This window comes from Aethalodelphis obliquidens, unplaced genomic scaffold (genome assembly GCF_003676395.1).
Source record: "Aethalodelphis obliquidens isolate GAN/ISIS:26980383/991018 unplaced genomic scaffold, ASM367639v1 scaffold31, whole genome shotgun sequence".
In the NCBI taxonomy this organism is placed as follows: domain Eukaryota; kingdom Metazoa; phylum Chordata; class Mammalia; order Artiodactyla; family Delphinidae; genus Aethalodelphis; species Aethalodelphis obliquidens.
The window spans coordinates 6,529,544-6,671,399 of NW_020837975.1; the positions used below are offsets into that span (position 1 = coordinate 6,529,544).

At 56.3% G+C, this 141,856-nt stretch overlaps 1 protein-coding gene across 3 annotated transcripts; it reads right to left on the reverse strand.

Moving 5' to 3' along the window:
- Positions 1-1,590: 1,590 nt before the first annotated feature.
- GRM4 (glutamate metabotropic receptor 4) lies at positions 1,591-112,656 on the reverse strand. 3 transcript variants are annotated; one of them, XM_027126789.1, is made up of 11 exons: positions 112,566-112,646; positions 100,057-100,952; positions 65,298-65,514; positions 38,629-38,764; positions 35,617-35,771; positions 33,123-33,263; positions 18,580-18,780; positions 18,253-18,389; positions 15,807-16,742; positions 8,521-8,767; positions 1,591-2,457 (listed from the first exon to the last, which is right to left on the reverse strand). In XM_027126789.1, exons 2-11 carry the CDS (start codon positions 100,573-100,575, stop codon positions 2,408-2,410), a joined length of 2,739 nt encoding a protein of 912 aa, XP_026982590.1. In that variant the 5' UTR covers positions 100,576-100,952; positions 112,566-112,646; the 3' UTR covers positions 1,591-2,407. The 3 variants fall into 3 exon arrangements, with proteins under 3 accessions (XP_026982590.1, XP_026982592.1, XP_026982591.1); XM_027126791.1 differs by lacking the exon at positions 65,298-65,514 and having other exon boundaries at positions 112,566-112,656; XM_027126790.1 differs by lacking the exons at positions 33,123-33,263; positions 112,566-112,646 and having other exon boundaries at positions 2,300-2,457; positions 100,057-100,735.
- Positions 112,657-141,856: the final 29,200 nt, after the last annotated feature.

The window sequence follows — 141,856 nt, forward strand, 5'->3', positions numbered from 1 at the left end:
CTCAGTCTAGGCCAGACCCTCAGTCTAGACTTGGGCCCCAGCACGGCGATCACTGTAGAGGGACATGGACCAGAGAGGGAACAAGGTGCCCAGGCCGGGGGTGCTATCAGAGGCCCCACTCCACTTCTACATCCAGCTTCTCCCCACCCCACCCCCACATATACTGCCCTGGAAGCTTCTGGAGGACGCTCTTGGACTGACACCCTGGTTTTGCCTGATTACCCTGGGGCACTGGGTAGAGTCTATGCCAGGTGGCAGTCTCAGGGACCATTCTTCGAAAGCAAGATGATCGGTGTGAGACCTCCTTCCCTGCCCCTTCCCTTACACACATATTTACTGAGCATACAGTAGGCACTGCACAAAAACGCAGTGTGTGTCACATAGACCCTCGGGAAGAACGGACTCCCAAGTGCAGCCCACCCCCCCAGGAGTAGATGGGCTGACAGAGGGGCACTAACACGTGGCATGATTGAATGCCCCAACCTCACCTCTCACACACGCCCACACCTAGTCCCCTCCTGCCCCACCGGGTCCCTCCAAGCCCCGCCCCCCTGTCAGTTAGCGGAGGAGGTGGAAGGGGGTACAGGCCTGGGGGTGCGGCAGGAAGGGGTGGCACAGGCAGCCCGGGCTCTAGCTGCTGCCTGTGGTCTCATTGTGTTACTGGCTCGATAATTTACCCCTGGCAGGGCCCAGCCCCTGAGCGGCTCTCGCTCCCTATCTCCCAATCTGCCACGGAAGCCAGCTGCTGTGAACGCACTCTCACACTTGCCCAGGACAGGCATCCTCACGACATGGGTGTGATGTGGACTCACATCCACGTGCGCCTAAACAGACAGACAGTCCCACAAGACAAACAAGCTCGAATATGGAGGTGCAGGAGCACACACACACACAGATAAAACAGACACGCAAAGGGCTGGGGGAAGACACACACACACACACACACCTGTGCCGTGCACCTGGCCCACCTGGCCACATACCACACACTCATCACCAAGACAGTCACACATCGTCCCAGCACCTGTGACCTGAAGACAGGACAGGCAGGAGGGGAGGCTGTGGATGCTGGCAGCCCCGGAAGGCGATTTCTCAAGAGGTGAGTTTCCTGGCTGGAAGGGGAGGAGCGGCTCAGGTTATGGGATGGGGGGGTGCGGCTCAGGCATGAGGGATGTGAGCCAGAGGAGAGGCAGGGCAGAAATGGTACCCTCCTTAGGGGCTGCAGGACAGAGGACAGGGACAGAACACCCCCCTTACTTAGGGGAGTACCAGGGGCTGATTTCTGGAACCTCCCACAGTGTCCTGGCCCCTCCCTGCCCAAGGACTCTCCAAGACCCCACCCGATGCCAGCCCAGGGAGCAGCCTCCACTGCCCCCAAGCCCTATGTCCCTATCAGCCATTTCCTCCTTCCCGCTAACTCCAGGCTCTCCAGCTTTAGGCTGAGCCGGGGGTCCCACCGCAGGACCCTCAGTGGATGTGGAGCCAGGGTGCAAAACCATGTGTTTACTTTTATTAGAAATGTTCTTGGTATAAAAACAATCATGCGCTACACATTGTCATCAATAACCATCACCAAACACCCAGGCACTGAACTCCGTGTCATCGGCAGGAGGGGCAGGCGGGCAGGACACGTGGCAGACGGGCGGGGGTAGGTGGGCAAGCTGCGGGCCATAGGGACACACACAGAGGCCACCAGGAGGACGCAGCACTTTGCAAGACACTCGAGATTTGTTTTAGTTTTGGCTTTTTTGTGTTTTGATTTTTTTTTTTCCTTTTTTCTCTTTTGTGACATGTGAGATTTGGTGAATTAGGAAAAGATGGCAGGGAGAGAGAACAAAGGTTGGATGTAAATGAAGGTGAGGAGGGGGCTGAGGACAGGAAACAAAAATGCACAAGAGGAGAGACCCGGGTGGAGCACAAGAGAAAAGACAGGAGAAAGCTGGAGACGGCAGAGAAAAGGCAGAGACAGAAAGAAAGAAGATACAGAAAAAGCAGACAGACACAGAGAGAACAGGTGATACAAAGAGAGAAGAGAAAATAAAGACAGGGATGGAGACAGACTGAGAAGGTCACCAATAGGATGGAGAGAGATGAGGGAGAGAGAAAACCAGCGCGGGGGGGCCTCCTGTGGTTTGGGGCTGGGAGGGGCTTTGGTCCAGGACACAGGGTCTTGGGGTGGCCTGAAGCTTCCCCGGCCCCTCATCCTCCTCCTGTCACCAGCCCGGCTTGCCCAGGCAGCCCAACAGTGACCGCTGGGGGCTGTGCTATCTTCAGCACCAAGCCACGTCCGTGGGTGCCCACGGGCAGTTAGGACATCAGCTGGGCCCCCCTGCAGCGGTGGGGGGCCCTGGCCCGATGCACCATCCACAAGGGTCTGTTCTGCTCCTCCTGTGCAGCTCCGGTGGCCTAGCTAGATTGCATGGTTGGTGTAGGCGACGTAGGTCTGTTTGGTGGCCAGCGCTGGAAGGAGAGAGACGGGGGGAGAAGGAGTCAGGAACTGTCTTCTTCCAACGCCCCTTCCACAGGGGTGTGGCCCTGCCCACTCATCAAGTTCGGACCCCTGAACTGTGTGCGTCCCCATGGCCCGCAGCTTGCCCACCTACCCATCGCCAGACCGGAGCAGGGTCCCACCCCGCCCCTCGCATCGCTTCCCCCAGACTCATCCCACCCACACCCACACCTGGGCTGCTGGCCGGGAGGGCCCTTCCCTCTTCACTTCGTCCCTCTAGGAGCACTGCCTCCCGACCCCAACCCTCTGTGAGTGTCACACCCCACAGAGTCCCTGCCACCTCCTGACTCCACCACACTTTAATAGAATCGTTTTTATTTGTGATATACAGTCTTCAAGTATAATCAAGGGGGAGTTTTTCAGAAGTTCAACACACACTCTGGAAGAGCACGTGTGAAGAATATACGTAGATGGCAGCCTAGCGGAAGTGAGTGGAAAATAGGGACAGAGGAGATAAATAATGGAACCAGAGAGGGGTCTTGCGAGGCTAGAAACTGAGGCGTATGACTGATTCGGCCCTCTCCCCATGCCCAAGGGAAACGGAAGTCCTCCAGGGCCCCTCAGGCCTCCGTGCAGCCACGTTTCCCATTTCTGGGTGTCCTGACTCGCCTCAGTCTTGAGCCTCTCTTATCTGCACCCAACACCCTGGCCCCTGCTCATCCCCACTGGGACCAGGGTTGCCTCTCTGGGTGTCTCCCTTCCCCACCACAGCCAGGTGACAACGTCAGCTCCCCTGGGCAGCACGAGTGCCCCCACCTCCACCCCGCCGGGGTTCACGCCTCACGGCAGCCTCGCAAGGAGGCCAGATAAGCAGCACCCCCACTTAACAATTGAGCTGAGGCCAGAGGGGTGAGGAGTCCAGCCAGGTCCTGGTTTTTGTCCTGTCCTGCCAGGGTTCAGGGTCTCCCTCTGTGGCCTGGGGACAGCTCAGTGAGAGTAACTGAGGCTGGTCTGCTGGTGCTGAGAGAGAAGACTAGACGGGGGAAAGCGTTGGTGCCCTTGGCCATAAAACTGCCTTGACTCCATCAGGATCCTGACAGCTCAGAAAAGAGGGTACATCTGCCAGGTGCAGCCAGGGGTGTCTGCCTGGAGAAGGTGACACGGAGGGGAGCAGTGTGGTGGGCTGCACGCTGAACACCCCCAACCCTCTTTCCCCATTTTTCACTGCCAAGTTAAGGACCGCATTTCCCAGACTCCCTTGCAGCCCCACGTGCCCCTGTGTGACTACATTCCTGTTACTGACAAGTGTCAAGGGCTGTGTGAAGCTTCCATGTCATCTGATTAAAATAGACTGTTTCCCCTGTACTTCCTCTCTTTTCCCTTCCAGGGCCAGAACAGACATATGAGGTCAACCAGCCTCGGCCACGATGATGAGGACAACCCTCTCGGAGCTGATGAAATGACAAAATGGAAGGAACCCGGGTCCCTGCACCTGCCCATTCCCCATGCACTACGCTATCAGAAAGAAACAAACATCTGTCTGATTTGAGCCACTCTGTCCTGGGGCCTCTTTGTCACACCAGCGTAACTAGAAGCCCACTCATACAGGTAGGACTGCTGTGTCACCCTCTCAGAGGGTCCCCCGATTGTGGGAAGAAGCAAAGTTGCCGGGGTGGGGTGAGCAGAGGGGACACCATGGGACCAGTGCAGAGGCATGAGGGTCAGAGTGCAGCTCAGCTAAAGGAAGAACTCTCTCCTGGCCTGAGCTGAGGGTGGAGTGGGTCGCTTTGTGCGGTAGGTGAGCTGAAATGTTCCCTGTCAGCAGAAATATTCAAGCGGAAGATGAACAGTCACTGGGCAGGGAAGTTTCACGTTTTAGGTGCCATCTGGACAGGTGCTACTGGAAGGAAATGGTGCCCACGACACACAAGACAACATGAAGGACACAGCACAGCGCCTTACAGTTTGTGAAGAATGCCCACCTTCATTTCTAAAATGGCCCAGGTCCCTCCAGGATGCTGGAGGACCAAGAGGGGAGAAGGAGCACAGACCGGGCACCATTAAGGAGGGGCCTGGGCTGGGGGGCACCAGGGGAAGAGAGCTGAGCGACAGGAGGCTGGGACCTGGGGGTGGCAGAAGGTGCTGAAAAGGAGGCGGAAGGTGGGAGACCAGGGCCTCAGCCTCCCTCTGTGACTTCAAGCAGCTCCTCCCCTGCCCTGCGAGGCTGTGGTCTCCCTGCCAGTAGCAGGAGGGGCGTAGCCCTTTGTGCCTAGACTTCTTTTCCTGTGGGGCTTTGGCCACCCCCACCTCTCCACCCCACTCTCTCCCGCACCACCAGAAAAAGAGCCGGCAGCTGGCTCTGTGAATCACGGGCCCGCAGGCCAGGCTGGTGAGAATCAATTCCCCAGGGCTCCATCACCCCTTGGGTGAACTGATAATTATTGAGTTTCTAAACCTGTAAACCTGTCAGCAGCTCCCGGCTCAGAGGTGAAGGAAAACCTCAGCAGCAGCAGCGGCAAAATCTCCACTGACTGCAGGGAAACGGGAGCCTGAGGGCGGCCACAGCGGCACCGAGAGCGGTAGGGACGAGAGAAAGCGGCGGGGAGGTGAGGGACAGCTGGGCCCCTCTTCTCCCTGAAACACCAGAGCTGCCTGCTCTAAAAAACCCAATCTGTAGGTTTCAGAACCTAGAAGCACACTGGGCCCTCAGCTATAAGCGAGGAGCCCCAGAGTCCTTCAGCAGAGCCTCAGTCTGACCGTCTGGAAAAGGGGAGCAATGATTCTGCCCGGGGCCCCCAGGAGCTGTGAGGCTTAAAAGGAAGAGTTCCGGCCAAGAGTCAGGACACCTGAGGTCCAGCCCTGCCCTCACTGGCGTAGGGGATCTCAGCACCTGCCACGCGGCCTTTGTAACAAATTGAACCTCTCGGAGCCTCAACTCGCTCATGTAAGATGGGGTGATCGTAAACCCTTAGCCGCTCTCAGCCGCGGCATGGCTAGAAATACTCTCTAAACCCTGCAGAATGGTAGGCGAAAGGGCAGGGCTGAATAACCAGTGATGAGGACAGGATGGGGACAGCGACACCCCAGGGGCAGCCTCGGCATGCGGGGAGGGGGAGGGTGTGGGCAGAGGGCCCCAATCCATCCCTCACCAACGACAGGCCCTGGCTGCTGGCTTTCAGTCCCCACCGCCTCAGATAACAATTAGCTGGGCAGCGGCAGGCACGAGCTGTCAGCCCCCATTTGTCGGCCCCATGTTTCCTTGCCTAATCTGCCTGCAATCGCGTCCCTGAATTATTTATTCTGTTGTTTGTTTAAAGATACGTGGCCTGCCAGGGACAGAGTGAAAAATGTCCCTGCTCCACGGGAGTGACACCTCCCTGCACCTCCCGCTCACACCCCCTCCATCTGGCTGTTCCCAGAATTAATCACCCAGCTCCTGCCCAGCGCCTCCACGGCCCCTGTTGTCACCGAGCTGAGACGGTGGGGGCAAGGGGCACTGGCCTCTGGTCCTCAGTGCAGGGGGCCATGGGGAGGGGCAGCTCTCACCCTTCCCTCACAGGAAGCAGGGGCTGGGAAGGCTGGGTCTCCCCTCGCCTGCACACACCTCCTTGTCCCCTGTCCCCAGGTGACCAGTCTGAGCAGAGGCAGAGGCAACAGTGTCAGTGAGGCGACATCAGCGCTCTCTGTGACAGCCCTGTCCCTGTGGTACCCTCTGGCCTGTCACAGCACCATGAGGGCCACCCTCTGGGGTCAGGGTGCTATCTCCTGTTAGATACCCATGGTCTCCAGAGGGCTGGTGTCCCACTCAGTCTCATGAGCCCTGGAGCAGAGTAGGGCCTGGAGGGATGGGACCCAGCAAGGGCGAGTCTCCGTGGGAAGGAGGAAATCTAAGTCAGGAGCTTGGGGCAGGGAGTGGCGAGGGGTCCGTGCCTAGGATAGAAGGGCCTGGTCAGGGGTGGCAGTGGGGGTTTCTGCACATCTGCGTGGACGAGAAAGGCCAGAGATGGGGAGGCCCACAAAGACACTGTCCCTTCCCATCGCAAGTAGAGGGCCCACCTGGCATCTGAAGGGAGCCCCAGGCTGTAGGTACAGGGAAGCTGGTGCTCTGGGAGGAAGAGCAGGACTGGAGAGAACCAGATGTCATCTGGTGGAGGGTGTGGCCAACAGAGTCATCAGGGGTGTCCATCAAAGGGGGGGTGGTGGTGCTGGAAGCCAGGTACACTGCTCAGCACAGAGAGAGAGGGAGGCCATATGAAGTCAGGGTCAAGGGAAAGACACTGGGTGGGGCCAGCCAGTCACCACCTTGCTATGTGACTTCAGGAGAGTCACTCACCCTCTCTGGGCCTCAGCTGGGGATCCAGCCCAATCTGGGCCTCACAGGACTGCTGTGAAGATCACTCACAGGGGAGGGAGCTCTGGGAAGTGAAAAATCCTGCTTGGATGTGGGAAGCTACTTTCCTCCTTTGCACGGCTGATATTCCTTCTACACGTGGGAATGATGTTGAGAATGGAAGATGCTTCACCCAGAGCCCCAGTGCGGGGAGCCTGTAAGAGGGGCTGTCCCAGTCCAAACACACCTGCGAGGGGAGGTCTCCTGTTTCTCCTGATCTCTTGGTGGGTGACAAAGGGGCTCCTCTCTGGAGCCTATGTTCACCAATGTCCCTCCTGCTGCCACCAACAGTGTCCACTTCTGGCCTTTCCCCCAGTACTAGAGGGAGAAAGCAGAGTGCTAACCCCAGGTGCCACCAGGATCTGAAACTCTCCTGGGGAGAGGGGCTCTTCTCCTCCTCCCCCACCAACGGAAGCCCCCCAAGACTATCAGAGAGCAGGGAGGCAGCAGGAGCTGCCATGTTAACCATTTGGACACTTACAGGGTGTCCAGGGAGGGAGTCAGGTGTGCAGTGGGGCAGGGTGACCATAGCAACCCCTCAACCCTGTCTACCTGGGAGCAACCAGAGGCCCATGGAGGCCCAGCCCACAGGTTGGAGGCCTCGGTCTCTGCTCAGAGGCAGCGGGGATACCACCTGCTGCTGTGTGGCCTGGGTGAGTCCCTCACCTTTCTGAGCCTCCCTTTCCTCACCTGTAGCAGCAAATAATTAAAGATCACTGCTTTCAAGGTTGCTGTGAAAATGAAAACTGATTCCTGGCAGGTGTGGCCCACAGTTGGGGTTCAAGAAATGGTCACCACTGTTACTGGTCCCCCAAGGCCTAACCTGCCCCTCACATGCCCTGCCCCTCTCTCCTCTCTGTCCCTTCTCGTCACACTGTGGGCTGGCTCCAGGGGGCACAGGAAGGTAAGCAAAGATGGTGGCCCTGCTCCCTCCTGTACACATCCCTCAACCACTGAGGGACCAAGTCCTGCACAGGCTTTGGGTCTGCCCCTCAGATGCTAAGGGTCCCACATCCTCCCCCAGCCCTCTCAAAGCACAACCCTCTACAGCTGAGGTCTCCTTGGACACCCCCCTGAGAACCACAGCTCTGCGGGCCCTCCTCCCGGCCCCAGCCCTTACTTACCCATCCCAGGGCCCGTATCCTGAGTCCCCATCTCTCAGGGTCCTGCCAGGGAGTGGCTGGGCAAAGCCAGCCGAGGGGTTTCAACTGCTCTGGCACCAGGGCCACAGCTCCCAGGCTACCAAAGGGCCCCAGAGCAGCGGCCCTCCAGACGATCCCTTCCCCAGGGAGACTGAAAGGGCACAGGCCCAGATGCGGACTCCAGGGCAGAGAAATCCCGAAGTCTCAGGTCACTCTGCCTGAACCGAGGCCCCCCCAACACCCCCCCACCCCACCCCCCGCCTCTCCCTAGGTAGGCAGGGATCCCTGGAAAGGAGAGGCTAGAGTGGAGCAGGGGGTGTGTGGAGCGGGACCTGGAGAGACCCCATTACCCGGACAGAGTGGGGCAGAGGGGGCCAAGCTACAGCCTCAAGCCTCGCCTCTGGGTGGGGACGGCTCACCTGCGGCCTCAGGGCTCTCCCAGTGCCCTCATTGGTCCAGACTTGGGGGGGGGCTGACCTTCTCCAGGAAGGGGACGGGGCCTGGGCGGGCTCAGGGGGAGAGGAGCGGGGCCAGGCACTCACCTGGAGCTTCCAGGTTCTCGCAGAGCTCGGACTTGGCCTCGCCGTTGGGCCGGAAGCTGCCCTTCTGCGTGAACTTGTTGGACATGGTGGCGGCGGTGACGACGGCTTTGAGGCTGCGCTTGCGCTTGGGCACGTTCTGCTCCGGGTGGAAGAGGATGATGTAGACCTTGGGCATGTAGAGCATCCCCAGGGACACCGAGGCGCTCAGACTCACCGAGACCGTCAGCGTCGTCGTCTGGATGTACAGCTGGGGGCGGGCCGGGGGCGGTGTCAGGGCGGGCTCCGCCCCGGCCTCTCGGGGGCCCTGTCTGAAGCCCACGCCCTAGACAGACACAGTTGGGTACAAACCCGGGGACCGCCCTGTGTCCCGCTGGCAGAAGGGAGTTGTGGTATAGAGCTGGGACTTTAGACCAGAACCCCTGGATTCAGCCCGGCTCACCACTGTCACTGTGTGGTCTGGGACAAGTCACATCCTTGGGCCTCAGTTTCCTCGGGTATAATATGGGCATGATAATTCTAGCCCTTTCCTCATAGGGCTGTTGTGAGTTTGAAATGACTTAATAAATGGCAAAAACATGTAAAATAATATTTGGCACATGGTCAGTGCACAGAAGTGTTCACCACTGTTATGTGCTATTGGGTAGAGGCCCCTGGGGAGGGGCCCTCAGGGGACAGCTGACCCTCCTTGGGGGAAGCGCCCCCTGCACAGGGCTAGGAGTGAGATAAACATCTGCCGGTGCCTTGTAGTAACTCCCAGTGGCCATGGCACAGCCCCTTGGCCAGGCCCCCCATTCAGTGACTGCCCCCCCACATGCCACCCTGTGCAGAGCAGGCCGCTGGCACAGGAGCTGTGGCCTGACCGTGATCCACTGACGGCAGCCCAGTCAAAGCTCATTTCACGCTCACTCACCAGCACTAACGTTGACAGATGTTTAGCAAAATGAAAGTCCATTAATCTCGGTGTCGGGTAATCCATTCTTCAATAGTGGGGCCTTCCAGGCAGGGCCCAACAATTCCCACCACCCTCGCCTGGGATGCCCTCCCCACCTCCTCCCTCCCTCTGGGTCCTCCAGGCCTCAGCTGCCCCTCTGGCCCCCTCAGCCAGCGTGGGGCCAGGGGAAGCCCAGGCTGTGGGCCCCAGGTCTGGGTATGGGAAAGCAGGAAATGCTCTGCCCCCAGATCTGCCGTTTCTGGGCCTGGGCCCCTCCCCAGGGGCCTGGCTAATGTACCACCTCCTCCAGGAAGCTCTCCCTGACTCTCAGCTCTAGCCAATCCCCCATGATAGCCTTCACTCCTTGCACCCAGTCCAGAAGTGGGGGACCGAGGTCTGGACTTGCCTCCTGAGGTCACAGGAGCCCTGAGCTCATCTGGAAGCCTCCCAAAAGGAGGGGCCAGGTCCTCCCATTCTCACATTCCTCCCCATCTCTCGCCCCTCTCATAAATACCTCATGACCTGGATCTGAAGGCCTTCATCCCAGCCACTCTTCCCCGGGTCTCCTTTGGGAGAGGGGCTGGAGAAGCTCTAGGGTCTGAGAGGAGAGGGGTGTGTGACACTGAGGAAGTCTCATCCCCTCTCCGGCCCTCAGTTTTCTCAACAGCGCAATGGGATAATAGCACCGACCTCACCCAAACCATGAGGCTACCCAAGTGCAGACTGTGAGGCCACATGAAACTTACAGGGCACCAGAGCAGGGTGTGGGGGAAGGAGGCTGGGAGTGTAGAGAGGCTGTTTCACTTGCCACCATTCAGAAAATGTCACAGGCCTGGGGAAATGAGAGCTTGTTTCCTAGTGAGCACACACCCCTCTGTCCTCACACGCAACCCACACTCTCACCAACAGGCACAGTGCTGCCGCCCGGCATGTGGACCGGGAGAGGTCATGACAAGCCAGTAGGAGGGTGCTGGCCACCTCTCCCACCCCCTGGATGGCACGGCGGGCCAGGGAGAAAGGAGTGAAGGGGGACAGTCTCCAGGATATCATAACAGGCCCTTGGAGAAGACAGTGGAAATCTGGGCTAAGCAAGGACGGGCTTGTTATCTGGGTCTTCACTATGGACTGGGGGTCCCGTGGGGACAAATGTGTCTCCCTCATTAGACTGGGGGTTTCCCAAGGGCAGGGGTGTCTCTCCTTTTGCACTGGGGGTTCTTGAGTATAAGGGTGTCTTTCCAGGGCAGATGTCCATCTTAGGTCTTTTGCCCCCAGCTTGTTGATGGGAAGGAGGTATGGTTGGGCCAATATGGGGATGGTGGGACAGGGGTCAAGTACCCTCTCTGGGCAGAGCGAGGCCTGCAGTGGACACAGCCCTACGTGGGGGTCAGGGGGCTGGGCTCCAGATTTCACTCTGCCCTGACTCACTGAGGGATGCTGAACCCCCTCCACCAATATAGGCAGAGTCCGCTCCGTGGGCACGCACGCTCAGTTTAACACCTTGCGGCCGCCAGCTTGAATCCTGAATAATTTTTGAACAAGGGGCCTGCGTTTTCATTTGGCTCCTGTCCCTGAAAACCATGGAGCCAGCCCCGAGCACAGGCCTCGGGGCTCTGTTCTAATCTGTTTTTCAGCCTAGGAGCCTTTCTGCACACAAAATACAAGGAGGGGTGTAAAGAGATCAAACTTGGACAAAGCTGCCCACCCCCGCGGGGGCCCCTCCCCGCCAGCATGGGCCCTGGGGGCTCCTCTAGCCATGCCCAGGCTGGGGGCGGCTGGCCCTGTGCACAGAAGTGGGGCTGCGCACCCCCAGCCCCTCTCCTTGCCCCAGGGTCTGGAGTTCTCACCCCACCACTGGCTCCAGCATTGTTCTGGGGCCCCCTGGGGTGAAGGTGCATGTCATCACCAGGAGGTGGTAGTGTGTTAACCCTGTCAGAGAAGCAGCGGTCCTCCGAAACCTCTAGCCTACAGGGATGGGGCCCAGGTGCAGATGCAGTTCTCGCACGGATGCACAGTAAGAGGCGGCTTCCAGGATATGATTTCACCTTCTCTCCCATCCACCCATCCTCCAGCCTGAACTGCCACCCTGCCTGCTCCCCTCTTGGACTTTGGTCAGGCCCTTGCTACACTCCGTCCTCTGCAAGGAATCCTGCCTTAGCCTCACGAGTCGCTGCTCCCCAGAGTGAAGCAGGTTGTCAGAGCTGGGCTTGATGGAAGAGGACAGAGGTCACCTGGGGTGGGGCAAAAGGCAAAGAAAGGAGCTGCTGTGGAGGTGGACAATGAAGTTTCTGTTTTGTGCTCGGTCTGGTGGGGGGCACGGAGGAGTCCGCCTGCTTCGTGTTTCTGCCCAGGCTGACCCTGGTGGGTCCTGAGATCCTCAGTCTAACAAACCAGACAAATGACCTTCCCCACAACCTGGCCGGCCTCTGAGGCCACGGCCCGCCCCAGCCTGGCTGAGCAGTTACCCCAACCGGTGGAGAGACGATGCCCCAGTCAGCTCAGGGTAATGGCACGCGGCTACACAGGTGAGCCCTGGAATTCCAGGCCAACGTGGGAGATCCAGTCACCTGCTCGCCAGAGCAACATGGACAGCTTCGCTCGGCGCCACCTGCAGCCTGAGGGACAGGCGGGGTTGCAAGCACGCGTGCGCACACACCAGGGCACGCATAGATGCTCACAAATCCACACTTATGTACCCATGCGCCTCTGCATTCACACACACACACCTGAACTCCCAGCCGCACACTACTACCTGACTCAGATACACCTGGGCTCTCACACACACACACACCCCTTCATGCACCTGGGTACACACACGTGTGCACACACACAGAGGCACTCAACACACCTGCACACATACTTGAACACACACATACACCTGTGCACACACAGACCTACACTCAAACATCTGCACATACACTGCTGAGCACGCACACTTCATCTGCACACCCAAATACATCCTAGCAGCCATGACCCCTCAGGGCACACCTGTCCATCCCCACTCAATCTGCACACACACACACACACACACACACACACACACACACACACACTGCCCATCCACTGCTCAGTGTGCACAGAAAGGCACACACACATTCTCTACACACACACTTCTGTACCCATAACACAACTCCCCATAGTAGCCCCACTCCACTCCATCTACACACACACACACACACACACACACACACACACACACACACGAGCACCCAGGACCCGGCAGTCACTGGGGCTGTTTGTAGCTCAGACATGACACAGCACAGATAGAGCCCCAGGGTTGCCTGAGCCTCTAAGAAGCCTGGTGGTCTGAACTGGAGGGACTTCAGAGCTCCCCTCCCCACCCTCGCCTCATTCAGAAGCCCAGAGAAGGAGGGGGCGTATCCCATGTTGACGCCATCAGGGGCAGAGCTGGGTCTCAGGACCATACGCTGGTGTGGGCCAGCCTGCTTTGCGACCCTGGGCAGGTCCCTCGCCCTCTCTGGGCCTCAGAGGAGATCATCTCAGAGGCCCCTTTTCATAATCTGTACTGAGAGGAGCCTCCTAAAAAGGGAGAAATCAGAGGTAGGTGGGGTGGCCTGGAGAGATGGGGGGAGGGTGCTGAGAGGGGGGCTGGGCCCCAGCGCCTGGAGGTGGGAGGGTCTGGTACCAGGATGACAGGGACCGTGCTGGGAGCAGCGTGCTGGCAGGCAGCCAGAGGAAGTTATGGGAAGGCAGAGCAAGGGCCTGAACCACCATGCTGTCGGCCACCTGGCTGTGCACCTTTACACCCTGAGGAGGCGAGGAAAGGGGCCTCCTGGGATTGTTGAGGGTAATGTCTCAAGCTGCCAGCTTCCTGGGGCGTGGGCGGCCTCCCCTGATGGCCCCATGGGCCCCCTGGGCGCTGCGGGGCGTGCGGGCCTCTGCCTGCGCCTGCCCTCAGCGGGGAAGGCCTCTCGCTGGCCTGCTGGGGGTGGAGACCCAGCCCACCGTGCGAGCTGTTCCTCAGTGGCAGTGGCTTTGGCTCAAGTGTGCAGGGTGGCCTGGAGCCAGGTCTGGTCTCAGACCTCGGGGCGCTCACTGCCAGCCTCAAGGTCTGCTTCTCAGAACCCCCAGCCTGCTGGGTCACCACTGGAAGACAGGCCACAGGCCTCTCTGCACCAGACCCAAGGGATTTGGGGTGGAGGGCGCAGCTCCTGCACTTGAGGAGCTGCTGGAGAAGGGGTGGGCCCCTACCAAGGAAGGCCCAGGGGGAGAGGCGCCCCAGAGCTGCAGGGAGTGGTGTGGGCTTGGGAGGGGCTCCTGAGTTAGACAGAGTAGGTTCAAGCAGTCCAGCCGTGCCTCCTGCTGGCTGTGTGACCTTAGACAAGTCACTTCACCTCTCTGTGCCTCCCCGTGCTCACCTGTAAGCAGGGATGGTGAATCCACCCGAGCCCACTGTTGTGGTGTCTGCTGACCACAGGTGAAGTGCCTAACCCAAGGCAAGCAGCCCTCGTGGGTGCTTTGACGGCCGCCTCACTGAGGCCAGGCATCTCTATTGGAGCTCACACCCAGGCTCACTCTAAGTGCTGCCCACAGGATGGCGACTCCCCCAGGTACAGATCTAAGCCAGCCCTCGTCCCTGAACCCCAGACCCACATAGTCAACCGCTGACTCAACAGCTGCCCTTGGACGTCTCACGGGCATCCCAAACTCAGCACCTCCAGAGGACTTCCGGATCTCCGCCCCCTATAGGCTCCGCTGCCGTCTCTACCCCGCCCCGCACCCCCCCACCCCAGTGCAGACACTCTTTCCTTCCCATCGCTCACACCAACGACTGTGGAGTCATCCTGACTCCCCCCTGTGCCTCTCATCCCACATGCACTCCATCGGAAACCCAGCCAGCGCCACCCCCTGACACAGCAGGAATCCCCCGCACCTCACCACTCCTGCTGCCAGCAGCTCCCTTCGGGATCATTACAACCACCTCCAGCAGGGCTCCACCCAGCAGCCAGAGGGATCCTTTTAAACCTATGTCCCAACGCATCCCTCCCTGCTCAGAATCCCACAGCGGCTCGCTTCTCACTCCCGGTAAAAGCCACCAACCTTCTCACAGCCTCTGGGTCCTACACCATATGCTCTGTCTGCCCCTCGACCTCGTCCCCTCCACCCTCCTCCCCAGCCCCAGCTTCTGGGTCCTACACCATATGCTCTGTCTGCCCCTTGACCTCGTCCCCTCCACCCTCCTCCCCAGCCCCAGCCTCCTTACGGTGGGTAAACGGCTTTTACACCCCTCATGTTGTGTGATTGTTACAACACCTGTAAGGCCTGCAGAGGAAGGGTCATAGCCCCAATCTGTTGATGAAGAAACTGAAGCAGAGAGGCCGGCTGGCTTGCCCAGGATCCCACAGTCAGACACAGAGCTGGGGTCCTCGGTCCCTCTGATTCTCCCTATCTCTGGCCTCTGACTTCAGTGACTCCCAATCCTTCAAGATAAAACCCCCCAGCACCCAGGCAGCACTGGGGCAGTGATGTGGGCAGAGTCCACGGGGCCCTTGGGGTGTATCTAGACCCTCAGGCCAGGCTGGCAGGATGGCCTGACAGAGCCAGCAAGAGGCAGCTCATCGGCAGCTCCAGCCAGTGGAGGGTGGACCCTCAGCTGATGCTGCCAGGTATCCCCACCTGGCCTTTGGGGTGGCTTGGGGCCAGGGAGAGAGGGAGCGAGTGCCCAATACATCACCCACCTCGGGGACCCATGGGGATCCTGCAAGGGCAGAGAAGAGGGTGGAGAGAGGAGGAAGAAAGGAGGAGCGGACAGAAAGGAAGATGGGCTGAGTAGGGAGAGAGGTAAGGGAGCGTATAGAAAAGAATGGGGAATTCCCTGGCGGTCCAGTGGTTAGGACTCCACGCTCTCACTGCCGAGGGCCCGGGGTTTGATCCCTGGTTAGGGAACTAAGATCCCACAAGACACGTGGCACAGCCAAAAACAAGAATGAAAGCGGGGGCAGCATCCCAGGCTGGCAGAGAGGAGAGAGGAAGGTGGGAAGGAGATGGGGAGGGGGAAAAGGTGGGGCGGGAGAGGCAGGGATGGAGAGATAGGGAAAGAGAGAGGAGAGGGAGAGAGGAGAGGCGGAGGGTAGAGAGAGGGTGGGAAGCAGCGGGAAGGAGAGAGATGAGGCAGCGGAAGGTGGTGGGGGGCGGAGAGAAACGGGAGAGGAGGCAGGAGAAGAGAAAGGGAGAGAGAGAGGAGAGAAACCCAGAACCTGGAGAGAAACCTGAGACGGAGAGAAGACAGAATGAGGCGGGAATGAAGGCACTTCCAGAGCAAGGTGAGAAGCCAACTAGCCCCAGGAGGCTGCCCCCTGCTTGCCGCCCTCACCCACCCCCAGCCCCTGCCACTTACCTTGTCAGCCGACTGCGAGGTACCAAAGAAGATGGGGATAAAGGCGAGCCAGACGATGCAGGTGGTGTACATGGTGAAGCCGATGGGCTTGGCCTCATTGAAGGTCTCGGGCACTCCGCGCGTCTTGATGGCGTACACGGTGCACGTGACCATGAGCAGCATGCTGTAGCCCAGCAGGCAGATGAGCGACAGGTCCGAGATGTCACACTTGAGCACGCCCCTGGCGAAGCGGGGGTCGAGCGTCCGCTGGTCCTGGAAGTCCACCACCGAATGGGAGGGGTCCACTACAAACCACACGCAGATGCCCAGCAGCTGCAGGGAGATGAGGCTGAAGGTTATGGCCAGCTGCGAGGCGGGGCTGATGAAGCGCGGGGCGCTGACCGACCGCTTGCCCTGCTCGAAGATGCGGTAGATGCGGTTGGTCTTGGTGAGCAGGGCCGCATAGCTGATGCTCATGCCGAGCCCCAGGAAGATCCGGCGCAGAGAGCAGGTACCCAGGTCGGGCTCGGCGATCATGAGGAAGGTGGTGGCGTAGCACAGGAAGATGCCCGCCAGCAGCACGTAACTCAGCTCGCGGCCCGAGGCCTTGACGATGGGCGTGTCGTTGTAGCGCACGAAGGTGACCACCACGAAGAGCGTGGCCGCGATGCCCACCACAGCCAGGAAGAGGGGCAGCACGGCCCAGGGTGAGCCCCACTCAAGCTTGATGATGGGGATGGGCTGGCAGCCCGTGCGGTTCTCTGTGGGCCGCATGTCGTAGGGACATGTCTTGCAGGTGTAGCGGTCCACCTGGTACTGGTACCCCGTGCAGGGCTCGCAGTGCCAGCAGCAGGGCATGCCCTTCACCGTCTTCTTCCGCTCACCCGGCTGACAGGGCAGGCTGCAGATGGAGCGGGGCAGCTGCTGCCCGCTCCCTGGCCAGTGCATCCGCTCTATCTGGCAACAACAGTGCAGAGGAGAGGGCCTCAGGACATGCTGCCAAGTGCCCTGGACCGCCCCACTGGTGGCACCAATCTGAATCACTTAGTTAGTGATTTTAGTTAGATGGGTAAAATCCAGCTGCCCAGGCCCTGCCAGGATCAGCTGAATCCAACAGCTGCATTTAAATGAGCTCCCCGGGGCAGGATCCAGACCCAGCTGACCACGGGGGATCCTGCTCGAATACAAAGCTCCCAAGGGTCGTATGGAGAAACGCCCAGAGACCGGCAGTGACAACCTAGGGTCACACGGCAGAGTGGAGAGGACCCAGCAGTCCCGACTCCCAGCCCCATGAGGCCTTGCTATACAAAGTGCTCCCCAGACCGGCCACATCAGCATCACCCAGGAGCTTGTTGGAAATGGAAATTTTGGGTCCACCCCAGACCCCCTGACACAGAATCTGAGTTTCAACAAGACCCCGCAGGTGACTCCTGTGCACCCTCAAGAAGAAACGTGCTACGGCTCAGCCCACCGGGCCTCCTCCAGGCGGCACAGGGACTTGGGTTCAGAAGAGAACAACGAATAAAGATTCAATCACAGGACCACTAATGTGTGCCCACAGGTTAGCGTTTCTTTGCATCTTGCTCTAAATGAGTGCTAGTCACTGTTACATGTCTCTGAAGACACAACTGCTGCAAGCTAAGAGGCGATAGAAGCTGGAACGCCCTACTGAATGCGTCACAAAGTTCTGGAAAGTAAGCGAGAGCCCCATAGAGCTCCAGGCACTGGGCAAAGGGAACCTGACTACACTTGGAAGCCGTATTCAAAGCATCAGTTCTAAATAAGTGGTTCTGGGCTCCCCTGGTGGTGCAGTGGTTGGGAGTCCACCCGCCGACGCAGGGGACACGGGTTCGTGCCCCGGTCTGGGAGGATCCCACATGCCGCGGAGCGGCTGGGCCCGTGAGCCATGGCCGCTGAGCCTGCGCATCCGGAGCCTGTGCTCCGCAATGGGAGAGGTCACAACAGTGAGAGGCCCGCGTACCGCAAAAAAAAAAAAAAAAGTGGCTCTTAGGAGAGTTCATGCTTAGAGAACAGCAGGCTGTGCTCTTTGCCTTAAGACGTCGTCCTCCTCTGTCCAGACACAGCCCTCCCCTTCCTCACCTCTCTCCCCCCCGAAGCCCCCCAAAACTTTGAGCCCCTGAACTCCAGCGTGACTTCATCTATCCAGAGTTCTTGCCCTGCGAAGGGGCAGCAGGCAAGAAGACCCCAGGCCAAGGGAAAGGGCAGGGGCAGGAAGGGCAGCAGAAGCCCAGCCACCCTGTTCTTCTGTTTTAGGGTTGGGGGGCTCAGGGCCCTCTGAGGTCTAGGGTGGGGCATGGAAGGAAGCCCCAGGTTGGCAGCAGCAAACCCAGGGGACAGGGCTAGTCGGCGGCTGCCTCCCCTTGGCCTCCCCTCCCTGGGTTGGGGTGGCCTCTCCCTGCCGCTTAGCCCCCCGGGACCCCTCGCTGCCCTCCCGCCAGGTGCTTACTCTGAGGTGCAGGTGGTCAGTCCAGGAGCCGATGACCTTGTACTCGGCAGAGCCGTTGCGTAGCTGGTACTGGTAGATGTCATAGCGCCCAGGTGCGTCTCCGTTCTCATTGAAGGTCACAGGGTTCCCCGCGATGCCTGCGGGGGCCCGTGGGGGTCACACGCTCAGCTTCTTTGCTGAGCCTTCACCCAGAGTCAGGAAGGATCGTGAGCCCAGGGCAGAGACACCTCTGTATGGAACCCCTTGGAAGCATCTGAAGAGACCCCCGCATACTCCCACCCCATGGAGCCCCAGGACCCCTTCCCCAGGGTTGGGTGGTGCCCCCACCTGAGAAATTGACGCTGCGAATGTACTTGAGCAACTGGGTGCCGTCCACAGGGTCCATGCGCGGGCAGAGCCCCACGCGGCCCGGACACAGGTCACGGTGCATGGCGTGCAGCGCGTGGCCCATGGCGTACACGGCGTCGATCACAAACTGCACCTTCCCCTCCTGCTCGTACGCCGAGTCCTGCCCAATGCGCTCACGGCCTGCAACGAAATATTCAGAGTGGGGGCGCCCATGAGGCCCACCATCCTCACAGGTGGATGGTGGGAACCACAGCAGACCTAGGTGTGCCCTGGGGCCCAGAGAGCCCACCTGGGCACACCTAGGTCTCCGGGCCCCTGGCCCAGTGCTCGCTCCATCACCCCAGGAGATGGTCTTGTGGAGGGCCCGGGGAATGGTCCTGAGGTCTGCTGCCCTCACTACTGTACCGCTGGACCCTGTGCCCTGAGGCCCCAGAACAGCCAGGGCAGGCTCCCTTGTCCCCATCACCCTTGGAGGGCAGTGAGCCTGCGGGTCTCCCTGCAGCCGTGGTGCTTGCCTGCCCTCCCCCAGCCTGGCCTGGACCAAACACGGGAGCAGCTGGCCCTCACACAGGCAGGAGCTGTGACTGTTCATGAGGGCAGTGGTGCCCTACAGCAGCTCACCCATGGGTAGCCCCAGCACAGGGTATGGGTGGGGAAACTGAGGCCCAGAGAGGGTGAGAGACCTGCCACAGGTCCCTCAAGATTCAGGACACCAGATGCCCTCAGTGACTTCCAGATGCCCCAGACACCAGAAGGCACCATCATCCCCATCCACTCCTCCCCCATGTCAGTGACATCCCCCCATTAGCCACGGTGAGTGAGCTTTGCAAAATGGGGAACACACCCCACTCACCCCCTTCTCACTGCAAACAGCAGTGGCTCCCTAGGGCACTGTGACCTCCCATCCTCACCCCCTGGGCTCTGGCCACACCCAACCCCTCTGCTCTGGGCCCTGTGCAAACTCTTTGGCTGCCGGAGGTCTCGATGTCCTCTTGGTAAAAAGATCATCATCCTGCCTCACAGAAGTGCTGTGAGGCTTGAATGAGATGAGATAACAGAAAACACGTGGCACAGAGTAGCTGACTAAGCCACATTGTTATTATGTTTAAGTGGTCAGAATAGAGGGTTTCTAAGGTGGGCTACAGAGGTCCCGGGGCCAGAGCAGGCCAGGAAGGCTTTCTGGAGGAGGAGGAGCTCCTGGCCTGGGCCCTGGGTAATAATGATGATGAAGAATAAGGACTGCTAACTTCTTTTTTTTTTTTTTAACTTGCTCTTGTTTACTTTTTTTTTAACTTTAAATTTATTTTTGGCTGCATTGGGTCTTCGTGGCTACACATGGGCTTTCTCTAGTTGTGGCAAGCAGAGGCTACTCTTCATTGCGGTGCACAGGCTTCTCACTGTGGTGGCTTCGCTTGCTGCAGAGCACGGGCTCTAGGCACGTGGGCTTTGGTAGTTGCAGCACGTGGGCTCAGTAGTTGCAGCATGCGGGCTAGAGCGTGTGGGCTTCAATAGTTGCAGCGTGTGGGCTCAGCAGTTGTGGCGCATGGGCTCTAGGGTACATGGGCTTCAGTAGTTGTGGTACGTGGGCTCAGTAGTTGTGGCTCACAGGCTCAGTAGTTGTGGCACACGGGCTTAGTTGCTCCGCAGCATGTGGGATCTTCCCAGACCAGGGATCGAACACATGTCCCCTGCATTGGCAGGTGGATTCTTTTTTTTTTTTTTTGCGGTACGCGGGCCTCTCACTATTGTGGCCTCTCCCGTTGCAGAGCACAGGCTCCGGACGCGCAGGCTTAGCAGCCATGGCTCACGGGCCTAGCCGCTCCGCGGCATGTGGGATCTTCCCGGACCGGGGCACGAACCCGTGTCCCCTGCATCGGCAGGCGGACTCTCAACCACTGCGCCACCAGGGAAGCCCCAAGGACTGCTAACTTCTATGGAGCATCCACTCTGTGTCGGGCACTCTTCTAAGCTCTTTATGTATATATTAAGTCATTGAATACTCAGAACAGTGCTATGAGGTGAGTAATTATCCCCATTACAGAGATGGAAAAACTGAGGCACAGAAAAGCTCACTGGCATTCCAGGACCACAAAGAGCTGGATTTGACCAGGTGCTCCAGCTCCCAGCCTGTGTACCACACTACACCTGAGAGACTGTAAGAGCCTGACTGCAGGGGGACGGCAGGAAAGTGGGGGGCGGGATGGGGCAGGGGCTCTGAGGTGAGGACACAGGGGCCGGAGGATGGCAGAGGAGAGGAAGGGAGAGTGCTAGGGAACCCCAGCTTCCCCTCCCACAGCCCCTGCATACAGCATGGCCTGCAGCCTCCTCCCTCAAGGCCAGGACAATGAAATTTACCCTCATACACACACACACACACACACACACACACACACACACACACACACACACACACACGCCTCCCTGCTAGAGGGCCAGTGCTGCACCTTACAGAAGTAATTCCCCAGCGGCCAGCGGGGTGAATGGCTGCACCTGTGTCCCACCCCATGGGCCATGGGCCTGGGTGTCCCATGTCTGTCATGTGGGGGGTCAGGTTGAGGCCCCAGGGATCCACAGATCACCCCCTAGATTCCTCTATTTTCAGCCAATGTATGGTCACTGTGCCCTGCCGCCCAGGGCTCCCACGGAGCTGATGGCTCATCTCATATCCTTGTCTTGGCCACCAAGACTCTGTGACCAAGGTCAGAAACTGACTCCAGTACCCCAACCTCAGGGTCAGAGATCAAAGGTCCCCAGTACACAGACTGGACAGTTTAGGGGCAGATGCCCAGTTGGCTCTGGGGGCACTGCTGGGTCCAGAGAGAGCCCACAGCTTTTACGGCGTGGCCTTGGGGCTGGAGACAGGGTAGTCTTCAAGGGGGCTCACCTAGCTCTCCCAGGGGTCAGCTAAGCCCCTGGCTACCCACTACACTTCATTCACACAAGACTGTCTGGGCTGAAACCCCAGCTCTACCCTGTACTCTAGCTGTGACCTTGGACCTGCCACCTCATCTATCGGGCTTCAGTTTCCTCATCTGCAAAATGAGGATAATGATGGTACTTACCTCATAGGTCGGGATAGGGTCCCTATGAGGATAAATGGGTTTATATTCACAACGGGTCATAAAGAGGGGCCTGGTACTTGCCAGGTGCTGCAGAAGTTTGTTAAACACAAGGGTACAAAGAGTTCTAAGCCCTGCCTGCCTCGGAGCTCCTGGGACAGCAGAGCTTTGCTAACAGGCAAAGCTCTCTCTAGGCCACGGCACAAACAGAGATGGATGGACAGGAGAGGCAAGTTCTCCAGCCTCAGCAGCCTGCCCTCTTACTCAAGGCTACTGATCCCAGCTTCTGAGAGCCAGGAGAGAAGCACAAGGGACAATCCTGTCCCCGAAGGGTGACAGAGGGGCCTGGGGCAGGGTTGCATGGAAGGCCTCAGCCCCAGACCCCACCATCACCCCCAGCCCCCAGGTCCTGCCCTCTGTATCCCGCTGCTCCATGCTCCCAAAGCTCCCATCACGCCCTCATTTCATCAGGATGAGAGACTGAATTATTAACCAGGATGGAGGGGGAGGCTGCAGCCACTGCAGAGAAGCAGCAGCTCTATCCCAAGGCCAAGGACACACAAGGCTAAGGGACCCTGGCTGAGCTGCCCTCAGCCCCCTCCTCTCCCTATCTTCCCAGGGGTCCCTCCTCAGTGGTCCAGCTGAAGCATCCATCCCTGGGCCACTCAGGTCCAGGACCACGTGCTCTCACTGGGGTCACAAAGCCACCTGCACCGGCACTGGAATACAGATGACCCCACAGGAGGTCCTCACCAGGGGAGCCCACCTCTGCCTGGGGAGGCTCCCGTGGGAAGGGCTTTGGGGTCCTGTGGGCTGTGGGCTGTCAGCGGCCCTTGAACACTGCGCCTTTGGGATCTCCACCCCAGAGTTGTCATGGTGCCAGCCATGGACTTCTAGAGACTTCCCAACACACTTTCACGTCCTTGACTTTTGTCTCAAGTCTGCCCCCAATTACAAATGAGATAACAGGGCAGTGAGGTGCCCTGCAAAAGGCCTTAATTTGAAAGGGAGCGGCGGGCCTTGAGTGTGACCCCCTACACACACACACACACACACACACACACACACACCCCTCAAACTCCAAGGGCCCTTCCCCTGAGCCCCACAGGAAGCAACAATGACAGAGCCTAAGTGCGCTCCCTTTGGGGGAGGGGGAAGGGATCACAAACACAAGTCAAACAAGGTCCAGACACGCTGTGCTGAACGTCGGAAGCTGTGCCCATAACCAGTGCAGCTCTCTGCACACCCTCGACCCTTCAGCAAATAACCCTGCAGCATGGCTGGTGCTTCCTCTTCCCCGAGCCTCTGGGACGTAGGCCAGACTGGCCCCCGTCACAGAGGAGGTAACTGAGATTTGCAGGTGGTCGAGTAAGGTACCCAGAGTCTTGAGGGAATCCTGGCTCCCAGCTGGTGTTCCTACCCACCTGGGGATTGGCCTGGCTGGTGAGTGGCTGGGATTTGAACCTGGATCTCTCTGGCTCCCAAAGAATTTCCACCACCCTGAACTGTCTGCCTCCTTCTCCCTCCATCCAGCCCCGACCTGCCTTCCCCCTTCTCTGGGGCTCAGGCCTTGCCCCAATTGTCTGGCCAGGCCTAACCAGGAGCTAAGGTTCCCTGTCTCCAGGGCCGGAGGAGGCAGATGGCCATGGAGGGAAGCGGGGGGTCAGAGGATCCCCTTTCATGGGTGGTTGGGACCCCCAGGCCCAGACAGGGGAACCACAGTTCTGGCAGGAAACAAGACACACATTTCCGAGAGCTCCTAGAGGAGATAAATTCCAGACACATGGCAACAATGACAGCAGCAACAGTTTGAAGATGTCCTAATTGTGTCCCAAGGCACAGTGAGCCGGAGATGTGTTCAGCTTAGCCACGGATGACAGCCAGCCCCGGAACCATCCGGGAGAGGACTTTCTCCATCAAACCACCACCCCCCCCCCACCCCGCAGCTGTGGTTACTACGGTGACTGCAGCCTTTGTCTGCAGGTTGTAAATTGTAATTGAAATGAGTTTTCAAGGTTGAAATAATCAGAGTTCCTCCCTGCCTCCCTGCTCACCTCTCCACAACTACTCACCCCACCCAGCCGCAATCCTCCTGAGTTCTAGGCTCATGTGTACACACACACACACTCCCTCACATAAAGGTATACAAAATCAGCCACATATACACCCCCGTATTTTCACATCTACACATTTATATGTGTGTAGCAACACACAGACCTGCATGCATTTATATACATCCCTATGCACGCATCTATGTTCAAACATGTAGGAACATAAGTGTCCATATGAACACATACTCTATATATTGGGTTGACCAAAAGTTCGTTTGGGCTTTTTTTAAGATTTTTTTTTTGTTTTTGATGTGGACCATTTTTCAAGTCTTTATTGAATTTGTTACAATATTGCTTCTGTTTTTATGTTTTGGTTTTTTGGCGCGAGGCATGTGGGGTCTTAGCTCCCCGACCAGGGATCGAACCTACACCTCCTGCACTGGAAGGCGAAGTCTTAACCACTGGCCCATCAGGGAAGTCCCTCGTTTGGGTTTTTGTAACATCTTACGGAAACCCGAACAAACTTTTTGGCCAACCCAATACACAGCTACACAAGGAGCATGACACTCCCACAAGCACGTGGTCATTCAGATTCACTGTCGCTGAGGAGCCCCACGAGCAGGTCCTGACAAGGATATGAGTGCAAGTGTTTCATCTGGGAGGTGATGGCTGGAAGCACAAATTGGGGGTGAGGAAGCGAGGCAGAGACGGGAAGGGATGGGAAGACACTAACGCCAGGTGTGAGGCTCAACCCCGTGGGGGGCTCTAGAAAACTGTGTGGCCTATGCCTCAGGGCTGCCCCATCTGAGGGGATAAGTAGCCCCACTCCCACCAGTCTCAGGCTGTAGACTCCCCCCGGGGACATTAACTCCATTGGCAAAGCAGGGCTGGGGAGCGCTGAGGGGACCTGGGGCAACACACGCACAGGTTCAAGTCCGCACGTGTAATCGGCGTAGGTGTGTGGACATACCACACACATCTACACACATATAAACTTGCACCTACATACAAATGCACAAACATACACACCGGTTTTCATCCCTTGTGCAAACTTCCAGGGAGCAGGATAAGAGGGTCCTAGGATGCCCCACCCCCAGGGAGAGCTGTAGTGTGTGGTTCTGCGCTGGACCAGCCATATGACCCTGGTCAAGTAAAATTTACGTCCCCCAGATGTAAATCCAGGGTAATAACACTTACCTTGAGGGGCCACTGAGAGGATTCAAGGAGGTGCAGAAGTAAAACACGCAGCATCATGCCTTATACGTAGTGCTCTCTAAGCCTCCGTTTTCCTCTCCTCCCTAACACTTCCCCGCGGAAAACTCCCCACCCCTGGAGGCCTCCACCCCAGCCCTGGGCCGCCCCTCCAACCTGTCTGCAGCCCGGCACGTGCTGGGTCTTCCCAGACCCCGAAAAGATGAGCGTGGGGTGCCCACCCCACAGACAGGGGCCCAGGTCAGCGCCCACTGACACTCAGATGGGGGAGGAAGCTGCCACCTGGGTTCCTGGCCAGTCCCCCTCTTTCCTGACTCTGCCTGTGGTTGAGCCATTCTCCTCGTCACCTCCCTGGAACACGCAGGTCTTTCTGAGGGTCCCCGAGTCCTACTCCGGAGGCCAGGCTCCACCACCCCGGCATCCCCAGAAGTCACAGAGCAGGCTCCCCCTCCTTTCCGGGTAGGGCACCTCTAAACAACTCAGCCTGGTGCCCCCACCCCTAGATCTGTTCCACCAAACTCCGCCACAGCTCTCCGCCAACTCCCGTCCTGGGGAACCCTGAGCCAGCCCCAGTGTCTTGGGGGGTTAGGGGTGGGGGCCCGTAACGGTCACCCCCTCAGGGGCAGGGAAGGGAAGAGTCTTGCCCAGCAGCAGGGGCAGGGGGTGGTGGCTCCTGACTCCTCCAGGTGCTCTCTTTCTGGCTCTCAGTGGTGGTACAGCCCAGGGCTCCCCGAACTTGAGCCAGCCTCAGGCCCCTTTTGAAGGAAAACAATTCTGTCCCAGGATAATCCCAGGATGAATGTGGGCCCAGGATGAAAATACTGACATCAGAGGCTGAAGCCCCGGCAGTGACAGCTACTTCCAACTGCAAATTATCACAGGAGCAGAGAAGTTGTCTTTGCAATCTGTAAAGACCGCTTTCAGAAGGCCGTCAAATGAAAATGCCAAGTTCAAGAATCGTCATGGAGCTCCTAGGTCGCTGAGAGTCTGACCTCAAGAACGTATCCCCAGATGTCCACAGACCCTAGTTCAAGAAACAGGACGTGGACGTCCGGCCAGATGGGAGCAGCTCGACACCCCACCCCCCATTCAGCCTCTCACTGGCCTGCCGAGTTGCTTAGCATCTCTGAGCTTCGATCCCCTTTTCTGTAATGAGGTCGGCTCCCGGGACCATTAGAGAAGAGTGATACCTGCAGCAGAAGCCACACTTGGCACCTGCACAGGCCAGCTCCCAGGGAAGGCCATTCTCTACTCCTCACTGGTTCTGCCCAGCCCAGGGGCCTGGGCTTAGCTCTCCCAGACAGGGTCAGACTGGGGCCAGGGGTGAAGGGGAGGCAGCTCGCGGGGCCGAAGTCACAGCCAACCCCCCACGTGGATGCCCCTTCTCCCCCATCACCCAGCCATGCTCCTTTTCCTTCCAGGAGCATCTAGTTTTTCCTCTACTGGATCTTTGCTGTCAACATAGAAATACGTTTTAATTTCTTCCATTTAAACAGAAACCCTTTCTTGACCCCACTTTTCCCCCAGCTAGCATCCCTCTCTCCCTGTTTACAACAAAACTTCTCAGAAGGGTTGTCCTTACTCATTGTCATCAATTTCTCTCCTCCATTTTTCTCCTGACCAACCCCAGTCTGGGTTTTGCACCCACCTCTCCCAGGAATCTCCGCGTGGCTAAGCCTGACCCTCCACCCCCGCCCCATCTCAGTGCACCACCAAGAACCTCAGAGTCATCCTTGATTTTCTGCCATCTTTCTCTCACCTCAAATCCTTTAGCAAACTCTGAGGCCACACTGCAAAACTGATAAAGAATCAGACTCCTTCTTACCATCTCCATGGCCACCACCTGCTCCAAGTTCCCATCACCTCCCACTTGGACTACAGCCCCGGCCCCTAACTGACCTCCAGCTCTGCCCTCACCCCCATCTCTGCTCCAGGAGGCAGCCAGAGTGAGCCCATTATAACATAAATCTGATCACATCAATCCTTTCTCAAACCCTGCCATGGCCTTGTCTCATTTGGCATTAAAAGACTAAATCCTTACAAATTGCCGACAAGGCCCACAGACCCGTGCCACCCCGCCCCACCTCTCGGACCCCATCTCCTACCTGTTGATCTCTGCTCCAAGCACATGGGTCTCCTCACTGCTCCCCAGACCTGCCAGGCCTGAGCCTACCTCAGGGCCTTTGCACATGCTGTGCCCTCTGCCCGGCATGCTCTTTCCCAGTCACCTTCCCAGTGAGGACTTCTGACCTCCTGATTTAAAGGTGCAACATCCCTAGTCTCCCAGAACTCTCCAGGAGGCCTCCTGGATCTGTCCTCTCTGGTCTCATGATTAAGCTCTCTGGAGGCCCTCAGCTCTGACTACTGGGACCACACCATCATGTACCACCTTGTCTCCAAGGCCATATCATGTCCCACCTGCAGGGGGAGCCCCTCAGGGCAGGTCTGTCCCCTTCACAGAGCCCAGCACAGGGCTGGGGACACAGTCGGCCTCTGAGTAAACGCCAGCTGAACAAGTAAGAAACAGCACTGCGGGGAAGGGCTCAGGACCCCTGTGGCCACCAGGTGGCTGACGGCTTGGGCAAATGTGAGTTCCTCTAATGAGCGGCACAACCTGGCGCATACTAGGTAATCCCAAATGTGGGTCTTCCTTCCTTTCCCCAGGTTCCTTTAGGAATGTGGAGGTGAAAAGAGCCACGAAGCCAGGCTGGAATAGCCAGAGGGCCCTGGGGCTGGGACATCAGCTGGCCTGAGGCAGGACATCCCTGGAGCCAGATGGCCAGAGTTCAAATCCCAGCTCTGCCATTTTCTACCTGTATGACCTTGGGAAAGTCTTTAACTTCTCTGTGCCTCGGTTTTTTCATCTGTAAAATGGGTTGCTGTGAAAAGCAAATGCAAAACACTAAAACAGAGCTTGACATGTAATAAATGCTATATAAATATCAGCTGTTGTTATTGTTATTGCTGCTGGCACAGGCTGGGTGACCAGCATCTCCCCACACATCCCCAGCTGCCATGCGGCCACCCTCCCTCTCAGTACTCCCGGCCCCTGGGAGCAGCAGGCAGTAAATCTCTCCTATCTCCTCGTAAACCAGGCCTTCCTCCACTCAGCCATCACCTGGCTGGCAGTCCTGTCAAAAAGACGGATGCCACATCTACCTTGCTTTCAGCTTTAATTCCCAAGCCCTGCTCTGCGGGCTCCTGGGGAGGGGGCCAGGAGAGGAGGTGGGAGGCGGGCACTGCCCTCCCGCAGGCCTTGACAGCTGCAGAGACGCCCTGCTCCATGACCCCTATCTCGCTCAGGTGTGGAGCAGCCCGCAGGCCACCTTCTAGTGCTTCCGGCAGATCCCCTCCACGCCTTCTCTGGGAAACCATGAGAAAGGCAGCTCTGCTAGTGACAGGGCTCTGGGGAATGGAAGTGGGTAGTATGATCCCCATTTTACAGTGAGAAAACTGAGGCCTCAAGAAGTGACCTGCCCCAGGTTGCACGGCTAGGAAGTGGCAGCACTAGGACTCACACCCAGTTCAGGGGGACTCGCACAGTTGTGTATTTGAGAAAGAATGGGTGCCCACGACCACTTGCCGCTTTGAGACACACCAGCCCAGTCTCCAACTGCCAGTATCTGCCACTCTTCTGAGACTCTCTGGCCACAGAAGCCCTCTTTGCCAGCCATTTGGCATGTGGAGGCACTGAGGAATTAACACCCTCTGGGAACAGCCAGCAATGATTGACGGGAGTTGGTGTACACACACCCCAGCTCCCTCACACCTCCAGCGGGATGACTGCCAGGCGTGCTCCTCTCTGTCTCCAGAGCCCCCGGGGGAGTAAAGTTCCAGCTGCTCACAGTGGTAACCTGCTTGGTATCACACCCTTTATGTCTGCCTTCCCTCCCCTGCCAATGTTTCCTGGGATTCTCTCCCAAAGAAACGACTGGCTCTCAATTCCTTGTCTTGAGGAGAATTCAACTTTTTTTTCATGCAGGCCGCGCTGCACGGCTTGTGGGATCCTAGCTCCCCAACCAGGGATCGAACCCGAGCTCTTGGCAGTGAAAGTGTGGAGTCCTAACCACCAGACCACCAGGGAATTCCTGAGGGGAATTCAACTTAACACAGCCTTGAAGGATGGATGGGATCTTCCCAAGTGTAAGACCCCAGCATGAGAAGGTCCTTCCCACCCTCTGAGAAGGTCATCAGGCCCGTCTGTTGCCCTGAGGAGGGAAGGCATGGACTTTGGCAGAGCAAAGGGCAGGGGAACACAGGAGTGGCACTCGCTCATGCTGAGATCGTGGGCAGGGCCTGAGGGACTGAGACAGGCAGAGGCTGGCTATTGAAACTGTTAGCAATGAGGGGACCAGAGTGGGCCCACCCGGTGTGGATACCAGGCAGCCTGGAAGAAGTGAGCGTGGAGCTTGGCTCGGGAGACAGAGTGAGGCAGGTGGAGAATACAGGGCTAGCTGAGGGCAAGCGAGACGGTGGCTGGGGGCGTGGGAGGAAAGGAAGTGGGAGAGGCAGGTGGGGCACCAGCTGGAGAGCCAGGCTGCCTGGGTACGAAGCCAGCCCTGCCAGTTCTCTAGCACTGCGATGTTCACCAACCACCTCAGCGTCCCCTTCTGTAAAATGGAGGCAACGCTTATGACAGCCTACACCACCCACCCTCAGGATGCTGTCCTCCCCATCGGGGATCCTACAACGGACAGAATCCTTACAGCAGACTTGAGCTGTTAAATTACCCAGTCGCAGGTAAATCCCACCTCTCCCCCTCCCTCTCTATCAACAACAACCACCATTCTGTCAGCGCTGATCGTACACATCCTTTTTCAGCTTCTTCATACTCTTCAAACACATCACCAATCCTTCCAAAAGCCCACTGAGATGGGTGGTGACTTCCCTGCCCTCTCTGAGACTCAGAGAGGTTAAATAACATGTCCACGGTCACACAGCAGGGAGGAGGCAGAGTCGGACCCAGACCCTGACCCGTTGACAGGTGCCCGGTCCAGAGCCCGTACTCCATGGGTGTCACCCCAGCCCTCCTGGCCTAAGGGACAAGCTCAGCTCAAACCTGGATGGGGCCATGAGAAGCCAGAGCTGCCTCCCCCTCACCCAGGGTGGGTCTGAGGTCCCACAAACATTCCCAGCAGCTCCCCTACCCCTCACCTCACCCAGAGATGGACGGGCTCACTGTGCCTGATGTGGGGCCGCCCAAGGACCCTTACCAGCCTCTGCTGGGGCTTCAGATGCAGCGAGAAACATCCAGGTCAGCTGGAATATGCTGTCCTTCCACCCCTCCCTGTGGTGCTTTGCTCACGCCTTCCCCACTGCCTGGGGAGCACGCCGTCGCCCCTTCCATCACCCACCTCTCCTTCTGAGGCAGTGCTTTCCATACCTGGCTGCACATTAAACCACAGGGGCACCTTTTAAAACTCCTGATGGGGCTTCCCTGGTGGCGCAGTGGTTGAGAGTCCGCCTGCCGATGCAGGGGACACGGGTTCGTGCCCTGGTCTGGGAGGATCCCACATGCCGCGGAGCGGCTGGGCCCGCCCGTCCGGAGCCTGTGCTCCGCAACGGGAGAGGCCACAACAGTGAGAGGCCCGCGTGCCACAAAAAAAAAAAAAAAAAAAATCCTGATGCCCAGGTGGTACCCAGGGCCAATTACATCAGAATGTCTGGGGCTGGGAGCCAGGGATTGGTCGGCATTTGAAAAGATCCCCAGGTGATTCGATGTGAGGTTCCCAGCCCTAGATACACAAAAAACCCACTGGGAGAGCTTGAAAAACAACCCACCCCTGAGGTTCTGCTTAGTGGGTCTGGGGGGGGGGGCCCTAGTAGAGCTCTAAAAGTTCCAGGTGATTCTGATGCACAGCCAGGCTTGAGCACCACCCTCTTACAGTTCACCAAGTGCCTCCAATCAGCTTTCTCACCTGCATCCCCAGACACCCTCTGGGCTGGCCCACCACCAATCCCATTTCTCAGATGAGAAAGCTAAGGTCCTGACAGGGTACAGCTGGCCTCAGGTTCCCAGTGAGAGTCTACACTCTCCTGAATCCTGATCAAGCCCTCCTTCCCCACCTGCTCTGACAGCCCACACACCTCCCTGAGGGCACCTAGAGAGGGCCTGTCCCCCCTCCCCCCACCAGTTCACCAGCAGCCGGGGAGTCCTGAAGAGGACTGGGAGTCTGGAAAGAGCTTACAAGGACTGACCAAGGCCTTCTCCCTGCCTGCGCCTCCCAGACCAAGAGGAGACTCCAGAAAGCCCCTCTCCCTTGGTGAGCCAGACACAGGGGCCGAGTCACCCCCTTATCCATGTTGCCCCCACTTTCAGTCCCACCCATCCCCATCTCCAAGCCAGGTCTCGTGACCTATAATCAGGGTGAAGATACAATCTTCTATCCCCACTTGGGGACTTTTGAGAATAAAAGGGGATGCTCTCAATAATTATGCCAGGAAGAGAGAAGTAAACAGGATGCTCCTACCCATGAGGGCCCAGCCTCCCATGCCCAGGCATGTTGGTACTTCTTACACCTTTGTTGTGATTACTGCCTCATAAGGACCTTTGCTGTGCAGCCTTGGGCAAGTTGCTTGACCTCTCTGACTCTCCATAGCCTCCATAATAAGGGGGTCATAAGAGCCCCTAGAGTTGTTTTGAGGGTGAAATGAGATGATGTTGTTCAAATATCTGGAACATAGTAAATGCATAGTAAAGAGTGGTGTGTATGGTTATTAGCTCACCCAAGAACGTCGCCCCTACGTAAGACAGACATGCACATATATACCTTCTCTTTTAGACACTCACGTACATACACAGTCACATACAGTCACACACACAAGGGTGTACACACACTGCTGCCTACACCCACAGGAGTTTGCCTCCGTCCCCAGGGGACACCCACAGTCTTAAGTAGCCACGATTGCCCTGGCCACCAGAGGTCAGCATGCTCCTCACCGGCCCACCCACCTCACCATGCTCCCTCCTCCCCTGGCCCTAGTGGACCCACCCCCCCACCCCCAACTGCCAGTGATTCCATGCAGCATGTCCCTGTGGCTGACCCAGCGGCCCTTGCTCATCTGGCCCTCTGCCCAAGCTGCACCCATCAGTCCAGGAGACTATAAGAGGGAGTTCATCATCCTTGCATGGCCACCACTCATGGCTGAGGGGTACACAGAGCCCTCCCAATGTCCCTGACGCCAGGTCCTGCTGCAGAGCTACCCAGACAAAGAGAGCACAAGGACCCACGTCCACCTGTATCAAAGGTGAACGCGCCAAGACGGCTACCACAGGGGTCTGAGGGCCTAGAACTCAGACCTGGGTCCACATCCTGCTCCACCACCTTTCATCTGCGGGAACTCAGGTCCCTTTACTTACCTGCTCTGAGCCTCTGTTTTCCATTCTGTAAAACAGACCCATCGTCCCATCCTCCCGTGGCTCATTCCCTGTCCTTTTCAGGACTCTGCTGAAGCGTTACCTTGCAGGGAGGCCATCCTCTTTCTTATCTATTTTGTTTCTACTGCACTTTTTCCTTCTGACAGAGTCTATAGTTTACTTACATATCTCGTTTATTGTCTGTCTCCCCATTAAAATAAAAACTCCAAGAGCTTTTCGGCTCTTTCATTCACTGCTATATCCATGGTGCTTAGAAAAGGGCCAGGGAGTGGGAGTCAAACTGGTGTCTGTTGAGTGGCTGTGGGAACCTGGAGGGGTTAGAGATGGTTTCTGTAAAGTGCTCAGACCGGTGAGCGTTAGGATTCACAGGCAGCTGGGGTCAGTCAGGTCTGTGGGCTTGCCATAGGGGCGTCCAGATGAAGCCCAAGGTGAGCAGCCAGATGGCACCTCTGCCCAGACCCAGGAGCCCCTTCCCCTACTCAGCAGCGTCCTACGGCTGATGGTCTGAGGGATCACCGAGGTTTCAGCTACCCTAAGCCCACCCACCGACAAGGCCCTAGTGTCAGACCTTGAGTCAGTCCTGGCCCCGCCCCTTCTGCCCCCCCACCTTAGGGCTCCGCCCCTTCTGGCCCCCAACTCCACCCCAGGCAGCACCGCCTGGGCCCCTGGACACTGCTACCCCTGCGGCAGTGTCCCGTAGCCACCGCTCACCCCACTTGACACTCTCAGCCTTCTCCCCCATAGCCCCACCCCCTCAGGGCCCACCCTGGCCCCGCCCCCTGAGGCTCAGTCCCACGCCCCCCCCCCCACGCGCGTGCTCACTGGTGCACTTCTTGACATGGCTGCCTTTCTTGAGCGCGTGGCGGCTCAACTTGCAATGGAAGTTGTCCTCCCAGAACTCAGCAAACCAGATGTTGCGCCGGTTGTTGTCCAGCGTGCGGCTGGAGAAGTAGCGGTCGAAGCCTGACAGGGAACCAGGATGTCAGGACCTCACGCCTCCCTTCCCCACCCGCCCCCTCCCCTTCCCTCTTCCCACAGCTTTCATGTGGCCCAGGCAGAGGGAGGCGGAAGGGAAGAAGAGCACATCCTCTGATCCAGGGCCCAGCCGGAAAAAACAAAATGTGGACCATTTCATTTTCTTCACAATGAAAAGAGCTGTATTAAATTCCAGGGAGAGCCTGTGTAATCTTACAACTGCTTCCTTTATAGACGAAGTACAGGATGAGGGTGTTTCTGCTGCTTCTTAACCACCAAAGTGGTAATATGGGGCCTCTTTGAGAAGGAGTCACTTGGGGGCCCAGAGATTAGAGCAGAGAGGCTGGTGGGGGGCAGGCACTCAATCCTGGGAGTACCTGAGCATTCTAGTTCTGAAGAGGAGACCGGACCAGAGAGTGTAGGGAATGACCCAGGTCACACAGATAAGATGGGGGGCTGGATCTTCCTCCTTCAAGTCCAGAACTTCCCCATCACTGACAGAGGCAGCCTCCTTCTCCAAATGCTCCTAAGGGCTTACCCACTCTGCTCTAAGCCTAGAAAACCCCATCCCAGGGTAGGCAGGCTGGTGAGTGAATATCGCCTTCTCTCTCCTACCAGTGCCCCCTCTCTATATATCGTGATCATTCCGTGTCATGGGCACAGCTGTCTGACTGTCGGAGCTGTCAGGGAGGTGCTGGCACTGGTGGGGGACTGGCCTTAGAGCAGAGTTTCTCAACCTTGACCCACTGACACTAGGCCCGATCATTCTTTGCTGGGGTGGGGGGCTGGAGCGGCAGGGGGCTGTCCTGTACATTTCAGGATATTGAGCAACATCCCTGGCCTCTACCCACTAGATGCCGGAAGGATCACTCCCTAATCGTGACAACCGAAAATGTCTCCAGACGTTGCCAAACGGCCCTTGGGGATCAAAATCACCCCCAGGTGAGAACCACTGTTCTAAAGGCTCCTCTAATGTCCCAGAGAAAAAAGGGGGGCTTCCCTGGTGGTGCAGTGGTTGAGAGTCCACCTGCCGATGCAGGGGATGCGGGTTCGTGCCCCGGTCCGGGAAGATCCCACGTGCCGCAGAGCGGCTGGGCCCGTGAGCCATGGCCGCTGAGCCTGCGCGTCTGGAGCCTGTGCTCGCAATGGGAGAGACCACAACAGTGAGAGGCCCGCGTACCACAAAAAAAAAAAAAAAAAAGAAAGAAAAAAGGGATTTCTCTGGCAAGTCCAGGGTTCAGGTCCCAGTTCTGCCACTTAATAGCAAGTATGTGTCACTTACTGCCTCTACATGTCACTACATCTCTCTGGTCCTTAAATGTTTTCACCCACTAAATGTGGATAAAAGTTTCCTTTGAGGTTGCAGGGAAGATTGCATGAGATGTCTGTAAGGGGCCTGGTGTCTGCAGGTATCAAGAGCCGCAGTTATTGTTATTTCGTGTTTATTATGGCTTGAGGCTGAGAGGGGAGGTGTGGAAACTTCTGCGGCCTATGCTCCCTCTGCCTCAGGGTGAGTAGAGGACACGGCGGTGTGACTCACATCCCTCCCCTGCTCAGGCCTTGGTCTCTTGGAAAGTTTGGTGGAAGCAGATGTCTGCAGGCCTTTCCACCTCCATCAGTGCTGGATTCTATTGACCAGAGCAAGAGCAGGGGAGAAGGCCCTGGGAGCCTGCCTCCCCCATGGGGAGGACAGTGAGGTCCCTGCCAAACTGAGCCATGAATAGGAACTTCACGCCTCATGCACAGCAAGGCTCTGGCCAGAGCAATCTGTTCCTGCCCAGGGTGACTGGGTTCTGCCCCAAGAGGAAGGGATGCCGGGCAGGGCAGGCGCAACGCCTGCCCCCACACCCAGGGCCCGCCAGACCCAGGCGGGCTCTGCAGGGAGGCCCCTGCCCCCTGGCATGGCACGCTCTTCTTGTAGCTTGCTGGCAGTGCCCGGCCCGTTCTGGCAGAGGATGCGCTCCAGGCAGGGCAGGGATCTCACCTCTTCTATCCCAGATGGGAGAAGGGATGAGAGTATATAGGGATGAAGGAGAGTCCTTGATAAATGAGCCTCCTATACTTGCCACCATCTCCCACACCCACAAATATCTGAGACGGGAGGAAAAAAGGTCCTGAATCTGGATTTGAATCCTGCTGGGTTAAGTGTGGCCAGAAAGGCTTCCTATCCCAGAACCCGAGCACAAAGAAGCTGTGAGCCAAGGAAGAGGAAAGACAGGATGGAGGGAGACGAGGAGCGGGAGAGGAAGGGCATGGGGTGCCGATCGGGGTGACACTGACAGCAGTGGTGGATGGTGCCGGCTGAGGGCGGCGGGCATGCTGTCCGGGCTGCCGGGCCTACCTCGCACGGACATCCTCTTGGGGAGGATGGTGACGGCACCCTCGGCCACCTCCTCCAGGTGCAGCACAGGGGCGATCTTGGAGCCCCAGCTGTCCGAGCCCATCCAGAAGAAGTGGCCGGTCTGGTTGGCCTTCCGGGCCGCCTCCAGCACACGCCTGTGGGAACACGCACCAGCCCAGCCCAACCCAGCCGTGTCTGCCCGCGTGGCTGCCGCCACCCTGGCCACACCTGCCCTTGGCTGACCCCCTTCCCCGAGGACCACACCTGTCCCCCTCCCAGCCTGTGCCTGGGTCCCCCATCCTGAGCCACATGAGCCCAGGGCCCATAGCCGCCCCAGCTTCCGTGTCATACCCGCAGGCTCACAGTTCCCTGCTGCCCTGGCCCACGCCTGCCTGTAGGCCCATGGCTTCCCCTCTCACCGATACGGCAGCCCTAGCCCCTGTCTGTTTCCCAGACCCACTCCTGTCCCCTGGGGCTACCTCAGTCCCTGCAAAGACCACAGCTGTTTCCCTCAGTTTGGACCTGTCTGACTCAGGTCCCCAGAACCACATCTGCCCAGGCTCTGTCCTCTCAGGTACATGCCACCCTGGTCCTAAGCCCAGACCCACATCCCTTGGCCCTTTCTCACATTTATATCCACTGTCTCTCTCACACACACCCCCCACTACACCCTTCCCCTCTGCATGCCACTTCCTTCTGTGCCAAAAGTCCAGGTGCTCCAAAGAGCTGCTCCCCACACCCTCCTGGGTGGATGAAAGGGTGAGGCAGCCAGGGCCTCACCCCTCCGCAGGCCCACAGTGACAGTGGTCCTAGTCAAGTCAGGGGCCCTGGAGCCCAGCACAGGGCCCAGCCCACAGGAGGCTTTCAGTCAGTGCTTAACGGATGCTTGAACTAAGTGGCCCCTCAGAGACATCTAGGAGGAGAAAAATAGGAGGGACTGGGTAGAATTCTCGCAACGCACCTCCTTCCACGGGGAGAGACTGGAGCAAGCAACTTGCTCGAGATCACACAGCGAGAGGCCAAGATACTAGAAACTGTCCAGGCCCTTCCCATGGACAAGCCAGGACAGACTCCGGGGCTTGGGGTGGCCGCTGCGCCTGTGCAGGAGGTGGCCAGCTGGGGCAGGACCGCCTGGGGCTGCCAGGGAGAGACATGTTTCCCAGCCCCGGGGCCCACACCTGCCCTCCTCCATCGTCTCCTGATGGACATTTCCAGACCCCCAAACCTACCGCAGCCCAGGCAGGTGAGGGTGAGGCTATTAATACCTATTAATACCCGCCTGCATCCGGCCAGCCAGACACGACCAGAGCTGCCAAGACTCCATCTCTGTAAGGTCACCTGGGTTTATTTTTACTTCTGTTTGCTTCTGAAATGCCTGTGGATTTCCAGAAATGCGCCCCCCTCCATCACACCCCCCACCCCCCGCAGCTGCTCAGGGAGTCAGTCTCAGGCCCTTCCCTCTCTCTCCCAGGGGCCTCTTCTCTGGGACACGTGGCACCTTCATCCTCCCCTCCCCGCGTGTGGGTCCATCAGAGCCGCAAGGGAGGCCTGGAGTGGGGTGCGTCCCGGGGCGTAGTGGGACCCAAGTTAGTGCTGGGCTCTGGGGTGGGAGTGGGGGCACGGGGGCAGCGACTGGTGACTGCAGGGAGGGAAAGAGCTCAGAAGGAGCCCCTCCTGCCCCCGTTGCCAGCGGACCTGTGGCAATAGGAATTTAGGGGACCTGAAAGCTTTGAGGGGGTCAGGAGCAGCCTCTGTTTTCAGCTTGGAGGTGCCAGATGGATCCTGAGGACTCCCACGCCCTGGTCCTTCGAGGCCTGAGAAACACCTATTAGAGCTGGTCCTTGTGGCTTTTGAGGCTTTAATGACCTTCCCGAACTCCCCCCTCCACCCCTCCAGGGACCCGACAATGTCTCCTGGGGGGATATCTGTTTTGCTGAAACTCAGGAGTCCAGGATGGGGTCTTCACAAGTGGGAAAGAGTGCTGGAAAGAATGCGACCCAGAGAAGATGCTGGTTAGCAATGGGGCAGGCTGGGCTAGGCAGGTGGGCAGGTCGACCGGAGGGCACAGCGGGCTCTGACAGCTCAGGCCAACTATCTGAGGGAGGAGGCCTGGGGAGAACCACATCTCCTCTGCCAGTCAGACTCTGAGCAGGGGCTGTGTCTCCCACTGAGACTAGGGAATCAAGGAGGCCGGCCCCTCTTGGCCCTAACATACAGTCTCGGAGGGGTAGTAGTGAGAGAAAAGGCAGGAAGAAGGGAAGTGGGTTAGGAGGGGTGCTCAGGGGTCATCTTCTAAGGGCACCTGAGTTTCTGACCTGCGACTCAGGACCCAGGGACAGATGTGCAGAGAGGTGGGGTGGTCCAGGGATTCTGCACTGCATGGTTCTGGCACCCGGAGTCCACCTGCCCCCAATCTGCAGATGTGGAGACTGAGGACCAGGGAGGGGACAATACTGCCCACAGTGAGTGTGTACCCAAATCAGGACTAAAACCTCAGCCCAGGCCTCCTCCCGCTACTCTGAGCTCACCGAAGGAAGGAGGGAGGGGCTGAGAGGTGGCCAACCTTACCAGCCTCTGCTCTAAGCCCCTTATGCAGCTTCCTGCGTTCAATACTCAAGCAACACCGTCAAGCAAGCATAATTAGCTTCTCTTTTTTTTTTTAAAGCAGAATAGAAGCCCTGAGAGGTTGAGAAACTTGCCTGAGGTCACACAGCTAGTAAGAAGGAGAGCAGGTGAGGAACCTAGGTGCTCTGACCCCAAGCCCATGGCCTTAGCCCCTCTGTAAAAGTACCTGCTTACCATCCCCAGTTGGTAGAATGGGTGCAGGAAACAGCGAGGGGAAGGGGAGCCCATTAGCAGTAGCCTGTGCCCCAGCCAGAAGGGTCTCCCCACCACCCACTCACCGGCCCACCCCATCTCTCTGGACCCCAGGGTGGGTCAGGCTTGCCTAGGAAGGTCTCCAGCAGGGATCCCCAGCTCCCAAGCCCCGCCCCAAGCCCCACCTGCCCTCACCTGATATCATCCTCATTGGCAAAGATGATGACTGCCCTGGCGTTCGAGGTCTCCAGGAGGCGCCGGATGATCTTGTCGAACTCCCCAGGCTTGGGTTCCCGTGGTATCTTGACCGACTGGGCAATGCACACACCCCCTGCAAGAAGGGCACCAGTCAGCCTGGGGCGGACAGAGTCTCTCCCCCAACCCACACTCCTGGGGGCTGCTCACGGCCCTGTAGCCTGACTCTTAGCTCCCAGGTCCCCATCTCTGGGCACGGGCTGTGCAGTCAGAATAGCCACAGTGGGAATTTCGGCTCCACAACTCACAAGCTTGGTGACCCTGGACATGTCACTTAGGTTCTCTGTGCCTCAGTTTTCATAAATAAAATAGGTTGTTAGCAATAGGCAATGCAGCACTGTGCTTAAAGCTAGACTGCCTGGGTTCAAATCTCAGCTCTGCTACTTACCGCTGTGTGATCTCGGGCTGGTTACTGAACCTCTCTGTGCCTCAAATACATCATCTATAAAGTGAAGATAATGATACTACCTATTTCATAGAGTTGTTATAAAGCTAAGTGTGTTCATGCATATAAATACAATAATATCTGGCACATAGTAAGTGCTCAGTAAACTGGTTCTTTTCAATGTAACCACCTCATAAGGTTTTTTGGAGGAGTAAATCTGAGAACGAGAGCAAATTGCCACCCTGGGCCATTAGTGCTTCTGGCACCCACATCCACACACACCAACCAGGGCTCTTGTCCCCGGGCCCCATGCTCATCAACAGGCCCCTTGGTAAGAGCAGTGTGCATGGCTGCTGACTCATGCCCACACATCCTGGGCAGCAATGCTGCAAACCCAGCTACAGTCCTCATCCAGGTCTTCCCAGGTTCCCTTCCACGAACCCACAGGCCACTCAGTGTGTAAGTCTCTCCAGCTCCCACCCTGGCCTGGCAGGGAGCCTTGATACTCGAGGCCCCGCCCATCTTATCTGTGATCAGATTCCTAGCAGGGAGCTCAGGAGAGCCCCGGAAGGTCATTCTAACCGGAGTGCTTGGGTTGGAAGGACTGGAAGAGCTCTGATTGGGGTCAGAAGGTCTTAGGGGGCCCTCCTGTCACTCCTTCTTCTCTGGGCCACCACCTACCTGGCTGGGTCCTGGGGGAGGGGACCCAGGGCCTACCTGCCTCTCAAGCTCATGCCTCTGCGAGAAGCCCAGCCCCCAAGTCTGCAGGAGCCAGGATTCAGTCCACACACACCCCGGAATTCACAGCCAGGCCCTGTGGCTTACAGAACCCCTGGGAGCACTTTCCACTTCACCCAGCCAGTCCCCAGCCTCAGACGTGTCTCTCCAGTGCTGGCGGGGGGACAGGTATCATGTGTGTATTTCAATCTCCCCTCATCTCCTGCTACAAAAGCACTGTGGACCACTGTTTCTATCAACTGCATTTGACAGGTGAGGAAACCGAGGCTCAGAAAAGAGAAGTGGTTTACCCAAAGCCACACAATTCCCTGCCCTACTGAGGTACAGAATGGGGGGCCTCCAGGGAGTAAGACCCCCCCAGGACCCCAGGTGGCAGAGGCAGGGCTCAGCTGATGGAAAAACATGAGGGATTTCTCTTGATGAAAGCAGATTCTTTATCTGAGACCATTACCTTCCTCTGGGTCCCACTCAGGGGTCTCAGCCCAGCTCCACCTCACACAGGAGCCCTTTAGGGCCCAGCCAAACTATCCACCTTGGCTGGGCACCTGGCTGTCACCCCTGGGCACCCCCGAGCCTTTGAATGGCTTCTCAGTCCAGGCCTTCTGCGCAGACTCCACGCACCTCTGCATGGAGGACTGGCTGCAAGGGGCTCCCAGTACAGGGAGAGGTAACACACCCACCTGCCCCCCGGGGAAAGGTGCCAGCACCCAGCTCCACCCAAGGAGGGCCCTCTACTCCTGAGGGTAGGTGGCAACCAGGGAAGGCTGCCCAAGGGCGGTGACCCTGAGCTGAGTCTTAGCAGGAGGAGGCGCAAGCAGCCGGGGGGTGGGGCGTTCTGGGAGAACAACGTACTCACACTAGAATGGGGGCTGCTCTGTGCCAGGCACCTGCAAGGCCTGGAGCCACACAACACAGACACATTCTCACATTGCCAGGAAAGTAGACCCCCTGGTTCTCTGCACCAGGCAAGGCAACCACGGCCCCTGCCCCCTGCCCTGACCAGCACCCATTTCTCTTACTTTCTGCCACTTCCGTGCAGACCAAGCTCCTCAAGACCTCCTAAGACACCCAAGGAAGCCCCAAGCACAGGAGAAAAGCAGGTCTACCAGGGGCTCATGGGGGAGGGAGAGAAGGAGAGAAGGAGGGAGGGTCTGGGGGCAGGACGGGGCCCCTCCGGTCCCGGCTCACAGAGAGAGCCCGGGGAGCCAGTCTGCTGCCCACAGCACTGGCTCTGCCCTAACAGCGGCCGGGCAGACACTCAGCTCCCAGGTAAACCCTCCATATGGTTCCTTTCCAGTTAGAAGTTGGGCCAATTGCTACATTCCGCCCCCCCATCTGGGGAGACAGATGGACAAGAGGAGGAGGCTGGCTGAGGGGTTAGGATGTGCCACCTGGCTCCAGGAGGGAGGAGGGGGCCAAGGGGCAGAGGGGAGGCAGGCATAGAATAGGAGTTAATTGCTCTCAAGGAGGGAGAAACTTTTAGATTAAGTCATATTTCTGGGCAATGCTCCCCTAAGAAGTTCCATAGGATGGCCCCACCTGACACGCCAGGGTATAGCTTGCAGGCTTCGTTTTGCTGGTGAAAGAAGAATGAGGTGACCACAGCTCGTCAGCTCAAATGTGAGCGAGTCGCAAGGTACTCGAGATGAGAGCTGGTCTGAGCGGGATGCGCTATTCTTACAACCACAAGGGTGGGGGGACTGGAGGGGAGTTTGGGGGTTTATGCAGAGCTCAGTACCAGTGAACGTTTATAAAGTGCCTGATGCCTTTGAATATTATTCGGCATATTTTGCATGGATTCACTCATCTGAGGTCCATATCATCAGCACAGCTCCAATTTAGAGATGAGGACGCAGAAGTGCAGAGAGGTTAAGTGGCTTCCCCAAGGTCACACAGTCAGGCACAGAGTGGGGTTTGAATGCAGGCTGTCTGGCTCCCGAGACCACCCCTTCGCCCAGTCCAATGTGTCACGACCGGTCACGTGGAGTCAGAGACCAACCGGCACCCGTAAATATGGCTGGGCACAGGGCTTACCCTGGGCTAAGTACCACTGGTGTCACTGGCCCCACAGTGAGAAACCAAGTGTCTCCACGGCCCTCCTGACCCCATGCCACAGCCAGAGAGGACTGGAGTGGCCCAAGAGAGACCGCATTTACCAAGCACCCACGGCATGTCTGGCACTCAGTGAATCCTCACACAACCTGGGACAGGGGCTAACAGCCCCATCTTACAGATGTGGAAACTGAGGCTCGGACGTGCTAAGTAGCCTGACGGAGGTCACATGGCCGGTCAGTGGGCCTGTAATCCAGGTCTGTGTCCAGAGCCTCCCTCCGGCAGAGAAGGGAAAGGCCCCAGTCTCTGGGTCTCTGTTAACCCCCATCTCCTGCAGCCCTTCCCCACCCCTGGGAAGATCTCAAGTCTCATGCTAAGCCCGCCAGCCCTCCCGTGTCCAGCCCCCGCCTCTGCAGCACCATGACTAGCACTCCCCTGGGACGCCCTCTTCAAACCTCTCCACCAGGGCGGGGGCACTTCTCTGCACCCCTCCTCCTTTACCACACGGACTCTCTCTTTGGATAAAAAAAAAAATCCATGAGTCCATACTGAGAGCAAATAGAATCCAATTAAACCCAAGCAGCGAGGAACAAGCCCATGCCCTATCTCTGCACAGAAGCTGGAACACTCCACCTGTCCCAGGCTCCAGGAACAGGATGATAAGAAGAGGGGCATGAAGGAGTCTGGCGTTCTCCGTGGCTCCCCTAGGCCTTCCTGGGTCACTCGTGGCAAGCCCCTCACCCCACACACAGCCCCAGCCCCCTGTCCAGCACCAGTTGCCGCCACATGCCAGCTGCGAGCTCCGCCATCCGCCCAGCCGGTGCCTCCGTGCAGGGCCGGGAGCAGGAAGCCGCAAGCACTTGCCAGGAGCCTCTGAGTGCCTGGGGGCAGTGGGGACCTGGGAGAGCTCCTGGCCCAAGTGCTCTGGGAACAAGGAGACTGAGGGCAGACTGCACCAGGGGGTCTAGAATCCTACAGGCCAGTGTGTCCCCCTCCACATCCTTCCCAGAGAAAGTCACACACGGGTGCAAGGGAACGTGCCCAAAGACGGTCACTGTGGCGCTGTTCGAAACAGCAAAAAAATGGAAACCACTTAAATATTTTACAGCAGAAGAATGGCTAATCCGTGGTGTGTTTGCACAATGGAATATTACGTAGCTAAGATTCATAAAACAGCTCTCACGTATCAGCACGACAAAACCCTGAAAACATAAAGTTGGCTGATAAAGCCAAGTGCAGCACAATCTGTCCCATTTATGTAGAAATTAAAAGCCACATATAAGATTTATTCTATAGGGACACACACATATATACGAGCAAAAGCTGCATGAAGGCAGATGTGTTCTATTGTATGCACCGCGATCTCCCAGTGCCTGGCACACATTAGGTGCTCCATAAATGCTTGTTGAATGACTAAACGGGGACAAGAAGGGAACTCATCCCCTTCAGAGTCGTGGGTAGAGGGTACCTCAAGGGAGGCAGGGATAGAACAAGACTGAGGGCTCCGTGAAAGGGCTTCCAGGCAATCCCCATTTTATTTCTTGAAAAAAAAATCAGAAGCAAATACAAGATGTAAAGATGTAAATGCTTGGTAAATGTGGACCCCAGAACCCAGGCCAGACCAAATTTTCAGACACGAGTGACAGTGAAGGCATTCAGTCCCTGTGTGCGCTGCCCCGAGCCTCTTTGTGCATCTGTGACATGGGGTCACTCGGCCACTCCCGGCTCGGTGGAATCCACAGGACACTGGAGGGGAAGCACATGGGGAGCCCACCTGGGGCTGCCCTCCTCCTCCGGCCATCTGGCTCTCGAAATCCTACCTCCCCCCCCGAGGACAGGCTCTTTCCTGGCCAGCCCTCCCTGGCACTGGAACCCTGCGCCTCCCCCAGGCTCCAGGCACCTGCCCTGACTTGAACGTGACATGGAGACTCCACTAGTGAAACTTGATATGGGTTTCCTCTTGCATTTTGTGGTCTCTGCGCCCTTTCCATTTGCAGTCTGGTGACCTTTCCCGGTGTTCTCTGGGTCCAGCCAATATATCTGGGTCAGTGTCTGCCTCCAGCTGCACTCCCCAAGGGCAGGGCCGGCTCTGCGTGTTTGTTTGTTCATTCGTTCATTCATTCATTCATTCATTCAAGAAGTGTCCTGCTCAGTTCCTGGCACATTTGGTCCTTAAGAAACAATAGCAAGTAGGGACTGCCCTAGTGGCACAGTGGTTAAGAATCTGCCTGCCAATGCAGGGGACACGGGTTTGAGCCCTGGTCCAGGAAGATCCCACGTGCCGCGGAGCAACTAAGCCTGTGCGCCACAACTACTGAGCCTGCGCTCTAGAGCCCACGAGCCACAACTACTGAGCCTGCGTGCCACGTGCCACAGCTACTGAAGCCCGCGCACCTAGAGCTCGTGCTCCGCAACAAGAGAAGCCACTGCAATGAGAAGCCCGCGCACTGCAATGAAGAGGAGCCTCCGCTCACCACAACTAGAGAAAGCCTGCGCGCAGCAACAAAGACCCAACGCAGCCAAAAAATAAATTAATTAAAAAAAATAATAAAGAGGGCTTCCCTGGTGGCGCAGTGGTTAAGAATCCGCCTGCCAATGCAGGGGACACGGGTTCGAGCCCTGCTCCGGGAAGATCCCACATGCCGCGGAGCAACTAAGCCTGTGGGCCACATCTACTGAGCCTGCGCTCTAGAGCCCGTAAGCCACAACGACTGAGCCCACGAGCCACAACTACTGAAGCCCACACGCCTAGAGCCCGTGTTGCGCAACAAGAGAAGCCACCACAATGAGAAGCCCGCGCACCTCAACGAAGAGAAGCCCCCACTCGCCGCAACTAGAGAAAGCCCGCGCACAGCAACAAAGACCCAACACAGCCGAAAATAAATAAATAAATAGATAGATAGATAAATAAAATTTAAAAGAAAAGAAAAACAATAGCAAGTAAAACCCCTTCCTTGGGAGCTCAGTCTAGTTGGGAAGCAAGACAGGAAGAGAGAGCGACCAGTCCCAGGAGGGGCTCAGGAGACAGCATTGCTGGCCACACTGGTGGTGGGGAAGGCCCCCTGGGTGCCAGGCCCACCGCATGCTTCCCCAGACACCAGCCATCCAACAACGCACCCTGTCCTGTGTGCTACCGCTGCTTTTCCTTCACTGAGTCAACAAGTGTTCACTGAGCACCGTTTAGATGCTGGGATGCAGCCATGAGGAGGACAGAGCCCCTCCTCCCATACAGCTCTCACTGCAGGGCAGAGGAGGAAACAAGTGAGTGAAGTGATGGAGGGAGGCTGGGGGCTGCATCCTAGGGGGCAGGGAGGCCGGGCCACGCAGTGGCAGCAGCACATGTGGACTCTACTCAGACTTTTTTCTAGGAGCTACTGCCTGGCCTGAGAGCCAGGAATTGAAGACACTTTGGACTTGTAAATTCCACCTGCAGGTGAGAGATCGCTGCTGAAATGCCCTCATTTTTCTACCCTTCGCTGTGTGGGACTGTCCACACTTGGCTCCCTCCATCAGCACAGATGACCCAGGGAGCTTATTTGAGGGCAGGGCCACGGAGACCTGCAGGCACTAAGGACTCAGTGGGTGGGGGGGGGGGGGGGGGGGGGGGGGGGGCAGGGGAGCGGCGGGGGGGTGGTCATCAGCCCAGTTTCCCGCCTGAGGTGTCTCCCTAATGTCCTGGTGGACTCGGGTTACACCAAGTAGGATCACTGCACCTGTGCTCAGCTTCCTTCTTCTCTTGGCACCTCCCTGTCCCCCACGGGACGGCTCTCTCCACTCCACCCATCTAAATAAGTCCTCCCCACTTGCTCCAAGCAGCCCCCAGACCCCCTGCCTTCACGACACGCCAACCTGTGGGCTGAACCTAACCCGGTGGCCCAGAGCAGGCAAAAAGGAAAAGCCACCTCCTGGAGCAGCCCGCTTCTGCCCAAGCTCACCCCAGGTGGGGGCAATCGGGGACCTGGGCTCCCCTGTGCCTTCCCAGAGCCCTCAGCCACATCCTCCAGGCTTGGGAATCCTCTTGTTTCCCCATCCTTCATTCTCTCACTCACCAAGAGACCTACCCTCGCCAGGAAGCAGCTAAGCAGCCAGCCCACAGGCAGTGGGCAGCAAGGTGACCCAGACAGGGCACTGTGTCCACAGCTCCAAAGCCCTCTTGCTCTAACACCCAGAGCCCTGGGACCACATTCTGCAACCCAGGCTGTTCCCTCGCCCCAAGCAGCAGCCCGGGCTCTGGGCTCCAGACCAGGGGGGAGAAAATCCTCCCCCAGAGCGTCGAGCAATTTCCCTGCAGACAAACAGTGCAGGAGACCAGCAAGACTGGGCTCTTCTCCCCTTTCTCTCTTTCCCTTTTCTTTTTCTTTCTTTCTTTCTCTTTTTTTTTTTTTTTTTTTTTTTGTCTTTTTAAATTTAAAATGGGAGAAAAGCAATGAAAGACAAATCCTAGGAAATCAAGTGGAAAAATCTACATTATGGCAAAATGTGAAGGCAGCAAACTGCAACATGGAGAGAAAGTGGGGACTGTTAACAGCCCAAGGGGGTCCCCCAGCTCCGCTACGTTCCTGCCAGAGAGGGAGTTGGGGGGAAGGCACGAAGGAGGCTGGGAGTTACCCGGGACTGTATGGCCTCACACACACACACACACACACACACACACTCACACACACAGAGGTCTTTCTCCCTGGTCCTCCCTTCTTTCCCTCCCACTCCAAACCATCTCTCAGGAAAGGGAGTTACTCAGAGGGCTCAGTGACTAACATGGTGTTACTTTTGTTTTCAACCAGGAAGGAAGTCCTTGTCTAAGTAAATGGAGCCATGTGGCAGATTCCAGGCAGTAGAGCTGTGGCTAAAAGGGTGTCTGAGGTCAGGAAGGCACCCAGGCCCTGAGCGAATGCCCCCTAACCTGTGGCTGTCCGGGGTGAGCGGGGCTGGGGGGCACAGCGAGGGGTGGACCCGCACTCTGGCTGGCTCTGGCTCCACAGAGGGCTTGAGGGCTCTCCGGGCGGCAGCTCAAGCCTGGTTCACGGCCACCATCCCCCTGTCTGCTCCACTCCCGGCCTGACTCTCCACCCTCCGGTGTCCACTCCATCCTCTTTCTAAAGCACAAATCCCTCTGACACATGGCTCCCTGCCCGCAGCCCTTGGTGGTTCCCCACCTGTGTGTGTGTGTGTGTGTGTGTGTGTGTGTGTGTGTGTGACATTCAAGGCCACATCTCCTCCTCAGGTCTGGTCCCTACAAAAATCCACCATCTGACCACATCTGCTGCCCCAACAGGCCTTAGCAGAGGCTGTTCCCTCGGCCAGCCCTTCCCTTGCTGGGCCCCAGTTTCTCCTCCGTGTCTGTCTCTCCACCCCAGCCCTCATGGGGCCCAGCACACACGCTGTGCCTGCTCGGGTCAGGCAGTGACCCACGCTTGCCGGTTGAATGAGTCACTGAGTGCCCGACTGACAGGGATGGGAGGGCTGGCGGGGCAGAAGCCGCTGGCACGGGCAGAGGGGCAGAGGCTCTGTAGGAATCTGAGGTAGCCACCTGCCACCTTCCCACTTCCTTTGGGAACCTCCCTGACCCCCAAAGCCCACTATGACCTCCCCTCTGAGCCACCACCTGGTCACACGGAGTGCCCGAATGTCTGCATGCACAGGCTCTGGGCACCCACTTTGTGCCGGGCTCTGGGCTGCAAAGGTTATCCATGCACAGCGCCTGCAGGACACACTGGTGAGCTCCAAGTACATATGGTGCTGGGCGTCATGCACACCAGGACCTCTCTCTCAGTCCTGCCTTCTGTTGGGAACTTACTTCTCCACCTAGAGGCAAATTCCTTGCTACGAGCGCTCAAGAAATGCACATGCAAAAGAACAAGTGGAGAAGTATAAGATAGCCATGCAAACAGCCGGGCCCCAAGGGCCAGAGCCGAAGACAGCTGGGCCAGTAGAGAAGGGCATGAGCGCAAGGCGACTCCAGCCCTGTGGGCACGGTGGGCCCACTGTGAGAGATCTGGCTGGAGCCAGGAAGACCCAGGTACCAAGGGACAATGAGGGGGAAACAGTCACTCCGGTTTCCCACCTGCAGGTGTCTCCCTGATATACCCCATCAAAGGTTTGTGCAAAGCGTGGATACTGCACCTGCTGGCTTTCCCCTCCCCTCCAGTCTGAGACAGAGGGGAAGATGCCTGCTCCACTGCTTCCTGGCTGTGTGACTTTGGACAAGTTACTTAGCCTCTCTGAGCATCAGGCTTCCCATCAGTAAAATGGGAAAAAAGCCCGGTGGGGCTGGAGTGAGGGTCAAATGCGATGGTGTTTGTGAAGGCCTGGGTTGGCCTCCTGGAGCCAAAACCACTGGGGAGCAAGTCCTAGTGGGGGTGGGGGCTGCTGAGGCAGGGGGGCAGGGACCTCATCACCCAGCTTGGGTCAGGACCCAGGGCTGGTGAGAGATGCTCTGGGGACCAGAGACACCAGCTAAAACTGAGAGATGTCCACAGGGACAGAGTGCTGGGAAGAACCTGGGGCCTTAGCCTAGAGGCCCAGGGTCTATCCAAGGCAGGACACACATCCTTTCTTTCCTGAACACACTCAGCTCATCTCCCCACCCCTACATCACTCCCAGCCCCGCCCCACCACACACACATGGTGACACACACCCTCACACAATCACATACCACACATCACTACAACCTCACACAATCTCACAGCCACACAGGCTCACACACTAACCACCCCGCCCCACACAGCCACACTCACCACGCCCAACCTCCCAAAGTCACACCCTCCACACAGCCACACAGCCGCAGACCCAGGCACACAAGTCAGCTGTCCACATCTCCACCAGCCAGCCCGGCCACACGTTAGTACCATCAACACCTCTCCTTTGCTGCTGGTGCAGGGGAGCCCGGCTGGGGGGTGCTAACGGGCATGGGGTCGTGACTGGGTGGAGGGGTACAACTATTTACCGAGGAGCCTCAGTGCCCCCATCAGGGCAAAGTCCTCAACTTTCCTCTGAAACCAGGCTGTCCACTCACACCCTCTTGCCCCCATAGAGAATCGGGCTGGACCTGCAGGTACGGGGGGCACAGGCATCAGAGAGCTGGCCTGCTGTGACACAGGAGGCCGAGGCTGGGCACAGATGGGGCCCTCATCCCACCTCAATCCCTTACTTGATAAGAGCCAAGTCACCCAACCTCTCTGCACCTCCACATCTGCATCTGTAAAATGGGAGGGCATTCTCGCCACTCCCCAGACGTGGCAGGGGTGTTGTGAGGATTAAAGGGATCACCTGGCCCCTGGGGGGATATTTTGGGGAGGGGGGGAGGCAGGCTGTGGGGGACCAGCCAGGGCAGCTGTGGGGCTCAGAGCCCCTGAGCTGAGTGCTGCTGTCCCCTCGCTGGGAGGCCGTTAAGCAGCACAAGCTGCTAAGAGCTGCATTATTCATGGTGCTCAGCTCTGAGCAGAGGGAAATTTGCTGAGTGATCGACCTAATATCTTAACACAAACCCATTTAGGTAAAACACCTTTGAAGCAAGAAAAGCAGAAAAAAGGAGAGAGAGAGAGAGAGAAGGAAGCAGAGGTGGTGGAGGCCAGGTGGTGGCAGGAGGGGACTGAGCGGGGAGGGGCCCTGAGACTGATTTCTGGCCGGCCTCCACCCCAAGGGCCCCCAGGAGACCCCTTCCCCCCAGGCCCACCTCCCCCCACTCTCAGTGGCCATGCCGGGCATTCTTCTACTGAGGGAATCCCGCCCATTCCTCAGATTTTGTTCAGAGAGGGAAAGGAGTCTGCCCAAGGCTCACACAGCAAGTCAGGCCAGCCAGCAGCCAGAAACAGGACTGCTGAGTGTTAGCTGAGTCCTCTGCTGAAAAACCCCTTTCAGAACAAGACAGCCCAGCTCCAGTGACACACCTAGGGGCTGAGATCACATAGCGGCTTTTCAGCCCCTTCCTCAGCCTCACTCCACACTCTACAGCAAGACCACTTTCTCCAACGCAACTCAAATTTTCCCACCCTGGAGCTTTTGCTGGTCCCTCTGCCAGAAATACCCCTCCTGCTTCCCCACCTGCCCAACCCCACCTCGGGGCTCAGTTTCTGCACCTCGTCCCCCACAAAACATCCCAGAGTGGGGACTCATCACTGCCCAGCCCGGCTCTCACCTCACCCCTCCCCACTGGCACCCGCCATCCTCTGCCTAGGCTGTCGGTTTGTGACTCTCATGCTTCAGGGCATGAAGGCTGGAGCCAGGTTGCCTGAGTTCAGATCCTGGCTCTGCCACTTCTTAGCTGTGTGACTCTGGACAAGTTACTCACCTCTCTGGGCCTTGTCTCCTCATAAGAAAGCATGAAGAATAAGTGAGTTAATCCATGTAACAGTGCCTGGCATATAAGTACTCAATAAGTGTTTGCTGTTATAACACTGTTGTCCTTTTCCTCCATTAGCCCATAAGCCCCTTCAAGGGGCTTTCTTTCTTGACTGTATCTTTCTCTTTCCTAACTCCCTGGTTTCCATCAGAGTCTCAGGCATACAGGAGGTGCTCAATCAATGTTGGTTGAACTGAGCCTAATTTCTGGCAATGTTGTCTGTCTGGCCTCTTCACCCCAGATCCCTTGGGAACAGAAGACAGCGCTGCGCTGGTGGTAGAGACCTCCGTGTGGGGTAGGGGCATGGAGAAGATGACCTCTGGCCAGCTCCAGCCCAGAACAGGAAGCGAGGCTCAGTTGGGCAGGGAGGGGCCAGGGCTCGGGGTCGGCAGCCGGGCCTGCGGTTTGGCCAGAAAGGAACAGGCAGCTGCAGGCTGGGATGAAATATTTAGGAGCCCACATCCCCAGGAAGTGGAAACTGACAAGCAAAATGAAATGTTGAGATGTAATTACCCAGGCAGGCCAAGCATGTCTCCCCACCGGCGGCGGGCTCAGGCCCCCCCAACGTGCCACAAGCAGGCACTGGGTAATGAAGTCCTCCTGGACCCTCTCCCACACCAGCCGTCCTCTTCAGGCCAGGGCGGGGGGAGGGACGGTGAGCAGCCGGGCTCTGGCTCCTCCAGGCCGACCCTTTTGATGGCAGAACAGCAGGAAATGCAAGGAATGGGGGGTCTGGGCCCAGCCCTGGCTCTGGATGTACCTGGGGTGAGGCCTCAGTTTCCTCAGCCAGAAAATGGGGCCGCTGATGCCCCCGGCCGGGAACGAGGATGAGACGGCGGGCGTGAGTGTGCTCCACAAACTGGCTGTGGTGGAGGAGGGCAGTGAGGACAGCGCAGACACCAGCCCGACCCTGTGGACCGTCGGGGGCTTTCTTGAGGTGCTGGGCTGCCTGGGACTCGGGTTAGTTAAAGAGTTGGTAGACAAAGGTCAGGGACAGAGGCCCAGATGTGGCTATGAGCTGGAGAAGCACTCACCCCACCCCCCAAAACCTGCCCCAGGCTTTCTCGACGCTGTTGGGGAAAAGCTTGGGGCCCCACAGCCTGGGGCCTGCTTGGCCAGATCTGGGAGTGGAGAGACAGGGACCAGGGAGGGCTGGAAAGGGGACTCCAGGCCTGGATCCTGGGAGCAACCCTGAGTGGGCCTCGGGAGGGCATCCGGGGAGGGCAGGTGGGAGAAGGGTGCTCAGCTGACCTTGCCCTTCCTGTGGAGGCCAGAGCTGGGGCAGGGGATGCTACCATCTGCTAGCTTTTCTCAACAGGCATTTGGGGTCGGACATGTTTCATAGTGAGAGACTGTCCCATGTTGTAATACAAGGGACATCTTGGGAATCTAGACACTAAGTAACAGGAGGGACTCGGGCCATTGTGATATTTATGTTGACATTTCAATGCTCTCCAGGCACTCCGGCCCCGGTGGGACTGCCCAGAGTGAAGAGGTCTTTTTTTTTTTTTTTTTTTTTTTTGGCGTTACGCAGGCCTCCCACTGTTGTGGCCTCTCCCATTGCGGAGCACAGGCTCCGGACGCGCAGGCTCAGCGGCCATGGCTCACGGGCCCAGCCGCTCCGCGGCATGTGGGATCTTCCCGGACCGGGGCACGAACCCATGTCCCCTGCATTGGCAGGCGGACTCTCAACCACTGCGCCACCAGGGAAGCCCAAGAGGTCTTTTAATTAATCTAAACCAGAGCCCTGGCCCCTCTCCAGGCTGGCTCCATGCCCCGGGGGCGGGTCCAGCCTCACCTGGCAGCAGCCAGCTGACCCCTCAGGCCCAAATCCCCTGTGCCCCCCGACTCCTGTCGGCACTGCCTGACCAGACCAGAGCCCCACACCTGCATGCACACCTCAGCCTGCCCAGCCTGGCCACCCCACCTCTCCACCAAAACTGATCCCACCCCAGCACACCCCTCCCTCCCACCTTCGCTGGCTCTCACCTCCCTCAGGGCTCAGGGCAAAATCCAAACCCCTCAGCCCAGTCCTCAGGCCCTGCGGCCTCAGCTCCCATCACTCCCCACCTCCAAGAGCACCTGCAGTTCCGAACACTAGACTGTTCCCTCTGCCTTTATGACCAGCTCCCCTTCCCAGATTCCTTCAAGTCAGCTTCTGTCAGTTCTCGAAGATTCATCTCAGGCCCCCTCCTCCAGGAAGCCTTCGTAGTTGTCCCCAGGCTCCCTCTCCCCTGGGGGCCAGTAACGATCGCATTGTCTCAACCACTGCACTTAGCACAGGGAAGGGAAATTACTGGACTAGATGCCGCTGAGCTCCAGGGAGATGGCCACTGCTGGGCCCGCTGCCGGGCACAGAACATCCATTGATTCAGCAACAATTTAAGCTCTTCCTGGTGCCAGGTGCTGCCCTCAACACTACGGGGGCAGCCACGGATCGGACAGACAAGAATCCTGCCCTCTGGGAGCCGACTTCCCCCTATGAAGTAGACTGTAGATGCTGAGGAATGAATGAACAAATGACTGAATGGACTAATTAATTAAGAGCTGGCCTATTGTCCAGAAGGCCTCTTACCCCCGTCTCCAGCTCCCATCCCTCCACCCTCATCTTCCTGTCTCCCGACTCGGTCCCCTGCCCCATCCTCTCCCTCTCCCCCACACACACGTTACTCCACGGCCCCTCATATTCAGGCAGCACTCTTCAGTCAAATAATGTTTGCACATGTTCTCTCATTAGTTCCTCCCAATCAGCCCACGTCTTAGGTGCTACGACCATCATACAGATAAGGAAACCGAGTCCCAGAGCCTAGTCCCAGCTGCCTCCACCTTTCCTTTCTCCAGCCCATCTGCTCCCTCTCCTCTGCCTTTCTCTCTCTCTCTCCCAGCTTCTGGGGTATCTGGCACGTTTCCACCTCTCTCTGAGCCTGTTTCCCCATCTTAAAATGGGGCAGGCAGAGAGGTTCTGAGAGATGGTAAACAGAGCCCGTGCTTCCCCTCCACCGCTCTGCAGCCCCTACTGCGTCCACCCCAACCCCGCTCCATTTCCTCTCCCCTTCCTCCCTCCTCTCTCCTCTTGCTTGTCACTTTGTCCCCTGCTTCCTCCCCCATCCCAAGGCCTCCCTCGGGCCCCAATACATCTGCAAGATGGTCGTTAGCTTTCCTTCTGGCTCGTTAAAAATAAGAATTTGCATAGAATATCCATATGATCATTCTGTCTACAGCAAAATGGGGCACAGATATAACCCGCCACATGAGTCAGGGAGAACAAGGAGGACGGTCACAAAGGGACTGGGAACAACCAACCAGGAAGAGGCCAAGTGCTCACCCTTGAGGCCTCAGAGGCAGCCCCTCACCCCTCCAGCCCTTTCTTGGCCTTTCTGATGGTTAATTCACCCATTTTTGTCATTCTTACAATAACCAGCACAGTAGGGACTGCAATTACCCCATTTTACAGTTGGAGAAACTGAGAGCCAAAGGACAGACACACAGCAAGTCCGTGGAAGCCCTGAGGGTCACCACTGTCTTCCACGGGCCGACCTACCCTGCTCAGTGTCAGGAATGCTGCCCCCTCCTCCCTCTCAGAAGGAGGGCATCATGAATAACCACATTCAGTCACTCAGCTCCCCTACCCAGAGCACCCTGCTGCTCCTCTGAGACAGGCCCACCGTTCTTCAAGGCTCTCTTCCCATCACCCCCTCCTCAAGGAAGCTCCCCTTCCCCCAGTTCCCATCCTAGCACCCCACTCCATACAACACAATTTAGCCAGATGCAGAGATTTTTGGATACAACTGCTTCCAAACCTCTCATCCCAGCTATATAATTGCATTCAAACCTGCCTCATCCCAAAATGGATTCGCAGCAGTGCCCAGAAATAAACATATTTGGCTAAAAGAGAAATGGATAACAAAATCGAGGGGAAGGGACCAGCACTTTACAGATGAGGCTCCGGTCAGCACCCAGGGACTGGCCGTTTGTTTGATGGGGACCTGAGCCAACCAGGGCTTCCCCCGTGTCTGGTGCTGGCGCTGTCCGTGGTGCTGAAGCCAGGACCGCCTGGGCGACGCCCCTGCCCTCTGCCCACACGCAACCCGGGACCAAGTCCTGCGGGCTCGAGCTTCAAAACATACCCCAGATCTGTCTCTTCTCACCACTCCCAGCCCCTTGGTCCCAGTCATCATCCCTTCTACCCTGGAGGACAGAAGTAGCCTCCTCACTGGCCTTCCTGCCTCAGGCCCACAATCTCTGCCCCACACAGTGGCCAGAGGGATCCTAGTAAACCCAAGTCCATTCACGTCCCTCTTCTGCTCACAACGCTCCCATGGCTCCCATCTCACTCAAAGCAAAAGCCAAAGTCCTCACAGTGGCCCAGAAGGTCCCCTGTGATAGGCTCCTCCCCTTCTACGTCTCTCCCCCTCATTCACTCTGCTCCTTCTTCTTGGCTATAGTCCCCAAATGCCAGGCAGGCTGCTACCTCAGGGCCTTTGCACTTGCTGATTCTCCTGCCTGGGGCACTCTTCCCACAGATCTCTGCATGGCTCACTCCCTCACTGTATTTAGGGCTCTGCCCGAATGTCACCTCTGCAGAAAAGCCTTCCTTGACCACCTGTGTTATAGTCTCCCCTACCTGCACCTTCTGTATAATTATGCTGCTTTGTTCTTCTTCACAGAAATGCCCATCAGTTCCTATCTGAATTCTGTTATACGGTGATGTATTTACTTGTTTACTATAAGCTGCCTCTATCTCTCTCCCCAAACATGAGCTCACACGGTCAGGGATCTTCATCTGCTTAGTTCACTGCTGTATCCCCCATGTCCTGGTTCAATGTCTGGTACAAAATAGGTGCTCAGTAAATATCTATAGAGCAAATGAATTAATTACTGTATAGAAGTGAGGGGTGAAAGGGCTGAAGAAATGCCCCCACTGCCCTCCTTACCAGCCACATCCCCGCAGAGCAGGCTCTGTGATCTGGAGGCCTGGACTCTCTCCTTCTGAGTCCCTAAAAACCCCAGGAGCACGAGGGAAGCCATCACTGAAAAGGTGACCATCAGGGGATGCATTCCTCCTGATCTCCAGGCCCCGTTACACCCACTTTTAGACAGAGCCCTTCACAGGCTCATCCAAGGCCACACGTGACTTGGTGACTCCTGTCACACAAACACTGTCCATCACAGGAGCCACTCCCCTTCCTCCTTCCCTGGCCCTGAGAGAACCTCTGGCCTCTGTGTGCGGCGGTGTGGGGGGGGAGGGGGAAGGGGGGGTCCTCCAAGGTCCAGCCATCTGACTGACCCACCAACGTTTCCCTGGAGAAGCCAGGTGAAAGGCATCAGACAGCTCATTGAAAGGAGGGCTCCACCCACCTTCCTTCCCTCCAGCTGAGCTCCGGGAGTCACACAGACCAGAATGCAAATCCCAGCTCTGCATCCGACAAGCTGTGAGGGACTGCACCAGCCCTTGGGCAGCCTGAGCCACGGTCACCTCCTCTGTAAAACAGGGACAATTCTCAGGGCGGCTGTATAGGAGCTGGGGCCAGGGTCTGGTAGCTTCGATGAGGATGGGTAATGAAATGTTCCCTAGAAAATTGTATATTAAAACAAAAGGAGGTCCAGGGGTCTTCACACAGACCAGGCCGGGCTGCCTGAGGGGCCGGTGCAGGAGGCAGAGCCTGGGGCTCAAAGGCTCTGGGAAGAGGGCTGGGTGGGTGACACAGGATAATAAGGCAAAAATGGCTGCAGGCATCCCTCCGTGTGTCCACGACATGCATGAGCCCATTGAAAAAGGCGCACAGCCCCTTCCTGGTCTTACGATGAAGAACTGGAGGCTTGGGGAGGGGCAGTGACTTGCCTAAGGTCACAGAGGAGTAGGGGATGAGTCTGAAACCAGAACCCACCCAGGACACTCAGCAGCCCCATACTGGCCTGAAGTAGGGGCCTCAGGGTAGGGCGGGAAGGAAGCCACAGTGCAGGGAAAGGGGAGATGGGGCTTGCTTCGGTGACACCTCCAAGAAGCTCAGAGTGGGGGGCTGGGGGTGCTGGAACCCTGCCTCAGATAGGAAAACAGGCTCAAAGCCAGTAGTCAACAAACAGGTGAAGAGGGCTTCCTGGGGGTCAAGGCCCAGACCGGAGCTGGGGGTGGTGGGGGGCAGGGAAAGGTCGACGGCCTTTGCCACCTGCTCTTTAACAAAGGGGAAGAAATCGGAAGGGATCCCTAAATGTGGGAGCCTCGGAGGATAGATCCCAACATGCTCCAGTGCAGAGGCTCAAGGAAGGGGAGGAAAAATAAACACGGGCAGGAAAATGATCTTGAAGACAATGGGGTTCAGACCAGGTTTAGAGATGTGTTTGTCAAAAGGCTCAAAGGTAAAAAATAAATAAATAGACCAAAGAGACCAAAGGAGCTGAGGAAACAGATGCTGCAGATGTGGCTACTCTGTGGGCTCAGGTCTGGGCTCAAGAACATAGACACAGCAGAAGCCAGAGGCCCACCCCCTGGTACCGGGACCTCCACGTGGTGAGGACAGAAAAGCCAAGAGAGATGGGTGAGAGATGCAAAGACCCACATCACGGGGGACCTCAGGTCCCCTGACCCATCACCTTCACATTGGTGATGAAGCTGAGGCTCAGAGAGGGAAAGTGACCAGCCCAGTGTTACACAGCCACCCAGAGACAGAGCCAGGACTAGAACTGGGTCCCGATCCTCACTTCCCACTCTGATGAATAATGATGAAACTTACACCTCCAGAAGCTTAGTGCTTAGTGCAGGGCCCAGACTGTGCTAGTTAGTGCTTTACATGTATTAACTCATTTAATGCTCATGGCAACCTAGAAGGGAAGTGCTTCTTTTTTTTTTTTTTTTTTTTCCTGCAGCACTGCACAGCTTGCGGGATCTTAGTTCCCTGACCAGGGATCGAACCCGGGCCGCCTGCAATGGAAGCACGGAGTCCTAACCCCTGGACTGCCAGGGAAGTCCAGGGAAGTGCTATAAATATTCCCATTTCATGAGGTGGAAACTGAAGCCCAGCGCCCCCAAGTGACTGCTCAAGATTGCACAGTTCATGGTGGCCAAGCCAGCATCCGGGCTCTTAAGCCCTCCACTCTACTGCATCATCCAGGGAGGACAGGATTCACAAAGGGGCTGCAACCAGCAAAGGAAAACTTTTTTAGACCTGGAAGAAATCTTCAAACATGTTCCACAAAAAAGCCCGGTGAAAGAAAATGTTGCTTCCTGTCCAAGAGGGAAGGGATGCAAACTCAGAGCAAAAAGGGCTCATTGTCCATTCTGTCTCCGTCCTCCTGTCAATCCCGTCAAGCTTAGAGGCGAACTCGGATGGGAGCATGTCCCCATTGTGATAGGCCAGGGCGAACACATCAGAGATGAGTCAGAGAGAGAGGAAAAGTGGCCTGATGACACCCAACCCACGGGACTCACGAAATCAAGAGGTGCCAGCCCCGCACTGAAGGCCGGGGGGGGACGGAGAAATTAGAGCAGCACCGCACTGAAGGCCGGGGGGGCGGAGCAATTAGAGCAGCACCGCACTGAAGGCCGGGGGGGCGGTTAGAGCAGCACCGCACTGAAGGCCAGGGGGGCGGAGCAATTAGAGCGGACAGGCGAAGTCCCCACGGCAGGCCAGACAGCGCAGGGTTCACCTTCAAAGCGGGACAGAGACTGACTGGGTAATCACTGAGCAGCCACGCTGATGCCAGCACCTTGCCAATCTCGCAGAGCATCCCGGAGACCCAGCTGGCACGTGGTGGGCCTCACAGCTTGGCAGGGGATGCCCATACCAAGTCCACTGAATTTCCACCCACAGAGCAGTGACGGGCAGCAGAGCAAGGGAGAGGAAGATGCAATTTGTCTCAAGTTGAGGGCAGCCTGGGTGATAAGCTAGAATGGTGGGGACTGGCTCTGGGGTGGGGTCCACTGCCCTCCCACATTCTTGGAAAATGCATTGGTCAGTGGGCAGGGCTGAAGGTCCCTGGGCTGTGAGGCCCAGAGGTCTCCCCTCAAGAAGATGCTACAAGCCACCCTGCTCTCTTATACACCAACCCAAAGCCAGTGGCAGGATGCCTCCTTGTTTCCAGCGCCCTGCCCCATCGGCTAATCTCAACCACATTTCACCTGACTGAGGGTGAGAAGGTCGCATGCTCCAGGCTCTGTCCCCATACAGTTGGACCCACTCATCCCTGAACCAAAAGACCAAGCCTGAAGTGACCCCATGATGAGGCTTTGCTTATGAGAAGGATGCCTGGAGTCAGGGGCCTCGGGCTAGGAGGACCCAGCCTGCCAGATGTCAGAGCTGGACCCTGCAGATGAGCTGATGTGCCCACTCCTGTCACAGATGAGAGACGGGGGCCCCAGAAGGGCAATGACGTGCCCAAGGGCACAGGGCTGGTCACCTGTTCATCCTACAGACATCTATTGAGGCCCCACTGTGGGCGAGGGACGGCGAAGGACACAGAGCCAAGGGGGTCCTTCCTTCCACGGCCTCAAGGGGCCCAGTCAAGTGGAAGAGGAAGAGGGGGAATTCAACAAGCACTGGGACAGGTATGATTGGGGTTCCCAGGAGGCCAGCCTAGGGGAAAATCATATGCCTCCCTGGGTAAGCAAGTCTGCAGGGAGGAGGGGCCTTGGCACTGAGCCGTGATGGGCAGAGAAGACTCCCCAGGGCCCTATGTAACTTGGACATGGCAGGTGGACACAACAACCCCAAGTGCCAAAAAACTGTTAAACGCAGGGTTGACCTGAAAGAAACAGCTCCGCTCCATCTCACATGGGTCCCCATCCCACGGCTACTAGGACCAGGCCAGGCCCCTCACTGGGGTCCCATCTGCCTGCTCACTCCTTCCTCCAGGCTGTGCTCACGCTGTTTCCCCACCTGGCACACCCCTTCCTTCCTCTCCACTTGTCCAAGTATCCCTCCTCCAAGCCTTGCTGGACTGCCCATCTTGATGCACTGGGCCTCTTGCAACCCTGGAGTTTATCTCTTCACCTCAACACATGCGTCATCACATCCCTTCATTCAATTATTAAGGCAAATTCTCCTGGGCACCTCCTGCAGGAGGGCAGGGTGCCAGGTCTGGGTGGGCACTGCTCTTCCCACGCCCGCTGAGAGCTGGTAGAGCCCACTGCCTCTCTCCTCTCCTCGCGCAGGGGCTGGGTACCCAGTGGATGTGAAATAAATCCATGAAGTCCAGGCCAGTGGGAGACTCGAGCGGGGTCTGGAAGGCTGAGCCTCTTCCTGTTCCTGCCCTCTGGGGCAGGCAGCACCTAGAACAAAGCATCCCGAGGCAGGCACTGCGGTGGAAAGGATATCTGTCCTCGATGAGTCAGGATAGGGTTGGGGGCAGCCAGGAGCTCAGAGGGGAGGGCAGGGTCCCAGGGCACCCTGACCCCAGAAGCCCGTGCTCTGTCAGCCTCAGTCTGCCCTTCTATAGACTGGGAGAGCAACCTTTCAGGCCTAGGATGGGAAGAAGGCCTAAAGAAGTGAGTAGGCGGCTGGATTTCATGATCACCCATCCCACAAACATTTACTGAGCAACTACTGTGTGCCAGGGACTGTGCTAGAGGCTGGGGAGGTACCAGAGAACAAAACAGGCAAAAAATCTCTGCTGTCATGAACCATAAACAAATAAAAATGTACTTGTCAATGCTATAAAGAAAAACAGAGCAGGGAGCATGGAATGGAGAGTAGTGGACTGGGGACTCAGTGGTCAGAGAGGCCCCTCTGAAGAGGGGACCCCTGGGAAGGCAGCTGAATGCACTGAGAATGCAGCCACATGGACAACCAGGGACAGAGCTTTCTGGGCAGAGGGAGAAGCCAGTGCAAAGGCCCTGAGGTGGGCTTGTGCCTGGAGTGTTAGAGGAGCCGTGAGGAGGCTGGTGTGACTGGAGAAGAGCCTGAGAGGGGAGTGGAAGGAGACAAGGTCCGGGAGGGCAGGCAGCAGAAAGGGGAGCTGCTGGATCCTGGGGGTGCCCTGGGGCAAACCTCTCTCCTCTCTAGTCTCCCAGAAGGATGAGCAGTGCCATCCCCTCCGGGTGGCACGGCTCTTTCCAGCTGGCCAGCTCCTCCCCACTCCCCTTGGAGCCTCTGTTTACAGCTGGAGAAGTTGAGTCTAGAGATGTCACAGAGCCAGAGGGATGAGATGCCCCAGCCTTGGGCCTCCAGCTGCCAGCCCTGCCACTCCGCCGCGCGGACGGGCCCATCTAAATGCAAGTCTGACGCTCAGCCCTGGGAGTTGGACCTGGAGGTCAGACCAGCAACAGCTTGACTCACCAGCATCTCCGGAATACCAATGGGGGATGCGGGGACACAGCAGGGAGATGAGACTTTAAATTTTCCACCGTGCGAGGGACAGGACATCCTTCAAGGAGCAGGCCTGAGGCTCCCACGTCCCTTCCCGCCACACCCAGAAAGGCCCTCCCATTCTCACCCTAGGAGTACAGGCCTAGATGTGCCCAGGGTGCTGGAATCACTCATTAGAGAACCAAACTCCCAAGGTGGCCCCATGGAGATGCCCCTGCCCAGAGCTGACCTGTGTGTCCTTCCTATGACGTGCACCAGAGATCAGGAGGCCACGCTGGACGCAAATCCCACTCCTGCTACTTTCCAGCTGTGTGGCCTCAGGGAAGTTACTTAACCTCTCTGAGCCTCAGTATTGCCATCTGTATAATGGAGTTGTCTTGAAAGACAAATGAGTTAACATGTATGAAGCACATAAAATGGGGTCTGGTCCACAGGAGGGCTCCATAAATGTTACCTACTAATATTATCCATTGTCCTGTCACCCACACAGGAGCCCTGGGCTCTGACACTCAACACTTCCTTGTGATCTTAGGCCGCTTGACTTCCCTGAGCCTTGGTTGTCCTCATCTGTGAAATGGAGCACTAGTGCAAGTAAACTGAGGCTCACACAGGGCCCCACTGATACGGAAAGGCTGTGGGGGTATACAAGTTCATACTCTAGACCCCAACCCCCAAGAGCGCCCAAGACAGTGGTGGGGGGCACGGAGGGTGGGGCCCCATCTGTGCCACCCCCTCTAGCCTTCATCTCCCTCCAAGGGTCACTCACTCACATTATCTCCAGAGCCCAGGCAGGGCCTGCTCTACGTACCTAATCCCAGGCCTGGTTGTGTCCCTAGCCTTTCCCTTGGGCAGCCTCTGCCTGGCAGGGAGAGGGGGAGCCCTGCAGCCAGAAGGAGCGCACACCACACAGATGGGGGATGCGCCCGACACCTCACAAAAGCACACACACGCCCACGACCTGCTGCAGACACCAGGGCTCCTGTGATTTTGTCCCTCATCCTGTCCTTGGACACTGCCTGTGGCCCCACGCAGGGCCCAGCACCACCCCCTCGGGCCTTCCATCACTCCCCGGGCCTCCCCAAGAGCGGCTGGCACCAGGGAGGGCTGGGGCCCAGGCAGCCACACCCCTAATCATAACCCTCCCATGTGCGTTCCTGAGCGCCGACCTCCACGGGCCGGGAGCACGTTTCATTCTGATAACAACCAGTTTCATCCCCACTTCGCAGATGAGGAAACCAAAACCGAGAGAGGCTGAGTGACTCTCCCAGAATCACGTGACCAGCAAGTGGCTGAGTCGGAGCCCAGGTCTGTCTGTCGAGGCCTGTTCCTTAACCATGCACTGCCCTCTCTGTGATATAAGCTGGGGGAGACGGATAGCGTGGGGGAAAGGGCCTAGGGCTGACAGCCTGGCTCCAAGTCCTGCTCCAACACCTCAGTGTGTGAGCCTGGGCCAGCCACTTCACCCCTCTGAGCCTCAGTTTCCTCATCTGTAAAAGGGGGACAGAACACGGTCATCAGGATTCATGAAAGTGCGGTGAGGCTGCCTGGCACAGTGCAGGGTTCAGTCAAGGGCCATAGGCTGGCTCAGGGCGTAATTCACATGACCAAGGGACTGGGGTGGGAGGGCACTGCTGATGGGGACTGGAAAGTGCAGCGCCAGAGCTTTCTCTAAGCCCTGTGCCAACGGCCCAATAGTGCAATAGTGCTGGGTGCTACCCAGGAGCTCCCCACCCAGAGGATGGAGCTGGGCTCCAATCCCAGCTCCTCTACGTTCTGGCTGTGTAGCCTTGGGAAAGTGACCTACCCTCTCTGGCCTCAGTTTCCTCATCGATAAAAAGGCCATCGGCTTCCCTGGCGGCGCAGTGGTTGAGAGTCCGCCTGCTGATGCAGGGGACACGGGTTCGTGCCCCGGTTTGGGAAGATCTCACATGCCGCAGAGCAGCTGGGCCCGTGAGCCATGGCCGCTGAGCCTGCATGTCCGGAGCCTGTGCTCCGCAACGGGAAAGGCCCGTTGCTCCGCAACAGTGAGAGGCCCGCGTACAGCAAAAAAAAAAAAAAAAAAAAAAAAGGCCATAATTATGCTCCCTGAAGGACCCACCAGAGCCCAGCACACACAGGCACCCAGGACTTGCTGGCTGAGCTCTCATCAGGGCTCTGATGTACACCCTCAGCCTGGCGAGCGCACCCTCCCGTCCTCCCCGCTCCCCGGCACTCCTCTGAGCAACGCGAAGATGATTTATACTTCAGAGGACGAATCAATACGATATATAGCCAAAGACATCTTTAATCTTTCACAGGAATTAGGCAAAAGGTACAGCGGCCCCTTTCTACTGGCCGCTCAATTCTGATTTCAATTTGGGCAGCTGGAGCGTGGCTTTCTCTCTCCTTTTCTTTTCATTTGCCTAAAGATGGTTCTCCAAATCAAATTTCATTTAGCAGGCGGGGCAGGGAGACCCAGCTGCCCAGCCAGGGCCCTGGGGCTGCACACCCTGCCAGGGGGTCTGCGGATGAGGGAGGTCCGGCCAGGTGGGAGGCCAGACCCTCAGCAATGGGAAGGAATGCAGGCGGCAGGGGCACAGCTATGCCCCTGTGCTGGGCCCGGGCAGAGCACCTAGTTCTCTTATTTTTCTAGGGGTCCTTTTAAAAATCTTGAGTAGACTTTCTATTTTCTAACTACTCAATGCCTGATTAGATGCTTGCAGAAAATTCAAACAGTAGCCTTAGCGTCAGTCAAAATGCAATGCCCTGACCTCACCCCAATCCCATGCCTCTCCCACGCTTAACACATCAGCATGTGTCCCTCCAGGCCAAGTGTGTGTGTGTGTGTGTGTGTGTGTGTGTGTGTGTGTGTGCGCGCGCGCGCACGTGCACGCGTGACTGTCATACCCCATCCCTTGCACAGGACTGGTCCACATGGGTCTCAGTTACTGCAGTGGGAAATGGGCAGAAGACAGAGTGACAAAGCAGTTAAGACCTCTAGTCCTGGAGCCAGCGCGCCTGGGTTCAAATCCCTTCTCCACCTCTAACTTGCTCTGTGACCTGGTGCCAATTATTTGGTGTCTCTGAGCCTCAGCTTCCTTCCCTGGAAAACGGGGGTACCTGCTTCATCTGGTGGGGCAGATTACCCAGAACACCCGGTATAAACAGGGGCTCGGCATGTGCCAGCAGCATAGGGAAGGCTATGTTGAGTACAGGGGGTGGCTTCCAGGTCCCTATGGCAGGGACCAAACACAACTGAACACTAAGATTCTGGACCTCTGTCCCTGCCCCCATCCAGCACTTTTGTCCCCAAATCCAACAGAGGTTGCACCTGAATCAGAAAGGCAGTGGGCTTGTTTGGGGAAGGACTCAAGCCATCAGGGAGGAGAGGAGCCTGCAGAGCAGGATGGGTGGAGCCAGTGCAGAGAGGTACCCAAGTCTGAGCAAAGAAAGAAAGGATTTGTGGGCAGTCGGGGGCGGGGGGGGCTGGAGTCTGACACTGACCAGCCTGCCTGCAGGTGGGAATGGGGTCTGTCCACCCCCTGCTTCCTTCCGTGGGGGCCCAGCTGCTGGAGCCGCAGCCATCAGTCAGCACTACCCCATTTCCACCACCCCGCCGCCCTCGCCGCCAGGTTACAAGCACCCGAGCTGCTTCGGCTGTACAATTAAAGGGGCTTGTCTGAGATTTATAGCAGGATTATGCCCGCAGGGTGCTACCAACGCCAGCCTCTGGACACACTGTGGTCCTTAGGAAAAGCAATTAGAGTTCCGGGTTCTCCGGGTATAAATATAGAGACGCCATCCCCCAAGGTCGAGGGCGCCACAGTGAGCTATTTAGAGACGGGGCCTTGGGAGAGGCCAGGAGAGGAGGCAGAGGGGCCCTGTCTGCGGGGAGGAGGGTCCGCCAGGAGCGGAAGGGCCTCCCTGCTTCCCTCCATGCCCCACGCAGCACGGGAGCTGTCCCTTGGCCCCCACAGCTCTGAATCAGCTTGGCAGGGCTCACCAGCCCAGGTGGGGCCCCCAACCCAGGGGCCTGTCTGCTGCCCTGGACGCCGACACACACAGTCCCACACAGGCTGTCCTGCCTCAGTGTGGCCATCGGAAAGGACCGGCCAGAGGCCCAGGTGTGGGCCTGCCGTGGAGGCAACCCCTGCCGGCTTAGCCTCTCCTTGCTTGCTGGTAACTAGAAGTTTATCACTCTGGGGATGGCAATTCAGGAACGCAGTGAGCTCGGCGGGGCAAGGGGGCCTGTGGTAAGTGCAGAGGATCCGAGGAGAGCACGTCACTTTCCCACCCTTCCCCGAATCCCACCCACAGGGCACCTACCTCCCTGAGGCCGGCATAGCCCCACCGCAGCCCCTGCCCCTAACCACACGGCCCAAGTTTAAGGATTTTGAATTCCCAGTCCCTCAAACAAATCCTTGCTCCAAGAAGCTGCTGGCTGGCCTCTGGCTCCTGGGTCCCTGAGACCCCACTGAACAAGCCCACCTCCATCCCCACCTCCTTCTCCTCCTCTCTGCCTGAGAACAGGGTCTGTTCCATCAGCTCCCATGCTGGGGATACTGACAGTCCCTCCGTCTGCCCAGCCATGTCCGCAAAAGTCACTCACATCCACCCCCAGCCCCCAGCAGTCACCCAGCCACCCGCCCACAAGGCCACAGGCTCAGAGGAGAGACTCAGGCCCCTGAGGGGGTGGCCCGGGGCAGGAGAGCCCAAGGCAGAACCCAGGGAGCGGCTCCCGAGCAGCGCTCGGCCACCACGCTGTGACGTCCCCCCGTCCCCAAGCACGACCCTGAGGGCGGGCACCGGACTCACCGTCCTCACGGGACTTCTGGACGAAGGCCTCCACGCCACTCTCGCCGTAGCTGCCCTCCGAGGCTAGCGTGGACACGTAGTTCCACTTGAGGGCACGGACGATGTCCACCATGGCCTGGGCCTGGTACGTGTCCGAGGGCACCACGCGGGAGAAGAAGTCGTAGCGGCTGTTGTCACTCAGGTCGGGGGCTGTGGAGGCGTAGCTGATCTGGGGGATCTGGGGGCGAGAGGGGCCACTGATGGGGGCGGCTGGCATCTCACCCTGCCCGGCCAGCACCAGCCCCTACACCCCAACCTGCCTCCCATCCCATGGCCTTGGGACCACCCCCCCCCAGCCCTTCCCATGGGCACTGCCTCCTCTCGTCCTGGGGGAGACCCCTTGACATGGGCTGAATAGGTCCCAGCCCCACTTGACAGAGGAGGAAACTGAGGCCCAGAGAGGGTGGGCAAATGGTTGGTCAGCCCCACCCCGGGCTCTACCCAGGGTCCCAATGCTTCCCACCCCCTCTCAGCTCCCCTGCTCCCGTCTCTCCCCGGGCCTCTCCCTTTTCCCAGCAGGAGCGAGGCTGGCATCTGGATGAGAAGTGAGAGGCATGTCAGCATCAAGCCCTCCTCTAGAAAGTCTCCCAGCCCACCTCACCTGGGTCTTGTGGCCGGTGGTCCCTCAATAACACACACGTACACACCCCAGAGTCCTAGGGGATAACGCACATGCCTGTACACACATACACGCACGTGCTAACACACACACACACACACACACACACACACACACACCACGGGATCCTCTGGGTGCCTCAATTTACATAAAGAGCTGGAACATCCCAGCTGGAGAGAATCCCCAGATGGTTGGCCCAGGGATGGAGTGGGAATGGGGATGGGGTGGGGATGAGGGTGGTGAGAGGGGCCTGAGGGTTTATCTGGTCCACACCCTGCCTCCAGGCAGCCTTTCTTGTCACCACCCAGCAGACCCCATCCCCACAGCTCTCTCTGGGCCCAGGCTCCTTCCTCCTGCCCAGCTCAGAGGGGACAGAGCCCAGGTTCCAATTCCCGCAGCCCTCGCCCCACCCCACAGACTGAATCCCAGAAGGCCAGAGAGACTAGGGCCTCCGAGAAACCCTCTCTCCGCAGCCTGGGACACAGGGCCCACCCGGTGCCACAGCCTCTCAACGGCAGACTCCGGGCCTCCTGGCCCCAGCCCGGCTCCCCCAGTCACAGGGCACCTTCCTGCCCTCACACCTCCCACCTGGCCCCCCAGGCAAAGGTGGGACACGGAGCTCTCAAGGTGCCATTCCTCCTGTGGTTGACATCCAACATCCCCAAGGGACGTGAAAGGGGTCGTGTGGACCCTCCTGAGCCTCCCCCACCTTCCCCCCACCCACATCCCAGTTGCCCTCCTCACAGGGCTCTCGTCTGCCCCGGCTCCCCAGGACCGGCCAGTGGCCCGTGCTCTCCACCCCCTGCTTTAGTCCACACCAACATGTACCCTTCCTGTGTCCCCTTTACCCTGCCCTCTGTCGTCCACGGTGACAGGGTGAAGGGCTGGGCATACTGATCTGGGCTGATGTCAGATTGAAGGTTGATTCCCCCTAAGGAATAATTAAGATTCAATCCTGGCAGAAAAAAATTAATGGCCAGAATTTTAGTCCACATGGCAACTGAGGGTGGGAAAATGTTCCGGAGCCAGAGGACACCGGGAGCCCCCTGCACATGGGTTTGCCCACCTGGCCTCTGCCTACGGTGTGCCTATCCCCAGGGACAGTGCGGGGGTCCACCTTCCACTGGGGTATATACTCAACCTGCTCTGAAACTAAACAGGGGCAAAGCTGCCTCCCGGAAGACAGCCAGGGGCTAGAGGTGAGGCTGGGCAGGACCCCCCACCTTAGACTCTCTGTATGTTTTCCACGTAGAACTACGCAAATACAGCACGTGATTAGAAAGCAGACCTCACTGGAACGTCCCAGAGCACATGCGTCCCTGCGCCTGCCTGAGTCAGCAGTGTCTGAACACTAGCCCAGTCCTCTCGGCCCTGGAGGGCACTTAGCATAAAAGCAGCGGCCCCTACAATGCGGACTCTGGTTGGACATTTGGTGATTCATTCAAAAAGTATCGTTATTTTTAAGGTCTGATGAGGGTATTATAGCTGCGGTTGGCTGGCTGGTTTTTGAGTCCCTAGCTCTTAGAGCGCGGTTTCCCCACCTCAGCGCTGTTAACGCTTGTGGAGGGGAGTGGGGTGTGACTCTGTTGGCGGGCTGTCCTGTGCCTTGTAGGATGTTTAGCCGCACCCTTGTCCCCTACCCACTAGATGCCAGTAGCACACCCCTCCCCCAGTTGTGACAACCAAAAATGTCTCTAGACATTGCCAAATGTCCCCCGGGAGACAAAACTGTCCCCAGTTGAGACCCACCGTTTCAGAGATATGTACTAAAATATTTAGGCATGAAGTGATATGATGAGGTCTGGGATTTGCTTCAAAAGAATCGCTGTGGGAATGTGTGGAAGAAGAAATAACACTGGCCGAGCGCTGACAACTGTTGACCGGTGTGGACGCGAAGGTACACTGCCATGTTTGTTGCACTTTTGTGCGTGTCTGAAATGCCTACATTTAAAATTTTTGACAGTAAAACAACAGAACAAAATAAATGTCACCCTTGGGGTCATCCCTCTGAAGAGAAGCGCCCTGAATCTGGAGCGGGCAGCGCAGATGCAGGGCCACCACAGCAGGCCCCTGAGAGAAGATGGCCGTGTTCGTTTGCCAGCTCACCTCTGCCGGCCCTAATCACACACCCAGAAATCCACTCGCCTCCTGATTAGAAGCAGCTTCTCTCCTACTTCTGATGTGTTCTCCCAACACAGGGCCATAGGACCGGAGTCAAAAGTGCCCGCTCAGAGGAGGGGCAGCAGGTCCAGGGAGGTCTTGGGGCTGGGGGCAGAGCGGGCCAGAGCAGCTCACACGAGGCAACTTCTCACCCCTCGGTCCTCCTTCCAAGCCCCCTCCCCCCTCCCCTCCCATCCGGGCACTCGGCCTGGGCAGGGACAGCGGATGGACAGGTGGCTGTCCAGGTGCCGGGACTCAGAGCCTCCCCCAGTGAGCTCAGCCTGCGTCAGCCGGCTTCAGACCCAGGCGCCACCCCTGCCCCCTGCACACCCTCATTCCCATAGAGGGTGGGAGGGCCAAGCATGGGGTTCCTGCAGGTGTGTGTGTGTGTGTCAGCCTGCAGAAGTGCTCAGGGCCTCTGATTTCTGAAGCCCAGGAGGGGCCCCTGCAGGGCTTGATTCCTGAGATCCTAAAACAGGGACCTTGCCCTGAGATGATGAGGGTTGCAGAGGGGTAGAGCCAGCTTCCTGAACAGGGTCCAGGAGATAAGCCAGCATCCTCATAAACATCACCTCTGCCAGCTCCTCCTACCCTGCCCCCTGCAGGCTCCCTCCTCAGCTCCAGGCCCTCCTGAGGTGCCCAGGAGGATGGCCTGAAGCAGTGATTTGGGAGTTAAACTGCTCAGATTCAAATCCCAGGTCTGCCGTGCACCGGCTGGGAAACCTGGGGCAGGTTACTTCATCTCTCTGGGCCTCAGTTTCCTCCTCTGCAAAATGGGAATAATTCCAATCCCTTTCTCATAAGGTTGTGAGGGTCACGTGTGGGAACTCACAGGCGGTGCTAGGGGCAGCGCCTGGCGGGCAGTCAGCACTCAAGGGTCAGCTCTGATGTGGGCTATTATCTCTCCCCCTGCACTTCCTCCTGGCAGCTCTCTCTCTGTTTTTACCCTCTAGCACTGTCCCTGGTGCCTCCCCCTCCCACCCCCAGCTCTCTCTCTGTAGTCACAGAGTTACTGCTTAGTGAGGACATCTCCTGGGGCTGGCAGGTCCCCCCAAGCTCCCCTCCCTCCCGTCCCCACCCCAGCCTGGAGTGGCGGGGCAGAGGCAAGGACCGCCCTGGGGACCCCATGGGCAGGGGGATCGTGACAACCTGGCCCCAGTGGGGCTCTGGTATCTCCGCAGCTCTCACTGTCCCCGCAGCCCAGCCGAGAGGGAGGGAGGCACTGGATTAACATTCTCCTCAGAAAACATTCCTCTCCTTCACAACAGCCGTGCCCACCCTGTCCCCCCGCCAGCTCCTCCCTCTCTGCCTCCCTCTTGCTGTCGCCCAACACTTAGAGCACCAACTGTGTGCTGGGCACTGTTCCAGGTGCTGGGGAGGCTACACCTTCCTATTGAGCCCTCACGGGACAAGAGTCAGCAAGAAGTCAGACTCCAGCAGCCCTGACCGACGACGGCTGTCCTACTCTGGGGCCATCTGTTCGCCTGTTTCTCTTTCCTCTCTGCCTGCCTTCCTCTGCCCACAAAGCCCAAGACCTCATCTCCCCACATCCAAATCTTCCTGGTGCATCAAGGCCCAGCTCAATTGCCACCTCCTCCAAGCAGCCCCCCAGGAGCCTTCATCCTCCAGAGAGCCTGCTCAGACCTCCCTCAGCACCAAGTAGGGCTGCCCCAGGGGCACCGAGCACATCCTCCCTGTCCTCCCACGTGTTAGGTATTTGGCCAACTTATCAATTCAACAAGCGTTCTGAGGCGCCCTGCGTTGTGCTGGGCAAGGCCACTGGGGAGACACCGAGGGGAACTGGGCTCATCCCACCCCCAAACCCAACACTCACTGCATCTGGGGGATGCCCTGGGGAGGAGGCAGGTGGGATGCCCATGAGTGGCACACAGTGTGTCTGCAGCTGGCACCCCGCAGAGCCTCATGCTTACAAAAGTACGAAAAGGGTGAGTGACTGAAGGGGGAAATAAATGAATAAACACTCTCTCTCCCTCCCTCCCTCTCTCTCTCTCTCTCTCTCTCTCTCTGGCTTCTGGAGTGACAAGGAGGTCCCTGCCACACGGGAAAGACAAAAGCTGCTTCCAGGCTTGAGCAACAATGAAGATGAATGTCAAGCACATGTGTGTTTGTGTGACACGCGCGCGTGCGAGCACATGCTGGAGCATATGCCCTGAGCACACAGCACACTCGTTGATTCATTCCTCTTACCAATAGTCACCGAGCGCCAACGACCTGCCAGGCACAGCTCTGAGAGCAGGGGTAGGCGGTGGACACTGCCCCGTGGGGCACCCCATGTCGATAGGGGCAGGCGATGGAAAGGCGATGCAGGGCTGGTAGATGGGGATGGGGCCCAGGAGAAAAAAGAAATCAGGGAAGTTCAGGGGACTGTTAGGGAGAAGGCCTAGGGAAGCCCCTCTGGCAGGGTGACATTTGAGTCAAGACCCCAAGGAGGTGAAGGAGGCAGCCCGTAGGTATTTGAAGGAGGGCTTTTTAGGCAGAGGGAACACGTGGATGTACGTGTATGCACGTGTGTGTAAGCATGTACATGCATGTGTATCTGTGTGTTCCAACCTGAATCTGTTCTGAACCTGCCCCAGGCCTGGCCAGCAGCCCCAAACACCCCCCGGGGCACAGAGACACTGGCTGGGATGCAGGTGGTGCCCCAAGTGCCAACAGCTCAGGCTCTGGGTCACTGGCTCCCCAACCAGCAGAATCTGAGGACCCCCTGAGAGTGGCCGGTCCCCATCTCACCCCATCCAGAGGAGTGTCGGGGGCTAAGCAAGCTGCCCGACATCTCAGAGCGCCCCAAGGGCCCAGTCCCCACGGCCTCTGGAGGCCAGGGCTCCGTCAAGGCCAGGGTTTTGTTCACAGCAGTCAGGGGTGAACCCCCCACCCTGACCTGTGCAAGGCCTGGGGAACCCCGAGTCAAGCAGCTGGATGTCCAGGGCCATCACCACGGACACCTAGGGCTACCTGACAGGGATCCCAACCCTCTTCCTGTGAGCGTGAGTGTTTAAAAGCCCCTCCTCCCCCCTCCTCTTCCCTAACCCTCGCCTCAGCACTCTCTGGAGCCAACCTGCCCAGGGCTGTGCCACTCAGCTTTGCCATCCAGCTGTGCCACCTTAGGCAAGCAGGCAGCCTCTCTGGGCCTCAGTTTCCACCCCTATAAAGCAGTCACAGAAACAACAGAGAGGACTGCATTAGTGAGAACAACACAGGGCTGAAAACTGTGCCCATGGGCTTCCCTGGTGGCACAGTGGTTGAGAGTCCGCCTGCCGATGCAGGGGACACAGGTTCGTGCCCTGGTCCGGGAGGATCCCACATGCCGCGGAGCGGCCGGGCCCGTGAGCCATGGCCGCTGAGCCTGCGCGTCTGGAGCCTGTGCTCCGCAGCAGGAGAGGCCACAGCAGTGAGAGGCCGCGTACCGCAAAAAAAAACAAAACAAACAAACAAAAAAAAACTGTGCCCAGCACATGGGGGTCCTCAGCAAATACCAGATATTATTAGAGAGGGAGGCAAGACTGGGACCGTAGTGCCCATTTTTCAGATGAGGAAACTGAGGCTCGGACAGGTGAAAGTGCCCTCTGAGGATCAGGGCCAGGAGAAATCAGAAACGAGGCACAGACCCGGCTCCCCTGCCTCCCTGTTCACCGTCCCCCAGTCCTGGCCTCAGACCCTGCACACCCTCCCAGCCGACGCTGCTCTTTCTGTTCCACCCACAAGCCAGGCCGGGCAGCCACAGATTGAGGCCGGATCCTGAAACCCCCTCTGGCCACCAGCCCGACCCAGGCCGGGACCCAGGCAGACCCCAGGACCCCCACCTGCCTGGCGCAGCCCCTCTCACTCGGAGAGCAGAGGACCCTGCATGGGGCAGGTCAGACCCCGGGGTGGCTAACTGCTCCTTGCCCTTCTGATCCTGGCTGCATGAGGCCTCGACTGCCCAGCTCTCAGCATCGGCTGTTTTCTTTGCAAATAAAAGGCAGCCAGCCAGGTTTTAGGTACATGAAAGCTGCTCGGGCAGGAATGTATGGTTCAGAGAGCCGGCGAGAGGGCAGAAGCCCAGCTTCCAAAGGCCTGGGGCGCCGTCGTCTCCCACCCGACCCCTCTCACGGCCTGAGCCACGCGCCCTCTGCTGCAGAGACGGTGCCCGGGAGGAGCAGAGGTGCTGCCAGCCCACCTCTCTCCCTCCCCGGGACCTCGGGGACAGGAGGGCATCTCACTGAGAGCCAGGCACACAGTAGGCGCCCCCCATACCCTTGTGGATCAGTGACCACCTCCTCTCAGCCAGGCGCTAAAGACACGGATTTAAATAACCCATCTTCCAGGCTTCCCTGGTGGCACAGTGGCAGAATCCACCTGCCAACACAGAGGACACAGGTTCGAGCCCTGGTCCAGGAAGATCCCACATGCTGCGGAGCAACTAAGCCCGTGCGCCACAACTACTGAAGCCTGAGTGCCTAGAGCACGTGCTCCGCAACAAGAGAAGCCATCGCAATGAGAAGCCTGTGCACCGCAGAGAAGAGTAGCACCCCGCTCACCATAACTAGAGAAAGCCCGCGCGCAGCAACAAAGACCCAACGCAGCCAAAAATAAGTAAATAAATTTATTTTTAAAAAATAAATAAATAACCCACCTTCAGAGAACCAGCCTGCTGGGGGGGTGGGGGGAGGAGGTCCTCGGAGTGAAATGCCTCCAGGCTGAAGTGCCGGGTTGGGGGCAACAGGGATTCACTGCAGGGAGAGTCAGACTGTGGGTCCTGAGGAGAGAGCAGAGGCTGGCAGGGTGGGTCGAGGGTGTAGACAGATTGAAGAGGAGAAACGGGGCGGTGCAGAGAGGGGGGTCGGGGGAGTTCAAGGCAGCTGGGAAGGGAAATCAGGTGAAGGAATTGGGGTACGGCAGAGGGGGGTGCAGTGGGGGGACCCAGCACGCAGACGGGCACCTGCTCTCAGTCCTGACACAGCCCGACTCTTGAGAGGGACCCCAGGGTTCAAGAGCAGAGAAGCAGGCTTCCAAAGCCTGGAAAGTGGGGGATGCCCTGGGCAGGGCTGGGCTGGCGTCTGGGTGGTCTGTGGTCAGCGTGGTCTGTGGAAGGGCTGGGATGGGCCCCAGATGGAAGGACGGTCTGCCAGCTGCCCTGGGCCTCATCCCAGCCACACGATGGGGTCTTTCCCCTCAACAACCACCTTCCCCCCAACCCACTGGGCCATTTGGGGGCCACCGGCCACTTTCCCACAGACCCTGTGGGAATTCAGGCCAGGCCGGCCTGGGGTGACTCACTTCAGGATGCCGTCATCAATCAGATCCCATTACCCTGCGGACACAGCCCAGCCGCCAGCTCCGGACCCCGAGCACCGGGTCACTGGGGGCCGGGCCATGTGTCCCGGCCTGGCCTGGGCCTGCCGACCTCTGCCCCAGCACAGTCCATCAGCCTGCCCAGCCCACCCTGGGTGCCCTACTAGGCCTTCTGCCCCTCTTGCTGCCCAGGGCACTCGGCCTCCCCAGCTCTGCCCCTCCCCAGGCTCGGAGATGGGGTGTCCTCCTCTGCCCGAGTCACACAGGCCCCTCAGGCCAGCAGTCTTTCCCCTCCTTGACCGAGAAATGGACATCAGTCTCCAAGGCTGCAAGTACTATCTTAAAAGACAGTGCAATCTGCCCACAAAGCCACGTGGTCCCTTCGCCTGGGCCGCCCTGTGGCCACCAGCCTCCCCTCCCCCCACAGGCTCCCCCCCCACCCACGCCCCTCAGAAACTCTGTTGATTCCATCATGAATTCACTCATTCAGTGCTTCCCTGAGCACCTACTAAGTACCTCGCACAATCTTTGGCACTGGGGCAAACACACAGAGACCAAGCCCTGCTTTCATGGAGCTGACACTCCAGCAGGGGAGATGACACTAAGTGAGCCCGCACGTGACTAACGTGGGTGCTGGTCCTTAGAGACACTTCCAGCTCCCTGACTTCCTGGCACCTGGCAAAATCCAACCACCTGCCCCTCATGCTTGGCCGGGGCCACCTGCCATGTTCTGGCCACTGAGCTGGGAGCAGAAAATGCTACCATTTCGAGGCCAGAGCATCTCATGGCCATTGTGAGACCCTACAGGGTACATGTTACCCCTGCTACCATGACCAGCAACGTTCCAGGCCAGCCTGGTCCCTGAGGAGGTGGGCAGAGCACTCAGACAAATCATGTGGACATGTAACACAGCAAGTATTCAGTTTACGTATTTTAAGCCACAGAAATGCGGGGGCTGTTTGTTCTTGCAGCACCTCCTCCTGATGCTGACAGACACAGGGGGCGTAAGCTCTCGCTCCAGGAGAGCAAGGAATGGGTCTTATTTACCTCCACTTCAAGAGCCTGGATGTGTCTGGTTCACACCCATCACAGGCTGGCTTGGGCTGAACTGAATTAAATTCACACACACACACACACACACACACACACACACACACACAGATGTAATCACTGTCATCCTGAGAATGAGCATTTATTGAGTGCTTACTGTGTGCCAAGAACTGTGCAAAGTGGTTTTATATGACTAACACCTTTAAACTTACAATAACTGTATATGAAGTGGGCCCTCTTATTCTCCCCATTTTCCCAAAACTTAGGTACAGAGACGTTAAGTAACTTGTGCAAGGGCACACAGCTAGTGATTGAGCTATGATTTGAACCCAGAGGGATGAGCTCCAGAGCCCATTTTACTGTCAGGTAAAACCTCAGCCTCCCCCCTTCACAAGTGGGCCGACACATACACGTACACGTACACACACACACACACACACACACACACACACACACAGAATCTGAGGGTGACGGCAGTAGCCTCCAGTGACAAGGAGGGCCGCCCACATCGACTGTGGCCGCAGCGGGGAGAGCCAGCCCCACTACCCCTCTGTGCTCAGCCACCACCTCCACTCCTGGCTACCACACTATGGGCTGAAGTGGTCCATCTGTCCCCGTCACAGAGGATCGGGCAGGGGTGGGGGCCAGGGGCCCCAGAGGGTTGTGTAAATGGCTCTGCTTTGAGCAACAGCTAATTTCTGAACATAATTATTAATTTCATGCTTATCATATGCAAACCTCTGTCTCCCAGATGAGATGAAATTGATTTAATTAGAAATTCCATCATCAAGCCTTTTGGATCCAAGCTTTTAATTAGGGTCACCAACCCCACCCATGGCTGCCAGAGAGTGGGTTCATGGCCCCCGACTCCCCCCGAGGGCCCAGGCACAGCCAGCATGTGTAGGTCCCTCCACTGCCACCAGGGCCCCACTGCCCAGGTCAGGGCCCCTCACCAGGACCCTCACCTACCTCCCACCCACAGCACGGCCCCATAGTCACAAGGGGCATCTTTTTCCTGCTGGCATCGTAATGGGGAAATAGTATGGGAAGAGTTCGTATCATCTTGCAGCTGGAAGGACTGAAATGTTTAAGGTGGCAGAAGACAGGAGAGATAACAGGTCTCCCCTCTTCCTGAGACACTCACACACCAGCCTTCTTCTGGGAGCCCCTGCTGGGTGCTAATAAAATGCCCTTTACTGCTCAGCTTAGGGCCATCTGTCAAAATGATCAACAACACTTGGCATTTTAACAAAGCATTTTCAACACATTACCTCTGACTTCATCTCCAGCTACCATCCTGGCCTCACTCAGGTGGCTCCAGCCACACTGACCTCCTTGCTGTTCCCTTGAACATGCCAGGCACACTCTGCCTCAGGGCCTTTGCACTGGCTGTTCCCCCTGCCTGACTGCTCTTCCCCCAGGTCTCCCCAGAGACCCATGTGGCTCGCTCTCTCACATCCTTCCCTTCAAGACTACTCAAACATCACCTTCTCAGACCACCCTATTTAATACCAATCCAGCGTCCCTGTCCTGCACCCCATCTCCACCTCCCTTGCTTTGATTTTCCCCATAACAATGATCACTTTCTAACATGCTCTAGATTTACTTGCTTATTTCATTTATTATCCGCCTCCCCCTAAAACATCAGCTCCATGAATTCAGGGGCCTTTTTTTATGCCCCACTGTGTCCTTGGATGCCTGGCACAGAACTTGGCTCAATAAACGCAGAGACCACTTCATTCCCTCCACACAGCCAGCCTGAGGACAAGCTCAGCAGGGCCCCGAGCACCTTAGACAGGTGAGGAAACCGAGGCTCAGAGCCTTGGGACCTTGCCAAGGCGACAGAGACGACTGAGTTCTGATTCTCACATGGTCTGACACTTCACCTGGGTAAGTGGAGGGCATTGCTCTGCGGAAGGGGGCCGCTCCACAGCAGCGCCCTGCTCACGGAAGATGCTCTGAGGTATCCCTCCTCCCACCCCAGGGCTCAGCTCATGCACCTCCTGGGGCCCTATCCCCCTGATTTCACAGTGATATCCTAAAAGGCACTCGTTGGGGGGCCATCCCCCACCCACCTATGTCTCCCCCTCCCGGGAAACCACCCACTCTCTTATCAGGAAAGCAAGGGGACACTTGGATTAATTTCCAGGCCTGCTCTGAATTATGTTTTCCAGGAGAGAACTAGACAGATGCAGGCAACACGCCTTTGAACAAATATTTCCCCAGAAAGTGCTTTATTCAGTACCTTGTCTCACCCTTTTAAACATTTTATGTTTTCTTAGGAGCCCAGGAAAAAAGGGGGGCGGGCGCCGATACGGCACAGAGCCTGGAAGAGAATAGAGGGCGCAGAGTGGAGGGCTGACAAAGGAGCGGGTTCTGGTGCAGGCTCGGGGGAATTACCGCAGATAAGAGCGGGCGGGGGAGCAGGCGGCATAAGGGCGAGAGGAAACAAGATCCTCAAATCAGCACTTGTCCTATTTCATAAGCAAAATTTAGATCAATAAATTACACTCACTTCTGCAGGTTTTACATGCTGACTCCGTAACCTTGTCAAGAGTGACATGTGGGGGGAGGCCGAGGGACGGAGGAGCCCAGAGTCTAGGGAGGAAGGGTGGGGGCCAGGGGAGCCCCATGGGGCTGCAGTGCCTGCACCCCCTTCTCCTTGAAGGGCCCAAAGCCCAGGTTTCCGGAGGTGAGAAGCAGGCCACCACACCCTCTGCCCACTGCCTCGCTGCAAGACTGCGGGCAAGTCACTGCCCCTGTGAGCCTCAGTCTCCTCATCTGCCCAGTGGGCACAGTGGGGAGAACCGGCCTCTGTCAACAGACACGGAAGCTTGGAAAGAGACACGAACATCCAAGCTGCCAGGAGCCATTACTTTGTGTCTGATACACACCAGGTGCGGCAGCTACTGACACAGACTCTCCTGTTGATTCTCACCACATCCTGAGGGAGTGCGAAGGTTTCCTTCGCCCCGATTGACACGAGAGGCTGCAGCTCAGAGCTGAGGCCCGTGCCTGGGGTCACCTAGCGTTGGGGCCGGGAGCCACACCCAGGCCCACCTAATGGCCAAGCTGGGCTTTCTCCATGCCATGAGGCTGCCTGTGGGCCAGGGAGCCGGGCAGCACCGGGCACCAGGCCACACCCAAGTGTCCAAGGGGCAGGGGCTCGGGACCAGCCCAGGGGGCTACCGTAACCCAGGGCGTCGAGGTGAGGGTGCGGCTGAGCAGGGACCGGGCACTCAGAACCGGCCGGGCCGGGGCTGGGCATCCTGAGAGCCGGGTGGGGCAGCAGTAGGCAGGAGGCTGCGCAGGTATTAGCAGAATCCAAGCAGGTCCAGGAGCTACCATTTCAGAAGCTCCTACACCACGCCCAGCACTCCACAGGGATTCTCTCATTTAATCTGCACACAATAACCCCACGAAGTGAATGCTATTATTACCTTCATTTTGCAGATAAGACAACTGAGGCCCAAGAAAATATGGAAACAAAATCACACAGCAAGTGGCAAGGCAGGATTTGAACCCAGGTCTCTCTGACTCCGGCACCTGGGCGCTCTCAGCCCTACGCCCCGCCTGGCACATACTCCGTTTACGTTGCCAGCCTCCTGCCCTGTGCCCACACCATCCCTGCCCCTGGGAAGCAGCCAGGATGGGGAGCCAAGAGTCCTTGCTCCTGGCCTTTCCTCACTACATCTCTTGGACACACACTTCCCGTGTCCGAGCCTCAGTTTCCACATCTGTTCAATGGAGATTTAATGAGCCCTGGACTCACAAGGTAAGGACAGAGGACGGGGCCTCCACGATGTGGGGGTGACATCCAGAAGCCTCTTCCACAGAACCCGCTGAGCCCACCCCCAAGCTGTGGGCGTCGGGGGCGGGGCCGGGACGACCTCAGTGAACGGGGTGCCCCTGGAGCATCTGTAATGGCACTGTCCTGCTGGCCAGCGATGGGGTCGTGGCCAGGCGGGGAGAGATGAACCACGGCGTCTGCCCAGTGTTCTCCCAAGTCAGGTAAATGTGCCGCGCTGCGTGGAATATATGGCTCTGTATTAATATAATATGATATAATGGGATGTACAAACATTATCGAACACACAAGTCGATAAAAGTCACATCACCATCACTCCAGGTAATTTATATCACAGCTCAGCCACAGCCAGGCTGGCAGGGAGGAGGCCCCACTGGAGCGAGGGAGCCTGAGCCCTGGGCTGGACAGGGGAATGGGTAGGCCAAGTGCAGCAATTTAACCAAGACCACAGGGCAGGCTGACAACGAGCCACCTGCAGAGCTCATCTCTCCCCTGCCCACCCCGCTCTGACCCAGCACTGCCTCCCGGGGCCCTGGGATGGAGCCAGCTCTGAGAACCCAGCCTGCAGGGGGCACTGCCAACCTCCAGGGGCTCCTCTGATTCCTGGCTGCGCCCACCGTTGTCCTCAGGCACTGGCAGCCCCTGGCTCTGACCCATCTCTCACCAGCACCCTCAAGAAGGGCGTCCCATGCAGGTGTACCTGGGGTGCTGTTCTAACCCAGGGTTCCCTCTTGGGGGACGTTTGCTGTGGAAGCCCCATCTCCATCTGCAAAACAAGGGTTTCTGGGCCCTGGCAAGGGTGGAGGTGATATGGGCCTCCCATCCCATCATGCATTCATTTAAAATATATTTACAGGATTTCTCTGGTGGTGCAGTGGTTAAGAATCTGCTTGCCAATGCAGAGGACATGGGTTCAATCCCTGTCTGGGAAGATCCCACATGGAGCAACTAAGCCCGCGCGCCTAGAGCCCGTGCTCCACAACAAGAGAAGCCACCGCAATGAGAAGCCCACACACCGCAATGAAGCCCCCACTCGCCACAACTAGAGAAAGCCCGTGCGCAGCAACGAAGACCCAGTGCAGCCAAAAATAAACAAATAAATTTATTAAACAAAAATAAAATATATTTACTGAGCACTCATTCTGTGCCCAGCACCATGGTAGGCACCGGGGAGACCACCGTGTGCAAAGGCAGACAAACCGCTGTTCCCGTGGAGCTGAATCCTGTGGAGAGACGGTCTCTAACCAGATACGCACACCAACACATACATAATCACAGCCTCTGAGATGGGCTGGGGAGAGGTCGGGGGGGTGCGGGGGCACCTGTGAGAGCCTGGAATAAGGGCCTGAATCTGGTCAGGGCACCCAAGGAGGGCTCCCTGAGGAGGGGCAGTGAGCTGACACCTGAAGGATGGGTAGGCAATACCCAGGTAAAGAGGGAAGAACAACCCAGATGGAAGGTGAGACAGGTGCAAAGGCCCTGTGGCTGGTTCAAGGAAAGGCAAAAACACAGAGAGGATGGGAGAATATAGCATGAGCCATGGTTGTATTGGAAACAGATCCGGGGCAAGATGGGAACCACCAAGAGCATTGGGAAGGCTACTGCACTAGTCCAGTTAAGAGGTGAGGGTGGCCTGGCCCAGGGGTGTGTGTGGAGATAGAAGTATGACCCCCCCCCAAAAGCCCTCCAGCTCCAAGTGTCTCCCTCCATGACAAAACTCTCAGTGAGCCCTCGCCTGAACTCTGAGCGCACCCGAGACCAAAAGAAGAGTCTCAAGCCAGGAGCCAGGCAAACAAGTTCTCCGGGGTCAGCTGCCCGCTTCTCCTCTGGGCCAAGCCCATTCCTTCAAGATAACTGGGCTCCTGGGGATTCTCCAGCTGCCCCAGTGACATAGCAGGTTGAAGAGGGGCCAGGGACTCAGCCCAGAGCGGAGGGGAAGCTACCCCGCCTCTCACCCCCACTGCCGGCACCTTCTGCCGCTCTGAGATCTGGCCAGGGTGGAAAGAGCCTGAGTTCTAGTCTGTCACTAACTCATCGTGTGACCTCAAACTAGACCCTCTTCCATCCTGTGCCCCAGGTTTCTCATCTAATAATCATAAAATAACAATCACAGTAATAACTGACATTTACTGAATGCTTACTACGTGCCAGGCTCTGTTCTCAGCACTCATTTATTTCATCCTCACCAGACATCTGTCATCAAGGTACTAGCATTCCGCCTACTTTACAGGTGAGGAAACCGAGGCCCAGAGAAGTTGAATTACTTTCCCAAAGACATGCATCTGAACTCTCGCCGCTGGGTTCCACCTGCCATCAGCCTCTGCCACCTCCCCGTGGAAGTAAGGATTGACCTGAATCGCCTCTGAGACACCCCAGCTCTGTTGTGCTGCCTCTGTGCCTCTCAGCCCAGAAATTCGGCCTCCAGCCTGGAAGGGCCCAGCTCCTCCCAAAGGATGGCAGGTATGATTTGGGGGGGAACCTCTCCCCAGACCCTCCTGCTTCCTTTCATCTACTGCAGAAACCTGCAGATGTCTGATTCCGTTCAGCGACCACAGTCCACCTGACCACAGTGTGCCTGGTACCGTGATGGGATGGGGACAGCACGGTCCAGCCCAGTACTGAGGACCTGCTCTATGCTGTTCCCCCAGAAGCCCAGGTGGGATGAGTCCTGGGCACCCAACGAGGTGACAGCTCATGAAGGCAGTGGCCCTGGAACTTCCCTTCTTACTTCTCCTCCATCCAGAGGGCACCTCCCAGGAAAGCTGCCCGTCATGCTCATCTCAGGTCTGCTCTGGGGTCTGACCTGTGACTGGGCCTTCTAACCTCACTAATTTAACTCTGACAACACCCCTTCCAGGTGGACATTGCTCTCTGCACTTTATGGGCAAGGACCTGGAGACAGGAAAGAAGTCGTTGGCCCTCAATCCCTCAGCTACTGATGGAAACCCAGGCCCACCAATGCCAGGGCAGGAATCCTTCCATCCTGCTGCCTGGCCTCCCTCCAAGCCCACAGCGAGAGCCACCAGCACATCTGGGGCCTGTCCAGACAATGAGCGGACAGGCAGGACATGCCCAGTTTCCAGCAACTGGTGATCTGAGCTGACACTCCTCTCTAAGAGGAAAGCCCGGAGCGGATCTTGGCCCCTCCCACCTGGTCCCCCCAACTCAGGCCCCTGCCCCAGAATCTCCATAAAGCCAGAGAGTTGACAAAGGTCTGCCCATGAGCCCGGGCCTCAGCAGGTCCCACTGGGAGCAGCCGCTGGGAGCAGAGCCCGGAGAGGGGTCCCGTCTCCCAGCACAGCCAGGCCCAGCAGACAGCGGGCACCTGCAGGTACAATTCAGAAGGGCCCAAAGCCTCCCAAGCATCTCCCCAACACCTGCTGCCTGGCTGACTTCAGCTCTTACCAACCCTCCCCCCACTCACTTCCCTCTGGCCACACTGGCCTCCTTAAACAGCCCCTGAGCCCCAAGCATGGTCCAGCCTCACAGCCTTTGCACGTGCCGTGCCCTCTGCCCGGCTGGTTTTCCCCCCGCAGAGCCACAGAGTACACCCTTTCACTCATTCACATCTCTGATCAAACATCACCTTCTCAGAGAGGCTGTCACTGAACAGCTCATCTCAAGCAGCCCCACACCCCTCCCTGTCCCCTGACCCGTGGCCCTTCTCACTCGACTTGATATAACACATCTCTCCCGGAGGAAGTGTCTGGAGTGAGCTGTGCCTCACAGGACTGGCAGCCTCAACAGCCTGTGAGTCACAGGGGCTGAGGCGTCCCGCACCCACTGCCCAGCCTCAGGAGTTAGGAGTCAAGCTGGTCTCCCCCGCCAGCCCAGGCTTCAGGGCCATCTATCCTGTCTGGCAGCTCTCCTTCACCCGCCCCTTCCTCCAGCTCAGGCCTGGAGATGAAGACAGCAAGAAGGTCCTTTAGGGCGGGCTGGGGGAGTGGAGGGTCAGGAGGCCACAGGGAACAGCCTCTCTCCAGGGGATCCCTGTGTCCCCCAAGCAACGCAGAGCCAAGCAGAGACAGGTCTCCCCACGGTCACCCTCAGGGCAGCCAAGGCCTGCCCAGGTGGACACTCCAGGTAATCCAATCTCATGCTCTAGAGCATCAACCGATGGGGGCAGGGACCAGGGAGGAGGAAACACGCACACACGGACACAGACGTGGACACACCTGGCAGCCCTGCCAGGAGCCAGCAGATTCAGTCCACCAAAACCAAAGGACCCGCTCGCGTGCATGTGCCGAGGGCGTCACGCACACACACACACACACACACACACACACACACACACACACAAAGTGCTCGCCCCTGCCCACTCCACATACACCCAGGTACACAGACACGAGAGCACACATTACACACACAGAATTACATGCGTCACACCCACATACACCTAGAGACACATGGTACGCTCTGAGCCAGGCATGCCCACTAGGTCTACCTGAGCGTACCTGAGACACCCACCCCCGTATTCAGGAGCACAAGCTCACACAAGCACGCCCTGAGTCCCACACACACATCCTGGACACACAAGCACAAGTGCTGACAGTGGCTCACGGTGCTAAGTATACCTGAATGTGTGTGTGTGTGCCCGTGCACACACACACACTCCTGTGTAATCAGGATGGGCAGGGGCAGCATCTACTGTGCATTTTGGGGAGCACAAAAGAATGTTCATAACACTCCCTGAACTGTCACCGCCCTGCCCAGCTGCCCATCGAGCAGCTGGAACTCTCAACTGCCCACAGCGAGCAGGAAAGTGCTGACCACTCTCCCCCATTACCACCCGTCAAGGGGCGGTTTTTCTGCAGGTTGATCCAACCAATAGGAGATCCAGCCTGGCAGGGGCAGAGCTCAAGGTGGGCGAGGGCTGATGAGCCTAGACAGGGCCAGTGGGGGTTGAGGAGGACCGAAGGTACTGGGCACCAGGGGGAGGGGCAGCCCAGAGACTATGAGCCCGCCTGCCATGCTCGTCCGCCTGTCCCGCTCCCTTGGATACCATGAGTTGGGGAGAGGGCTGGAGTTGGCAGGCCTGTCCCTCACTCCAGGCCCCAGCCCACCCAGGTAACTGGCACTGCTGGAGGGAGAGCACCCTGGCTGGCTAGCACCTCTCACCGTTCCCTGGGTGCCCAGCACTTCCATGAGGCTGCAGGGACGTGAACATCCCCAACAAGAAATGGGGGCCTTGCCCAGAGACCCCGAGACAGAGGAGGCCTCATCACTTGCCCCAAGTCGTACCTAAATAACTGTAGTGGAAAAGGGGGGCAGGATCACTCCTGTGAACCAAGCCCCGCTCCAGCCCAGGGAGGAGAGAGCAGTGTCGGTAATTTATTTTAATAATCCTGCTGAACTGGGAGAAAATTAACAAATGAGAAACCAGCTCGAAATTAATCAAAGTTCCCTGTCCATCCCCCCCACCTTCCATCTCAATGAAGGTTATTTATCCAACGAGCAATAAAACACAGAATTAAATTAAACAGGCCCTTTCTTTGAGTCCTCTCCCCTAGCCCCAGGGAGGCAGTGTCTCCCGCTCACAGCTCTATAAGCAGCTCCTGGAGGGCCTCAGCAGATCCACGGCTGCCGACAGCAATCAGAGGGGTTCCCCCAGAAGGAGCCCCACATTGAACGCACTCCCAGTCTGGGTCTCACCGCCAGCTCTCTGCCAAACATATGAGCGGCAGATAACTCAACCACCCTCCCGAGGAGGGACGGAGGGAGGTTCCTGCGGTTGGGCCTGAGCTGATTGGAGGCTGGGGAGTCCCCAGGTTCTCCGTGGGGGAGAGAAAGGCTTGGTATGGAAGGCGGGGAGCGTGAGCAACTCCCCAGATGAGGACACTCTGGGGCCCACAGCAGGTTCCAGCTGGAAACACCCTCCTGGCCCCAACCTCTTGGTGGGAAGGGGCCAGAGGGGGCACAGGGTACAGCGGAAGCCGAAGAAGGACCTCCTGTGAGGACAGGACTCACCCCAGGGCTCAGACATCAGGGGGTCACTGCAGCACCCTCAGGGCAAGGGTGCACCCCACACCCACCACTTCCTTGGGCAGTCTGTCCGGCATGTGCTTCCCTAAATATCTCTTCCCTGCAGCTTTTGAATCCAGGCATATTTCAGCCAGGACCGCCACCTGCAGCCACAGGTTCCTAAATAACTACTCTCAGGGCCCCCTTCAACCATTCCCTTCTGTCTGCCCTCTAGCTGTGAAATCTGTAATAATAATGGCCTTCCCTCTACAGCTTTCACAGACATTCTCCCATTTAAACCTCACATCAACTCAGTGAGGGAGACATTTGCCACGATGCTCACCTCATGGTGACTGAGGCCCAGAGAGGGCCCTGAACAGGGCACATCCAGCAGTGGCTGAGGGTCCCAGCTGCAGCGCATCAGGGATTGGGGACCAGGAGCGTGGGGCAGGGGGGCGGGACGAACAGGGCTCTGCAGAACTGCCAGGCTTCCTGGAAGCCTCCTCAGGGGCTTTCTGCGGAGGAGGGCTGGGGGCTGACTGCCCCCTGGGAGGAGGGGAGAGGGAGGGACGGTTATTACACATGAACTCCTCCATGCCTGCCTCTGACACGGCTACACCTGCAGCCCACGCAGGGCAGCCAGAGGGCCTCTGACACCATAAATCTGATCCCATCACTTTCTGCTTAAAACCCTCCACAGGCAACTCATGCATCTGGAGTGAACAGCCACGCTCTGTCCTGGGACCCAGAGCTCCTGCTGACCCAGCCCTGCCGCCTCTCCTCCTCCTCTCTGAACAGCCTCCTTGTTCTTCACATGCACCAAGCATGTTCCTGCTTCGGGGCCTTGGCACTGGCTGTGCCCCTCACCCACAATACCACCCAGGCACCTGGTTCCCTTCCTCACTTGCCTGGGCCTATATTCAAATGCCCCTTCCCTGACCACCTGGTTTAAAAGAACTCTTCACCTCCTCCATCACTCTCGAAACCCCGGCCCTCTGCAATTTTCCTCCACAGCACCTGTCACCTCTTGAATTACTGCTTGCTTACTGTCTTTCTCCCCCTTTAGAAGGTCAGCTCCATGTAGGCAAGGATTGCGTGTGTTTTTGTTCCCTGCTCTATTCCTAACCTAGCCTAACATACGACTCACTAGTTATCTGATTGCTGAATGAATTAATGAATGAATGACACTATGCTTAAGGTCATCATTCGGGCCACCATAACCTCCGGTCTGAACTGTTCCATCAGTCTCCTAACCATTCTCTCAGCCTCAGGCCTCGGCCTGCAACCAAACCTCCACTCCACACCCAAAGGAATATTTTAACCCCCAGATCGGACCAAGGCACCATCCTGCAGCATCAAGCCCACACACTTGGCCTCAGCCCCTAATCCATCCCAACTCCCTCTCCACTGACCCTCTCCCATGCCAGGAGCCCTGCTTCATCCATGCCAGACATACCTGAAATTCCAACCATACCTGTCCTTTCCACTGGAGCACTGTCATGGTTCCCTCTCTGCCTGCAGGACACCTCCTCCAGGCAGCCACCCCATGTATGCCCTGTCAGAACCGACCTCTCCCTACTCTGAGCCCCCACACACCCTCGCCTGTACCTCCACCACAGCCCTCCCACACCCCCAACCTGAGCTGTGACAAATCATATGCATGTCATACCTCCGCATCCAGGAAGGACCCAGATTTATTCACTGGCAATCTCTCCCATCCCCACCACCTGCTCCGGTATCTTGCACAAACTTGGAGCTCCATACGTATTTGCTGAATCCAATGGAACCAGTTCAAACACAGCCCAGAGAGAGTGCCCATGAAGAGGGGCCTTTCCTCCAGGTTGCTGCCATTTCAGGCTGCTCTGAGGACAAATGGACCTTTAAGTGCCACTTAATTGCAGCACACAGGAGCAGCTGGCCCCGCATTCCACTCACCTCTCCTTGGGGGTTGCCTGGGAGGAAACGGATTCGCGGCGGTTGAGAGGTGACCAGGGCCCTGTTAAAATGGCAACGCACCGCCTCTGGTCCATCCACCAGCCCATAATAGCAGTGCTGGCCCACCCAGCAGCTTGCATGTTGAGCACACGTGTGGCCACCCCCATGGGTGAGAACAGCAGGCACAACACAGCCACCAATGAATTATTTATTCCGTACGTTGTTAGCACAGCAGAGAGAGTAACCGTGTCTCCAGGCTTCAATTAAAATATCAAGGCGCCTGCACCGTCTGCCCGGCCACATGCCCAGCTCCCACCGACACTGGCAGGATAGCACCTCCTGGGGAGCTATAGCGCCCCCAAGGCCGGCTCTACTGCCCCCTCCTCTGCTTCCCAACAGTCAGGTCCTGTTTCAGCACCATGGACAGTAGCCTCCAGGCTCCTCTAGGGATCTGCCCCTGAGACACCCCAGCACACTTTTCAGGGCTCTAAAAGACCATTTAGTAAATCGATGACCTGAAAGAGCCTTTCCAGCTCCCCAAAGCGGCCCTGGGACAAGCCTTGGTGGGTTCTTAGCCTAACTCCCATTCTCCATCCACTCCCAGCACACCCCTACAATCCTACAGCACATGGCTGGAAGGCAGGAGCTCAAGGCCCTCACCTCAGCTCCTCCCCAGGCTCCTTGACAACTCTAGGCAGATCACCCCGCCTCCCTGGGCTCCAATTTTTTCACTCGGAAAATGCAAATGACGGTGGCCAGGCTGTGACCTCAGGGATTGTCACAACCAATGGAAAGGGATTTTGACAAGGGACTTTGACAAAGCCAGAAGAGGGCTTTAATTTCATACGGGTGGGTTTCTTCAGCCTTCCCACCCCATCCCAACCTGGAAAACCCTGATTCTAGGGCACAGGCTCAGGATGAAGAAAAAGCTGACAGATCCTTCAGGAGCTGGCTGGGTCACAAGCTAACTAGGTCACCCACGAGATTTAATTCAACAACCCCCGGACTAGAATATGAGGCCGAGTGAAATCAAAGTGGGCGAGCTGAAAAAGAGCAAGAAATTCCAAACACATGCCGCTGAGAACTGTGGAATGAGCAGAGGCTTCAGGGATAGGCAGTGCTGCAGGCCTCCACTGCTTTCTGGACAAGCCTCAGTTTCCTCACCTGTAGAACAGGGCCAGTGCGACGGACTTCCTAGCCAGTGACTTACGTTAGATAACCTATGTGAAACTCCTGATACAGGGCCAGGCACATAAATTCAACTATTCATTTTATGAAGCACCTGTCAGGTTCCAGGCCCTGGAGATAGAGCAGACAAGAAAAGGGACACAACCGTGCCCTGAAGAGCTGACATCCAAGTGACCAATGCTGTTATCCATCAGGGTGTCAGGAGAGGTGGCATTCAAGATGGGCCTTTGAAGCACAGGTGGAATTTCCAAAGCAAAAAACAATGTGGCGGGAATATAATCCCTTTAGAGAAATGTTTGGCAGCTTTTCCTAAATCTAATCATTCATGCAGCCAACGAGCCAGCAATCGTATCTACTCATATTTATATGTATAATATAAATGAGCACTAATGTCCACTAAAAGACATGTACGCAAATGTTCAGAAGAGCTTTATTCCTAATAGCCAAACACTGAACTCAGCCCAGATGTCCAGCAGCAGCAGGATGGGTAAATGAATGCTGAACTACACAAACAATGACACAGTGGAATAGTGCAGAGCAATGAAAAAGAGCAAATCATCAAAATACCCAACCACATGGGGGAATCTCACAGGTAATGTGAGTGAAAGAAGCCACGCACAAAAGACTGACTGTATGACTCTGGTTGTGTGAAGCTCAAAACCAGACAAAACTAATCTATGGGGGCTTCCCTGGTGGCACAGTGGTTGAGAGTCCGCCTGCCAATGCAGGGGACGCGGGTTCGTGTCCCGGTCCGGGAAGATCCCACATGCCGCAGAGCAGCTGGGCCTGTGAGCCATGGCCGCTGAGCCTGCGCGTCCGGAGCCTGTGCTCCGCAATGGGGGAGGCCACAACAGTGAGAGGCCCGCGTACTGAAAAAAAAAACAAAAAACAAAAAACTAATCTATACTTTTAGAAATCAGGCTACCAACTAGCCTTGGGGATGGAGGGATGTGGACTGGGAGGGGCTCAAGAGAATGTTCTAGGGAACTGAAAATGTTCTATATCTTAATTTATAAAAGCTCATCAAGTAATGCCCTCGAAATTTGTGTACTTTACCGTGTATAAGTTATACTTCAATTATTTTTTATGTAAAGAAAAGGCAGAGAGAGCATTCTTCAGGGGCTGAGGGGACATCAGAAGCAGAGGTTAGCAGATTGGACACTGCAAGGGGTGTGGTCAGGGAATGACCCTGGGGAACTGGACTGGAGCTGGCAGGGGCTGGAGGGAGAGCTGGAGTTGAGGTGCACGAGATGGGTACCAAGGCAAGGCCACCCTGGGAGCCCTGGGGCTCCTGCCTCCTTCTCCCAGACCCCTCCTGCCATGCATCCCTCCTGCCCACAGCAAATGGTGCAAGTGAGGTCATCTCCCCTCCCTGCTGGACTGGCCCCCTGTCCACAGCCACCATGCTGGATTGCAATCCTGGAGCTGAATTTCCTGGGCTTTGGGGGCTTTCCTCCTGAGGAGGAATCAAGTGAAGCCACAGTCCCCCGGCCTCAGGCCGGCAGAGTCCAGCTGGGCACCTCTCCCCACTCCCGTGCTCTATGCTCATAGCATCATGGAGGACACCTGGTTCTGCCTCCTACGCTGCACCTGCCACATCCACCTTTCCACCCACCCCCAAAGGGAGCACCTGAACACCTGTCACTCCCAGGATAACCGCTCCAGTTAGGTAGGGCCCTGCCACCTCCTGCTTCCCAGCACCCAGCACCCCAGCCTTCACTGCCACGACTCCTTGTGGAGGGAGAGCCCCCTGGACGTGCACAGACACGGCCGAGGAAGCGGCTCAGAAACCTCACACCCCACCAGCCACCAGTGAGACATGACACGAGCCCACTCGCTCCTCTGGGCAGCTCCTGAGCTGAGGCCCAGGGGCCAGCCCGGCCCTACCTCCCACGATCCACTACACGAGGCTGCACGGGGGCCAAGTCAGAATCAGCCACAGGACCTCCTCTGGGGCCACGGTCCCGGCCACGGGGCGCCACCGAGTCCAGCCGTCACCCCTTGCTGGCAAGAGTACAAGAAATTATAAACACGCTTGCCCTTTGCCCCAGCACGTGTCTGCAGGAATTCACCCTACACAGACCTGCGGAGTGGCCAATCACAAAGTTACCCATCGCAGCTCTTTGTTAAAGCACGAGATCAGGAACTACCAAGTGTCCGTCCTGAGGAGACAGGAAGCAGGCAGTCCTGGGGACCACACAAAGCCCTTTTGTGCCGACAGAGGTGAACCCCAAGAGCACTGCAAGCTCACCCAGCAGGGGCTGCGGATGTGTGAAAATGGAGGGGGAGAACACACGTGTGCAGCCCCCCCCACGTGCTGGTGAATGTTGCCTGGAGTGTGTGACACGGCAGCCACGCCCAGGCCGAGAGCTCTCTGGAAGGCACGCAGGGAGCGGTGGCTGCCTCCAGGCTGTACTCCAGGGGCTGGGGTACGTCCTCTGGCTCCTTTGAACACCCAGGGGAAGGTCTGAGGCACTCACACAGTAATGCTGTCACTGAAAAGGAGGCCGTGCCTACGGTGCTCCAGGTCCCCCAGCGGCCAGACAAAAGGCTCATTCCGGAGAGAGAAGCATCTTTAAAGGAGACCCTGTCAAGTCCCCAAACACACACACCCTCTCTCCCCCACCACCAACTGAAATGCTTGAGAGAGGGGTCAGGACTTAAGGCCGGGAGAGCCCAGCACAGGTGGTGGGGGAGCCCCAGTCTGATGTTGGGAGGCGAGAGGAGGGGTTCCTGGTCCAGGCTGAGCGGCCAGGCCCAGGTGGGAATGGGGGCAGGGAAGGCAGGTGAGGGGGCTACTCTCCTCTTACTGAGTTTGTTGTACTTTCCTAATTGATTTTGTCACCGGGATACTTAGGACCATCTTAGAAACCACTTAAGCAATTTAAAATAATCAAAGTACTTAGAAGGCACTTAACGTTTCCTCACACTTCAGGCTTCCCATAAACCCCTTCCAGCTTCGACCCAAGGCCATCCTGCTGTCTAGAGCGACCCCTGTGGGGAAGGCGGCCACCTAGTCAGGCCCAGCTCCTGCAGCCCCAGGCAGGTGGGAGAGCCAGGCCCCCACAAGCACACCAGGCTCCCTCTCTCTCTCACTCCCCCCTGCCCCCGCCTCTCTCTCTCTCATCACCTCGCCCCAGCCCAGGCCCCCTGAACAGGTGGCAAGTGGAAAGGTCAATTGGAATATAAAGCAGAATTTTCCTTTTCATTTCCAACATGTCTTGGTCATAAAAATGCTAGTTTAGTAATTCAGGGGAAACCGAAAAGTACACAGTTCAAACCGGGCTTGGCAGGGGGAAGTAAAGTGGGCTTAGCCCTGCGGCCTGTGAGCCCCACCCATGCGGCAGGCACAGCTCCCTCATCCAACTCCTGGTCCCAAGGATGGCAGGCTCCCTGATTTTTCTTTCTGTCTGTATCCAGGCCGGGCACCAAGAGAGGTCCAACCCAGTCCTGCCCTCAATGTGCATATGAACTCTGGGGAGACCCAAGAATGCCACACGAGAAACCCCATGTACCCCAGGATTTCAGACCTTGGAGGGTCAGGAAGGTCTTGGATGTTGAGTCAGGGCTTGGGGGAGGAGCCCGACTCTGCCCGTCAGGCATCAAGGAGGACATTCCAGGAGGAGGGCATGGCCCAGGCAAAGGTGGGGAGGCCCACGACCAGGGGAGGCCACGGGTGGTCAGCCTGAACCTGAGGAGTAAGCTCGTCGCTCCTTCTGCAGGAAAGGCTCCAGATAAAGGACCGGGGTCAGAGCCCACCTAATCCAACGCCCTCGGCTCCTAGAGAGGGCAGCCAACCCACCCAAGGTCACACAGTGAGTCAGCAGCAGAGCCAGGCCCAGAGCGCAGGTCCCTAAGCTATGGGAGACTTCTGGTAAGGGGACCCTCAGCCTTCCCCAAGGGGGGAGCCGGAGATCACCCTACCATCCCCCACACCTAACTGGGAGGGTCGGGAGGACCCCAGGACCATCACACAGGGGGACTCGGGTACACTCACCAGAGTCATTCCTATGCCCAAAGCCAGCAACCTGCCCCTCCGCCCCACAGAGCCCCCCACCCTTCATGGCCCAGACCACATGCCTCCTCGAAGGCCCCTTGGATACTCTGTCAGCAAGAGATGAGGACAAATATTATTGACCCTACTGTGCGCCCAGCCTGCCACCTGCTTCCCATTCTTATTCTGCATCCACACCCTGAAAGGTGCATGTGATTCTGCCCATTTTATAGATGAGATGGTGAGGTCCAGAGAGGCCCAGTGATCTGGGGCCAGGATCTGAGTGACCTACTGTGTGGCTGCCCCCCCCATGGCCAGGCACTCAGCCAATATCGAGTCCCATGCCAGGCACTGCCCTGAGCTCTTTCTGTGTAATCCTCATGTAATCCTCACAAGGCCCTATGAGGTGGGGGCTACAAGGGTCCCCAGTTTTACAGACAAGGAAACTGAGGCACAGAGAGGGGCCTCCCAGGTAATAATGGCAGAGCAGGGGTATGAACCAGGCCATCTGGCCCAGGGCCCACGCTTTGACCACTGAAAGCTACTGCCCCTTAGGGTCCCCGTCTGCCTCCCTCCTGTATCCAGCTCTGTTCATCCTCAGGTCAGGGAGCGGGGAGCAGGGAAATGAAGGGGGAGGAGTTAGAAGAGGTACAGGGGGCTTGGGAGGGGGAGGCCAGAGGCCAGCACGGGGAGAGCCAGGAGAAAGAACTAGCCTCTCACATGGGCTCTACCCTTACATCTCCTCCCCATCACCTCTGTGGCTTCACAAGGACTGGTCAAGAACCACCTACCTATGTTACAGGTGAGGAAACTGAAGGCCTGAGAGGCCCAGTGACTTGCCCAAGGTCACCAGAATCCTGGTAACCCTCCTCCCCCAATACCCTTTGCAGCTAGAAGAAGCAGATGTGGGTTTTGGAGCCCCCTTGGTCCTCCTCCCCCTGGCCCCAGGGCTGTCTGGGTCCTCCCTCTTGAGCTCCTGGGTCAAGTCAGCAACCAAGCACAGTCCTGCCCCAGGGCCTTTGCACTTGCTGTTCCCTCTACCTGGAAAACTCTTCCTCCAGATATTCGTAGGGCGACCTCCTTCACTCGACTCAAGTTTATGCACAAATGTCCCCCTTCAAAAAGTCCACCTCCAACCATCCTAAGTTGGCACCCCCACCCACCATGGCTTTCTAGCCACCTCCTTGCTTTGTCCTACAAGGAAGTGCTCTCCCGTGACAATTATACGTTTATGTGTTTTACCTGTTCACTGCCTGCCTTCCCTTCAAACGTGGAAGCCTACAAGGGCCAGGCCTCCATCTGCTTTGTTGCCTGCTTTGTAAGGTTGCTTAGCGTGGCGGCTCTCCACCTGGGGTTGCACGTGAGTATCACCCGGGGAGCCCAGGCCCCATCTCACATCAATCAAATCCAAAATCCTGGGGTGGGGCTCGGATACCCAGGAATTTTAAACTCCCCAGCTGATTCCAATGTGTAGCCAGTTGGAGGCCACAGCTCTAGCAGGGCGAGGCCCGGAGGAGATGTTCAAGACACACTTGGTGAGTGAACGAATGAATGGATTCTTACAGATGGGCCAACCAAGGTCCAGGTGGGGGACAGCGAGCCAGAAACCAGCAGTCATGACCTTGAGCTTCCCCAGGCTCAGCCCCACCTCGGCCCCTCCACAATGTCACACACCTTGCCCAGGGGCCCTGTCAGCCCTACCCAGGCTCCAGGAGCCCACCAGGCCTCCCTCCAGGGCATCTCCAGGAAGTCTACCCAGAGGCCCCCCAAAGGCCTCCACTCTCTCCTTTTCATTCCTAGTAATGAGCCTGTTTGCCAGTCCAGTGATCAGAGCTGAAACCCTGTTGCTTCCACTCCCAAATTTCCCATGTTCAGAGAGGTCCTGCAACCCGAAGGTACACATCAGAGGAAGTGGGCTTGAGAGGGCTGCGGGGTGGGCGGGGGCACTCGCTGGGGAAACCAGAGGGGACAGGAATACCGGGACACCAAGGAGGACTCAGAGCATCCACCCAGCGGCCAGCTGAGCCTCCCAGCAGGTGTGCAAATACAGACCCAGCCCCAAGGCTCCTCACCACTGGAGGCCCAGGAAGCCAATGCTCCCCAGGTGACTATGATGAGCTGCCAGGCTTGAGAACCACCAGGCGATGCAAGCTGTACCCCAGTGCCCCACCCACAGGGAAGGACTTGCCGGAAGCACAGAGAGAATTGGCAACTCAGTGGTCAGGGCTGTTCCCCTCCCCTCACCTCCCTCCCCACTCTGTTTAGATGCTGGTCTGACCCTGGGTCTTGAGGCCCCCTCCCCAGACTCCCACCACGAAGGGACACCTAGGGTTTGGGGGAAAGAGAAATGCTGTAAAAGCAGAGGGAGGGCTGCGTGGTCCTCACCTCAGGAGAACAGGCCCTGACAGTCACCCTCAGCAAGACCACTTCCTACACCTCCTCCCCGACCCCCTCTCACACCTTAATGTCTATCCAACCTGTTCTCGTAACACCGGCAACCCCTAAGCACCGCTAAAGGCTTTGCGTACTTTATCGCTGCTGCCTAATGAGTATCATCACACTCCTTCTTACAGATACAGAAACTGAGACTCAGAAAGGCCACACAGTGAGTATTGGGCCAGATCTCACCCAAGACTATCTGATGACCAAGAGAGAAGAGAGCAGAGGGATAAAAAGGGTAGATTCAGGGTCAAACAGCCTGGGTTCATATCCCAGCTCCACCACTTACTAGCTGTGTGACCTTGAGGAATTTGCTTAGCCTCTCTGAGCCTCAGTTCTCCGTCTGTAAAATGGGGATAACCACTGTACACCTACCCCTGGGGGTTGCTGTGAGGACTGGGGCACACCCTGACACAGGACACATGCCATGTAAATGCTGCGATTATTCTACCCCAACGACCTCTTCAGGAGGGTCCCTCATTCACCCCCGAACATGCACTGAGTGAGCCTTCTTGGGACAAACCTCTAACAACAGCCAATAGTGGGACATGGGGATACCCTTTAACGGGGAACAAAGCATTAAGCGAAAAGAATTCCGTAAGTCAGCAAGGGGCTGGAGGTATTTGGGAGGAGGAAACAGGTGGCCCAGGGGTCACCAAAGTGGTGGGCACTGGTGGCCAGTGGCTGGACCCCATGGTAAAGTGAGCTTACCTACACTTATCCCCACAGCCAGGAGCTCATGCAGGCTCTGCAGACGGGGGCCCCCCTGCTGTCATTGCAGAGTTTGGGGAGACATGGGGGCTGCAAATGGCTCACTCTCCGTGAGTCCCTTCAGCCATGATTTCCTGAGGGCCCCCCATGGACCTGGCATCTGTTGGGATCCTACAGGCGCAACTTAGAGGCCAGCAGGGGTCAGCTGATGGTCTCTGTCTCATCTACTTAATTCCAAGGGCATAGCTCAAGAGCAGTGCTAGACAATATGTAAATGAACAGGCATGGCTGCGCTCCCATAAAACTTTACAGACACTGAAATTTGAATTTCATATAATTTTCCTGTGTCATGACATATTGCTTTTAATTTTTTTTCAACCATTTAAAACACGGAGACCATTCTCAGCTCATGGGCCGTACAAAAACAGGCAGCAGCCCAGAGGGGAAGCCAAGAGAAACATGAAAACAAACAAAGAAATACGGACATGACTACAAACTGTGGTGAGGGTCATGAAGGGGAAGATGGGAAAATAATATAGAATAACTGGGGGATGGAGGGTGGTTCTCTGAAGAGCGTCCACTTAAACTTTAGGTTGAATGAGAAGGATGCAGCCTCAAGGAGTAGGAGGAGAACATTCCAATAGAGACAGGACAGCAGGTGCAAAGGCCCTGTGGTGGGCAAACAGCACAGTGTCTTCAAGGAACATAAAGAAAACAGTAGAACTGGTATGGAGTGCACCCAGGAGAGGCAAAACGATGTGGTCAGAGCACCAGGTAGCACAGGGCCTGTCAGACTGGCAAGCATTTTGGAAGTTTGCGTTTTAATCTAAGAGCAATGCAAAGTCAAGAACAAGTTTAAGCAGGGTGGGGAGCAGGTTGGATTTGGCTTTTAGCAAGGTCGCTCTGTTAGCTGAGCAAAGGCTGGGCTGTGGAAAGGCCTGTCTGGAAGCAGGGAGAGGAGAGAGGTTTCTGCCGGATCCGGGTGAGAGCGCACAAGGTGGGGGTTGAGGAGACTCCAGCACGAGGACGTGTCCTAAAGGAGAGCCTGCAGGATCTGCAGATGGTAGAAAGGCAGAGGTCAAAAATGCCACCACGTCTCTTGGCCTGGGCGCTGCAAGCACAGAGCTGTCTTCAAGGACAGGCAGGCTGTGTGAGAGTGGGTGGACCCTCTTGAAAGTTCCTCCTGGTTGTGCAGTGAAAACACTTTCAAGCAGAACATGGGGTATCAGCTGAGCCACAGAGGTTCCCCAGGAGCCCTGGGCCTGGCACTGAGGGGCAGACAAGCCAAGCACCTGGCAGGCAGCTTTCTCTAAAAGGCACCACAGACCCTTACCAGCACTCACAGCCCCGCGAGGGACAAGCCCTCACAGGCCAGGCTGACGTGGCACAGAGAGCCAATGTTGCCCACCAGTGTCCCTGGCCCGGCCTCTCCTAGGAAGCTGGGCACCTGCCCTCCACCTGCTGGCTGGCATCCCCTCTCCCACCTGCCCCTTCCTGCCCTCTCTCCACTCCACCCCAGTCTTAGTGCTCAAACCCCACTGTGGTGACGGCCAGAAAACCCTCATTACCTGCAAGTTAAGTTGGCCACTCAGTCTCCACACCACAGGGAGACACCTGAGGCCCAGCAGATGGTCGGTCCTCTCCAGGATCAGCCTCAAAGGTCACCATCTGTCCCTGCCCACCCGGCCCAGCCTCTTCCACATCAACGGAGCCTCTCATGCCGACTTAAGGCCCAGCTACAAGCTGTGCAATGACATTTTCTGCAGGCTGACTGTGTGCCAGGCACCAGGCTAGGCCTTTTCTGGACATTAACCCTTAATTCCCACACCAGGCCTAGGAGACCACTGTCATCCCCTTTTTACAAAGGAGGAAACCGACGCACAAACAGGCTAAACGATTTGCCAAGGTGGCGAAAGCTGTCTGGCTCCAGTCTCCAGATGCTTACCCACCATGCTAGGCCACATTCCCATCTTCAAGCCTCAGTTTTTGTTGTTGTTGTTGTTTTTTCTCCACTGCAAAATTAATGAGGGACTCAATGCAATGATTTCTGGATCCTTCTGAGCTCTTACAGGTCAAGGATTGGAAAACTGTTTCCTTCCAGGGCACTTACTATGTTCTTTTTCCCCCCAACAATAACTGCTCTCAGGAAAAGATATTACTGACTCGTTCATACTATGGTGTAAGTGACTGGTATGGTGAGTAGATATGGTGGATATGGTGAGGTAACTCTGGTGGCACAACGATTCAAACTCAGATATGACTGGCTTCAGAACCTGGGCTGTCCCCACGACACAGCATTGTAGAGGTCACATCCTCTGCGTTAGGCTCTCCTCTGAAAAGTATTCTTTAGCTCCATCAATATTCCCTTGACTAGGAGAATGGAGCCAAAATGAAGATGAAGGAGTGGGTGGGAACAGGGGAGTAAAGGATATGAGCTGTCAGACCCACAACTTCCCGAAGTCAGGGCTTCTGATCCCTAAAGACGGCCTGGGTTTGAGGCCCCACTTCCAACCCAGTTGCTTTGGGCAGGCAGTCTGGAAGGAGTCAGTTCTGGGAGCTGGGACCTGACTCCCAGCCCTGGCCCGTCCCTTAATCAGGGCTCAGTTTCCACAACTGTACGACAGGAAGTTGGCCCCTCCCAGCTCTGGCAGGTGTGAGTTTTGCTCATACCCTGGCCTTGACAGAACCCCATCAGCATTCTCCAGGCAGGAAATTACCCCACGTGCCCCCAAACCCAGAGCTCCTCTCTAAGCTTTGCACAGGAAATCCACCTCATGGAGGAAAGAGAGCTGTAATCACAGCCTCTGGGGGAAGTTCCCAGCAGACCCCACTAATAGCCTTGGCAGGGAGCGGGGCTGGGGCGCAGCAATGCCCTTTGAAACAGACACCTGACACCGCAGCTCCCCTGGCCCCCAAGATGCCCCTCCCTCATCCTTCCCTGCCTGAAGCTCTGCACCTGACCTCCCTCCTCAAAGTTCAACCTTTTTGTCTCTGTAAATGGCTTTTCAGTTTCTGGCCCAGCCTCTCATTTCTACCAGTTTAATTATTGAGGAGCCCTCTTGTCGCCAGCCTGGAACATTAACGATCTTAAAAGGGACCCAGGGACTTCGGACCATAGCCAGCTGTCTCCTTCTGCCTCTCTCCCCATCTCCCCCACCGCCCGTCCCCTTTCCTTTCCCAACAGGCCCCTTCCGTCCCCCTTCCTTCTCCCCTCCCTAGGCCTCTACCTCCCAGTCCCATCTTGCTCTCGGGGCAGGACAAAACCCAGGCCACGCCACATTCATATGTGACCAGATGGGCAGCTGAAGAGCCCTCGGCTGGTGAGGCCCTTTGGCCCCAGACCCCCTCACCCCACCAGCGACCTTCCCCATCCTGGGAGAGGTCAGCACAGCAGTCACAGCCCACTGCTGTGTGGGGCTTCCAAGAACCCGCTTCAAGGCCTCATGCTGACAGCGACCTTTCTTAGAGCCTTGGCCATGTGTCTGGTGACACCTCTCAGCTCCTTTGATCTTTTCCACCTCCCTATAAAGTGCGTACTGGTTCCCCTCTAGGACATGGTGGGGAAGGACCCTTACCAATGTCATAGCCCCAAGGGCCCAATCACGTTGTTTTATCATCTTTATAAAACACTTTTTAAAAGACACAGACTCACCAAGGTGTTTAATACAAAGCTCAGAAAAGGACACTGCAGCAGCCCCACCTGTAGTCTGGTCTTCTCAAAGGCTGGGGGGCTGTGCCCCACTCAGTCAGGATGACCCAGGTCGCCTCACCTCCCAAGCCCAGGGAAGGCAGGCTGAATTGGTGACACAGCTCACCGAAGCCATCACTAGGCCCTGGGACCACAGAGCCTTGCTCCCCCTCCCCTCTGGGTCTCTACTCCTCACTGCAGAATTGGGCAGGTGGAGGGACTGGACCAGTTTCCCATTCCCCAACCATCCCACCAACGAATGTCCACAAGCAACACTGCTCCCCAGCGGTTGTTCAAATTGCCCGCTACAAAGGCAAAGTCTCCTTCAAGTCTCCGGCTTCGGCGTGATTTTGCATTCCTTCAGAATGCATCCATTTGTTTTTAAATTAAAATAATGTTTTCATCTGGATCATCAAGCAAAACCAACACTACAGGAAGAAGGCCCCAAGGCAAGGACTGCAGAGCACACGTGGCCCAGACCAGCCTATGGCAAAGTTCCAACCCCGCCCCTGCTGTGACAGGACAACTCAACCACCTTTCTTTCCCACCTACCCTCACAGCCAACACAGAGACATTCGCACCGTTCATCCCCACTTCTACCCCGGCCCCCAGAAATGCCCCCCAAGTACTGATGCATCATGGGATTGGGCAAACGTGTTCCAGAAAGGGTCCAGGAGAGACGGCTCCAGCCTCAGCGCTTCCCATCCTGCATGAGGCCAAACAGCCTCTCTCTGTCCACTCCCTAACTCTGGAGCCTTTGAGGAGGCAAGGGGCCAATTCCAGAGGCCAAGAATCTAACACCAGAGTGAAGAAGGGACCCAGAGGCTCCATTTGTGCCACCTTCCTCCTCCCTCACCCTCTTCTCTCTCCCTCTCTCTCTGTCTTTCTGTCTCTCTCTGTATCTCTCTCTCTGTCTCTCTCTCTCTCTCTGTCTCTCTCTCTCTCTCTCACACACACACACACACACACACACACGCACACACAGCAAACGAGGAGGCTCCCAGAGAGAAGCAGGCACATAATTATTGGTAAAATGCTTGTAATGTTTTTCTCTCTACCCAGTAGCTTTCAGTAGTTTTAGCAGCTTAGCGAAGCACTTGGCTCCAATTGAATTGCAAATCAGCAGCTCCTGCCCCAGGAAGAGAGGAAGGGAGGCGGCAAGGAGGGGGCAGGGAGGGATTCCAGAAGGAAGGGGAGAAAGGTGTGCAAGGAAGAGGGGCAGAAGGAAGGTAATGAGCCAGGGAGGCTAAGCTCAGGGCCAAGGGCACCAGAAACAGGGACTGCCCGCTCCTCCAGGCCTTTTCCCGTCCTCATCTCCGTTCACTGCGGTAGCCAACACCTCATCCAAAAAATCAGGACACATCTTCTAACTATAATCCTGAGGTGGAGCGGAAGGGCCATGCGGGGCTTTCTCAGCTACCCGGGAGAAAAACAGATCTTTCTTGGCAATTGCAATTATTGAAAAACAATGTCAAAACAAAAGTCTTGCTTTTTCTCCCTGGCAATCTCCAACATTCACATTCCTATTCTATGTTTATCTTTTAATCTGTCTACCTTTCTATCTACCTAAATTTCTATTCGTCCATCTGTCTGGGTTTTTTATATTTCTGTCTGCCCATCTCCTCCTCCCTTCTGTTGTTCGCCAGTACTTCCTTTCCCCTCCCGGTTCAGAATTCCCCGCAGAGGAGCAGAGTCGATCAAGGAGCTGCCTGCAGCAGGTGCTGTTTCAGCACCATGGTCAGCACCACGGAGCTGGGTCCCTCCTCACCACAGGTCAGCCCCAAATTCTCAGAGATTGCTCGGGGAGCTGGGAAACACACTCTCTCCCTCGGATTCAGGAGGAGAAGAAGAGAAAGGAGCTGGGCAGGCACTAACCTTGAAGAGACGAAGGATGTTGGCCACCATGATGGAGACCGAACTCCCTGAAGCACCGATGACACCCACCACGCGCTCAGGTTTAGTGATGATGGGCGGGCCGCCGCTGCCACAGCGGACCTCCGTGCCATCCTTCTCAATGAGCGCCTGCACAAAGGTCAGCGACTGCTCCAGGGCATGGGTGTCCCTGGAGCAGGTGTCCAGTATGCGGGCGCCCAACGTGATGTTGGGCAGCAGGTCCGGGTCATTGTTAATGCGATCTAGAGCAAAGAGCATGGCCTCCAGGCGGTGGATGCCCTTTTCCTTCTTGAGTTCTCCGCAGGCCTTGCCCTCTGAGCCCCGGCCGTGCACCGGGAACAGGCCTCCCAGAGTGATGTCACCATCTATGCGGATGGAATTCATTTGAGGGTGGCCTTTGGGCTTCCCCAGGGAGGAAGGCACCCAGGGCCCAGACAGGCTGAGGAGCAGGCAAAGGAGCAGCCGGGCCCACCACCAGCCCCAGCCCCTCTTCCCAGGCATCTCGGAAATCCCTAGAGACCCATGAATGGCAGGCCTCCCTCCTAGCCGTGTGGGCCCCTGGCCCACAGCCTGGGGGAGCAGGGGCAGAGCAGCCCCCACAAGTCTCTCCAGTGCAGCTTCAGCAGCAGGGCGGCTGATGGCAGCCAACAGGCTGAACCATGCTGGTGTTCCTCGCCCCGCAGGCAACGCTCAGTTATGGGCACAGGCCATGCTCCCAGACGGCAGGGAGTGCCTGGGGTGCAGCAAAGCTCTGGGCTTGGTCCCCACGTCCTGCAGGCCTGTTCTTGGTGGATGACTGTGAAAGGAGGAGAGTGCTCCTAGCTTGGCAGGTCTTGGCATCAAGGGGAAAACAGCTCCAATGCTCTCCTCTTACCAACCTTAAAGAGAGAGAGAGAGAGAGAGAATCAAGGAGAAGCCCAAACAAGACATGAGCAATTCGGATCTCTCATCAGGAGCCTGAGAGCAGGAGATGCTGGAGGTTATAGCCAAAGACTCCACAAATCTCCTGAGCTTGGTTTCCTCCCAGCTGCTGCTCAACTTTGGTCCAAATGGGAGAATTTGAGGCAGAAATTGGGTGATGTCTGAAGATTTCTTAAGGCCTGTGCCCACTACCATCAGACCCGAGGCCTCAGAGAGCTCTCTCCCCAGGCAACAGCCTGGGAGGCTTGGGCAGAGGAGAGGCCCCTCTCAACACTCACCCACAGGAAGGAGCAGGCAGAAACCGGTCCCACAGGGCACAGCTCATTTCAGGGACGAGGAAACCAAGGCCCAGAGCAGGAGAGCACCTGACCCGAGTCACACAGCGGGCAAGCAGCAGAACGCTGCCTGGAACCCAGCTTTCTGGCTCCCAGCTCTGGAACCAGACACACTTGGGCTCCTTGAGGACTCAGAGACAAGGAAAGCCAACGAGGCCCAGGAGAAGTCTGGCTGAGAGCTGCTCAGCCTGAAGGCCAGGGAGAAGCTGGGGCTGCCGGGGCTTTGGGGTTCTCCTGCTGAACTGGGGAGGGCTAGGTGGACCCTCCCATTTCCACCCCAGCTGCTCTGCCCCGGCCGGCGGGTGGTGGGGGAGGGGGGCGGGCGGTCAACCCAACTGAGGCTCATTTTCTCTTGCTGGGCCTCCCTCCCCTCCCCTCCCCTCCCCTCCCCTCCCCCTCTCTAAGGGTCTTTCTCTCTTAGTTTCCTTTGCTCCTTCTCTCTTCCCCACTTCCTCCCTCTGCGAGTGGGGCTTGGGTTCTGGCCTGAGCTAGTGCACGTTATGATGACGGTCGTTATTATTGTTGTTGTGATTAAATATTTATCTGCAAGGGTGGAGGAGGGAGTACCAGCTCTTCCTCATTCTCATGGCTAATTTGGGCTAATTTCCCCAGGACTTCCTCGTGTGGGCCCAGCCTTCCCTTACCACCAGCAACCTCCCTGCCCTCGACTCAGGAGGCCCCAGGGAGAAAGGCGGAAAGCTGAGCCAGGGCTTGGCTAGGGGGCGACCCCAAGGCCCCCTTCCCCATGGGTTTGTCAAATGAAGACCAGCAGCCACTCACCCGTTCTGTGCCTCAGTTTCCCTAGCCATTTGGAAGAAGAGCTTGTGTTTGGGTTGGGAGGTGTCCCTGGAAATATGGTCCCTCTATCAAGACCAAGTGGTGGTCTCAGAACCACCCATCCCCCACCCCACAGAGGCCCTGACTGCTCCAGGTCTGCACAAGGGGTAGAGGAGGAGAGGGGGCACACCCCAGGATCCAACCTCAGCTCCCGGGTTTCTTCTAAACCCTCACCTCACATCTTACCCCCGCATCAGAATGCTCCCTCCTCCGTTTAGCTCCTCAGAGGCCAAGAGTATGGCTCTTAATTCTCCTCAGCCCCCTCTGCAGGTGAACCAGTAGCCCAGAGGGACCACATAACTCTGCCGAAGTCAAACAGCAAGTCAAGGCGGGTGAGGACTCAAAGCCAGCCCCAGTCACACTGAGAGAGCCTGGGGAAGCTGGCGGGAAGCCAGGACTCAGTGACCTAGGGCTGGTGTAGTGCTTTGGGGAAGGCTTAAGAGCTGTTAAAATACAAGAGCGGGGCAGCTACACCTGTGTGGACCCCTCATCAGCACTCACCCCTTTGTGTGAGTGAGTTATCAGATCTCTCTCCCAGGGGGCCGTGGGGAGTGAGGGGATGGGGGATACTAGCTGCTGAGGCCAGTTCTAGGGGATTCAGAAGAGAAACGGCAGAAGCCTCAGACCACCCTGCAGTCCTGCTGCTGCCCTGCTGGAGGCCACACCTGTCCCCTAGGGAGTCCTCAGTTTCAACATCTGTAAAATGGATGGGCTGGAATAAGACCCAGTCTGGAGGCCATCCTGTCCCTGTGGGAGCATTTCAGTTGTCACAATGATGAGAGTCACCTACTAGCTTGCATCCAGGCAGGGTCAGAGATGGCATGGGCAAGACAGCCCGCACAATGAAACACTGTCTTGTCCAAACGCCAATTGTGCCCCATGGAGAAATAACAGCGAAGGACAACATAGCGCTGTGTGCCAGCCACCACGCAGGTGCTTCTCAGGTGACACTCACATCCCTATGAGCCAGGTGGGATTTTTATCCCCATCACACAGATGACGAAGCTGAGGCACCAAACGTCAAACAGTGACACAGCCCAGGGACACGGAGCTTGGGCAGGCCGCCCGGGCCCCAACCACCCCACCACGCTGGCCCCGAGGGTCTCTCAGGCCCTGCCCAGTTCCCACATCCTAGGAAGTCAGGCTTGGTTTTCTTGAATTTCAAATGGAGGGATTTCTGGCATCAGGACAAGGTGGTGAGCTGAGGCTGCAACAGGGCGGACTCAGGCTGGGAAACCAATGCACAGCAGCTTCTGACAGTCAGGCCCTGCAAAGGCTTCCAGATCCTTCGTGAGGGCTCAACACTGGCTTCTCTTGAAGCCTGAGCACCTCTGGGCTGATCAGTGCCCGCACACAGACACACACAGACACACACACACCATAGGCAGGGCAAGGACAGAGGCCACACAGGGGAAGGAGGCCTCAGTGAGGAGAAAGGCAAATACTTGCAAGATGAGAATCACAACCGCAAGGCCCCGGGCCCTGCCCCAAGCTGCTCAGACACCAGCAAGGCCTCTCTCCATTGGACTGGGTCCCAGCCTGCCTGCAGCGAGTCCCCTCCAGCCCTCAAACCTACCAGGCCTGCCTTTTCCGAACTTCTCCAAGAGCTGGGCAAACCACCGCCTCTTTCAACCTCCCCTCCTTCCTTTGATCAGCATAACAGGCACCAGGGAAAAGTAAAAATACCTGGGAGTGAAAGGAGCCAGGAGAGCAGAGGCTGGGGGTGGGGCGGACAGGGGGAGCCCGGCTGATCCTCCCTCCCCCATGGGGCACCTCCACCTGCAGGGGAGGGGGGAGCTGGGGGGGTGCTGGGAGCCCTCAGACCACTCCCCCAGGTCCAAAACAGCCAGGAAAGCTCAAACTGGGACAGTTAGGGGGGGTCCCGCCCGAGGTGAAATCACCACGATGGCCACCCACCCCCAGATGGGTCTCCTCTCCCGTCCTCAGTCTCCCTTTCCCACCTCCCTCCTCAGCCCCTTACTCACTTCCCTCTGCTGTCCCTGCTAGATCCTTTCTCCAGGGAGAACCCCTTACTCACTTCCCCCTGCTGTCCCTGCTAGATCCTTTCTCCAGGGAGGACAGAACTAGGCAGGAAGGGATGAAGAGCACAGGGTAGAGCAATAGTTCACTGGCCAATGGCATTTTCCAGAACATTCTCCTCAGTGAAAGGGGATGGGGGAGGGGAGGCTGGGGGGAGAGCTGTAGTTCACCCCTCCCTTAGCCCAGCCAGCCCCACCACCTGAGGGTCTCTCAGACGCCCGAGGAACTGGCCAAACCTACCTCAGTGACCCCTTCCAAGTCTTAACAAGCAGGATTCCAGGCTTTTCTCCTGCCTGACCTCAACCCTTCCCTCTCCAGCCAGGGCCTGGGCCATAAAGAACCACAAACCACAAAACAACAACCAGAAGAGAGCTACTGTGACTTAATAAGCTCCAGTTTAGTTTTCACTGAGCTGCTTTTTCTTCTCCAAAAGCTAAAGAAATAGAATTCTCCCAAACACGAAATAAAGGGCAGAGTCGGAGGGAGGGACCCTGCACTTTGCTTCCAGGGGTGGGGGCCACAACCAGAGCGGCTCAGTCCCCCCTCCAGCCCTCCGAGGGGACGCTCAGCCTCCTGACTCCTCTGCAGGCCAGCAGGCCAGCCCCTAGGGCTGAGCGGGTGGAACGAGGAAAGCCAGGTCCAGAAAGGACTCCCCGCCTGCCCGGGGTCCCCAGCACACCCTCCTCACATTCCTGAGCCAGGCCTCCGGACCTATGGTGGCCCTTCCCCTCTGCCTGCCCCAGTTTCCTCCAGCACCTACTTCAGCTCTCTTCACCTTGACCTCTGCTGGGCCCAGCCCAGCCCAGGTGCTGGGAGAACTCAGGGACTGTGAATGGAGGAGTGGAGTGGGGTTTGAACCCTCTGAGCTGTTCAGACGCCTCATCGCCCACATCTCACATTTCCACGGAAGGAGGGGCTGGCAGCTCCACTCCCCAAAGGGGACAGTGAGGGAGAACCTGAGGCCTCTTCCCTCCTTTCCTACACCACCCTCACCCCCTTGGGACTGCAGGTCACCTCTAAGGCCCCCCTCTCTCCTGACCCCGGGGACTTGCGCTGGCTGGGCAGAAGTGAGGTTTGCTAGACAGTCTCCTTTCAAATGGACAAAGCCTAACCCAGGAAGCAGGTCATCAGAAGCCCGCTCCACCCCAGCTGCACCAGCAACAAACCTCCACCTGTATGATTTGGGTCCCTAAGGAAAGGGGGTAACCAATTATCTCCCTCAAACCCCAGCAGCACAACCCTCTCCCCACCTGGACCACAACTTGAGGGGATCACGTCATCCTCATCTTGATATCTCTGCATCCCAGCTTGCACGGTGCCTGGCATCCCCCACTGGGGTCTGTGGAAGTGACAATGATCCCTGGGGTCTTTCCACCCTTCTCTCCCAGGTAATCTAGTTCTAGAATAATAGGAAGAGTAGCCCTGCTCCAGGCACTGACCCAGCCCGAGCCATGTTCTAAGAGCAAGAAGGAGGGAAGAGTGGGGGTCTGGACCCCATGCCCCCTTCCCTTCAATTCCCTGAGCTGTTCCAGCTCCCTGGCCTGATCAGGAACCTCTCAAGTTCAGAAACCCCAGACCTCACTTCAAAACCCATCCTCTCCCTGTTCCAAAACAAGGACCTGGTTCAGAAGTGACTGGCTCTGTGCTGGGCATGCGGTGGGTACTGAGAAATGCGTGTGGAAGGAACGAAGGAAGGGATGGAGGACATAATTCCTGAGCTTCATGCCAACGGAAACTAAGAAGGGGGAAACAAACCAGTTGCCCATGCTTCCCTGACCCTTGGATTCCCTCCAGCCTCCTCCCTGTGAGGCTTACCCTTCAAGTGAGCAACTGAGATACTTCTTCTTCCAGGAAGCCTGCCCTGATGATTCTAGTTCCTGTTATCTCCTTCCTCCACAGTCAGTGCCATAAGGCCTCTCTCTGTGTGTTGTTATTGGGCACTGATAAGCCTCGGAGCACGTTAAGGGCCTGGGTGCACAGCACCGCCCTCATCTCGGTGTCCCAGTGCCCAGCCCAAGGCTCAGAATGCAGGAAATTCTCAGTCAACAACCAGACAAAGCCAGGTCCCTGCCCAGAGCCAGCACAGCACCACCCTCACCAGTGTGGAGCCCAGGGCAGGGAGTGGGGGTCTGCAGCAGCATTCCAGGTTCCCGGAGTGGGGCTCAGACCTTGCCCTGAATTCTTACAACCCTCTTGTGTGGGCAGGCATGGAATATAATCCATGACCATTCAGTTATTCAATGTGCCATCCGAATACGTGCTGAGCTCCTGCCGTGTGCCAGACTCCGTTCTGAGCACTGGGGAAACGCTGGAAGTGAAAACAGACACAAACACCTGCCCTGGGAAGCCAACATCCCAGTGGGGGAGTGGCGCAGGAGAGACAATAAATACATCTACACACAGATGGGTGGCACTTCAGGGGATCAAGGGGCTATGAAGACACACAAGGCAGGTAAGGAGAAAGGGAATGACCCAGAGGAGCTTTTTCAGAAAAAGATAGTCAGGGAAGGCTTCTCAGAGGAGGTGGCATTAGAGCAGAGATTAAAAACAGTAAAGGCACGAGCCATGTGTCTGGGAGAAAAACATCCCAGGTAGAGAGAACAGCAAGTGCAAAGGCCCTGGGGTGGGCATATGATTAGCATTCATTGTTCAAGGAACAGCAAGGAGGTCAGCATGACTGGAGGGCAGTGGGAAGGGAGAGAGGCAGGAGAGGAGGTCAGAGCGGGCTCCAAGCATAAGATCAAGCAGGACCTTGTGGGCCATGGTGTGGATGGAGAAAGGAGGGCCCACTGTGAGCACAGCAGACAGGGACTCAGGACTAGAGAAACCAGAGGCTCAAAGGCAGCCACCTGCTAAGGCCACAGCAGCTCCCATCAGTTGCAAGGCAAAGAAAGCACATCTCATTGGCACTGGGTCCCACCAATTCAGCTCAGAAAATGCCCAGCCTTGACCTTCCCCTTCTCCCAGAGCCAGGGGGCCAGCCACCAAGCTCACGCTTGCTCAAGGTCTCCTCCAACCAGCAGCCCCCATGCAGACCCCCAGGCCTCTCCTTCTGGCCCCAACTCACCCCACCCCCACTTGCCAGGACCATCCAGTTTTCCAGCACAACATCCAAGCGGGCAAGTGCCTTTGTTTGCAGCTGTTGCTAATGTGGGCTTCCCGCTAATGCTGTTTCTTCCTCTCTCCTCCTTCTTCCTGTCCCCCCCACTGAACCCCGGCACTGCCCTGGAAACCTGGGGCCCACTGGCTTAGGGAGTCCATGTCCAAACCCTACTGCCTTGCACAGCCACGAACAGAACCACAGCTGTGGGGGAGACTTCCCACCCTAAGGCACCCTGAGGCCAGGCACAAAGAAGGGGCCGTGACATCTGAGAAGCGATCACCGGCCAAAAACTTAAGAATCCAGGTCAAGTCCCCAATCTTTATTTCTATATTCAAATCTAAAAATAACCCTGTAGCGATGAAGTGTTACTAGAAGTCACAGCCCAGCCAGAACACGGGTCCAGAGACTAGTCTGTCCCCCTGAGGGACAGAGGGATGGCTGCGAGGGTTGAGTGTGGGGGACCCAGGGAGGACTCCAACCTCCTGGTCCCGATGCAGGTGGCCCAGCCTGGGACCGCCAGGCAGCTGAGCTCCCCAGGGCGTCATCACAGCCCCTGGGCGGCCAGGGCTTTCTCCAGGAGAAGAGGGAGGCTTCGGGAGACACTACAGCTTGCTCATCAGCATGGCTCGAGCCGAAATGGCACGGCTGTCATTATGGGCTGGCATTTCCCAATTACTGCAGATAATATCTACCTTAATTGAATGGGATCCAGATAATGGCATTATGCACCGCATTCCCCAATTTATTTAATATACGTGTGTACACATATATTTATGCCTCACTGCTGCCACGAGATTGCTAAACGGTGAGGTTAATTATAAAACATTTCGACGGGAGTCATCAGCTTTCATTTAAGGGTGATTTTTGCTATCCTTGTGGTGCTCGTTTTTCCAAGGAGCCAAGAGAAACTTGGACAGGCGGCTAGAGACTCTCTCTGCCCTGTGGGCTGGGGGGCTGGGGGGCAGGGCTGCAGGGCAGGCTTCATCTTTCCTGAGCGAGTTCCCATTATAAGCCTCCCTTTCAGGAGCAAAGCTCAGGCAGGGAAACAGAGGTTGGGGGAGCAGAAGAGGGGGCGGTACTGAGGCAGAAGCCCCCAGAGCTTGACTCCAGGACTGGCGGGGAGCAGAAGCCCGCTGGGAAGGCAAAGCTACATGCCTGGGGTTGGGCTGAGAGGCAGCAGGGAGACAGTGGAAGAGAAGCAGAGCAGAGGACAGAGGGAGGCCAGAAGCTGCACAGCCAGGAAAGAAACAGAGCTCCCAGGAGCCAGAGAAAAGGCAGCCTGCACTCCGGCAAGGGCCAAAGGCAGTGAGATCTTGAGATTAATTTTTGATACTCCCCTGCTAACTAGGGCAGAGTGGACACGGAAACAAGCCCTCCCTGCTCTTTCCAGGAGCCGGCACCAGGCTGGCGGGGTTGGGGGGAGGACCAGAAAGCTGGTGCCCTCCACTCGGGCCTGCTGCCCACCAGGGGAAGCCCCTCAGCCTCCTCCCTCAGGTTGGCCTGAGCAGCCAGCAGCTCTGCCAGCCCCAGTGAGCAGGGCCAGAGCCCAGATGCCAGCTCCCCCGCGCCTTCTCCAGGTGGCAAAGGCGGCCTCACTCTGCAGAAGTGAGATAACATCCCATCCAGCAGCTGGCGGGCCCAGCTACCCAGGCTGCCAGTGGGGCCTGCCCATTGGAAAATGGGGTGCTAGACTGAGCAGAGGAGGACAGCAGGGGTGGGCAGATGTCTTGGGGTCAGTGGTAATTAGGGGCTGCCGGCCCCACACTTGTCTAGGGGAGAGGATGTATCTAGTGGCTGTAATTATGAAGCTCAGAAGCCCATGGTCCTGGGGCCATCGTTTCCTGCCAGCTGTCCCCCTGCAGTGGAACAGGTTCGGGTGTGGCCAAGCATCCTGGAAGCTGGGCAGGGGACCCCTCAGGAAGCAGGTGGGGGCTGCAGAGCCCCTCTGGTCTGGGCCCGCCCCCGACCCGTCTGGCCAGCACACTGCTCGTCCACAGGCTTGCTCGCTGACTCTCTCACCTACCTCAGCTGCCTGCCTGCCGCTGTGCAAGGCGCTCCCTCCTGGAGATGTCAAGCCTCCAACAGAATGAAGCCACACAGAGGAAAGTTGGGGGAGGAGAGAGGAGGGAGGTGGGAGGAGCGGCCTGTGCTGGACCACTGAAGCCAAAAAGGCAGCTAAACTCCTGGCCTGCTCCCTCCTCCCCTTCTGCCAGCTCCGGACCTATTTTATGGGATGTGCTGCATGCCCCGCCCCCAACATCCCATACATCTCTCTCCTGAAAATCCACCACCGGTAGAGCATTCCTTTGGGTTAAGCATTGCCTTCTTCGTCTCTGAATCTCTCTTCACAGCAAATGCCCCTGGGATGGGTAGCCCTAGAAGCGAGCAAGACCTCAGGAGGGAAGAGCTTTTTGATGTTTTTGTCCCTGACAGGTGTGAAGATGTTGACATTTAAGGGAAAGTTGAGGGCTAGAATGACGAAAGTTGGGGGGAGATGAAGACAGTGGTCACCAACTTCACAAGTGGACAGGCATGCCCATCCGGGGCTAAGCAGAGGCTCAGAGGCACCATCCCCAAAGGTTCCCCACCCCATCCCCAGGACAGAACACTAGGGGCTGGGAAGGCCCTCCGGGAAGTGGTCCTCTTGGGGATCAGGGAGAGGGGCAAGGGCTCTGACCCCTACTCCCCGCTGTAGCCTCTTCGGGGGCCCTTGCCACTAGTCCCAGGGCCTGCCCAGGAGAGGAGATAAGCCCCCTGCCCTGTCCGGTGGATGACCACACCCAGGGGCCTCCAGACTGCTCCGTGGGAATTCTCTCTGCCACGTCAGGAGAGGTCATCAGAAAAGCCCCTGCAAGTCCTCACCTCTTCATGGAAGTTCTCCCACCACCTCATGCCCTGAGGCCTCTGAGGCGCAGAGGTGCCCACCCAGAGCCTGGGGCCCAGCCTCCAATGTGGAGCCAGGGAGGAAGCAAGGCAGACCCAGGACACATCCTGGGGAAGAGGCAACGGCAACTAGAACATTCTTCACTTCCACCATGAGCGGGCCCAGGGGTGGGAGGCTGTGGGAACGGGGTGCCCAGTATGGAGACTCTTACAGAGCTGGCCGCCCTGCCAGCCCTCAGCCCCCAACCTCACCCCAGAACGGAGGAGAGGAGGGACTATGAGGCAGACACACACACACACACAATCCTCCCTCCACCGTCATTTGGCTTTCTGCCAGACTGACAGAGGGGCAGACAGACTAACCACGGCTCCAACAGACACGCGGCTTGGGGCACCCCATTAAACAAGACCAGCTCAGTCCCGCAAAGCAGCTTCTCCCGCACCAGGGGCAGGGAGGGTGACCGGAGTAGGGAAAGAGACAAGGAGCCTCCTCCAAACAGGACCGAAAGTCTGAAGGCGGGGGTGTCACTCGCGGCCTGTGGGAGGGGTCGCTCTTAGGTTCGGGCCTCAGGACTCCCTGCCGCCGCCACTGCCGCCCCATTTCAGCACAAACAGCGTCAGACCGCCCCGGTGCGGGGGCGCCTCTCGCAGTCGGGGCCTCCCCCTCCCAGCCCCGCCCCCGCGCGGGGAGGGGGCGCTTTCAGCTCCTGAGCGCCGGGGAAAGCCGACCCCTGAGGGACCCCCCAAAACACACACACACACACACACGGACACGGACACGGACACGGCCCGGCTGCCCGCCCCGCGGCCGCGTAGACGCAAAGGTTCATCAGGGTCCCGGAGAGGGTCGGTCCCGAATATCCGAGAAGCACCTGACCGTGAAGTCCCGGGGCCGCGGGGAGACCCCAGACCCTGGGGTGCCGTCCCATCCCGCCTCCGCCGAGAGCAAGCCTCCGGCGCCGGGGTCGGTCGGAGACGAAGGCGACGCTGGGGCGGCCACGGGAGCGGGATGCGGGGCTGGTGTGGGTCAAGGAGCAGAGGCGCGCGAGGCTGACGCTGCTCTCCCGCCGGGAGACCGTGGGGAACCGGGGCAAAGAACGGCCCGCGCCCCCGCCCGCCCTGTCTCTCCGCAGAGGGGGCGCTCTGATGCCGCCGCCCCCACCTGAGCGCGGGCTCGACCCCCCAGTCGGGGGAACCCGAAACAACCCCAGGCACAGAGACACTTTCCCCCAGGCCCGCGAAAGAGCCACTGCCCTACTGCCTGTCTCGGGGCGGTGGGACCAGCCGGCCCCAGCCCCGAGGGGAGACCCTCTAGCCCGGGTCCCGCGCCCTCCAGCCCCGAAAGCTCTGGTCCGCCGGCCCTCTGGGCAGCCCCGAGCCCGGGAGCTCGTCGGAGGCCACCTCCCCGAGCCCTGGAGTCCCCGCCGCAGCTCGCGCCCCAGAGGCCGGAGGGCACGGTCCCCTCTGCCCGTTCCCCGCGGGCCACAACTCACCGCGCGCCGGCGAGGACTCGGTGGCGCACCCGCCCGCGCCGGGGGCGCAGGGAGGCGGCGGCCGGAGGCTGGCTTTTCGCGGTGGCCGGAGCCCGGGCCGCGGCGGGCGGCTCGAACGCTGCGGTCCGAGCCCGGCGCGGAGCCGCCCGGAGTCCGGGACGCAGCGGGGAGGAGCAGGCGGCCGCCCGGCCCGAGCCGCCTCCAATCGCGCAGCGGTCTGCTGCTGCTCCGGCGAGAGCGAGCCAGCGAGCTAGGGAGCGGCGGGCAGCCCTGCTCCGTCCGCCGCGGAGCCCGACGTCCGAGCCGGAGGGAGAGAGGAGGCGGCTCCGGGGTGCGGGGTCTGGCCGAGGGCTCCGGGCTAGGAAGGGAGTGGAACGTGAGCCGAGCAGCGAGCTCAGCCGGCTGAGATGCGGGCGCCCGGGGGCGCCGCGGCAGCCGCACGGCAGCAGGAAAAAAAGAGAGCGAGCTTGAGAGCGCGCTGGAGAGCGAGCGAGCGAGCAAGCGAGGAAGACGCCGAGAGGGGAGGCTGCGGGAGGGGGCGGGCGCCGGGAGCACGAGGGGGCGAGGGGACCGCAGCCGCTCAGCCCGACGCCCACTCTGCTGCCGCCACACTCGGGAAGGCGCAAGCCCTGCCCGCCAAGTTTGCTCTGCAGGTGCGGCCGAGCGCGTGGCTTCCGCCGGCCTTTTAAAAAGAGAGCACCTGGGAGCCCACCACCGACCCCACACCTCCACCGCCGGAAGGCTGGGGCTTGCCCAGCTTCCCGCCACCCCTCCGCAACAGCCCCGCCTTCTGCTCCCCCTGTCATCACGCCCCACCGGCGTCCTCTCCTGGAAGCCCCCTTTTCCCCCCTCCCCCGGGGCGGATGTCTGCTCCTCGACTCAGAGGACTTGGCAGGGACCCCTCCTGACCCCAAAGGTCGAGGGTCAAGGAACATAGCATCCCGACACACTCCCTGAGAAGTACAGCAAATACAGTGATGCCAAGGGGTCACACTCCTCCCCACCCCCACCCCCATCTTCCCTGAGCATCACTAAGACCCCCACCTTAGGCCAGCTTATCACACATCTGCACCACGCACGTGGCGTGTGCCCCCATGTGGCATGTTCATTTGCACAGCCCACTGCTCCTGGTTTGAGCATATGACACAGGACGGGAGGGGGAGGGGATTCCATTTGCCCCCGGTCACACAGCCTTCAGGAGCCCCTTCCCACTGAAGTCCCTTCCACCCCAGAACTCCACCAGGCTTGGGGAACTCCCACTCCATGGCCCACAGCCCACTGGTCTCCCTCCAGCCCTGGTCTGCAAAGTTTAACAGGTGGCCTGGCTGGCAGATGGGAGCGAGCCTGGGGGAAAATCCCTTAGCCAGGGAGAAGCTGGAGCCCCAGCTCTCCTCCTCCCCAGGGGGGCTGTGAAAAATCCCAGGAGAAGGCTGGCCTTAGAGAGGAAGAGAGGGAGGGAGACTTGCAGCCCTCTTAGGATTGCAAGAGCATCCCATCCCAGACTGCAGAAGTGTCTTCAGTTAGAGCTGTGATGAGTGACTGTCCTTGTCCCAGAGAGGGTGCTCAGCACAGTGCCAGAGAGCTGCGGGGGGAGAGTGGCTGACCAGCGGCCTCCCTCCTCCACGTCAGTACCTCAGTCATCCTGGCTGACCTGCAGAGTGCCATCTGGGCTCCACTGTGCCCAGGCCTGGGGGGATTCATGCCCCCCACAGCCCAACCCCTCATTTCCACAGATAATTTCTTCTTCTAGATCAGGGGAATGTCTGGGAGGGCCTGGGAATAGCCGGGTCTGACCCTCCCCTACTCTGCCCTTTCTCCCTCCCTGCTCCTCATCCAATGCCCAGCACCTTCCCAAAGACCCACTCAGGCACTCCCTCCTCCAGAATTCCAGACACTGCCAGGCCAGAACCATATCTTGTTCACCATGGTTCATCCAGGGCCTGGCACCATGCCTGGTCCTAGTGAAAGCTCAATCACTGTTTGGTGAATGAACACATGTTGGCAAAACATGAACTCTCTTTGTAACTGTCTCATGTGATAGCCCCAAATACATGTCTCATTTACCCAGTCAGACTGAAGTCTCTGGTGGGAGGGCGGTGATCATGCATTCATTCATGCATTCATTCATGCCTTTTTTTTTTTTTTTTTTTTTTGATGCAACCAGTACTGACCGAGATCCTGCTGCATTCCTAGTCCCAGGAATACACAGAGGGCAGCACAGCACCCTGCCCTTGAAGAGAGCACCCTGCCCTTGAAGTGTGCACCCATGGCCGTGCGCACCTCGGCCAGACGCATTTTAGAGAGGCATGAATGAGCTAAGGCCACCAAAGCTCCCGCTGTCTGCCGGCTCTGCCCAACCGCGTGTGCACTGCTCTGGGCTTACAGGAAACTCAAGTCACTCCTGGAGAGGCCGTGGCCTTGGGAACAGCCTGCCCAGGTTCCAACCAAACCCCGAGCATACCTGGGTCCTCCTGCCCAGGGTCCCTCAGTTTCCCACCTGTACAAAAAGGACCATGATGCTGACCTCAGAGCAGGGCGGCCGGGTTGCTGTGCCACCCAGTTAGGGGTGCTGGGAGGTTCAAGTTCAGCCTGCCTTGGGCTTGACACGGGACACATCCTGTCTTGAGGATGGGTCTGCCTAAAAGATGGGGGTCCTTTGTCTGATTCCTACCAAGGGTCCATAAGGGCCAGAGTCTGGGCCCTACTGGCAAGGCCATCATGAAGAGGGAATGAAATAATGGATGCAGGGCACCCAGTCTTGTGTTTAGGTGCCCAGAAGTGGGAGCCACTGCAGTTTTTAACACAGAATATAGTCCTCAATATCCTTTTGTTGAATAGCCTTTTGTTGAATGAATGAATGAATGGAACTGAACATAAAGGGGCCATGGTTTATCGAGAGCCAAAAGGAGCCCAGCCGCTCTCCCCACCCCCTGGCCCTCAGCATTGCCTGCACTCTGGCCATAATTATCCCACCCCCCACCAGCTGTGTCGCAGAAGCCTGGGTAGGCTATATTTTTCAGGGGTTAAAAAAAGAAACACTGTTGGCTGGCAGATGGCTGAGTTTGTGGACTCGTCCAGTTTGAAGGTCTCAGCCTGAGGCCTAGGTCTTCTGGGCAGCCGTCCTGGGCCCTCCCAGGCCTCCAGGCCTCCAGCCGCAGAGTGGTCAGCCACCCAGCCCTCACCTGTGACCCCCAGCCTGGTCCAGCTGGGACACATCTTCTCCCTCATGCTGACTCATGGCTGACTTGACTTATCATGGTAACAGACACACAGGGACACACAGACTCACACACACAGACACACCCCCGCCACAGACGTAGAGACACATTCAGATACACATTCACAGAGACACATATGTACACACGTACACAGAGACGCACCCACACAGAGATCCTCAGACACAGACATACACACAGACACACTCACACACACCTCCAGAAACATCAGTTGTTGTCCCCTGCCCTGGAGACAAAGGAACTACAGAGCTGCCTCTGTGGGAGAAGAGTGACCACAGGTGACCTCAAGGAATCACATAGCAGGGCCCCAGCGTGGGCCAGCTGCGAGGGCCCAAATTCCAAACTGCTCTTCATCAAGCAGTCCCATTCGCACTCCTCAGAGCTGTTTTCTGACTGGGAGGGGGGCACAGGGCTGAAAGCAGGAGGCCAGGGCCTCGGTGCTAAGGCTGTGTGACCTGGGGGAGTTGCCCAGCCTCTCTGAGCATTGGTTTCCCCATCAGTGACATGAGGGGCTGGGCCGAGTTCTTTCTAAGGATGCTGGGATTTGGTGTTGGGTCTTATTCTGAAATCTTTAAGGAAGTTGACCTGATTGACACTGGTGGGGTCCTCAGGGGGGGATATTCTAATCCACCAGTCCTGCACACATGGGCCTCCCCAGAGAAAAGGAGACACCATCTCAGCACCGATGGACAGATGGCTTCGGGGGGAGAGAAAGAGGCAGGTAGTCCTAGAGGAAAGAATCATAGAAAGTCCTGCACCCGTACTTTATATCATTATGACCTGGAAGTTCTTCCTGAGGTCTGACCTAACTCCCTCCTGCTGCAGCAGATTCTTTCTTCCTGCTCTCATTCTGGCCTCCCTGGCAAGGGAAAACAACTTGCCTGCCTTTTCCCACCCACTGGGTTGGCAACTCAAACTCACCAAGCTGCTCTAGGACTTCTCCATTTCAGAAGATTCCTAATAGGAGAGGGCAATGGTCTTTGAAAATCCTGAAGTTTAGAATTTGTTGAACTAGATCAAAGTGAGCTTGAAGGTGCAGGGGCCTGGGGGGAGCCTGGCAGGCCTGGAGCACCTGAGAAATGGTCCCCATGTGGAGTGAAACCAGTCATCGCCTCAGCCTGGGGGTCTGATGGGTTTCAGTTTTGGTTTCCCCTGAACCAGGCCATGAAATGGAAATTCTCTGATAGGGGAATTTGTTTAAACAATAATTGTCCCCTGGCAGGACATTTCCAGCATGAAGAACTGACTACAAGACAAGGCATGGCCCCAGGCTCTGCAGAGAGTCCTAAGTCACCCTGCAGGCTCAGAGGAGTTGAGGAGAGCTGGGGTGAGAGGTGAGGCCCAGGGTTAAGCACCCTGGGGTAAGTCACCCCTACTTAGCCTCCCAGGGCCACCCCAGCCCCTCTCCTTTGCCCCACAGAGATATTGAGTCTCAAGGACACAGGTACTCAGAAATTGCCCCCAGGCCAGGCTCGGGGACAGGCCAGGGAGTGACTCCCTCCTTTGAGGCTAGTGTGGGTCCAACCTCAGGAATCCTCCCACAACCCCTGGAACTTTCTCAGACCTTGACTTGGACTAATTAGTTGGCTAAAGCCATCATCCCCTTTCCACAATTCCAAAATCCAACAGCCTCTGAAAACCAGTTTGTCCATAAATTTTAGGCAAAGTCATTTGGCTGCAAAACCTGATGTGAAAGCGAGTCATTGTAACTGTCTTGCTCCCTCGGTGGGAGATACTCTGTTTCACCACAGGAACCTGAGCCAGCGTATTGTTTTGGGGATGCTGCCCCAGGCCCCCTGGCGCTGTTGCAAAATATATCATATTTGTGCCATATTATCTTTCTAAATTCCAAAACCATCTGGCCCCAGCGACCTGTAATCATCCCATTTGGACCAAAGTCTTTCCAGGGTCCACAGCACAGCTGTATCTACACCCTCCCAACCCGCCCTGACATGTGGGAAGAGGAGAGAAGCTGGACGGAGCAGAGAGAGCAGATTCTGAACACAGCTCTGCTAAACCCAAGTGCTGGGGACCGGATGCAGGAGCCAGACCAGGTAGGTAAGGATTTAGGGGACAGTGGGCACCAGATTGCTAGAGGGAGGGGATATGAGGAAGGAAAAGCAGGGGAGGCTGTGGCACAGCCCCAGGCTCTTGGGTGGTCAGGGAGGGAGGGGCAGCTGAGGCTGGGAGGTCAGGGCCCTCAGGGGAGCTATCACTTAGACCCTGAAAGAGGAGTAGGATTTGGAAGAGCTGAGTGCTGTGGAGGGGGGCGGGGGGAGGGGGAAGGAGGAGGAGGGGGGGTTCCATAGCCTGACTGGGCATCTGAGCCTCCACGGGCTGAGCCTGTACCAAGCATGCAGCAGGCGCCCAATAAAGGTGGGTTTGTTAAACAAATGAATGATGACCGACCCCGCCCCTCCCAGAGAAGGATGCTTCCTCCTCCTTGATTCCACTCTCTCCTCCTCTCTCTTCTCTTTCTCCCTCTTTTTTCTTAAGAGTCTGGGTTTTCCAGCCTCTTTGCCATGCTGCAATTTAAAACTACTTATTATCCCTCTCCCTCCATATGTCCGGGGCTGTCAGCTGTGAGCCCAATAGCATTAGAATGGATGTCACAGCCCAGATCAAAATACAATTAACTTTTTAAAGCCCTCCTGCCCCACCCTGGCAGGCCTGCTCCTTCCGCTGATGGCAGGGCTCTGGGCGTCAGGAGAGCAGCCAGGTGACGGGGCAGGAGGGGATGCAGTCCAGCTGGCCCAGAGAGGAGGCCTGCAGGAGGCCAGGCAAGGGGACAGGGGTGGGGGGGTGACCTGGAAAGGGGATGTCTTTGCTTCCCCATGCCCCACCTGCAGTGCCTTCTCCAGATCCTACCCGTCCTTTCCTTCATGCCCACCACACACCTCCCCGATCGTCACGCACGCCACGGAGCACCCCGGCCTCACACACTGTCCATAGCATGCCCCCCACCCTGTGTCCCATGAGCCCCGCCTACATTGAGCCTCAGCTCCCTCCACCAGCAAATGTGGACCACTGGGGGCTCTTCAGGGTTGAAGGGAAAGGATGGGGCTGAGAAGCGCTTTTCAGGTCTAAGGATCCCTATGACTGGAGCCTTAGCTTGTCCTCCAAACGGGCCCCAGGCCCTTGGGTTGGGGCAAAGGCCACACAGCCTGGCTGGCTGGCTGACAACCAGGCTGGGAATCCCCGGCGGGCCCTCCATCATTCCCCACCACACTCCAGCCTTGGCCCTCCTCAAGAACCTCCTGGACAGCATGGAAGGAAGTCCCAGCATTTGCTCCCTGCTAAGGTGGAGCCAGACAGCTGGCAGGATAGAAAGCTGGGAAGGACCCCGCAGGACCTCTTGCTAGTGGAGCCTCAAGGAGCATCGATCCCACCCATGCTGATGCCAAGGCTTTCATCCTCACTGCTAGGTGCCTGCAGCAGCCCCCCGGGGAGAGCCGGGACAGCTGGGCTGACCCGGAAAACACGCCATGGGGGTGTCCTGGTCAGGTCACGGGGCAGGGGTTGCAGGGGCCCTGCCCTGCCCCATCCCCACATCCTCATTTATCCGGAACCCGAGCCCCACACACAGGGGGTGCAGCTCTCTCTAAAGCAGCAGCATTTAGGCAAACACCCCTCCTGCTCCTCCACCTCAGCTCTCTCTTGCCTCCCATACCCACAAAGACCAGCCATCACCCAGACACCCCCAAAGAGGAGAAAGCAGTGCTGGGAAAGAAAAGCCCACACCCGCCAGCTCCTACCCTCGTGGGCTGCATTTTAATGGCGTTTGACCGGATCGGATGTGCTTTTAATTCCCACCTGGGACATCAGAAGGAGGAGGGGAGAAAGAATCTTTAATTCATCAAACTGAAATATTAATAGAACTCCAACCAGCTGGAGTGGGGTATGAGGCCCCACAGCTGGAGATACGCGGGGGACAGGCAGAAGCAAGATGGGACAGTGGCTGGGTGGGGAGATAGGGCCTCTCAGCCAGGTGTGCTAACAGGCGGCCACACCCAACCCAGAGAACCAGGGCTTCCCATCCCACCCCATCTGTCCCCCACACCCCACTCCACCCCTACGTCCCCACACCTGGGCCTCCCCTCTGCCCTCCCCACCTCAGGGATCTGCCCCACCCCTTCAGGGAGCAACCGAGGCCCAGAGATGGGGAGCCACCGGGCCAGGGCTGCACAGCAGTTTCACTGCAGAGCTCAGTCTGACTTCTGACCCTGGCCCCAATTCTGCACAGCCCCAGCTCTGAGCCCCTAGCCCCTTGGCCCATGGCTTCTCTGGCCCCAGCCCCTGGTGGTCACAGGAGGAGTGGGGCTCCTACAGCATGGACTCTGCCCCACCCGGTGTCCCTACCTGCTGGTAGAGCCTGAATTGAATCCCCTTACCAGGGGCAAGGGTTTTCCCACACACTGCAGAGGTCATGGCTGATGGCAGACAGACCCCCTCCCAAAAGCAAGGTGTGAGTGGGGAGGAGAGCAGAGCAGGAGAAATCTCAGGAGCACAGAGTAGAAGCCAGGAGCATGAAAGAGCCCCTGTGCTCCTGGGAGGCCAGTGTCAGAGTGCTCAGGACTGCGAGCTGACGCAGGCTGACCCTGGCCCTGTATGCCCGGTTAAGGTGCTCTGTGGTTAAAGGCCGGCGCTTTCTCCACCTGAGCCTCATACACCTGCATCAGCCCCAGCTGAACACTCACCACTGGGGGCCCCACAGCCAGTCCCTTGACCTCTGTCAGTTTCCTCATGGATCAGGAGGGGATCCCCCAGCGTTGTCCCTGTGGATGGTTGGGTGAGATCGTGCATGCAGCTCCTGGCTCCCTCCAGCCTGTGACCCTGGGCCCTCCATCCTCCCTCTCACCTCTGTGGCTGAATCACCTGCCCTTCTCACCCAGAAATCCTCTCCCTGACCTTCAAGGCCCAGCTTAACCATCACCTGGATCCGGAATTCCAGGGCATCCCGTTCACTGGTTTGCCTTCCCCAGACTGAGAGGGGTGATCTTCTACCCACCTCCCATTTCTTCAGTCCAGCTGGTTTAGAGCCTGTGGGGAACAAATGTCACCTGGGTAGACAGGTCGATGGACACACAGACTAAGAGTTAGATGTATAGATAGTCCTGACCTCCTCCCCACGACTGCCACCAAAGTTCAGAACTCAGGAAGCATGTGGGAAACGTGATACAAAAAGAAGAATCAAGAGAGTGGGGACGGTGGCCCCATTTCTCTCCCTGCCAGCTCCTGCAGAAGGGTGCATCACTGGCCTGGACAAGCCCCCTGCCCCGGCCTCCTCAGGAAGAAGAGCCCATTCGGCCCTGCTCCACCCCAAATATGCGGGGAGATCACCTCTCGGGACGCCCCAGACCGAGAAGGGGCGTGAGGAGCCTCCCTACTGGAGAGCCACAGCGCTGGCCTTCTCCCTTCCCAACCGGCCCGGCTCGGAGCCCCAGCCGCCGCGAGGCTCCCATCGCGGACCAGCAGCGCCGCCCGGTGGTCGGGCGCCCTCACTGCACGCGCTGGCCCGCCCGGGGAGGGTCCGTGCGCGCATCATAGCTGGACCCACGCCCGGGTCTACGCGGCCAGCAGGACTCGGTGCCTCCCCACTTCGACGCCTGGAGAGACATTCAGATAGAAAGGGTTGTTTTTCACTCGAGTAGATCCTGGGAGGAGGCAGCGGGGGCGGTGGGGGTGTCTATTTCAGGGCTGTTTCCAGGCTGGGCTACCGCCCCCTCCGACTCGATTCGTGCGTGGCTGGGCTCACCTGCACTGACAGCAGGGATGGAGGGAGGCACTACCCCCAAATCCAGAAGGAAGTGGGCTGACCCCGGACAGGAGGCGGCAGGTGAGGGATGTCCTGGATTCCTGGGTGAGAGGAAGGCAGAGTAAGGGAGCTGGAGGCGCAAATAGGAGACGCGTAAGGGGAGCAAGGGGGCGCGCCAGCCGCAGGAAGCTGCACCCTCCAACCTTCCCAGCCGGCTCCGGCCTCTCTCCGCCCAGGTCAACATTTACTGTGCTCTCACTGTGTGCCTGGCCCCGGTTGCCAACTCTATTGCACATTAGAGTCACCCGGGGGAGCTCCGATGTCCGTCCGCACCTCAAACCAATGAAATCACAAAGTGTTGGAGGGCCCATGTGTAATCATCCCAGCGATGCAACGTGCACGGCGTCTCACTCCCGCGGTGCGAGCATTACAGGCGCAAGTTTGGCTGGCTCTGTCACGAGGTTGCTCCTGTCACTCTCATCACAGCCCTGAGAGGTATATAGACAGTCTGCTCTTCACAGAGGCTCAGAGAGCGGAAAGAGCGCTGGGATTCAGCCCCCTGCGCTGGCGTGCGCAAGCTAAGGCTTCGTCAACTGCAAGAAGTCATCCCTAACAGGCATCATTATTGGCCTAATATGTTTACTGAGAGCATAGCCACGTCCTCCCATGGGCCAAGGACTGGGGATTGAGGAGAGCACTGAGAGAAGAGCACGCCAGGGAAAGAGCTGTTTCCAAATTGGGAAGTGCAGTGGGGGGAGGGGTGTGGGTGGAGAGAGGTGCCCCTGTTTCACACACTGGGGACGACCAAGCCCAAGTGCTAGCGGCCACAGCTACACTCTTTTTTTTTTTTAATTGAAGTATAGTTGATTTACAATGTTGTGCTAATTACTGCTGTACAGCGAAGTGATTTAGTTATACATATATACATATATACATTCTTTTTGGGGGGGGGCATGCGCTGGGTCTTCATTATGGCTGGCTCTTCCTTGCCCAAGGCATGTGGGATCTTAGTTCTCTGACCAGGCATCGAACCCATGTCCCCTGCATTGGAAGGCGGATTCTTAACCACTGGACCACCAGGGAAGTCACTACATTCTTTTTTTATATATATTCTTTTCCATTATGGTTTCTCATAGGATATTGAATATAGTTCTCTGTGCTCTACAGTAGGACCTTGTTGTTCATGCATTCTATATATAAAAGCTTACATCTGCTAACCCCAAACTCCCACTCCGTCCCTCCCCCAACCCTCTCCCCCTTGGCAACCACCAGTCTGTTCTCTATGTCCGTGAGTCTGTTTCTGTTTCATGGATAAGTTCATTTGTGTCATATTTTAGATTCCACATATAAGTGATATCACATGGTATTTGTTTCTCTTTCTGACTTACTTAGTATGATAATCTCTAGTTGCATCCATGTTGCTGCAAATGGCATTATTTCCTTCCTGCTTATGGCTGAACAGTATTCCATTGCATATATGTACCACATCTTCTTTATCCATTCCTCTGTCGATGGACATTTAGGTTGCTTCCATGTCTTGTCTATCATGAATAGTGCTTCTATGAACATAGGGGTGCATGTATTTTTTGAATTATAGTTTTGTCCAGATATATGCCCAGGAGTGGGATTGCTGGGTCATATGGCAACTCTATTTTTAGTTTTCTGAGGAACCTCCATACTGTTTTCCACAGTGGCTGCACCAACTTACATTCCCACCAACTGCACAGCTACACTCTTTTAGACAAGAGGAAGGAGAGTGCTCCCGCGGCCTCTGCTCTATTCCAGGCCCTTTGAAGGAGCTCAGTGAGGAAACTGCAGCACTAACAGCCGGGAATGAGCATCAGTCCCATTTTACAGATGAGAGGACTGAGTTCAGAGAGGTGATGTGCTTTGCCCAAGGGCACTGGGAAAATGATGACTCTCCAAGTCCTACCTGTTCCACCTCCAAAATGGATCCTAAATCTCTACAGCAACGTGGGTGAAACTCACAGACATCCTATTGAGCAAAAGAAGCCAGACCTGAGTATACATGTTGGGGGATTCTGTGTGATTCCATTCACACAAAGTATAAAAACAGGTCACAGTAACCTGTAGTGAGAGAAATCAATTTTGGTTACCCTTGAGGGGGGGCAGTGACCCAAAGGTATGTGAGGGGCCTCTCGGGGTTTGTGTGTTCCATCCTTCATCTGGATGCTAATGACATGGGTGTGTCCATTCTGTGAAAGTGTGTAGTACTTCAGCAAAAATTTCAGTAAATACACAGAATTCTGAATGGGTTGAAATGAGGGCTCCCACGGGCTCCAAAACTCCTTCACCTCTCTAGCTCACATCTGCTTCTCTCTGCAACCCAGCTCCATCCAGTCAGCAGGAAACACGATATTACAGCTCAGAACCTTTGGTTGCGAGCAACAAGATGATTCTGGCCAACTTAAGCAAAAATAAAACAAAGTAACAGGAACTGACTTGACAACTCACATGTAACTTCCCAGTGGTCTCTGCCAGTTCACCAAGAGGACCTGAGCTGGGTTCCAGGTTCCCTTAGATAATGGCAGCTGCTGAAATCCAAATCTCTCCACACATCCTCCCAAAGCCATTGAAAACAACAGGGAGAGTAAATAACACTGCCAGGCCCCCCACCTTCAGCATGACCAGGACACGTTTCTTCTTTTTCTAGGTTTTACTAACATTTGTCCCAGAGTTGACCATTCCAGGTCATTTTTTCTAAGTACTTGATAGGCCCTTTTATATATATATTTTAAATTTTTTGGCCACACCGTGCAGCATGTGGGATCCTAGTTCCCTGACCAGGGACTGAACCCACGCCCCCTGCATTGGAAGCACAGAGCCTTAGCCACTGGGCCACCAGGGAAAACCCGATAGGCCCTTTTATTATGTTCATGTCATTTATTTCTAGAAAGTTTCTTTTTTCTGTGGGAAGTTACACTTTTGTGTGATCTTAGTTCTCTTCTATTGTTTTGTTTTTCTGTCTCTGAGCACTCGTTATGTGTATGTTGGACCATCTTTGCTTATATTTAACCATCTCTTTTTCTCTGACACTTCTGACTTTGTGATTGATTTTATTTTTGTTCTCTTGGATTTTTTCATTCCTTTTATGATGTGAATGCCTCTTATGATATTTTCAGTTGAGTACCTTGCAATTTTTTAAATATTTATTTATTTATTTTATTATTTGGCTGCCCTGGGTCTTAGTTGTGGCACGTGGGATCTTTAGTTGTGGCACTCAGGATCTAGTTCCCTGACCAAACCTGGGACCCCTGCACTGGGAGCACAGAGTCTTAACTACAGGACCACCAGGGAAGTCCCGTACCTTGCAATTTAATCTTCACTTGTGAGATGATTTTGACTTTTTCTTCTATTGCTTTCCTGATTTTTGCTAACTCTCATTTCCTGCTTCTCATTTGGGGGTCCATTTTTGTATGATGTCTTAAAATTTCTGATTTACAGTGTTTTCTTCATATCTGCAAAAGCTTGTTTAAGGATATTTAGCACAGGTTGAAGTGTTATGTTAGACTGCCTGGTGGTGGTTTTCTGGAGGAGAATTTTCATCAGCTGAAATGTTTTGATTCTCATTTTCTATTTTTTTTTTCTTTGAATGGACGTTGTCTGTTTCTTTCTGTTCATGTTGAATTATCTTCTGTTTCCCTTGATTAGCAATAACAGGCATTTTCAGGACTTCCCTTGTGGCGCAGTGGTTGAGAGTCCGCCTGCCGATGCAGGGGACACGGGTTCGTGCCCTGGTCTGGGAAGATCCCACATGTCACGGAGCGGCTGGGCCCGTGAGCCATGGCCGCTGAGCCTGTGCGTCCGGAGCCTGTGCTCCGCAACGGGAGAGGCCACAACAGTGAGAGGCCCGCGTACTGGAAAAAAATAATAATAATAATAACAGGCATTTTCAGACAGGATGAGAGGTTTGAGTGACTTATTAGGCTTCTTAGTTCTAGAGCACCCTGTCCTATACGTAGAGCGAAGTGAAGTTTTTAATAAATCAATGAATGACATGTTTTGTGGGGGGAGGGTTCATATGTCTTTTGATTTAATGACATTATGTGCCCCAGATGTGCTGCAGGAGGTATGCAATGCCATCTCGGTAGTATTCTTGCCAAAAAATGTTGAATCAAATCCTGAGGACACCACCAGACAAACATGGATTGTAGCGTATTCTGCAAGACAACTGGATTCTTCAAAGATAGCAATGTCCTGAAAGACAAAATACATGTGGAGGGTTCTAGAATACTAAAGAATCATGACAACTAAATGCAGGGCATAACCTGGACTGAATCCTGGATTTGTTTAAATAGGTATAAAGGACAACATTGGGGGCTTCCCTGGTGGCGCAGTGGTTGAGAGTCCGCCTGCCGATGCAGGGGACACGGGTTCGTGCCCCAGTCCAGGAAGATCCCACATGCCACAGAGCAGCTAGGCCCATGAGCCACGGCCGCTGAGCCTGCGCGTCCGGAGCCTGTGCTCCACAATGGGAGAGGCCACAGCAGTGAGAGGCCCGCGTACCGCAAAAAAAAAAAAAAAGGACATCATTGGGACAAGCTTGAGTACAGACTGTGTTTTAGGTAAAATTATTGTGTTGACATTGAATTCATGGGGTTGTGTGTTAGTTTTAAAATATAGCCCCCAAATTCTTGGACACTCCTCCAATCAAGGGATGGGACTCTGTCCTGTCCCTAAATCTGGGCTCTGTGACTCCTTGACTAATATAAGGTGGAAGTGATGCTCTGCCAGTATTTGGTAGGGGCCTGAAGAACCTGGTAGCTTCCATTTCCTGCCCCCTGGGACCCTGACACTGGGAACCCAGCTACCACGCTGTGAGGCTGTCCAGGCAACACAGAGAATCCCCACAGAGGTGTTCTGGCCAACAGTCCCAGCCAGCAGGCAGTCTCAACCACCAGCCATGGGGATGAGGAACATTAGATGGCTCCAGCCCCGGCCCCCATCTGACTACAACCACAAGAGAGGTCCTGAGAGACAGCCCCCCAGCTGAGCCCAGTCGACCCACAAAACCAAGAGAGAGGACTTCCCTGGTAGCGCAGTTGTTGAGAAGCCGCCTGCCAATGCAGGGGACACGGGTTCAAGCCCTGGTCCGGGAAGATCCCACATGCTGCAGAGCAACTAAGCCCGTACACCACAACTACTGAGCCTGCGCTCTAGAGCCCACGAGCCACAACTACTGAAGCCCGTGCGCCTAGAGCCCATGCTCCACAGCAAGAGAAGCCACCATAATGAGAAGCCCACGCACCGCAATGAAGAGTAGCCCCCACTCGTCACAACTAGAGAAAAGCCTGCGCACAGCAACGAAGACCCAACGTAGCCATGAATAAATAAATAAATAAATTTATTTATGTTAAAAAAACAAAACAAAACCCAAGAGGGATAATAAAATAATTGTTGTTGTTTTTAGCCTCTAGGTTTTGAGGTGATTGTGCAACAACAGAAAACTGGAAGATGTGATCATGGTATTGTGGTTATGGAAGAGGATGTCCTCATTCTCAGGGGACTTTGCAAAAGGATTTAGGGATGAACTGTTGCAAATGATTCAGAAAGAAAAAAAAGTTGATTGTGCATGTGTGAACAAATGTGGCAAAATCTTACCAGGTGGTGAACCTAAGTGAAGGGAAGAACTTTCACTGCACTATTCTTCCAACTTTGCCACTTCTGAAAATTTCCAATGTGCATGTGGTGGGGTGGGGGCATTGAAGAACAGAAAGAGAAGCAGAATTTCCTGGAAGCTCCTGGCTTACAGAATTGGAAAAAAAAACAAACAGTGACTAACCAAGTCTCAGGGAGGACAGGAAGCAGGGGCTTCAGGGATCCTCCTTTTGGGGACTTGCTGAGCCCCACCCACCTCACCTCCCTGTGAATTTCTGCACAAGCTCCAAACCCCCAGGAGAGAATCCCATTGGTCCAGCCCAGTTGCTGGGCCTACACCTTTGTCTGCCAGTCCTATCAGACCACAGGGAAGAAGACACTTCCCAAAAGAAAATCTTGAGGCTATCACTTGGGGATGAAGGAAGAAAACACAAATGTTCTCTCCACATGGCCTCAAGAGTTTCTGAATTTGAATTCGTGCTGCTTTCCACATGAGAAAAGGATTGGCCACTACTCCTTGGACCCCAGTTATAAGCAATCCACAGGGAAGGGCTTTATTCTTTTGTCCTGGATCCGGCTGGCTTTGGCCAGTGCTATAGTAATATGCTTGGTCCAGTCTCAATCAGGTGCCTCCCCTGGATCCCATCACCATGGCCAAGGATTTGAGATCATATAAGAATGTGGCTGCTATACATGTTATGGGGGGAATTTCTAGAGAAGGGGGATTCTGAGCAGGGTAACTCAAGATACCCTGGGGACTTAGAGGAAAGGAACCAGGCTCAGACCCGAGTAAATCAAGGAAGCTGGGGGTGTGGGTTGGGGGAGCTGCCGTCAGGCAGACACCAAGGATGGAATCTTCCAGATCTCAGAGAATCTTGTGGTGGTGGGCACTTTGGGGCTGTCTCGCCTGGCCCCTGCCCCACACAGCAGTGGGTGCACGTTCAGCCTGATGTGTGTGTGTGTTTTTCCCCCCAGGATCTTGGACAAGAGAAAAAAAGAGATCGTAATGTGCCTGGATTGAATATTATGAACTGCTCTGCGGCCTGAGCGGGGAGGAAAATCCCCCATCCATAGAGAAAAAGGAGGAAGAAGGGAGCTCCCTTGCTGCAGCCTGGCCGTGTGCCTCCCTGCTGCTCACCACAGTTCTCCTTTGTGCCAGCTGAAGGGGTCTCTGCTCCTTCCAGTCCAGGTCCTCACCTTTGCAAAGCAAAGAGGGCAAAGCCAAACCAACCAGCTGGGAGGAGTGACTCAGCAGGGCTGAAGTCCAGGGTGGGTGGTGGAAGGTGGGCAGAGAGGAGGGTCTCCACCACCGTCCACCATCCCGCGAAGAACGCAGGACTTGGAGCTGGGACCTGGGGTCCCAGACTCAACCACAAAGTTGGCTTCAGCCCAGTCACTTAAGCTCTCTGAAAAGCAGCTGTCAGGTAGCAGTGGAAACCCCTCTCTCACGGGGCTGCCAAGGGTGGAGTGGGAGGCTGAAGGTAAACCACAGTAATTCCAAAGGACTGAGTGGATGGGCGGCATCTGGTCCACAGGGCAGGAAACAAGCTGAGAGGGGAAGCCACAGGCCTGAGACCAGGCGACCGGGAGCTCCAGGCCTGCGCAGAGCCCCCTTCCCCCAGCCACACCTCAGCGAGTGTTGGCAGTCAGGAGACGCTCACAGTGCAAGTGTCAGGTTTGGGGGCTGGCTGTCCCTGCTGTTGCAGATGTACACATGCATCTACAGGACTGGAAGCTGCTCCCTCCTCCCCATGAGGGATCTCAGGACAGTAGACGGGACAGCTCTGTCCTCCACTGGCCCCCACGCTGGGCCCTGGAGGACTGTCATCAGTTTCTCCCCAGGTGGGTGCAGCCCCTCTTCTGGCCTTGGAATACTTTCCAACTTGGCCTCTGACCACTCTTGGCCAGCAGAGGGCGCTCTGACAGCCCTTTAGGTCATTTCTCCTTTCCACCCATTCCTTCATTAAGGTGCTGGCAACTGGGGCAGGTGTGATGGGAGGTCGAATAATAACTGACCATTGCCTGAGCACCTGCTGTGGCCCAGGCCCTGTGCTAGACCCTTTCACAAGTTCACGGTCCCTCACAACAACCCCTTCAGGTAAATATTATTACCCCATTTACAGGGGAGGAAAGTGAGGATCCGAAAGTTTGTCTTTGGAAGCATTTTCCACCAGGTGGACACACCTGGGCCCACCTTCATTCACTCGGCAAGCTGGAGGCTTAAACTAAAAGCCCTTCCTTACAAACGCAATGGTAAGGGAAACTCACCGACCACAGAGGCCGTAAACTGTAGCGACCAGGCTTTGGCAGGGGCCCTCTGGGATCCCCTTCACTCTGGCCAGCTGTCCTCAGCTGGTCCCAGGCACAGGGGTCATCCTGGTCCTTCCAGCCTTGCTCTCTCTGGGGCCCTGGGGCCTGAGGCAGCCCACACCGCTGCTTCCTGACCCGGGCCAGCAGCCAGGCCCAGGCTCGGGGCCACCAGGGGAGCCCCGTCTTGTCTCTCTGCCCTGGCCGGGGCCTCAGCCTGCGCTCCAGGTCCAGGGGCTTCGCTCCTCTGGGTCTCCAGGACCCTTTGCTGTCGGCGGAGCCTGGCCTGAGCCTGAGCCCTAGAGAAGGAGGGAGGGGGCATCTGGCCCCGTGTCCGGGGGATTCAGTCTAGCAGCCCCTGGGATGGGGCTTCCTGGGTGGGGTTGCCGGCCCAGGAGAGTCCCCTCCAGACGTCAGCAGTGGCCACGCTGTGCCCAGCAAGAGCAGGGCCACTTGCTCCAGGGCCCCTCACCCCTGGCTCCTTGTGCTGCCCCCCAGCGAGGGCTCCCGCTGAGCCGGCCGCTGGGGCACAGAATGGGTGCCCTCAGGGAGGCTGCGTTGGTCACTGGGCCCGGAGGCGGCTCAGCTCAGGGGAGCTCTACCACAAAACACTTTGATTTTCGCCCCCAAATCCAGCCTTCAGCCTCTCCTTCCATCCCGTCCCACCATCTTGGCACATCCGGTGCCTTTCTGGTGATTTTCAGACGCAAACAAACCCAGTCCCATCCAGCGGCAACTGAAATTCACCTTGCAGTGGTCACTCCCTTCTTCCGGTCACAGTCCCTGCCAAGGGGCCTGCAGGAGGAGGGGAGAGGTGAGGAGCCGGGGTTCAAAGTCCCCTGCCGTCATCACTTCCTTGGGGGTGTCAAGTCTCCCTGCTGTGCGCCTGATGTCTTGTGCTGGCAGTGCTGGCTCCGCCCCTCCCACCACCCCAGGCTCCACCCCACCTTTGCTGTTGCTGAGGGTCCCTTGCCCAGTGGCCAGCCCTGCCCGGGGAAGATGAGCAGAATGGCCCTAACCCTCCCTTGGGGTCCGCTGGGCCAAGGGAGACTCAGGCATCCTGGCACTGCCCCACCCGCCCTCTTTCCACTCCTCTTTCCCCTGCTCCTGTGGTCATGGGAGAAGATCAGCCTGGCCACTGAGGAAGCAGATGTGTAGCCAGGGAATGAGACGCCGGGCCCCCCTTCCCACAGGTACCCCCACCCTCATATTTGGTCTTTAGTGCAAGCAACTGAACCCATGCGGGATGGTTTAAGTAGAAAGGAAATTATTGGAGAACGTAAATGGTCTTCTGCTGCAGGAATTACATGGCTGAGGAGAACAGCCCAACTCTGAAAAACATATTTATTTGACATGTGGCTGATCTGACAAGAGATAAGGGATGTCTCCAAGGATACCCCAACCTGGACAAGGGACCAGGGGCTGGCAGGGCTGGGGCAACAGGCAGCTTAATAAATTTCCCTCCATTGCTGAGAAACTGAAGCTCAAGCCAGCCCAGATGGGGAAAGGGCAGTCTTCGGGTCCCTCATTCAAGGTGAGATGAAGTAACCCCAGATCGGTGGTGCTTCTGGTACTAGTAGAAGTAGAAAAGCAAATGCTGTCTGTAGGACTGCTTCCCCGATGCCCACCTAAGGCCCACAAAACTCCTACCAATTTTAAACAAACAATGAACTCACAATTAAAGATCACCGGCACATGGGAGGCAGTTCCTATGTCTGTGAGTCAGCAGAAGAAATGAACTGCAGGTTTAAATCCCAAAGGACTGAAGACGGGAGGTTTTCATATACAAAATATAGAACATATATTTATAAAATACTTAAAGAAATAAAAGGTGCAGTTATAAATAAACCACTCAACAAAAGACAATTAGGAATGAACAGACAGATTTTAAAATAGAATTCAAGGGAATTCCCTGGCGGTCCAGTGACTAGGAGTCCACGCTTTCACTGCCAAGGGCGCAGATTCAACCCCTGGTCGGGGAACTAAGATCCCACAAGCTGCGGCCAAAAAAAAAAAAAATTAAAAATTAAATAAATAAATAAATAAAATAGAATTCAAGAAATAAAAATATAATGGTTGAAATTAAAAACCTTATTGAAGGCATATTAGACAGAGCTGAAGAGAGAATTAGTGAGCTCAAGCTATATTCAAATTACCTGGCAAATGGTACCGAGAGGCAAGGAAATAAAGAGTTTGATAGAGATATAGGTAGAACTAAAAAGAAAAGCAAGGATGTGATTAACATAAAAGGACAGTTCCTGAAACACGATTGGAAAAGGAACACGCTGGGGGTCTAGTGTCCATTTTATAATCATTCCATCCATTTTTGTCTTACGCATTTTCTATACATGTGTTATAGTTTATAATTGTTTAAAAGTTCCAAACAAAACATAGCTGGGAGCGCATACCGCTATCAGTCCTAGAAGACGGACTTCAGAAGGAAGGAAAATGATCACAGGAGAGTCTGAAATGCATGAAGAAATAGCGAGCGAAGCAAATGGTGACCACGTGAAGAACTCAAACGAACCCTATCATAGAAAACACGGATTTTTTCCCACAATTTTAAAAAAGAAATTTTTAATGCTGGAGCAGCCACAAGGCATGTCAAAGGGCCGCTACAGATAGTATGAATAAGGACCCTGGGAAAGGCTGAGAAGAATCCGAGGTTTTGCCCTACTTGCAAACTAACAAATTAACTGGTCACCGTTTCACAGATGCTGGCAGAGGATGCGAGCGCCCTGGGTCAGAGACAAAGGACTTTAGTACTCAAAGCACAGCGAGCGGCACAAGTTTCATGTTTGCATGTTTCCTCTGGTCCCATGGGTCCCATGGGGCCATGTGCAAGGGCCAAGGTGGGTGCCGAGCACACAGTCTGTAATGACTCTCTCCTGCAGTGTCTCTCACTAAGGATACACATATTCTACAATTCAACTAGAGAAATTCTAGCCGGGCCAAAACCCCCATGGGCTTCTCAGAGGTCTCTCAGAACAATTTTAAGAGGGTCTGATTTGTGGGCCAGGGCCTCACCTGCTGACCTGACTTGCCCAGACCTGCCGTGGCCTCACTACTGGGCCTTGTGCCTGTAATGGAGTCTCCTCACTGGCCCTAGTCTCGTCACTGGGCCTCTGTACTGTAGTCTTAACCCAAAGCCCTTCTGGCTTCCTTTCCCACGCCTCTGGCAGACATCACTAATCCATCCCAGCACTGGTCCTCGGTCCCTGTCCAGGATCAGATGGCAAAAGGGCTGTGTGACAATGTTTGCAATCAGTGTCACTAACAAAAGATATCCAGAACTCCTTTATACCAGTAAGAAAAAGATAAATAACCTAAAAGAAAAATAGACAAAAGATCTGAATTGACCTTTGAAAGAAGAGAAGCTACCCACAGCCATGAGAAGCTTTTTAGTCTCACTAGTAAGTCGGGAAATGCAAATTCAAACGAGAATGGAAAACCATTTCACACCCAACAGATTGACAAAAATTAATAGGCCTCATCAGAGCCCGTAAAGAAACTCGAGTTGTATAGTTTGTTCGTGGGAGTGTGAATTGGTGCTACCACTTTGGAGAACGATTTGACGATACTTAGTAAAGCTGAAGATGTGTAAACATTATGACCCAGAATTTCCACTTCCAGCTGACAGCTGCAGAGAGACTCTTCTGTGCGTGTACAAGGAGACGTGTTCAGGAAGGTTCTCTGTGCCCGTTGATCATAATCATGAAATACTATTCTTAGCAGGAGGGTACATAAATTGTGGTCGGCATCGGATAAAAGACACGCAGAGGTTACAATGAGTGAATTAGATTTGCATAGATCAGCCCTGATAGATCTCAAAAGCACGATGTTGAGATAAAGCAATTTTCAAAATGATATGTAATATTATGATACCATTTATGTAGAATTTAAAACACAAGACAATACCACATATTGTTTATGGCTGTGTAGCTATTTAATAAAAGTTTTTAAATGTGTTTGGGAGTGAAAAAATACTTCAGGGAAGGAAGAAAGAGGGAGGCCGAGGGTAAAAAATATTTGTGTGTGTGTGTGTGTGTGTGTGTGTGTTCTGAAAAGAAAAGAAATCAAAATATTTAAAACAGTATAAACTTGTTGGAGGGTTATAGGTAATTGTTATATCATTTTTTGCACTTTTCTGTGCGCTTCAAATAGTTTAAAATTTGTAATTAAAAGCAAAAAAAAGAGTGCTATGATTATATAGTGATGCCAGGGAGGGTAGGGGGAATGGCACTGAGAGGAGGCCGTTTGCATCCCTGCCTGGACTCCCAACTCCCTGACACACCCCTCCCCTGACAGCAATGTCCCAAGGACTCAGCACCCCCTACCTGACCATAGGGCTTGCTGGCGCTGCCTGGATCCCTGGAGATCATTTGTCCCTGGTTTCCTGCTGGAAAACCTCCCTCCTCACCCGCTCCCCACATGCTCTTACTGGATTCACATCCCACATGGTCACCCCTCTCATCACACAGGGTCCAGCAGAGACCATGGGGTTTAGAGCCAGAAGATCTAGGTTCAAGCAGTAGTTCTGCCATATCTTGGCTGTGTGACCCTCCTGAGGGTCATTCCCAGACTGCCCTCTCCCTCCAACAGGGACCAGAGCAGCCGTGGACATTGATGGTGAGGGTCCTGGGGCCTCCTGGGGAATCCCAAGGGGCCCAGAGTCCCCCGCACTGCTGTCCCGCTGCCTGGCCTGGAGGTAGGGCAGGGCAATGGACAGACACTGCATTGCTGACACCTCGGCTGCCTGGGAGCCGGAGGCCCCAGGGTGAGCAGGGCTGGCCCAGGAAGCTCCTCTCTGTTGCACGGTCACACTCGGGCTTCCAGGTCCCAGACAGTCAGGGCCTGGGCTGCGGTCCCAGCTCTCGCCATATGCCCTCAATAATCAGGAGTGAGAGGACGATGCCATTGCCACGTCTGGCCACAGATGAACATCTGGAACGGCTGTGGGATTCAGCCCGTGGTAAAGAGAGCCATAATGTAAAGCCTGGGGTGCTTTTCTCCTCCTGAGCCCCAGGAAGGGTCCTCACCCCCAGCTCGGCCTCCCTGGACTGGACACCTCTCAGCGCTTCTTTCCCCAGCTTTCCCGCTGCCACAGGCCTCAGGGGCCCTCAAGCCTTGGTTTTCCCTCAAAAGACAGGAGCAAGGCTTGGGGTTCGTCGCAGTGACACAGCCCAAGAGCCCAAACTGGCTCGACCCCAGCCCCTGCGCCCCCTCCCCGCAGCCCCTTTCAGAGCAGGCGCGGCAACGCCGAACACGATCACGAGGTGGCGCCAGGAAACCGCCCGAGACGCCCAAACCCAGACCCGTTCGGGCCACGTTCGTGTTCCCCTCTCTCGTCACACACTGCCGTAGACTAGTCCCCGCTCAGTCGTTCAGAGGGGAGCAGGCTGGTGGCCAACTGGCCGGAGAGCAGTGGCGGAAGCTGTGCGGCCGCCGGGACATCCTCGTGGAAGGAGCCTAGGGACCGCTTCGATCCAGAGCGACCTGGAGGCTGGACCGCAGCAGCCTTAGCAGGGTCCTGGAACTGCCCCATCAGGTGCGCAGCACCCGCTCCCTGCAAGGCCCACTGCGGTTAACCTTGCTCCGCCTGGATTGTAAAAGGGAGGGGCCTGGAAGAGAACACGAAGGAGAAATAGAAGACATTGCCATCGGCAGAGCACTTCCTGTGCCCAGCTCTCCCTGTGCCCAGCCCTGGGCCAGCCTTAGTATCGCTAATCTCCATGGGGATGCTCCCATCACCAGCGATCCACCACAGCCTGGAGGGATTCCGTGCCTTGCAGGCTGCACAGTTCTTGGTGGTGGGAGGGTGCTGGGAGCTTGCCTGCGTTGGAACTCATGTCCGCCACCCCACCCCCACCCCAGGCCTCCCCATTCACACCTGGGCGCCTCAACGCCATGGAAGCACACAGGTGCTGGCCACTGTGCTTGACCAGCCTAGGCACCTGGCCCGTGCCTAACGTGAAGCCCAAACTCCTCCAGCCTGAGGAAGCTGGGTGCCAAGGACAGGCTCCCCATCCCCACGCAGTCCCACCCTAACTGGAGTCACCTCCCTCACACCCCACATCCGGGAAGCAACATGGAGTCCTGGAAAGATCAGGGGCTTTGGAGCCCCTGCAGACCTGGATGAAAGCTGCTTCCGCACTGATTGACTCTGTGATCTTGGGCAAGTCATCCAGCCTTTCTGGGTCTCACTTTCCTCATCGATAAAGTGAGCGTGCTCATACCCACCCTGGAGAAACCACATACATGAAAGAAAATTCCCGGGGGGTAGTGGATGCTCAGTAAACTCTGGTTATGGGATATTTATTGACCCCTGTTTAGTGCCAGGTCCCCTGTTGGGGTTCAAGGGACCCCAGAGATGAACGAGATGTGACTGCTGATCTCAAGGAATGACTGTTGGGGAAGATAAAATTCATGCTACAAAATTCAGGCAGCATTTTGCCGATTTGAATGTGGAGGCATTCAAATGGTTATTACGTTTCAGACTATAGACGCGCTGCAGATAATAGCAATGGCAGCTACCTATTATTGAGTACCTACTGTGTGCCAGGTTCTTCACCTACATTTATTCAACAGATATGTACTATGGGTCTAGTAGGTGCCGGGTACTCTGTCGGGAGCTGGGGCCCAAGTGTGAGCAGAGCAGTGACCTCCACATGGAGCAGACCGTCTAGTGGGGGACAGATGATAAAGATCATGACACAGATATACTCGTAATTGAGGTAAGAGCCTCAGAGGGACATGTACAGAGTCAGTAGCAAGGAGGGCATGCTGAGGGTGGGGCGGTGGGAGCATGAGCCCTGACGCAGGCAAGAGGGGGTGTCCTCAGTAACAAACTGTAAAACAGTAAGAAACCACTAAAAGTCGGTCTGCTTTTTATTATCACTGCATACCAGCAATTCTAAACAATGCCCTCCCCTCAAAATTCTTCTGAAGTTTAAGACCTCAACCATTGTTTCAGTTACTGATGACTTTTCATAATATATATGTAAGTTTCAAATTAGCACCTTTTTATAACTTATCCTTTAAGGAGCATTGTATTCCATTTGGAAGTTACTTGGGAGTATTCCCGGTCATTCAGCGCCACGCCCGACACACGGGGACCAGCTACCCGTGGTAATGTGGACGCAGAATTGTTCATGTTCACTTCAGGGGAAAGTGTCTGGAATCCCTGTTGTACTGTCCTTCTTTTAAACAGTGGGTTTGAAATAAACATTGGTAGCCTAGTCCTATGTGATCATTTGGAGTTTTTATTTGTTTAAAATTTTTCAACTGAGAAGATATTTGAAAGCTGCTAGAATCAATCCTGAAGAAACAGATGTGGACAGGACTGCGGTTCCCATTTATTGTAAAATGGATTTTCTCTGAATTTCTGCCAAAGTTATCCTTATATTTAAGTCTTTCCCTGACTATTCGTGTATCTATTGCTTCATGGGAGAAAAAAACATTTCCAAATAAAAATTAATAGAAATATTCATTGGTCAATTATGATCAAAGATAAATTGACAAATCTGCATAAGCTATTTCTCAAACATGAATAGGCAAAGATAATTCTGACAAAGTCATTGACAAATTTGCAGAAGGTTGGTAAGCGGAAAGCGTAATGTTATTCATTACTGCCATCGATATAGGTATTACTTTTTTATTTCTTTTTTGTGTGTTTAATCACTTTAATAAATATATTTTTCAACATTTGTCAGTTAAAGTACAGGAAGGCTGTGAATTACGAAGAATATTTTAGATAATTTCCTTAAATGTGCCCAAAATAACTGCATTTTTGCAGAATGTCCTACAAAGATGCAGCACAAAAACAACCATCAGATCAAACTAAGATATATTTCTGATTGCGAAGTTTGCCACTCCAGCAAAGAAAAGGCTATTATTAAATTCTAAGAAAGTACCATTTCCTGAGTTGTTAAACAGCATTAAAATGATCACAAATACCAATTTCCAGTTACTTCTAGATTGCTAGACATGCTTTTCATCAAAAGTTTAAAAGTGTTACACAGTAAGACATATCTGAAATAAAAAACAAAGAAAAAATGCATTCACATTTAAAGATATACCTTTGCTCAATAAGTCATATCTATACATTTATTTTTTACGTATATGATATTCTTAACTTATACACCAAGAATTCTAGGGAGAAACAATAAGGGAGATTATAAACACCAATTCAATCAATAACCCTCAGAGCTCCATAAGTTCATAATTTTAAGGTGAAAATCCAAAATTCTAGTAGGCTACCATCTGAATATATTTTTGTTATCTAAAGCTAAAAATGCATATAAGTTTTCAGGAATAATTGATATCTTTCTCAGGTTACTTGGAATCTGATGATGGTGCACATACATGAATGAATGAACCAATACGTCCTTAACCCACCAGTATCTTTTTCTCCAGTCTGCAGACAATCAACCATGAAAAGTATGGTGTAGATGGTGGGATGATACTGTACCTGATTAGCTCTGGAGGTGGTCATGGGATCCGATGGAGAGGACTTGGTTGTAGTTGGGGAAGATAGCAATGTTTGTTTGATGCAGTCGGGTTAACAGTGGTCTGGGGTTGTAGAATGCTGACTGGTTCTGTCTTGGCCATATTTGGGGGCATTTCTCGAATTTTTTCTGCAGTGAATCCATGAACGGCATTCAGTGCTTCAGCTGTTCCCTGGATCAAGCACACTCGTTCAGTAGTACCTGCTGGTCTTGGAGGGTCTCCTGAGGAGGAGGGGGGCAGCCGTGGCTTGCTGTGGGGACAAGGACACGGGTGGCGGAAGTACTGAGGAATATTCTTTGGCATGAACTCTTCTGGAAGCCAAGACCTGGCCCCACCCCTTTATTTCTTTTTTTACTATAATATTTGTTTCACTTTATTTCTTACCATGATGATTATATATATGAAACTCAATAAAAGAAATTTTTCACTGCATGTTTTATTGGCCACAATTACTATAGTGATTCATGATTATTATTGAAAGCAATGTATAGAGAAGGGGTATTTTTTTTTAATTAACTATTTGCTCTGGGTACTGAATACTCTAGGTATGTCACTGCAGTAAGGGAAGGCCAGGAAAAGGTGCTCCAGGCAGAGAGGAGAACATGTGCAAAGGCCCTGAGTCAGGGCAGACTTTGGTGTGTAAGAGAAACTCAACAGCAGTATTGTGGTAGAGTGGAATGAACAAAGGGAAGGACCACAAGCTGAGACTCCAGAGGCAGCAGGAGCCATGTGACTGGGGTGGGATTTGGTTGGACTGTGAGAAAACCCAGAAGTAGTGACTTAAACTAGATCACAGTTTATTTCTGTTTCCCACACGAAAAGCCCGAAGGTAAGCAGATGTGTGCATCAGTGTCAGGGACAAGGCCCATCTGTCTTGTTGCTCCACCAGACTCAGCAGGCGCTTCCTCCTCATGGCCCAACATGGCTGCCTGAGTGTCAGCCATCATGTCTGCATTCTTGTCAGCAGGAAAGAGGCAGGGCAAAGGAAGCCCCACCCCATCTCCACATAAGAACACAACACCAGCCTTCATCCAATTGGCTAGGATTTAAGTGCCCAGCTACAAATAGGGGGTTGTCTTTCTAAAGAAGAAAAGAATGGATAATGGGCGAGGGGCAAGAACCTCTGCCTCACTAGAAAAGAATTTTGGTCTTTATCCTAAAAGCAATGGTGAGCCATTAAAGTTTTTGAGAACAAGAATGGTATGAGCATACCTCCATTTTAAGATGGTAAGGAATGGCTGGGGCGAGCTGAGGTGGCTTGAGGGAGCCAGGAAGAGGCTCCTACAATGATCCAGGCACAGGTTATGGAGGCGGAGTGGATGTGGAAGAAGTAGAGGAAGGTAGCAAAGAGGCCAAGACGGCTGGCTGGTGGGACAGTTACTGAGATTGGCCAGAATGCAAGAGAAGCAAGTCTGTGGGTGATGTCATGAGTTCAGTTTTGGATTGTGATGTTGGAGGTGCTTGTAAGACACCCAAATGGAGGTGTTGGTGGGCAGTTGGATATACAAGTCCAAAGCACAAAGAACGGTCTGAAAGGCAGACAGGAGTGAGGGTGTCTTGGTGAGAAGATGCTATTTAATGCCACAGGCCAGATGGACACACACAGGTACAAATACGAAGGCTAAGCCTGGGAACTCAGCATTGATACGCTGGGAAGAGAAGGTGGAGAAAGAGGCAGAAAGAGAGACCAGAGATCAGATTAACAGCGGAGGGAGAGGACTCATGGAAGCCAGGGGAATTGAGTAATTGAGGAGAAAGAGGAGGCCTCCCAGCCTAACCTGACCTGCACTGATGCAGAGGCAGGAAAATGATGGGAACCCCTGAGGTCAGGAGTCAGCAGACCTGGAGCTGACACCTCCCTCTCGGGAAAGCAATTCCTCATCTATAAAATGAGACCAAGGCACCAACCGCAGTGTGCAGGCATTATCGCTTCTCCGACACCTTTCCTCCCTGAAAGAATCCCAGTTTTATTGGAGTAGCTATAGCAGAGCCTGCCAGCTGCCCCAATATTTATTCTCCCTTCTTCCGTAGAAATGGAAATTTCAACAGAGCACATGTTTGTCTGGCTAAAGACTACATTTCCCAGCCCCCTTTGCAGTGAGGTGTGGTCATGTGACTACATGAGCTGTGTTAACAGAAGAGGAATCCAGAGCTTAGGGAACCTGAATCTTTTAAAATAGGAATTCAACAAATCTGCCCTTTGATCTGGAGGAAAACACTATTTTTTAAATTTATTTATTTATGTATTTTTGGCTGCCTTTGGTCTTTGTTGCTGCGCACGGGCTTTCTCTAGTTGCGTCGAGCGTGAGCTACTCCGTTGCGGTGCACGGGCTTCTCATTGCAGTGGCTTCTCTCATTGCAGGGCGCGGGCTTCAGTAGTTGCAGCGCATGAGCTTAGTTGCTCCAGGGCACATGGGATCTTCCCGGACCAGGGATCAAACTCATGTCCCCTGCATTGGCAGGCAGATTCTGAACCACTGTGCCACCAGGGAAGTCCGAAAACAGTATTTTTTAAGGCTATTCACTACACAAACCTCTTTGAGAGATGTGCAAACACACGAGAGGCCCATGGAGAATTGCCTCCCAACATTGCACTTATATTGGATTTTGAATGAGCAATGGTGTAATTATGGCTGCTGAGACATGAAGATGAATTGTTGGCAGCTTCCAGGAAAGTTCTCTTCTTTGACTGTACATTTGTCATGTCTAAACATGATGCTTGCTGACAGGCAGCCATCTTGTGACCATGTGGAAAAACATGGCTGACCCCTTGGCAGTGGCAGAGAGATGAAGGTTGAAAACAACCTCTGCCCTGGATGATGCTGTTGAGCCACTCAATTAACCAGCACTGGCACCACTTCACCTTTGATCACCTTGTTACAAGACAGCAAAAATATCCTCATTGTTGAAGCCATTTGAATGAGGTGTCAAGTTGAGGCACCCTGAATCTTGCTCCTGTACGATACACCTGTCTCCCTCTTAGAAGTGTTGTAAGACCGGCCAGTGCAAAAAAGCCCAGGTGGGAAGTGCTTCTCCATGAGAGACAGAGCTGGCCTGATCCAGCTGATGGGGTAAAAGAGCTCAGTTAGGGGTTTTCTGTATCTAAAACCATGGAGAATTGGTACCTTGCCTGCCTAACCGCAGAGGACTGAACCAGTGGGCTCACTGGGGTCCCTTCATGTCCCAAGCTCTACGGCTCTGTGATGCCATCTCACTCTGCCCCAGCACAGCTGCTCCTGCATTCCATGGGAGAAGGCTCGAGGGAGAGACCCTTTATTTCTACTAGGGTAGTACATCGAGGAGAGGGATGGAGGCAGGGGCCATCTCCCCTCAAGCTTCCTGTGGGAACTTATTCTGCTTCACATTCCTCACCAAGGGAAGCCCAGCAGGGCCCGGCCCTCGGAGGGCTAAGTTTTGATGAAGGAGTCTGTACAACCTTGGGGGTTGGGGTTACTCAGAGGGAGTCCGGACCACCAGGGGGCTGGGGGGACCCTGAGGAGGAGCAAAGCTGGGTGACACGTTTGGTGGTTTCAGTGTAGCTCAAGGCTGTGGGTGACAGATGGTCTGTCAGATCAGGTCATCAGGACTAATGGGCTGCTCCGTTAACCCGCCCATGGAACACGCTGGGTGCAGATTTCAACGGGAGCCTCTGGGACACTGGCTTTCAAGCCAAACACGATTCTAATGGGGAACTTTCATGTACCTTGAACAAACTGATGGAGGGTATTTGGGGGAAAGGCAGGGATTTTATCACCCTTCAAATCCTGAGATGACCCTCCTTCCAATTAACTATAAAAGCAACTCTTTTTTTTTTTTTTTTTTTTTTAATTTTAGGCCACGTGGTGCAGCCTGTGGGATCTCAGTTCCCCAACCGGGGATCAAACCCATGCTCCCTGCAGTGGAAGCGCGGAGTCTTAACCACTGGACCTCCGGGGAAGTCCCTAAAAGCAACTCTTGAGCACCTAGAGTGTGCAGATGAAAAAGCCACAACTGCCACCCACGGCTGCGGGGCTACCATTTGCCTCTCACCTCTGGCTTACTTCCTCCACGGCCTTTCCAGGGAACCCCCTCCCCACTCCCACTCCCGGCTCCTTCCTGCTCCCCGTCAGCCGGCCCCCTGGATGCCTCCATCTCAGCTGAGTCAGCCACGCCCCTCACAGCAACTGTTGCAATGTGGATCTTCCCCCCACCCCAGGCTGTGCCCAGCACCGTGCCAGGCACAGGGAACAAGGGGGTGGGGGCATGCCCTGAAAAGCACAGGGGCGGGTGAGGCCCATCTGGGAGCTCCCGCCAGGAAAGGCTTGGGGAAGAGATGAACAGAGGGCTGGGCATGGCGGTGGCATGGGGGGTGGCGACAGGGGCACAGGAAGACAGAGGCCAGGTCCTGGGGGCGGGGGTGAAATTCAGCTGGCAAGGCTCCATGGAGGAGACTTTGAGTTGCTTTGGTGCTGCAGCATGGGCAAGCCCCTGGAGAATTCTGAGCTGGGATAGTAACCAACATAAAGCTTTATTTGGGCAATTATGACGTCGGGCACTAGCTTCAGTATTTCACATGTATTTCCTTCTTCAGTCCGCATGACAACACTTTATAGGATATCAGCATCCCATTTGAGGACTGAGGACTCTGAGGCACCACAACTACTAGGTGGCAAAGCTGGGACGTGAATCACAGTCTCTCTGGCCCTAGACCCACCAGGAGCTAACATTTAGTGAGCACTTGCTGTGGCCACATACCTTGTAGACAG

Coding starts and splice junctions, on each gene's coding strand:
- GRM4 (XM_027126789.1), bottom strand. CDS start 100,575: ATGCCTGGGAAGAGGGGCTGGGGCTGGTGGTGGGCCCGGCTGCTCCTT. Junction 18,390..18,579: donor TCGCAGCGTCAATTTCTCAG/GTGGGGGCACCA, acceptor GGGCCCCCGCAG/GCATCGCGGGGAACCCTGTG. Junction 16,743..18,252: donor CTGACCACCTGCACCTCAGA/GTAAGCACCTGG, acceptor TGTTGTTGCCAG/ATAGAGCGGATGCACTGGCC.